General features: G+C 42.2%; 1 protein-coding gene across 3 annotated transcripts; it reads right to left on the bottom strand.

Annotated features, from left to right (window-relative positions):
* Positions 1 to 61,726: 61,726 nt before the first annotated feature.
* tmem86a (transmembrane protein 86A) lies at positions 61,727 to 124,143 on the bottom strand. Of its 3 annotated transcripts, none has more exons than XM_014123798.3 (4): positions 123,977 to 124,143; positions 106,133 to 106,219; positions 83,126 to 83,390; positions 61,727 to 66,754 (listed from the first exon to the last, which is right to left on the bottom strand). In XM_014123798.3, the coding sequence occupies exons 1-4, from the start codon at positions 123,995 to 123,997 to the stop codon at positions 66,327 to 66,329; spliced, it is 801 nt and encodes a 266-aa protein (XP_013979273.1). In that variant the 5' UTR covers positions 123,998 to 124,143; the 3' UTR covers positions 61,727 to 66,326. The 3 variants fall into 3 exon arrangements, with proteins under 3 accessions (XP_013979273.1, XP_013979274.1, NP_001134469.1); NM_001140997.2 differs by lacking the exon at positions 61,727 to 66,754 and adding an exon at positions 82,428 to 82,865 and having other exon boundaries at positions 123,977 to 124,103; XM_014123799.3 differs by lacking the exon at positions 106,133 to 106,219.
* Positions 124,144 to 144,179: the final 20,036 nt, after the last annotated feature.

The following is a 144,179-nucleotide window of genomic DNA, read 5'->3' as shown; positions in this document are numbered from 1 at the left end:
CGATCAGAGTACTATGGACTTAGGCGCGTGCCTGAGTCGACCGAATGCTTTATTTTCTTTCGTCTGTTTACCTAAACGCAGATTCCCGGTCGGAATATTATCGCTTTTTTATGAGAAAAATGGCATAAAAATTGATTTTAAACAGCGGTTGACATGCTTCGAAGTACGATAATGGAATATTTAGAATTTTTTTGTCACGAATTGCGCCATGCTCGTCACCCTTATTTACCCTTTCGGATAGTGTCTTGAACGCACGAACAAAACGGCGCTGTTTGGATATAACTATGGATTATTTTGAACCAAACCAACATTTGTTATTGAAGTAGAAGTCCTGGGAGTGCATTCTGACGAAGACAGCAAAGGTAATAACATTTTTCATATAGTAAATCTGACTTTGGTGAGTGCTAAATTTGCTGGGTGTCTAAATAGCTAGCCCTGTGATGCCGGGCTATCTACTGAGAATATTGCAAAATGTGCTTTCACCGAAAAGCTATTTTAAAATCGGACACATCGAGTGCATAGAGGAGTTCTGTATCTATAATTCTTAAAATAATTGTTATGCTTTTTGTGAACGTTTATCGTGAGTAATTTAGTAAATTCACCAGAGGTTTGCGGTGGGTATGCTTGTTCTGAACATCACATGCTGATGTAAAAAGCTGATTTTTGATATAAATATGAACTTGATTGAACAAAACATGCATGTATTGTATAACATAATGTCCTAGGTGTGTCATCTGATGAAGATCATCAAAGGTTAGTGCTGCATTTAGCTGTGGTTTGGGTTTATGTGACATTATATGCTAGCTTGAAAAATGGGTGTCTAATTATTTCTGGCTGGGTACTCTGCTGACATAATCTAATGTTTTGCTTTCGTTGTAAAGCCTGTTTGAAATCGGACAGTGTGGTTAGATTAACGAGAGTCTTGTCTTTAAAATGGTGTAAAATAGTAATATGTTTGAAAAATTGAAGTTTTTGCATTTTTGAGGTTTTTGAATAACGCGCCACGGGATTACACTGGCTGTTACGTAGGTGGGACGATTTGGTGCCACCTACCCTAGAGAGGTTAACTTTTAAGTCAGAACCAAGAAGTCAAATCAGTGGTCTGTGCAACTGCCTCTGGTGCACTTGTACTGTTGTTTGGGTTTGAACTTCTGAATTATTTCCCTAATAGCATACCTATTGTTTAATAGTGGAAACCATTTTTTTATTTTTGAATTTGTGAGTGTTTTTGCCTTTCCACATTGTGATTGATGAAAAATGCATATTCCATGCATGTTACCTTATTTTTATACCCCAGTTAAAGGGAGCCATGTAAGGCCACAATACAGCTCATTTTTTCATACGTAAGAATCCCTATTGGGTGCCAACAATTGTCACAATTGTCATTTTGTTGATCCGTTTGTTTTAAATGGAATTTGATTGGTGCAACTTTGCTGGAGTGACTTCCCCCATTTTCCTTGCAGCCAGTAAATTCATTTTTGTCTGTGAGGGCAAAGGTCACATGCAATATGGCATTTTATAATTTCTGACACAAATTCAGCAAATATTAAAGAATATGGAGCCACATAGCATGAACTGTGTCAAGTGTATGGGCTATGGGTTCATATTGTGTTAGCTGAGGGTTACAGGTTTTTACTGCATGAAGGTCTACACATGTGTAACTGAGGCCAAGCTCCTTGCTTAGCAAGTAGGCCTATTGCTTATTCCTGTGACTAACTGTAAGTCGCTCTAGATAAGAGCGTCTGCTAACTGAGTCAACTGTAGGAGAATGATTTACATTTTCTCTATGCATGCACATGTATTAGCGATCCTAATATTGGGCCTAAGCTTTCATGGCTAGCCATCTAACAATTCGTGTTTGGTGAGGCCAATGTAGTGAAAGTAATATGTGTAATGTTACAATTGGCTATAAAAGAGTAACTACAAAAAAAACACTCGGAATGCATCAGGTCACCTATCCCATTGTGTGACGTTTGTGTAGAGTTTGCGCATTGATAGGGGATCTAGATCAAACTTAATTTGGTTTAGCACTTGCTCCTTGTAATTCTAGTAATCAATTAATTCTGAAACAAAAGTGTATAACGTTTAGAATCAACATTTTTTTTTTGCTTAAGCCTTGTATTACAAGCACAATTTATTTTAGAACTCGGTGGTAATTTATAGGCGGCGGCGCATTTCAGGAAGTGGCTTGATCAAGACCGTGCTTCGGCAACTCCTTTACTGCATTTAACAGCTTTCCAAGCAGGAGTGAGTAGCTTATCAAAATGTAAGTATCTCCTTTAAAACAATACAACCACTAGCATGTTATTTACCTACTTGGTAACCTACACGGCATAAATATTTATTGGGTAAGTTAACAAGTGCCCTTTAAAAAAAAAATAATGCTAACTTTTCAGCACTATGTTACATGCTTGCTAGCCGGTCAACACCGTACACACTCCATGTTAAAATGGTAATTTTGTTAAATTAAGAAAGAAAAACAGGTATTTGGCTACGTTTGGCAAATAGTATTTTACAATATCAGTTTAAATCTAATTACGTGTGCAATTCTGCTACGTGTACCGTAGTATAATTGTAGCTAAGCTTGCTGTTATCATGCTGTTAGAGCGGTACTAACTAGCAGCACACATGGCGCCAACTTGCGGACATGTTGACTAACTTGTCATTTGTTTGATAACCTGTATAACAGTAGCTAAGAATAAACCTAAGAATATTCTAATGATTAATTAGCCTAATCTTGCAAGTAGTAATGTTAGTATATATTTAGTTATTTTACAATTGTTAGTGCGCTGTCATCCTGTTAGAAGGTAACAGATGATTTTATTACAGTGGTTAAAATGGATTTTCATTGTGTTCCATGGTGTTATTTGCCCCCTAGTGGAGCTTTATAATTCGTTCTTCACACATAGAAGCAGCTAAAAAAAACACTAAGGTGCAGGTCTTTCAGTGTAGCCATTTCTTGTCACGCTTCAGCCTCGGAAAATATTTGTAAGTTCGATTCAAGCATTTAGCTAGTGATGATAATCTTGTTATTGATAGAGTTGCTTACATATCAATGTTGGTTGGTTGCATTTTGAGATTAAGGTTATTAGAGGACGCAAGGAACTACATACGTTATGAATGTAATACACTTTCCAAAAATGCATTCCTTATATCTGTAGTGCTCTTAGGCTGGGTGTAAAAATCATAACTCTGGCTGTTTATATGTCACACAAATGCAGGGTGTAAGCATTTCAGTCACATTTTCTTTAGTCAATTATGGCTATAAACCATTGTTGTCTTCAAAGTATCTGTCATTTAGTTTCATAGCTTGACTCTGAATCCCTTAACTTGATGTAACAATGAGCGCAGTGGCAGTCACAGGCTGTCATAGATACATTTTAAATTATCCCAACTGAGACTTTGCTAGTTTTCATGTTTCCTAGCTATGTATATTTTAAATCACAGGCTTCCTGGTTTTTCAGTGTTAGTTTCAGTTTAAACTGCAAAATCAAGATATATTTCCCCAAGTCAGTATAAGTACTGTAGCTCCATTACCATGGCAACCCTTTGGTCTGAAAGTAGCAGCGGATAATTTTAATCACTTTCCTACATTAAATGCTTATAAGGTTTTTTAACAAGTGTTTCTTTTGAGTTTTGTAGCAATATAATTGGCTATTTTGCTTGATGGCCTCAGTGCCCTGGCTGATTGTTTTGGTGTGCTGGCAGATTAGGCACCCCCTTAAGTCATAGTGGCCTTGTCCCTAAGATTCCTTCCCTGGTATGTCATGCTCTTCAAACAGGTTGCTCTGGAGTTCATGAGACTGGTGTCTGTGGACCACAGGAGTACATTTTATGAAGGCCTGGACAGTCATCTTTCCAAGCTCCTTGAATTCTATCGAGCCAAGAGTAGTGGAGGGATGGAGTTAAAACACCTTATGGACAGTCTTGAGAAAGACGTAGGTTAGATTATATTGACATTAAACTCTTCTGTACAGTTATTACCTACATTTTGGTGTATTGATAATTGCTACTTTTTTAAATACACTTCAATATTAGGGATGAGACCTTATCATTGACAACCACAATAACATTGTCGTAAAACAGTCAATTGTGCTTTTGTTGTTAGAGTTCCAATCAACGGAAGAGAGGCTGTGCTCCGAGGCTTGCCATACTTCCTGCGAGAAGACCCTACCAATTTTATGAAGACGTGAGGTATACAACCCTACAACATAACCTTATGCTTTCTCCCAGGAGTGAAATTTCCTATGAATCATTAAACACTGTAATGTTCAGTGGAGTCAAGTTGAATGTCTGTCGCCATCTGAAGTGATTATAACACACAGGCCAAATCAAATGTGAGCCAACTACAGTATATAAGGACATCTCTTTTAGCAATGTTTTATTTGTTTAACTTTTACTCAACCTTTCTCCCTTGTTAGACATTCAGTTAAGAATAGTGATTTAGTTTTGTCCAGAAGAAACTAAATCTATATCTTGGACAACTTTATCTTGGACTGCAAACTAAAAATCAGGATTATACATTAAACACAATACTAGGTTTGGCCAATAATACCTAAGTACCATGTAAACTACTATTGATAGCTGTTGTCGACGGTTGTGAAATGTAAGTATGCTCAAGTTTTAGCATATTTGAACGTATCACACATCCCTGGTGTATGGCAGCACACAATACTGCAGTGCCCTTAGTGATATGTCAAATTCCTTATTGTTAGACAATTAACAGAATTAAAGTGGAACTGTGAGGAATTCTAAATTCTATACAAAAGCTGTAAAAATAGAATTTCTTGATATTTAAAAAATATAAAAGCGATTTTGATAGGACAATTAATCCCTACAGTACAGTGCAGATTTTGCCATTTGAACAGGAATTTCAATCAGTTTTGCTTCAAAATTGTTCGTCAGTGGGCTTGCACCGGTCCGTCTTCAATATAAACGTAATATTTTAGAATGTGCTTTTGTGTTACAAATGAATTGCTTTTTGTAGGGAATCATTGTCCTATTTTTTTTTAAATATCTAGAAATATAGTTTACAGCTTTTGTAAGCTGGTCATTTAAAAAGAAAGTAGTAGAGGTGAAATTCTACACAGTGCACCTTTTAATATAATGAAAGTTGTAGAAAGCTGATTGCCAAAACAGCACTGAATGAGAGGCCTTACATGGTTTCCCCCCCTCATTTTCAGTGTTGGATGACCATGGGCCTTTACGGCACTATAGTGGACAATCAATAGTTTTTTGCATATAGGAAAAGAACAGACATGTTTTACCTCAACTAAGAACACATTCTATCTAGACCTGAGAGCTATCATGGTTGACTGACGTGCTTAAGGACCATGCTTGTTTACTGGCGCAATTCTCTTTTGAGGCTACAATCCCGTTAACGGGATTGGTTGGACAACAACTAGTGAGATAGCACGGCGCGATATTCAAAACAAAATAATCTCAAGATTAAAATTCAAGTATTATACAGCATTTTAAAGATACTCAACTCGTTAATCCAATCACATTGTCTTATTTCAAAAAGGCTTTACGGTGAAAGAAAAACATTTGATTATTTTAGCATAGCACCTCAGCAAAGAAAAAAAAAGCCATTTTCCAAGCACGATAGCCATCACAAACCAGATATACAGCTAAAATTAAGCACTAACCTTTGACAATCTTCATCAGATGACACTCCTAGGACAGACATCATGTTAGACAATACATGCATTTTGTTCGATCAAGTTTATATTTATATCCAAAAACCCAATTTTTACATTGGCGTGTGGCGTTCAGAAAATGTTCTCCCCATAACTTCCGGTGAATAGGCACATTTAATTTACGGAAGAACTCATAAACGTTGAAAAATTATATAACAATTATTTTAAGAATTAGAGATAATCTACTCCTTTATGCAACCACTTTGTCAGATTTCAAAATAACGTTACGGAAAAAGCACATTGAACAATATTCTGAGTACAGAACTTAGCCTTCAATGCTAAGCTATACAGTTAGCCTACAACCACGGCGGACAAATCTCCAACAATATGTTCGAAATATTTACTTACCTTTGCTGATCTTCGGTGGAATGCACTCGGATGGGCACCCACTTCCACAAGAAATGTTCATTTTTTCTGCAAAGTCCATCATTTATGTCCAAATACGTCCGTTTTGTTGACCCATCCAGAACACTTTACAATGCCATGTGGCGTGGACGCAAATCCATAGACGAAATGTTCAAAGTTCCATTACCGTTTGTAGAAACACGTCAAATGATGTTTACAATCAATCCTTTAGGGTATTTAACGTAAAATTGCGCTAATTTTACAACCGGGCAATAGCTATTCATCCCAGAGGAAAAATAAAAAGACGATGACGTCACGTGTACGCGCATCATAAGACACCTCTCTTCAGACTGGCCTGTGACTGACTGAGCCAAAATGATCTGCCCGGTAACAGATGACGGTTGAAACCTGTTCATAAAGATTGTTGACAGCCAATGGAAGAGTTAGGAGGTGTAACGTAAATCCTATGTCACTGTAGTTTTCCAAGGGATTCTAAACAAAAACTACATTTCTAAATTCTCCCACTTCCTGATTCAATTTCTCAGGTTTTTTTGCCTGCCATACGAGTTCTGTTATACTCATAGACACCATTCAAACACTTTTAGAAACTTCAGAGTGTTTTCTATTCAAATCTACTAATGCATATTCAATTTTCTGGGCCAGGGTAGTAACCTGTTTAAATTGTGTACGTTTTTCATCCGGCCGTGAAAATACTGCCCCCTAGCCACTAGAGGTTTAACCACTAGGCTACCTGCCACCACACTTGCCTGCAACAGTACATTTACAGACAGTTTCACAGAAAAATTGTATTAGAGGATGTTTTGTATGGCAATGCCTCTAATCTTTGCCTATTTTTGTTCTGTTTTTCAGAAGACAACTGATTGAGGAAGTCACCCGCGGAGTGAAAAATCGGTATCCTTGTCGTTGTGGATGGAGCTGCAGTAGATGAGCCAATGCCAGCTGACAATGTGGATGTTGCCCTTGTGATAGAAGAGCAGGTGATCATACATGAGCTTCACATTGTCCCACATGCCTTTGCCACTTTGATTGGACTTTGTTTGTAGTGTGATTTCCTTTACGGTCCATAGAGGTATTTAAAACCGTATTAAAATCTCCCACCATAATAAGAGTCTAGTGTTAAACGCTAGGATCATCATTATTTGGACCATAGGTTAGTAAGCCCCATCTGTTTATTGTCCAATAACATATTTAAAATAATACATCTACCTTGATGATCTGTTTGGACAATTTGCACATTTGGATCAAAGTTACTGTTAATTAATATCATCACACCTTTTGATTTTCTTTGCCCATGGGAGATATGTCTTTGCCCCTCCCCCAGTCCGTTTTCCACAAAACTTCATCTAAAAATGTTGAATGAGTTTCCTGTAAACAATAGATATTATATTCCTTCTTTTAACCAGGTAAATACTGATCGTCTTTTCTTATCTGCTAGGCCATTACAATTGTAACTGGCTGTACTTATTTCGCCACTTAACATAATGAGACAATTTTCAATTCTATTTATCAAAAGATGTTTGTAAACGTACCATTAAAAAGTAACATGATGATTGAGTGTCTATATAGCTGTACCATGATATTTGCATTGCTACTAAGTAAACCTCCAATTGGTGCACACTATTCCACCCGCTAAAAGCCCTCCTCATCCCGAGTTGGGTTGTCATCGGGATGCCCGGCAGACCATAATGTAATCAAAATTACATTATGGCAAGCAATTATTATATTAGCAAACAATTATTGTGAATCATCCTATATTGTCCCTAACATCTTTTACTCCCTCGCAACAGTTGTGGAATACACACACCCACACACTCAACCCCTTTCCCCCACAACAACCATAGATTCAGATTCTCAACTGTCTATTGTTAGTCAAAATAAATGTAATAAAAGCTAGGATAACGTGAAATGTGAAGTACTCTGAGCTTGAAAAAGGCCATGCAACTAGATCACTGGAAATAATAAGTTGAAATAACAAATAATGCTTTACAGTACTGATTTGCATACAGCTACTAGTGCTTTTTTAGCTTCAAACAACGATTATCTGCAAATAAGTTACAAAATAATCCTTCTCCGAAGATGGTGAATCCTCACCGCAGAAACAATAAATAGTGGGGGAAGCATGTCATTCTGGTCCATGAAATTTTTGCAGTTCGTATAAAAGGCAATCTAATAATTTGACCAGGTACATTTTTTTATGTGCATATCATAATCTGACATAATGGTAGCCTACGTTTGGGGCTTTACATTAGAGATTTGCAATTTCTTCATGGATGTAGGTCGATTTTCAAGCATTTTGAAGGAAGAGTCATTTGGGAGTCAAATGATGCAGCTGTTTTACGTAAACGGAGCCAAATGATGCAGCTTCATTTAAAATAATCCATGCAAATCCCAGACACGACAACAGGCTCATTCATTACAGGCCTGATTAACAAGAGGTTTACTCGCCCAAGGTACAAGCTAAAGCATGTAAATATCTGCACAAGGACATGAGCTGATCCTCTGGGTATTCAGCCACAGTGATTGGGGTGGTGTTAATTAAGTTATTCATCATTAGACTATCTGTGTTACACATACACACAAGTGCGCACACATGCACACGCGCACACACACACACAAGCACGGGGACACACACAAGTGCCTGCACACATGCATGAATGCACACACATATACACACACATATGCATGTAAACACACACACTTGTTTTCTAGCTCCAAGTGCCACTTCAAAGGACAAGTGCTGTGTTCTTAACAATTTTAAATTGCATACTTTTGTCAGTCTTTCCCAAAATAAGCATTCATCTGAAAGGACTCCATGTACTGTTGTTTGAACACTTTAGGCTTTCACATACATAGGGACACAGTTCATCCAGTCATAAAAGACAGGTGACAAAGGCTATATTTATGTAAGCCATGTTTATATCAAGATACTTGTGAGGTGAAACAGAAGGTAATTGTTTCATATTTAATTCAGTTAAATTCCATTCTATTCTGACCCTTGGCCTTGTCCTTTTTGGTCCTTTTCTATCCTCCCTCTCTCCAGGGATCGACATAAAATATGCAAGCCACCTGAAGAACGTTTGCGTGAAGGAGAAGGGCAAGGCCCGGCTGCAGTGCGAGATGAGCTCTAAGGACCACAGGAGGTTGGTAGCACCTTAATTGGGGCGAATGGGCTTGTGGTAATGGCTGGTGTGGAATAAGTGCACTCTAACAAATTGCTGTAGTTTTTACAGTAAAAAATGCACAGTAATTCCCTGTTTTATCCATTAAAAATATAATATTGTAGACTGCAATGCATCTTGGGTTGCCGAATGATTACAGTTTGTAACAGTGAATGTTGCAGTAAATGTTATGTGAACAAAATACAGGCATGATGATTTACAGCTAATAATGGTTAGTCCTACAGTAGGGACATTGGATTATGGAATTGCGAGGTCTTTTCAGGTGAATTCTTGTACAAGACCTCTACACTGAAGCAGCCATCAGGTGGGTTAAATCATATTTTACATTCATCAGCCGTACAATGAGAAGACGATTTCTCACTAGGTTACGGCTCCCGGTGTAAAATAGCCTACAGAATCATATAGCCTATTGTAAAGATTTGGCCATTTGGGCACATCGCGCTTTACACATGCCCGGGCAGTCACGTGATGGAAGCGAACATCTGCAATTGCGGTCAGTAGCCTACATCAAATTTGTTGAACTTTGACAGAAGATTTTGCATCGGGAGCCCGTGAATTGGTTTGAAAACGTCCATTGTCCCTGTGAGCCTTCAGTCTAAAACTGTTACAATGAATAGCCTATTCCTTGTTCTGTTTTCTACAAATATGTTTGTACGTGAGCTAATAGCTACCTGTGCCCTCCCTTAGCTAAATATTGGAAAGTTGTTTGAATAGATTATAGATGTATTTTCGTTATGCCCATTATGGCTTGATGGTTCGAATGTGTAATCAATCTGTCTGTCCATTGGTGAGCTTGCTGCATTACAGCTGTCATTTGAGCGGAATTTAGGTGAACTATTCTCAGCCACAAAAGTTAGCTTGCTATTCTGAATTGAATTGTTTATATACCTTTTGGATTTCTATTCTAGAAATAAGTACAGGCGACTGCCCAGCTTGAACTGAGACAGTTGATTTGTTTATTTTTTTTTATTATCCAGAATCAACCTTACACAGTTAAAATTTTTCATTGCAAATTGTGTATGCATGAATATAATACAGTTCATACAGCACATGAAACTTCATAGAAATGCACCCAATTTCTCTTTTAATTGTGGCGTGCCCAAATGTTCCCGTGCATTCAGGCAGTTGACTGCCTTTAAGTCTCACTAATACAGAGACCACAAAGGATATCAAAGGTCTGTGAAAAGTGCTCAATTTCAACAAGCAGACAAAATGTTGATTTGCCCTATAGACATTTGTCAGTACAGATGTTTACATTTGACTGAATTTAGGGCAGAGAAATTAGTTGTTCTTTTATGGGATGTGAAAAAAACATAAGCTGCTACATTTGCATCTCATATATCCAGAACACACAAAAACAGCTCTGTCAAACATGCATATGAGACAGTGTTGGAAACACAAACTTAAAATGTTACTGAGACCCCTGGTGTGTCTACAGAGAATGACTTTCTGAGAACCTGGAGGCAGGCGGCCCCTTGGACAGTGTTGATGAAGATTTTAAAATAATCTTTCACCTGTGCCCTTGTATTTAGGCACTAATGAATCTGGGAAAGAGTGCTTTGCCCAGTATGTCCCTATGAATAAAACACTTGGTGCCCTTTTTTGAGTCAGAGACATTCAAGACACAGTATGAGAACTGTACACACGCTCACATCTCTGATAAGGAAATCTTTCAAGATTCTTGGGAGGACACAATATTGCAGACAATGCTTTATTTAAAACAGAATCATCATCTTTAGCCTTAATACTATATCTAGATGCATTAGAGGTTGCAAATCCTTTGGAATTAGGGAAAAATAAACACAAGGTGCTTGCTTTCTATTTTACTCTAGGTAAAATACTGTACAAAACGGGTGTCTGTTGAGAGTACTCGGATCAAAAATCCACCAGATATGGCAGTTGATTTTGATCCTAAGTGAAATCGTTGGATATATATGTGCATTAGCCATTACTGCTGACCAGGTGGCATATCTTCAAGTCCTCAATGATGAATATATCCATTTAATAACTGAGAATTTTCCTGACAAACCCCTCAAGCCAAAGCACCACTATCTCTGCCATTACCCCAAGCTTATCGTTAGGTTCGGCCATTTATTCGCTTCTGGACATTGAGGTTCGAAAGTAAGCATACTTACTTCAAGCAGTGTGCACGGAAATTGCACAACTTTAAGAAACTACCTTATGTGGGACTCCAGCAGAGAGACACAAAATGTTCCAAGCCTATTTAAGTGCTGGCAGTTTATTTCCGCCTCTCATTCAGGTAGAAAAGTTAACTGACTTTTATGCCAGTGATTACAACAAGAAGATTGAGGATTTAGTCGCTGCATTTCACTTCAAATCTGACAACAGTTGCCGAAGCTGGAGTAACTACCGGGCAGCCTCTCTCCCGGACAACGGGGCATCAAACTTTATTTACCTCCGCCACGATCTCCTCCAGACTGAAGCATATTCACCTGTCTTTGTGCTTGTCTCCACTCCCTTCCAGGTGTCGCCAATCTTCCCCATTATCCCCAGTGTACTTATACCTGTGTTCTCTATTTGTCTGTTGCCAGTTCGTTTTGTTTCGTCAAGGCTACCAGCGGTTTTTCCCATGCTCCTGTCTGTCTTTAGTTCCTGTTTTCTAGCTTTCCCGGTTTTTGACCATTCTGCCTGCCGTGACCCAGAGCCTGCCTGTCATTCTGTACCTTGTAAAACCACCCTGGATTACTGACCTCTGCCTCCCTGACCCTGAGACTGCCTGCATTTCTGTACCTTTTGGACTCTGCTCTGGACTACTGACCTCTGTCTGCCCTTGACCTGTCGTTTGCCTGACACCCTGTTTTTGTAATAAACTGTTACTTCGAAACTGTCAGCATCTGGGTCTTCTCCTGAGCCTTGACAATACGAACTGGCCCTGGCGGACACAGCAGACTCGGACCAGCTATGCAATGCCGTCTCCTCCCAAGGAACCACCATTGGAAGGCACAAGGAGTTGCTTCGTGGTCTTATGGAACGGTTCCAGACCTTGGCCGAACGCCATGACCGCGCATTGAACACTTTGCTGGAGCAATTCTGCGGGTTGTCTGTCAGGCAGCCTACCACGATGGTAACCTCCCAGACCCTCAGTAACCCAGCTGTTAGCAGTGCGGCCTCCCCGGCCTCCCTGGTTCCCCAAAAGCCCCGCTTACCTCCCCCGGAACGCTTCGCTGGAGACTCAGGAACCTGTTGTTCATTTCACGTGCAGTGTTCTTTCATCATCAAGATGCAGGTCTTGTCCTTCCCCTCGGACCGCTCGAAGATAGCGTACCTAGCCGTAAGGGCTCTCGCCTGGGCTATGGCCGTGTGGGAACAACAGTCGGCCATATGCTTCAGTCTGGAGGAGTTCGTGGCGGAGGTGAAGAAGGTTTTTGATTCTCCATTGTCCGGGAGAGAGGTTGTCCGGAAGTTAATCCAGCTTCGGCAAGACTCCCTCAGTGTGGCAGACTATGCGGTGGATTTCCGCACATTGGAAGCTGAAAGTGACTGGAACCCAGATTTGCTGTTCGACACGTTCCTGCACGGAGTATCGGAGGAGGTTAAGGATGAACTAGCAGCCCGGGAACTACCGATGGATCTCGACTCGCTCATTACCTTGACCATCCGGATCAATCGGCGGTTATACGATTGTAGGAAGGAGAGGAGGTCCGATTCCACCTCGCCTCCGAGGCATCCCAGAAGTCCCCGACGTCTCCGTTGCCGAGAGGACTCGAAGCTACCCGAGTTACCCCGAGAGTCTCCGAAGTCTGACGATTCACCTCAGCCGATGCAACTAGGCAGAGCCAGGCTGTCCCCAGTCAAACGTATACACCGGCTTCACATGAAGAGATGCCGTATTGCGGGTCTACTGATCATTTCGTGTCCTCCTGTCCAGGGGCAAGTACTCTGGTGGGCAATACAGATAACTTTTCCTCTCCCTTTACTTGCACACCTTTCCATGCCACCCTGCTGTGGGGGAACCAGTCGAAATCTCTCTGGGTACTCATCGACTCTGGGGCCGATTTAAAGTTTTATTGACGGTACCCTGGTGTCCATGCCACTCTCCATTCCCATGGACGTTAAAGCGCTGGATGGGCACTCTATAGGCCGGTTCACCCACAATACCACTCCCATCAACCTACGAGTGTCAGGGAAGCACAGCAAAGCTATCCAATTAATGCTGGTTAATTCTCCTCAGGTTCCCATGGTATTGGGATTCTCTTGGCTCCAGCGAAACAATCCCCTTATTGACTGGACTGCTGGTGCCATCATGGGCTGGAGCCCGTTCTGAAATGCCCATTGTCTGAAGTCAGCGCAGCCTGCCCCGGGACGTCTTCCGGTGGGCTCTGAAGTTGCCCCGGACCTCTCCGCCATTCCTGCAGTGTACCAGGACCTCCGGGAGGTTTTCAGTAAGGCCCGGGCCACTTCACTTCCTCCGCACCAACCCTTTGACTGCGGGATCGACCTTCTCCCAGGCACCACACCACCCCAGGGACGACTGTACTCTCTGTCGGGTCCAGAGACCAAGGCTATGGAAGAACCGCTACCACTCATCGCCTCGGCCTTTGAGCCGCTCCAGGGGGCCACCGTTTTCTCTAAGTTGGACCTGTGGAATGCCTACCACATGGTGCGGATAAGGGGTGGGGGGGACGAGTGTAAGACTGCCTTCAACATGACCAGTGGTCACTACAAATATCTGGTCATGCCATTTGGCCTTACCAACACGCCAACTGTGTTCCAGGCCCTGGTCAATGACGTTCTCCGCGACATGTTGAACCAGTTCATCTTTGTCTTCCTCAACGACATCCTCGTTTTCTCCCACTCAGCCCAAGGACACGTGTTCCACGTCTGACAGGTTCTCCAGCGCTTCCTGGAAAACCAGCTTTTTGTGAAAGAGGAGAAATGCAAATTCCAATGCTCCATCATTACCTTTATTGGTTACATCATCTCTGCAGGGAATTTACATATGGATCCCGGGAAGGTGAGTGGTGGTGGATTGGCTCCAGCCTACGTCCAGAGTGCAGCTGCAATGTTTCCTGGGATTTGCCAACTTTTATCGCCGCTTTATCCGGGGCTACAGCACCCTGGCCTCCCCCCTGTCTGCACTCACCTCTCCCAAGGTTCTGTTCACGTGGTCCCCAGCTGTTGCCCGGGCGTTCCGGGACCTCAAGCACTGCTTCACCACAGTTCCCATATTGGTTCATCCTGACCCGTCTCGTCAGTTCATGGAGGGGGCTGTCTTGTCCCAGCGTTCTGCCCTGGGCCTCAAGCTACATCCCTGCGTTCTGTCTGCCTTGACCCTGAGCCTGTCTGTCATTCTGTATGTTGTTATACCACTCTGGATTACTGACTTCTGCCTGCCCTGACCCTGAGCCTGCCTGCCCCCTGTTTTTGTAATAAAAAGTTGTTACTTTGAAACTGTCTGCATCTGGGTCTTCTCCTGAGCCTTGACAGGTCTACTGATTTAAACCCAATCAAACTTGTTTGGCATCAACTGAAAACATGAATTCGTAACTCTGCCAAGCAGAGATTAACTGTTGAAGGCCATCAAGACGTTTTGGCTTGAGAAACTGATGATGCAACAAATACATTGATCATCTCAGCAAGGTTTTACCCATTGTTGTGGAACTGGGGGGAAGTGCAACTAAAATGTAGTTGAAATAAATATCTGCAATTTGAAAGTCTTTTTATCATTATTTTATTAATGAAAACATAAAGATGTTGATGAACAAATACTGTATATGCGTCTTTCTTTTTGGAAATATATAAATCATTACCAATTATAAGGTTGATTTGATTATTATGTGGATTATAATAAATTGACATATTTTTAGGGAGTTGATGCATTTTTTGTTAGGGCAAATCAGGTCTGTGATATTGATACATTTCTCCCTTTTATCTTGTATCAGGTGAACTGTTGTGTCCTCACATTTGGTCTGATAATTACCACATCTCCAAAGTGTTCTCTTTCAATTGCTACATCAAAATATATCATTCATTCGTTCAAACAAAAACGAAATAACAAAGGGAGCCTTGAATGAATGAAACAATGAATGAACAACATGTGAGTCTCGTGTTCATACTGTATTTCACAACATCTGAGGCCGTTTGGAGTTGCCTATACTCTATGTGATTGGTGAAAGTAATAAGCTTACTCCTTATTTATTTAGGCTACATTATTCCACAGCCTAATTGTAGCCTAACCAATATCCTAACAGAGATTCAGTGTAAAGAAAAATCTGACATTGTCATCAAGGGTGGATGGCTTCTTTTGTATTCGAATTTATTGGAAAGGCTGCTAAACCATTTCCACCTGGCCCACAGCGTTGTAGGATACTTACAGTACAGTGCACTTTCATTCCATGCTACACCAGATGCTTCTTTCTATTGTTGTTATCTATTCGGTAACATTCCACAAGTAATTAATAAAACGAATCAATTAAATAACTTGGGTCTTGAAAATATGTGAAACCTTTTTTTCTTTGTATTTTATCTGTGCCTAGTAGCCATCTGATCAACTGTAGGCTACCAATAAGAGCAGCTGCATACAGCCTATGTGCCCTGTCCATCTGATCAACTGTAGGCTACTAATAAGAGCAGCTGCATACAGCCTATGTGCCCTGTCCATCTGATCAACTGTAGGCTACTAATAAGAGCAGCTGCATACAGCCTATGTGCCCTGTCCATCTGATCAACTGTAGGCTACTAATAAGAGCAGCTGCATACAGCCTATGTGCCCTGTCCATCTGATCAACTGTAGGCTACTAATAAGAGCAGCTGCATACAGCCTATGTGCCCTGTCCATCTGATCAACTGTAGGCTACTAATAAGAGCAGCTGCATACAGCCTATGTGCCCTGTCCATCTGATCAACTGTAGGCTACTAATAAGAGCAGCTGCATACAGCCTATGTGCTCTGTCCATCTCGTCAGGGTAAACTAATTGGTAACGCTATGTTTTTATAGTCCATTTGTGTGTCATGTGAAAATGTGAATGTGATCAAATGTAGTTTATATTCAGAATTGGGCTGGCTAGGCTGCCTACATGTTTTAAATCCATAATGATTAACTGGAATTAATGAATCAACATAGTAGTGATGACGGATGTGAGTAAATGTTTTGAGGCCTACAGTTGCATAGGCCTGCATGATGCAACCATGGATAAAGCAAGCTCAGCCCTGTGAGTTCTATTGTCTATCAGTTGTTGTCTGTGTCTACAGTAAATATCCCTCCTAATCTAGTCTAAATATAATTTATGTGAACAAATATAAGATAGCTGCAGTTTGACAGGGCTTTCATCCCCACCAGGGCCAGGTTTTTTCTCAGAAGTAAAGAAAATCATGTGACCTGATTCGGAAAAACTGGTCCCATCATAGCCCATCTAAAACCTTTTCACAACTGATTAATCACTGTCATACCTTATAGGGTCCAGAGTTTTCCTAGTTAGGTTAACATAAATTCAGCAAAAAAAGAAACTGCGTTCATTTTCAGCAAACTTAACATGTGTAAATATTTGTATGAACATAAGATTCAACAACTCAGACAAACTGAACAATGCTTCTGACTCATATTATTTTAGAGGGGCCACGAAGTACGTAAGGATGGAGGGGGGTGGTTAGCTGGAGAATTTAGTTTTTTTCAAACACCTGAAACAGCTTTTTGCTGCTATCTAGAGCCATAATAATTACACCTAATTATATTCTAATTTATAATGAAAAACTCCAGGCCCCAGGGGGTAAAAATTGCCCCATCGCTCTGGGACCTATGGTGGCACCAGTATACTTGCAGTTGTCAGTTATCGTCAGGTATGTGGATGATTAGGGCTTTAGTCAGGAACGTTTCTTGGGATACTTTGATGTGTGAAGTGTGCGAGATGCGCAGTCTGTGTTTTGACTTTATGAATTTTGAGATGTCTGAGTTTAAATTCATATAGAAACTTGTTGTCCAAACCTACGATGGCGCAGCTGTAATGGAATGTATCTGCTATTTGTATTTACAGCTAAGTCCGCTCCTTTTCCCTGATTAAGAGGTGATGACTACTCCACTCCACTACCTTTGTCAACTTTCTCTTGACATGAACTGAAGCCACGTTTCATCCACTGGCACATTGAATGTTTCCCATCCAAGCACCGTGAGTACCCCTATAAATGTTTATCTAATTCCTGTATGTAGAGTCAATCACATACACAATCACATTGTTAAACATCAATGATTTTACTCCTTGCTTGGACTAACTCATTCTTAGCTCTTTTGTCAACCTGTGTAGTTTGTTGTGTTATTGTATTTTGTCTTCCCAGTCAAATCCTGTCCTGCACTGGTCAAGCCTCTAAACACCGCTACTCATGCCTCATACCCTCATTCAATCACTGCTGTGATCCCTTTCCCACACGGTGTAAGTAGCCCTCTCATTCCCATTCCCCATAATATTGTACTATAAATGTCTTTTATTAAATGCTTTAGGTTAAAATAACACACTTTGTTGTCTCCATGCGTTACGGGCCTATACCATGGGTTTCCCATCCTCCTCAATTGTTTAAGTCTAGGTAAATCTGCTTTTAGTTTTAATGCACAGTATTGCTGGAACAAAATTGTAAATATATATCATCTTAATGTTTAGATTATTGATTGGGGAATTATTTGTGGAGGAGTGTAACTGTTTTTCTGGGTGATTTATGGTGTTCTACTTGTTCTTCCCATGACTGTGTTTTTATATTTCAATGTGTGTATATATACAGTACCAGTCAAAAGTTTGGACACGCCTACTCATTCAAGGGTTTTTCTTTATTTTGACTATTTTCTACATTGTAGAATAATAGTGAAGACATCAAAACTATGAAATAACACATATGGTATCATGTAGTAACCAAAAAAGTGTTAAACAAATCAAAATATATGGTATATTTTAGATTCTTCAAAGTAGCTACCCTTTGCCTTGATGACAGCTTTGCACACTCTTGGCATTCTCTCAACCAGCTTCATGAGAAATACTTTTCCAACAGTCTTGAAGGAGTTCCCACCTATGTTGAGCACTTGTTGGCTGCTTTTCCTTCACTCTGCTGTCCAACTCATCTCAAACCATCTCAATTGGGTTGAGGTCGGGTGATTATGGAGGCCAGGTCATCTGATGCACCACTCCATCACTCTCCTTCTCTATCAAATAGCCCTTACACTAGCCTGAAGGTGTGTTTTGGGTCATTGTCCTGTTGCAAAACAAATGATAGTCCCACTTAGGGTTGCACATTTTGGGGACTATTCAGAGGTGGAAACTTTCCGTGGAAATTAACGGGAATATATGGAAATTAACGGAAATATATGCAAATTCATATTAATACCATTTAAATGTAGATGTTTTTTGCATTGGATATATATATACCATATCATATGGAGACAGAAACATAAACCTTTTACCTTATCATAAGTAGACATAATAGATAATTAAATCCTTCCAATAGAAATAAATAAACGATTTAGTTACGAATTGAACTTTAATTAAATGAGTTGACTCTTCACATGGGATGATTTCCCTGAACAACAAAATAAAGGGAATATTGAATGATCCCCAATGATCCATCGCATCTCCCAAAAACCTTTTCAACATACATCAGACTCTGAGGCCTCATCTTCACTGTCACTTTCCAACCTTGTTGAGGATGGCTCGTTGTCAGGCTCAAAAAGCCTCAAATTTGCACGGATGGCCAATTTTTCAACCCTTGTATTGTTCAGCTTGTTGCATGCTTTGGTGTGTGTGTTCCCAAACAAGGACCAGTTGCACTCTGAGGCGGCTGATGTTGGTGAGATTTGGAGGATGATGGAGGCAACAGGGGAAAGAGCCTCAGATCCACAAAGTCCCTTCCACCAGGTGGCTGATGAGATTCAACCACAAAGACCAGTGAGGTTTTCCAATGCCTCGCAAGGAACGGCACCTACTGTTAGACTGGTAAAAATGTAATAAGCAGACATTGAGTATCCCTTTGAGCTTTGGGAACTTATTAATTACACTTTGGATGGTGTATCAATACACCCAGTCACTACAAAGATACAGGTGTCTTTATCTCAGTTGCCGGACAGGAAGAAAACCACTCAGGGATTTCACCATGAGGCCAATGGTGACTTTAAAACAGTTACAGCGTTTACTGGCTGTAAAAGGAGAAAAATGGAGGATGGATGAATAACCTTGTAGTTACTCCACAATACTAACCTAATTGACAGGGTGAATGAAGGAACCCTATAGAGGATGCATCCTGTTTGCAAAAAGGCACAAAAGTAATACTGTAATAAATTTGGCCAAAAAATATACTTTTCGTCCTGAAAACAAAGTGTTATGTTTGGGGCAAATCCAATACAACACATTACCTGTAAGGACAGGCGCTGGGAGATGAGAAGCAAGTACAGGGAGTGAACATTTAATAAATAACCGACATGAAACAAACAAGGACAGCGTCTGGACAGGGGGAAACATAATGCTGACACGGGGATCAAACCGAGGAACAGACAGATATAGGAGGGGCAATCAACAAAGTAATGGAGTCCAGGTGAGTCCAAAGAGGCGCTTGTGCGCGTAATGATGGTGACAGCTGTGCACAATGATGGGGCAGCCTGGCGCCCTCAAGTGCCAGAGAGGAGGAGCGGAAAGCAGGTGTGACAGTACCCCCCCCCCTAGGGGCGCCACCTGGCATCCCACCTGGGCGAGCCTGATGGGTCAGCCAAGACGCGGGAGCCAGACGAGCCAGCTGAGGCGCGGGAGCCCAACGAGCGGGCTGAGGTGTGGGAGCCCGACGAGCCGCCTGACGTGGGGTGGGAGCCTGCCGAGCCAACCGAGGCAAGGAAACCTCTCGAGCCAGCTAAGGTGTGGAAGCCCGACGAGCCAGCTGAGGCACCCCCGGTTCCTTCGGCAGCGGCACCCAGAACTGACGTTACAAATAAAAACAAAAAAGATAAACTCCCTGATGTTTAAAATTGCGGTGTCAGCATTCTGTAAGGATAGACGTTGGGAGACGAGAAGCAAGTACAGGGACTGAACAATTAATAAATTACCGACATAATGCTGACACGGGGATCAAACCGAGGAACAGACAGATATAGGAGGGGCAATCAACAAAGTAATGGAGTCCAGGTGAGTCCAAAGAGGCGCTGGTGAGCATAACGATGGGCAGCCTGGTACCCTCGACTGCCAGATAGGGGGAGCGGGAGCAGGCGTGACATACTTAGTACCACTCTCCATATTTTCAAGCAGAGTGGTGGCTGCATAAGGTTATGGGTATGCTTGTAATCGTTAAGGACTGGGGAGTTTTTCAGGAATAAAATAAATAGAATGGAGCTAGGCACAGGCAAAATCCTAGAAGACAACCTTGTTCAGTCTGCTTTCCACCAGACACTGGGAGATGAATGCCCCTTTCAGCAGGACAATTACCTAAAATGCAAGGCCAAATCTACACTTTAGTTGCTTACCAAGAAGACATTGAATGTTCCTGTGTGGCCGAATTAGTTTTGACTTAAATCTGCTTGAAAGTCTATGGCAAGACTTGAAAATGGTTGTCTCGCAATGATCAACAACCAATTTGACACAGTTTGAAGAATTTTGAAAAGAATAACGGGCAAATATTGTACAATCAAGGTGTGGATACTTACCCAAAAAGTCTCACAGCTGTAATCGCAGCCAAAGGTGATTCTAACATATATTAACTCAGTAGTGTGAACACTTATGTAAATTAGATATTCTGTATACACAATACCCTATAAAGTGAAAACGATTTTACATTTGTTGGTACATTTTTGGAAAATGGTATGCATTCTACTAAATGTTGGAATATTGCTACGGGGACTTCCATTCAGCCACAAGAGCATTAGTGAGGTTGGGCACTGATGTTGGGCGATTATGCCTTGCTTGCAGTTGGTGTTCCAATTCATCCCAAAGGTGTTCGATTGGGTTGAGGTCAGGACTCTGTGCAGGCCAGTCAAGTCCTTCCACACCGATCTCGACAAACCATTTCTTAATGGACCTCACTTTCTGTACGGGGGCATTGTCATGCTGAAACAGGAAAGGGGCTTCCCAAAATTGTTGCCACAAATTTGGAAGCGCATAATTGTCTAGAATGTCATTGTATGCTGTAGCGTTAAATGTCCCTTCACTGGAACTAAGGGGCCTAGCACGAACCATGAAAAACAGCCCCAAACAATTATTCCTCCTCCACCAAACTTTACAGTTGGCACTATGCATTCGGTCAGGTAGCGATCTCCTGGCATCCGCCAAATCCAGATTTGTCTCAGACTGCCAGATTATGATGGGTGATTCATCACTCCAGAGAACGTGTTTCCCCTGCTCCAGAGTCCAAAGAGTACAGCCGACACTTGGCATTGCGCATGGTGATCTTAGGCTAGTGTGCGGCTGCTCAGCCATGGAAAGACATTTCATTTCAATCACCAACGTTTCGGCATCATTGTGCCTTCTTCAGGGTAATGTCATGAATACTGGAACCAGGTTATGTAGAGTGCAATTAGTGCAACCAATGACAATAATGAGGGATGTGTCGTAATGATTTTAATTGATTTTAAGTTAATTAGAATGAATTGAGTGAAACTGTTAAAAAACAATAGTTTATGGCATATTAAATATATTAGGCTATCATATGGGAACATAATTGAATATTGTACATAATATTAGCATCAACATGCATTATTGTTTAATTCAATTTCACATATTTAATTGTCTCCTATATCATTTTGTATTTGTTACATGTAATCTTTTGGTTCAACCTTAATGCTTAATAAGCATCATCAACAGGGGGATTAGGCGTGCGCTAATAAGCTGTAGAAAGAATATATCAATTTATGAGACTTGTTCATAAAAGAGAGAATTGTTCATAAGGGCCTGAGATCAAAGTCAATATTCAGACCACTAGGGGTCAATGTTTTTAGATAGGATATCCAGTAAGCCTCCCTTTCTAGTAGTAGGATCTCGATGTCACCTCCTCTCCTTGGTAGAGCAACATGCTCAATGCCTGTGTATTTGAGGGAGGAGTTTGGAGGGTTAGCTTCAACAAAGTGAGCTGCTACTGGATAGTCAATGTTCTTACACCTGACTGAGCTGAGATGTTCAGCTATGCGTTGTTTTAATTTGTCTTTTCGTTTGTGCTACCTAGGCTTTTCCAAATGAACAGGTGATGAGATAGATTACTCCCTAGGTCTTGCATGAGATGATACCCCTAACAGGGATTTTTCGACCTGTACAGTATATCACAAAAGTGAGTACACCCCTCACATTTGTGTAAATATTTGAGTATATCTTTTCATGTGACAACACTGAAGAAATGACACTTTGCTACAATGTAAAGTAGTGAGTGTACAGCTTGTATAACAGTGTAAATTTGCTGTCCCCTCAAAATAACACAACACACAGCCATTAATGTCTAAACCGCTGGTAACAAAAGTGAGTACACCCCTAAGTGAAAATATCCAAGACCCTTAAAACAGGGCATGACGACTCTGATATGCTTAAAATCAAATACAATTGCAAGTTTAAGATTTATAAATCACACTGTTGTCATGGATTTCGTTATATGCACAACTTACAAATTTATACATACAAATATTTTATAAATGAGGACCCTTGAATCAGAGCTGAATGAGGTACATGGAAGAAGCTTTACCTTAGTGAATAACAAAATAATAGTAGAAGAACACAAGCCTAGACAGACGTCAATGTGAGCATAAATATTTTTGGGACAAGACATCTTCTAAACAAAGGAATTGCATAGCACATTAGACTGCCAAGAAAAAAGTTATAAAAGTTAAAATCAATTAAGCTAACTATATTAACTATAAAACAGTCATTATTGTCACTTGCAATCATTAAAAGATGACAGCCAGTGGTGTTGACTGCTTCTCCTTCCAGCAGAGCACTGTGATCATGGTATAGAGAACCTCTTTATCATGTTGGTCAAAGTTAGCGCTTCCTTGTTTCAAAGACCATCGAGGAACCTGGAGTTTCACTTCTCTATTTAACCCTTCAATTATTGATTGTATTTGTCTCTGGACCCTGTGCATTACAATTTTTCTGGACAGAATCCAATTATCTCTTTAACATCAAAAATGGTGTTCCACTGGGATCATGATGATCCTCTATGTCTTATGATGTAATATGTACGTTTGCAATGCTATGGGTTACTTTATTAGCTATATAGATGAGATAGATATAGATTTTACTGGGTGACTTTCACTTTTACTTGAGTCATTTTCTATTAAGGTACCTTTACTTTTACTCAAGTATGACAAATGAGTACTTTTTCCACCAAATCAAATCAAATTTATTTATATAGCCCTTCTTACATCAGCTGATATCTCAAAGTGCTGTACAGAAACCCAGCCTAAAACCCCAAACAGCAAGCAATGCAGGTGTAGAAGCACGGTGGCTAGGAAAAACTCCCTAGAAAGGCCAAAACCTAGGAAGAAACCTAGAGAGGAACCAGGCAATGAGGGGTGGCCAGTCCTCTGCTGGCTGTGCCGGGTGGAGATTATAACAGAAGATGGCCAAGATGTTCAAATGTTCATAAATGACCAGCATGGTCAAATAATAATAATCACAGTAGTTGTCGAGGGTGCAACAGGTCAGCACCTCAGGAGTAAATGTCAGTTGGCTTTTCATAGCCGATCATTCAGAGTATCTCTACCGCTCCTGCTGTCTCTAGAGAGTTGAAAACAGCAGGTCTGGGACAGGTAGCACGTCCGGTGAACAGGTCAGGGTTCCAAAGCCGCAGGCAGAACAGTTGAAAGTGCAGCAGCAGCACGGCCAGGTGGACAGCAAGGAGTCATCATGCCAGGCAGTCCTGAGGCATGGTCCTAGGGCTCAGGTCCTGAGAGAGAGAGAGAGAGAGAGAGAGAGAGAGAGAGAGAGAGAGAGAGAGAGAGAGAGAGGAGAGAGAGAGAGAGAGAGAGAGAGAGAGAGAGAGAGAGAGAGAGAGAGGAGAGAGAGAGAGAGAGAGAGAGAGAGAGAGAGAGAGAGAGAGAGAGAGAGAGAGAGAGAGAGAGAGAGAATAATTGGATTACCTTTGCTGTTCTTCGTCAGAATGCACTTCTACTTCAACAACAAATGTTGTTTTGGTTCTAAATAATCCATAGTTATATTGAAATAGATCCGTTTTGTTCATGCGTTCAGGTAACTATCCGAAGGGTGACGCGCGAGCGCATTTCGTGACCAAAAAATTAAAAATATTCCATTACTGTACTTCGAAGCATGTCAAACGCTGTTTAACCTGTCTGGGCCAGCGTCCCACCCTAATCAACAGCCAGTGGAATCGCGTCGCGCTAAATGCAAAACCTCATAAATGCTATAACTTCAATTTCTCAAACATATGACTATTTTACACCGTTTTATAGATACACCTCTCCTGAATCGAACCACATTGTCCGATTTCAAAAAGGCTTTAGAGCAAAAGGAAAACATTAGATTATGTCAGCAGAGTACCCAGCCAGAAATAATCACACAGCCAATTTCAAAGCAACTAGCATGCATCACAAATACCCAAAACACAGCTAAATGCAGCACTAACCTTTGACAACCTTCATCAGATGACACTCCTAGGATATCATGTTACACAACACATGCATTTTTTGTTCGATAAAGTTCATATTTATATATAAAAACAGCATTTTACATCGGCGCATGATGTTCAGAAAATCTTTTCCCTCAAATGCTTCCGATGAATAAGCACTACAATTTACAAAATTACTATTCGAAAACATTGTTAAAATGTAATATTGTCATTCAAAGACTTATAGATTAACATGTCTTGAATGCCATCTCTTTGCCAGATTTAAAAATAACTTTACTGGGAAATCACACTTTGCAATAAACGACGTGGTATGCCCAGAAAAAAAGTCTAGGCTATAAATGTTGGAGCCATCTTGGAACGATCAACCATCAAAAATACTATTGTAAATAATCCCTTACCTTTGATTATCTTTATCAGAAGGCACTTCTAGGAATCCCAGGTCCATAACAAATGTAGTTTTGTTCAAGAAAGTTAATAATTTATGTCCCAATAGTGTTAGCGCGCTCCGAAGGCTAGTGAAAATGTACCGTGTGCGTCTGACTTGTCGTCAGGAATGAGCAAAAAAAAAATATTTAAGTTCGTTGAAACATGTCAAACGTTGTATAACATAAATCTTTTGGGGCTTTTTCAACCAGGGCTTCAATAATATTCCATTGGGACGGTTGCATTGTCTTTCAAAACGTTTCGAAAAGGGAGAGTACCCATGGGCGCCGACGTCACAATGGTAATGGCCCATCCCCTGTGACCAAGATAAACATCCTCTCTTTCAGTCAATTTTGATAGTAGGAGACTCAAACCACTTTGTAAAGACTGGGGACATCTAGTGGAAGCCATAGGAAGTGCTAAATGAATCACAAGCCCCTGTGTGTTTCAATGGCAAATGTTTGAAGTGATATCCACACATCAGATTTCAGTTTCCTGTCAGGATTTGTCTCAGGGTTTTGACTGCCATATGAGTTCTGTTATACTCACAGACACCATTCAAACAGTTTTAGAAACGTTGGAGTGTTTTCTATCCAAAGCTAATAATTATATGCATATTCTAGTTTCTGGGCAGGAGTAATAACCAGATTAAATCGGGTACGTTTTATATCCGGCCGTGAAAATACTGCCCCCTCTATTCAACAGCCAGTGGAATCGTGTGGCGTGAAATACAAATACCTCAAAAATGCTATAATTTCAATATTTCAAACATACGACTATTTTACACCATTTGAAAGATAAGACTCTCGTTGATCTAACCACATTGTCCGATTTCAAAAAGGCTTTACAGCGAAAGCAAAACATTAGATTATGTCAGGAGAGTACCCAGCCAGAAATAATCACACAGCCATTTTTCAAGCAAGCAAGCATATATGTCACAAAAATCCAAACCACAGCTAAATGCAGCACTTACCTTTGATGATCTTCATCAGATGACACTCCTAGGACATTATGTTATACAATACATGCATGTTTTGTTCAATCAAGTTCATAATTATATCAAAAAACAGCTTTTTACATTAGCATGTGATGTTCAGAACTAGCATTCCCACCCAAAACGTACTAAATTACTCATGATAAACGTTGAAAGAAATACATAACAATTATTTTAAGAATTATAGATACAGAACTCCTTTATGCAATCGCTATGTCAGATTTTAAAATAGCTTTTCGGCGAAAGCACATTTTACAATATTCTGAGTACATAGCTCAGCCATCACGGCTAGCTAATTTAAACCCGCCAACGTCAGGGCAACCTAAACTCAGAATTACTATTAGAAAAATTGGATTACCTTTGCTGTTCTTCGTCAGAATGCACTCCCAGGACTGCTACTTCCACAACAAATGTTGTTTTTGTTCCAAATAATCCATATTTATGTGCAAATATCCCCGTTTTGTTCGTGCGTTCAGGTCACTATCCAAAGGGTAACGTGCGAGCGCATTTCGAGACATAAAATTTCAAAATGCGTACTTAGAAGCATGTCAAACGCTGTTTAAAATCAATTTTTATGGTATGTTTCTCATAAAATAGCGATAATATTCCAACCGGACAATGCTGTATTCATTCAAAAAGGAAGAGAAAAATTGGCGAGGTCTCGTGAACGGGCATTTCCATTCCCTTTGTTTTCAGGCAGACCACTGACAAACTGAGTTACTATACTTTGCCCAGAGACAGGAGACGCCCCAATCCGCTTTCTGGCGGCTTTAGAGAGCCAATGGAAGCCTTAGAAGGTGCAACATAACCCCAGGGATACTGTAGTTTCGATAGACAAGCAAAAGGAGAACTACAAAATCGCAGACAGGCCACTTCCTACTTGGAATCTTCTCAGGTTTTTGCCTGCCATATGAGTTCTGTTATACTCACAGACACCATTCAAACAGTTTTAGAAACTTTAGAGTGTTTTCTATCCAAATCTACTAATAATATGCATATTCTCGTTTCTGGGCAAGAGTAGTAACCAGTTTTAATCGGGTACGTTTTTTATCTGGCCGTGAAAATACTGCCCCCTAGCCCAGACAGGAGACATGAGAGCAGTGGACCAGGCCTTGAAGAGTGAGCAGCCTCTAATTTAATATCAGTCACAATACTCGATCCCAATCGTATTCCTTCAAATTACTAAAATATTGCATTATTAGATTGCTATCTGAAAGGCAATTACCGTTCACTTTGTTGCTTTCACTAGTCTCCTTAATCTGTTTCCTTCAACTAAAACCTTCTATTCTTTCCAGTAGAAAAAAAAACATTCTCAATAACTACTCCTAATATACACGGATCACTCTCAAACAATGCTCTGCTTTTGCCACTATTGCAAGGTTTAAAACAAAACAAACAAACATGATAACTTTCTCCATATTGGAAGGCATTATTTTCATCTTAGTATAAATTCAAAAAGGGACTCTATATTTTCATTACCAATCTCTGTTGGATATTCACTTTCTGCTTCAATATTTATTAAAGGTCTATTATTTTATTCATAATGCTTTGGAGGGATCAATATGTATTAACTGGGTTGGCACTGCCTCAGTCCCCAGTAGATGTCGCTCCCCATTTTGCCTACTCACAAATTGGTTTATAACGTCATCATTTGGGATATCAATGAAAACTCCATGGGGAGTACAATAAATTGTAGCCTTTTAAGTTTAGTTAACAGAAAATCACGTTCAACATTAATTGGTTCTATTTAACAGTGTATGGGCTTATTTCATAATGCATTACCAGGGTGGAGGAAATATTCTAAGCTTTCATTAGTTCTATTGGTTAGGGTAAGTCAAGTCTCGTGCAATGCTTTGACCTTATCATACCTCAAATGATCCAGAAAGGGACCACTCTGAACATTCCTCAGAATACTTTTTCACCGCTTAAGTACGTCTACATGTGGGTGGGCTGATTGTATATTATTATTATTATTATCAGATCATCATAACACATTACACAAATATTATGTTACTTTATCTCTAGTAACGCATTATACATTTGTGTTACATCACAAATTCCTCATCTACACTAGTGTTCTATTCATACAGGGGTTTAGATATTTACACTAGCTCTATTTAACAGCATATTCTTCTTTCATAACTCCGTACATAATAACATTATACATCAAACTCCACTGATGAGACATGTTATCCTCATATAATCTAAAGTCATGTTAACCTCAGAGACATGCTATCCTCGTTATCCTTGTTACTAACAAGACATGTTATCCTCTGAGAAATGTTACATATCTGATTTCTGCGATATGTTATCCTCTACCTGTAGATCCAGTGGTGGTGTTGGACAGACCCCTAGATAACGGTACAGATCAGCTCGCACAGAACTGGAAAACTCCGCTCACACAGAACTGGAATACTCAGCTCACACAGAACTAGTTGTGGCATTCATTCACCTCTTTCACCCTGACAGCTCTCATTCACTCAATACTTAATAATTCAATTTCAATCCTCTTATTATCCACATTTCAATCTTATTATCCAAATTCCAATCTTAATAGTAATAATTTCAATCCATTTATTATCCAAATTTCAATCAGCTCTTGTTATCCAAATATCAATCTTTCAGCTTATTATCCCATATCTCACAATCACACAACTTTCACATCCACATTCACTTAGTACTATTCCCAAACACACTCGGTAATCTCCTCATTACCATGTGCATTGTCAACGATTCTCTCTTGTTGTTACTTGCTATGCACCATATGTATCGTCAACGGTTCTTGCCGCTACTTGCTATACATATACATAGCACAATGTACTCAAAAATGCCTTGTGTTATTTTTTAGTGGTTGCAGACCACATAAACATTTCTAAATGCCTACAGACAGCTGTCAGCGGGGCTTTCCATGGTACCGTTATGCCCTCGCTCTAGTTTTCTAATAAAACTAGTGAATAGTCTTCTCTCTTTGTCTTCTCTCTATAAGACTATAGGTACCTTTTGATGCATTACTCGCCTTGATTTTCTTAATAATTTTTTTCTTTTTTATACAGATTCATTTAAATTGACTTACTGAAATCAGTTGCCATTCCTCCATTGTTTGTGGATGATGTATCTCCTTCTGGGCAGCTTACAGTAAGGGTCTGTTCTGGGTGGACCTCCGTCCTCTTTTGGTATAGCAGGAATTTCCCTCGCGCTTCATGAATGCGCCACCAGTTTTCCTCGCAGAGAAAGCTCTGCAGGCAGAATCAATCATCCTCTTTGTGACGCCAATTGTTGTGGAAATTCTTACACGGGACACTCAAAGTCAATATTAAATTAATCCCTCTTTATTGTCAGCAAGCTGGAGAGATCACAGTCAAACTTAGATGCATAAGTACCGGTCTGAAGTGAACTCTCCTTGGGCAGTCCCAGCAATTGACTTATATACGACGATACACAGACAAGTTATATTTGCATGATTTAGCATAATTAATTAATTAATCATTACTGTCTTGTTTCATTCATGTGACCGACCAACACCTCACGAGGCTTCTTCTCTCTAAGCTGAGAACTTCAAACTGAGATATCTTTCGTTCGTTCTCAAAACAAGGTCTGAGCGTACTGCCAAATTGCAGATACTGATAAGTGAGGATTCGTTAAATCAGTCACTTGCATGAACACAGAAATTGGTTATTAGAACAGCACATGAATAGAACACAGAAATTAGTTATAAGAAAAGCATAAACATTAAAATTCCCATTACAAGTTGGTGTACAAAACCGAAAGTAAAAGACGCAAAACAAAACAAGAAAGGGAAGCAGATAGGGCACACATAGAACAGATCTACCGCTTCTAATTCTTGCTTTCAATGAGAATGACAGCTCTATAACTCAATTTTTTTGTGAATTTGGTCAGTGTCCAAAAAGTTACATCATTGTTTTGCAGATTTAAGCCAACAAAGTATATACAACTTCAGCTACCTTAGCACCAAATTTATCACATGATTTACCTAACAAAAGGTACATTTCAATAGGTGGAGCAGGTTTCCACATGTTCCAAAATTGCTGGGTCTTGTGTGATCAACTCCACATTACTCCCTGCTTAAATAAGGCTAAATAAAACTATTTGTATTGCAAAGGCAAACTTCAATATTTAAGTTCACACAATATTATTTTTCCAATTCAACTCACAGTAGAAATTGTTGGGTCAATTGAGAATTCCATGTCAGTTCAACAATTTCTCAATTTTTTGTCACATTTTTTACAGGTTAGGTCTACTTCCTCAGTTATCCTATACTTAATCTCTCTTCCTTTCTCCATTTTAAATTGTATCGCTCTCCTTTTTTCTCTCTTTCGCTCTCTCCCCCTTCCTCGCTCTCCCCATACCTCTCACTCCTCCCCCTCCCTGATTCCTATCTGACTGATCTCTTTCCTCTCTTAGCAACACCATTCTCTTTTTAAAAAGTCTCATTTGTTCTAGACATCAGCCTCTTACCAGGCACCCTACCGGAAATGGAGAGTTCCTTCCCTAACAGAGGACTGCCAGTCTCTCTCTGTGCTGACGTCATTGGGCTGCTGGCTCCAACACGCTGGCTGTGTCCCAATGGCACCCTATTCCCTATATAGTGCAGTACTTTTGACCTGGACCCATGGCTCCGGTCAAAAGTAGTGCACTACATAGGAATTAGGGTGTCATTTGGGATGTAGACACTGTCTTTATTTCTATACAGCCACCTGTTGACCAAGCAACAAACTCTTTGGCACAACACATGGACTGCCAGGGTGAAACTAATTAAGGAGCATTGGACTAAACCCCCACGTCATTTGCTTTCTCTTCTCTTCCCCTCTGTGCTCCTTTCCTTTCCCCCCTCTCTTCTCTCCTCCATCTCTCCTCTCCTTCGTTCTCCTCTCTACTTCTCTCTCACTCCTACTCACTGTCAGGTCACCGCGCCTGCTGCTTATCATTGAATGGAGGAATTTTGAAGCAAAGGGCTGTAGGATTTACTCCTCTCTTTCATCCCCTCTTTCTTCTTTATTTCTTCCCTCTCGCATTCCACCAAATCTCTGGAAGTCTCATCATGTAGTGATGACATATAGATCTACTGAAGCGACCTCAATAACATCCAATACAACCTATATAGTCATCTATTTGATTCATGCAATCACAGACACTTTATTGAAGGGGAAGAGTGGGATCCTTTGATATGGAATCTTGGCTGTGTTTGAATGAGCTTCTTGCCAGAGGACTGGTCGAGTTCCAACAGGAGTAAACCCCCTGTGTGTGCGTGCGTGTTTACCACAGCAATAAGCCCTTTTTAAAGGAGATTTTCCACCACAGCCTGAGAGTGTAATAGACCAGCCACTAGAACAAAACTCATTATTGTTCTCTGCTAATGGCTGAAATTATGGCCCTCCAGCAGTTTAAAGTTTGAACTTTACTAATGAAGATTTGCAATTAGTCAGGATCATTATGAGATGATAATTAGACATTACAAGGGGGTCGTGCATGCACATTACACCTGCAGGCTTTAAGGAAGTGTTACCAAAATGTTCCCCTTTACCAAAACATTATATGGTTATGAACCGTTGTCTTCGGACAGGTGATGTAAGACAATGGTGTTGAAGATGACAAAGATGTAATCCTGTGTGAGATGCATGCTGTGTTTAATCAGCTAGAGTTCAGTCAGTAAACTACAGGTGCATGGAGCGCTGTGGGATTATTTAAGATACTCTTTGAAGAGGTAGGGTTTCAGATGTTTTTAGAAGATGGACAGGTACTCTGCTGTCCTAGCTTCAGGGGGAAGTTGGTTCTACCATTGGGGTGCCAGGACAGAGAAGAGCTTGGACTGGGCTGAGCGGGAGCTGCACTCATGTAGGAGTGGGAGGGCCAAGAGACCAGAGGTGGCAGAACGGAGTCTTTGGGTTGGGATGTTGGGTTTGAGCATAGCCTGAAGGTAGGGAGGGGCAGATCCTCTTGCTGCTCCGTAGTCAAGTACCATTGTCTTGTAGTGGATGCGAGCTTCGACTGGAAGCAAGTGGAGTGTGCAGAGGTGCGGGGTAACATAGGAGAACATAGGAAGGTTGAAACACCAGGCGGGCTGCAACGTTCTGTATCATTTGCAGGGGTTTGATGGCACAAGTGGTGAGAGCAGCCAACAGAGAGTTGCAGTAGTCCAGAAAAGGAGATGACAAGTGCCTGGGTTAGGACCTGTGCCGCTTCCTGTGTGAGGTAAGGTCGTCCTGTATGGATGTTGTTGAGCATGAACCTGCAAGAGAAAGTCCCTGCTTTGATGTTTGTAGAGAACAACAGGTTGTTGTCCAGGGTCACGCCAAGGTTCTTTGCACTCTGGGAGGGGGACACCGTGGAGTTGTCAATCGTGATCGAGAGGTCTTGGAGCGGGCAGGCCTTCCCCGGGAGGAAAAGCAGCTCTGTTTTGTCGAGGTTGAGCTTAAAGTGGTGGGCCGACCATCCCATGCCACAGAGCAGCCATTTGAGCATCTAGGTGGTAAAATGCTATATAAATCAAAACAATTATTTATTTGTATTATTTATTATAAAATCACCACAAAGAAGAAGAGACTGTTATGAGGTTGCATTGTACTTGCATTTATTTCTCCTTTAGAAAGAGTCATAGTTCAACTACAGGAAGGAACAATATAGTCCTTTATCTCTGCATATCATTAAAATAAATCAATACTCCTTATACACAAAATGAAAGTCAAGGACAAGGAAAAATATTGCAAATAGAATCAAAACCCCTTTCATCGAATTTACGCATTCCAGGCAATTTTCTCTTGATAGAAGGACAACACTTCCGGTGCCGACAGAGATGGCCGCTTCGCGTTCTTAGGAAACTATACAGTATTTGGTATTTTTATGTATTATTTCATACACTGTTACCCCATGAAATCTTAAGTCTTATTACATACAGCCGGGAGGAACTATTGGATATAAGAGCAACGTCAACTTACCAACATTATGACCAGGAATACGACTTTCCCGAAGCGGATCCTATGTTTGGTCCACCACCAAGGACAATGGATCGGATCCCAGCAAGCGACCCAAAACAACGGCGCCGCAGAAGGGGCAGATGGAGCGGTCTTCTGGTCAGGCTCCATAAACGGGCACATCGCCCACCGCTCCCGAGTACACTACTCGCCAATGTCCAGTCTCTTGACAAGAAGGTAGACGAAATCCGAACATGGGTTGCCTTTCAGAGAGACATCAGAGATTGTAACGTTCTCTGTTTCACGGAAACATGGCTCACTCGGGATACGTTATCAGAGTCGGTACAGCCACCTGGTTTCTTCACGCATCGTGCCGACAGAAACAAACATCTCTCTCGTAAGAAGAAGGGCGGGGTTGTATGCCTTATGATTAACAAGTCGTGGTGTGATCATCACAACATACAGGAACTCAAGTCCTTTTGTTCACCTGACCTAGAATTCCTTACATTTCCCCCCCCCCCCTCCCCCCACCAAGCAGACACCTCGACGGCCCTGAAAGAACTTCATTGGACTCTATGTAAACTGGAAACCACATATCCTGATGCTGCATTTATAGTAGCTGGGGATTTTAACAAGGCTAATCTGAAAACAAGGCTCCCTGAATTTTATCAGCATACCCGGGCTGGCAAAATCCTGGATCATTGTTACTCTAACTTCCGAGACACATACAAAGCCCTCCCTCACCCTCCTTTCGGCTAATTTGACCACGACCCCATTTTGTTGCTCCCAGCCTATAGACAGAAACTAAAACAGGAAACGCCCGTGCTCAGGTCTCTTCAACGCTGATCCGACCAATCTGATTCCACGCTTCAAGATTGCTTCGATTATGTGGACTGGGATATGTTCCTGATAGCATCGAACAACAACATTGAATGTATACACTGATTCGGTGAGCGAGTTAATTAGCAAGTGCATCAGTGATGTACCCACGGCGACTATTAAAACCTTCCCCAACCAGAAACCGTGGATTGAAAGCGCCAACCACTGCTTTTAATCAGGGCAAGGCGACCAGAAACATGACCGAATACAAACAGTGTAGCAATTCCCTCCGCAAGGCAATCAAACAAGCTAAGCGTCAGTATAGAGACAAAGTAGAGTCGCAATTCAACGGCTCAGACACGAGAGGTATGTGGCAGGGTCTACAGTCAATCACGGACTACAAAAAGAAAACCAGCCCCGTCGCGGACCAGGATGTCTTGCTCCCAGACAAACAAAACAGCTTCTTTGCTCGCTTTGAGGACAACACAGTGCCACCGACATGGCCCGCTAGCAAAACCTGTGGGCTCTCCTTCACCGCAGCCAATGTGAGTTAAACATTTAAACATGTTAACCCTCGCAAGGCTGCCGGCCCAGATGGCATACCTAGCCGCATCCTCAGAGCATGCGCAGACCAGCTGGCTGGTGTGTTTACGGGCATATTCAATCAATCCCGATCCCAGTCTGCTGTTTCCACATGCTTCAAGAGGGCCACAATTGTTCCTCTTCCCAAGAATTCTAAGGTAACTGAGCTAAATGACTATCGCCCCGTAGCACTCACTTCCGTCATCATGAAGTGCTTTGAGAGACTAGTCAAGGATCATATCACCTCCACCCTACCTGACACCCTAGACCCACTCCAATTTGCTTACTGCCCCAATAGGTCCACAGACGTCGCAATCGCAATCACACTGCACACTGCCCTAACCCACCTGGACAAGAGGAATACTGTTCAGCTCAGCATTTAACACCATAGTACCCTCCAAATTCGTCATTAAGCTCGAGACCCTGGGTCTCGACCCCGCCCTGTGCAACTGGGTCCTGGACTTTCTGACAGGACGCCCCCAGGTGTGAGAGTAGGAAACAACATCTCCACCCCGCTGAACCTCAACACTGGGGCCCCACAAGGGTGCGTTCTCAGCCCTCTCCTGTACTCCCTGTTCACCCATGACTGCGTGGCCACGCACGCCTCCAACTCAATCATCAAGTTTGCAGACAACACTACAGTGGTAGGCTTGATTACCAACAACGACGAGACGGCCTACAGGGAGGAGGTGAGGGCCCTCGAAGTGTGGTGTCAGGAAAATAACCTCATACTCAATGTCAACAAAACAAAGGAGATGATCGTGGACTTCAGGAAACAGCAGAGGGAGCACTCACCTATTCACAACGACGGGACAGTAGTGGAGAAGGTGGAAAGTTTTAAGTTCCTCAGCGTACACATCACGGACAAACTGAAATGGTCCACCCACACAGTGTGGTGAAGAAGGCGCAACAGCACCTCTTCAACCTCAGGAGAAATTTGGCTTGTCACCAAAAACACTTACAGACTTTTACAGATGCACAATCAGGAGTATCCTGTCGGGCTGTATCACCGCCTGGTACAGCAACTGCTCTGCCCACAACCATAAGGCTCTCCAGAGGGTAGTGACGTCTGCACAATGCATCAGGGGGGGCAAACGACCTGCCCTCCAGGACACCTACACCACCCGATGTCACAGGAAGGCCAAAAAGATCATCAAGGAGAACAACCACCCGAGCCACTGCATGTTCACCCCGCTATCATCCAGAAGGCGAGGTCAGTACAGGTGCATCAAAGCTGGGACCGAGAGAAGCTGTTTTTCAGTCTATCTCAAGGCCATCAGACTGTTAAACAGCCATCACTAACATTGAGTGGCTGCTGCCAACATACTGACTCAAATCTCTAGCCACTTTAATAATTTAAAGTTGTATGTAATAAATGCATCACTAGTCACTTTAAACAATGACACTTTATATAATGTTTACATACCCTACATTACTCATCTCATATGTATATACTGTACTCTATACCATCTACTGCATCTTGCCTATGTCGTTCTCATCCATATATTTATATGTACATACCGTAATTTCCGGACTATTAAGCGCACCTGAATATAAGCCGCACTCACTGAATTTTTAAAATATTATTATTTTGAACATAAATAAGCCGCACATGTCTATAAGTCGCAGGTGCCTACCGGTACATTGAAACAAATTAACTTTACACAGGCTTTAACGAAACACGGCTTGTAACAAAAATAAATAGGCTTTAACGAAACACGGCTTGTAACAAAAATAAATAGGCTTTAACGAAGCATGGCTTGAAACAAAAATAAATAGGCTTTAATGAAACACGGCTTGTAACAAAAAATACAAAATTAGCAGTAAACAGTAGCCTACCAAGAAAGTCATTGGTCACCATCTTCCTTCTCCTGTGCACTGAAACCATCTCCTTCAGTGTCGGAGTTGAATAGCCTCAGAATTGCTTCATCCGATATTGGATTGTTTTCATTGTTGCTCTCGTCACTTTCATCTGGAGGCAAATCCCCCTCTGAGCCCTCTTCAACACGCAGCAGTCCAGCCTTTCGAAACCTGTTGATGATAGTGGATTTTTTGACAATGCTCCACGCTGTCTGGACCCACTGGCAGACTTGACCATAAGTTGCTCTTCGCATGCGGCCCGTTTTAGTGAAGGATTTCTCCCCACTTGTCATCCAAGCCTCCCGCTGAACACGGAGCGCCACCTTAAATGCACGATTTACACTGATGTCGAGTGGCTGCAAATACTTTGTTATACCCCCAGGAATCAGGGTGACAAAATGACTACCGTAATCAGAATGATGGGAAGTTTGAGAGTGCTCGATTTAATCTAAACAGTAAACAAAAATAGTTGTTTGACCTTATCCCGTTCGGCAATTTCATTGGTCTAATGAAAGCTTCATGCCAAAAAACTGAGTACGTCACAGAATGTGCTTTTTTTTTTAGAAAAATTTTTGAAAGCGGGAGAAATCCATATATTAGCCGTGTCATTGTTTAAGCCGCGAGGTTCAAAGCGTGGGAAAAAAGTTGCGGCTTATAGTCCGGAAATTACGGTATTCTTATTCATTCCTTTACACTTGTGTGTAAAAGGTAGTTGTTGTGAAATTGTTAGATTACTTGTTAGATATTACTGCATGGTCAGAACTAGAAGCACAAGCATTTCGCTACACTCGGATTAACATCTGCTAACCCTGTTTATGTGACCAATAAAATGTGATTTGATTTGATTTTGAATAACACTTTCTAGGAACGGCTCTACTATGGGCTAAGTAACACCTTCAGAATCAATGCAATAATGCCTGTCACAGCTTTCTGAAGGATCGGACCAAAACGCAGCGTGTTCGTAGTTCCACATCTTTTTATTACTCGTGAAACGAAATACAATACACCAATCACTTTAAATAACAAAACAAAAGTCGTAATGCAGAGCAGGAAACCACTACTCAAAAATTAACAGCCCACAAAATACAAAAGGAAAACCCCTACATAAGCCTCGGGCTGCGGACCGCCGCCGGAGGCTCCGGGCTGCAGACCGCCGCCGGAGGCTCCGGGCTGCGGACCGCCGCTGGAGGTCTGGTGCGTGGGACTGGCCTAGGTGGCGCCAGACTGGTGACGTGCACCTCAGAACCAGTGCAGGGAGCAGGAACAGGACACTCTGGACTGGGCATGCCACTGGAGGTCTGATGCGTGGAACTGGCCTAGGTGGCGCCAGACTGGTAGCAAGCACCTCAGGGTGAGTGCGGGGAGGAGGCACAGGATGTACAGGACGATAGAGGCGAACTGGAGACCGGGTATGCTGAGCAGGCCTACTCCTTCCTGGCTCAATGACCATCTTCGCCCTACACCGGTGAGGAGCTTGCACCGACCACACCGGGCTGTGAGTGCGTATGGGCGATATAGTGCGCATCACACCGTAACCCATTGCTCGCTCCTCAGCACGCCCGCTCCGCAGTGCCCTTAACGCCAGTACCTCTCTCCGGAATCTTGCGTCGAGCGCCGCGCTTGACTCCCTGACTGGCTCCGGTTTACTCCATGGCTCTCTCCGATAAGCACGGGAAGTTAGATCAGGGCTCCCCCTGACATCGACAAACTCCCCGTATGCTGCCCCCCCCCCCCCCCCACCTCTCCACCTTGTCTCTTGGAGGATATAGCGCCTCATAGTATCATCACTCCCTCTTTGCTTCTTCTATTTCCTCCCTCGGGCGACGATACTCCTCAGCCTGGCTCCAGGGTCCTTTCCCATCCAGGATTTCCTCCCAAGTCCATGACTCCAGATAATTCCTCCCACGCTGCTTGGTCCTTTTTTGGTGGGTTGTTCTGTCACAGCTTTCTGAAGGATCGGACCAAAACGCAGCGTGTTCGTAGTTCCACATCTTTTTATTACTCGTGAAACGAAATGCAATATACCAACCACTTTAAATTACAAAACAACAAAAGCCGTAACGCAGAGCAGGCAACCACTACTCAAAAATTAACAACCCACAAAATACAAAAGGAAAACCCCCTACATAAATATGATCTCCAATTAGAGACAACGAGAACTGCCTGCCTCTAATTGGAGATCATCCCAATAACCCCAACATAGAAATAGAAATCTAGAAAACCCACATAGAAACAGAAAGCAAGAAAACCACCCAAAACACCCCCTGTCACGCCCTGACCACTCTACTATAGAAAATGACCACTTACAAGGGTCAGGACGTGACAATGCCATCAAAAGAAACACAAAGACACTTTGTAAATATTTCCATCTCTGAGAATAAGCGTACAGTGGGTATCAAAGTGGGATTGAAATATATTTCATATCGATTTTTGTGGGGGCATTGATCTACACGAAGTACTCCATAATGTCAAAGTGAAAAGAATTCTACAAATGTTTTTTTTGTAATAATTATAAGTATTAACCCCCATTGTTTAGGCCTAAATTAGTTCAGGAGTAAAATGTAGCTTAACAAATCACATTATACTGTAACTTACATGGACCCTAGAATAATAATAATAATAATAATAATAATAGAGTTTGACATGATTTTTGAATGACTACCCCTTCCTCTGTCCCCTATGCATAAAACATCTGTAAGGTACCTCAGTGAAGTGTTGAATTTCAAGCATACCTTTCAACTGCAAAGGAGCTTTCTGAAAGCTTCATAAAGAAGGGCAGTGATCGGTTGATGGGCAACAATAACAAATAAAACATTGAATAACTCTTTAAACATGGTCAAAGTTAATAATTATGCTATGCTGTGGCTGATGTATTATTAATGGGTTAAATCACCCAGACACATCAAATATACAGTCATCCTTCTGAACTGATCTGCAGGACAGGAAGGAAACTGCTTAGGGATGTCACCATGAGGCGATTTTTATTGGTGATTTTAAAACAGCTACGGAGTTCAATGACTGTGATGGGAGAAAACTGAGGATGGATCAACAACATTGTCGTGACTCTTCAATAATTACCTAAATGACAGTATGAAAAGAAGAATAAAAACATACAGAATACAAAATTTCCAAAACATGCATCCTGTATGCAACAAGGCACTAAAGTAATACTGAAAAAAATATGGCAAAGTAATATACTTTTTGGCCTAAATACAAAGTCTTGTGTTTGGGCCAAATCCAACACAACACATCACTGAGTAACTGTCTCCTTATTTACAAGCATGGTGGCTGCATCCTGATAAGCTTACTTTTAACATCGGCCAAGACTAGGGAGTTTTTTTGGATAAAAAGAAATGGGATGGAGCTACCCACATAAAAAATGCTACAGTTTACTATATTATAGTATTTAGTATATAATTATGTAGTATACTGTAGAATCCTATACTGCACAGCGCAGTATCCCTCGATTGTGTACTACTGACAATAGCATTTTGTAGAATACTATACTACACACTGTAGTATCCATTGATCATGTAGTGCTTAATTTAGAATGTTGTAGTATACTGTTTAGAATACTATACTACAGACTGTAGTATTCCTCGATCACGTTAAGCTTACTTTAGAATGTTTTTATCGATTGGACTGCTATCTAGCTTTACTGCTAACTGCTAGCTTTTTGATGATGTTTTGATTTGAACGTGCTGTCCTCGCGAAGCTCATGCCGAGGATTTCACCTAAGGTTCCCCCTTGGTTGTGTAATGCTTACTATAGAATTTTGTAGTATACTGTAGAATACTATACTCCACACTATAGTATCCCTTGATTTATATATTTGATTTGACTATTTAAAAACACAATACAACCATACAATGTGGATACAATTCATTGTGATCCTGGTTCAAAAATCAAACATGTTACACATTTACAGCTAACCCACATCAAAAAAATACTATAGTATACTATGGTCTAAATACTGTAGTATTACTATATTTATATACTATAGTATTCATTGTAGTTTTTATGGACTTTACTGTAGTATTTACTGTAGTGTTTTTGCAGACATGATTGTAGTATAATGTAGTTTTCACTGAAATGTTTTTTTGCGGACATGATTGTAGTATATTATAGTATTCACTATAGTGTTTTGCGGAAATGACTAATATACTGCAGTGTTTTTGCAGACATGGCTGTAGTATATTGTAGCAACAGCTGCTGACTAGGGTTAGCTAAAATGGCACAACTATCAGACTACACCAGTTAATGTTTAATAAGGGGAACACCTCAACCAGAACATACAGTAAGACACACAGGTTTGTGGCAGGCCACCTACATTTAGTTAAATAGTTAACCAATAGTTACCAGGACTACAATGCCTTCGGGAAATATTCACACCCCCTTGACTTTTTACAAATGTTGTTGTGTTAAAATGTATTAAATTGATATTGTGTTGGTCACTGGCTGATATTGTGTTGGTCACTGGCCATAATAAAAAAATATGTAATGTCTTGAGTCAATAAGTATTAAACCCCTTTATTATGGCAAACCTAAATAAGTTCAGGAGTAAAAATGTGCTTACCCCCTAGTCCATGTCCGCGCCCCCGCGGAAATCTAAATAGCACAATAAAAGAATCCCCATAAAAATCCATCAGTTTAAGCTAGAGATATCTATTTTTGCATTGGATGCATCTCAATCCACCGCATCCACCAACTTCCGCTTCTGCGGTGAAAGGTGACAGAGCTAGAGCGGTGTTTGTCAGACCATGAGACATCCCGAAAATCGGTCTTCTCACAAAATCATCTGTAGCACTCAAACAGTTTGGCCTACAAACTATTATGACTCCTCTATGGAAAGATGAGACTCTTACGAAGACGACCATGTCAATTGTTTCAGAAAAGACTCGTCTTAAGGTCCAAGGTACCAGTTGAAAAATGGAATGGATGTATATATGGAGACTGTTGCCAAAAATAAGGGGTTAACCTCTCTGGGGTATAGCGTCCCACTCGACAACAGCCAGTAAAATTGCAGGGCGCCAAATTCAAAACAACAGAAATCTCATAATTAAAATTACTCAAACATACAAGTATTATACACCATTTCAAAGATAAACTTCTTGTTAATCCAGCCACAGTGTCTGATTTCAAAAAGGCTTTACGGCGAAAGCATACCATATGATTATGTTAGGTCAGCACCTAGTCACAAAAAAACATACAGCCATTTTCCAGCCAAAGAGAGGAGTCACAAAAAGCAGAAATAGAGATAAAATTAATCACTAACCTTTGATGATCTTCATCAGATGGCACTCATAGGACTTCACGTTACACAATACATGTATGTTCTGTTCGATAAAGTTCATATTTATATCCAAAAATCTCAGTTTACATTGCCACGTTATGTTCGGTAATGTTTTGCCTCTAAAAAAACATCCGGTGATTTTGCAGAGAGCCACATCAATTTACAGAAATACTCATCATAAACTTTGATGAAAGATACAAGTGTTATGCATAGGATTATAGATACACTTCTCCTTAACCTGCCTGGGATAGGGGGCAGTATTTTCACAGCCGGATAAAAAAAGGACCCGATTTAAACTGGTTACTACTCTTGCCCAGAAACGAAAATATGCATATTATTAGTAGATTTGGATAGAAAACACTCTAAAGTTTCTAAAACTGTTTGAATGGTGTCTGTGAGTATAACAGAACTCATATGGCAGGCAAAAACCTGAGAATATTACAAGCAGGAAGTGGCCTGTCTGACAATTTGTAGTCCTTCTGTTGCATCTCTATCAAAATTACAGTATCTGTGCTGTTACGTGACACTTTCTAAGGCTTCCATTGGCTATCTAAAGCCTTCAGAAACCGGATTGACGCGTCTCCTGTCTCTGGGCAGATAACAGCAGCAGAGTTTGTCAGTGGACTGCCTGGTGACAGAGAGATTGGAGTTCCGCGTTCACGAGACCTCGCCATTTTTTTCTTTCCCTCTTTGAATGAAAGAACGTTGTCCGGTTGGAATATTATCGCTATTTTACAAGAAAATAGTATAAAAATTGATTTTAAACAGCGTTTGACATGCTTCTAAGTACGGTAAAGGAACATTTTGAATTTTTTTGTCACGAAATGCGCTCGCGCGTTACACTTCGGATACTGACCTGAACGCACTAACAAAACGGAGGTATTTGGATATAACTATGTATTATTTGGAACCAAAACAACATTTGTTGTTGAAGTAGAAGTCCTGGGAGTGCATTCTGATGAAGAACAGCAAAGGTAATCCAATTTTTCTAATAGTAATTCTGAGTTTAGGTTGCCCCAAACTTGGCGGGTGACAAAATAGCTAGCCGTGATGGCTGAGCTATGTACTCAGAATATTGCAAAATGTGCTTTCGCCGAAAAGCTATTTTAAAATCTGACATAGCGATTGCATAAAGGAGTTCTGTATCTATAATTCTTAAAATAATTGTTATGTATTTTGTCAATGTTTATGATGTGTAATTTAGTAAATTCACCAGAAGTTTTTGGTGGGTATGCTAGTTCTGAACATCAGATGCTAATGTGAAAAACTGTTTTTTGATATAAATATGAACTTGATTGAACAAAACATGCATGTATTGTATAACATAATGTCCTAGGAGTGTCATCTGATGAAGATCATCAAAGGTTAGTGCTGCATTTAGCTGTGGTTTGGGTTTTTGTGACATATATGCTTGCTTTGAAAATGGCTGTGTAATTATTTTTGGCTGGGTACTCTCCTGACATAATCTAATGTTTTGCTTTCGCTGTAAAGCTTTTTTGAAATCGGACAATGTGGTTGGATTAACGAGAGTCTTATTTTTCAAATGATGTAAAATAGTCATATGTTTGAGAAATTGAAGTTATAGCATTTTTGAGGTATTTGTATTTCGCGCCACGCGATTCCACTGGCTGTTGAATAGAGTGGGACGCTAACGTCCCACCTAGCCCAGAGAGGTTAATGCAACCGCTGTGTCAGATTTCAAAAAATATTTACGGTGAAAGCACACCATGCGATAATCTGAGTACAGCGCTCAGCCACCAAAACAAGCCATACAGATACCCGCCATGTTGTGGAGTCAACAAAAGTCAGAAATAGCATTATAAATATTGACTTACCTTTGATGATCTTCATCGGAATGCACTCCCAGGAATCCCAGTTCCACAATAAATGTTTTGTTTCGATAAAGTCCATATTTATGTCCAAATACCTCCTTTTTGTTGCGTGTTCAGTTCACTGTTCCAAAGTCCAGACGAATAGTCAAAGTTGCATTTCAATTTATAGAAACATGTCAAACGATGTATGGAATCAATCTTTAGGATGTTTTTATCATAAATCTTCAATAATATTCCAACTGGACAATCCCTTTGTCTTTAGAAATGAAAAGGAACTCAGCTCCCTCTCACGGCTGTACGCGTGACTGAGCTCATGGCATTTTGCCAGACACCTGGGTCAAACAGCTCTTATTCTCGCCCCATTCACAGTAGAAGCATGACTGTTGACATCTAGTGGAAGCCTTAGGAAGTGCAATATGACCCCACAAACACTGTATATTGGATAGGCAATCACTTGAAAAACTACAAACCTCAGATTTCCCACTTCCTGGTTGGATTTTTCTCAGGTTTTTGCCTGCCATATGAGTTCTGTTATACTCACAGACATCATTCAAACAGTTTTAGAAAGTTCAGAGTGTTTTCTATCCAAATCTACTAATAATATGCATATCCTAGCTTCTGGGCCTGAGTAGCAGGCAGTTTACCCTGGGCACGCTTTTCATCTGGACGTGAAAATACTGACCCCTGCCCCAAAGAAGTTTTAAATACATTTAAAAAATAAATGCGTTTCCTGATTTTTCTCATCTCTCTCAGACATAGGACAGACACTTTAGAACAAACTTCCTTCAGATTTTTTGGGGGGGACTATCTGTTGTTCCTTGTAGTGAATCTGTTATTCAATGCTTTTATATGGGCTAATAGCAGTAAGGCCAAAACTTTAAATAAAAATGGAATGGAGCTAAGCACAGGCAAAATCCTAGAGGAAAACCTGGTTCAGTCTGCTTTCACCAGACACTGGGATATGAATTCATATGGTTGTCTAGCAATGATCAACAACCAATTTGAGAGAGCTTGAAAAATTTTTTTTATAATAAATGGGCAAATGTTGCACAATCCAGGTGTGGAAATGACTTAGAATTACTAAGAAAGACTCACAGACTCTCTGCCAAAGGTGATTCTAACATGCACTGACTCAGGGGGTTGAATACTTATGCAATCAAGTTGTGTTAGTGTTTTATTTTTCATGATTTTATTTTTACACTTTAGATTTGAGTATTTTGTGTAGATGGTAGATATTTTTTTTCAATTAAATCCATTTGAATCTCACTTTGTAACACAACAAAATGTAGAAAAGGTAAAAGGGTATGGATAATTCCTGAAGGCACTGTATCTGCACTGACCTTTTTTGACTCATCACATTTACTGCCGCTACTGTTTATCTATCCTGTTGCCTAGTCAATTTACCCCTACCTACAGTGCCTTCGGGAAGTACTCAGATCCCTTGACTTTTTCCACATTTTGTTACTTTACAGCTTTATTCGAAAATTGATTAAATTGTTTTCCCCCTCATCAATACCCCATGATGACAAAGCAAAAACAGGTTTTTAGAAATTTTTGCAAATGTATAAAAATAAACAACTAAATCACATTTACATAAGTATTCAGACCCTTCACTCAGTACTTTGTTAAAGCACCTTTGGCAGTGATTACAGCCTTGAGTCTTCTTGAGTATGATGCGACCAGCTTTGCACACCTATATTTTGGGAGTTTCTCCCATTCTTCTCTGCAGATCCTCTCAAGCTCTGTCGGATTGGATGGGGAGAGCTGCACAAATATTTTCAGGTCTCTTCAGAGATGTTCGATCGGGTTCTGGCTTGGCCACTCAAGGACATTCAGAGACTGGTCTTGAAGCCACTCCTGCGTTGTCTTGGCTGTGTGCTTAGGGTTGTTGTTCTGTTGGAAGGCGAACCTTCACCCCCAGTCTGAGGTCCTGAGCGCTCTGTAGCAGATTTTCATCAAGGATCTCTCTGTACTTTGCTCCATTCATCTTTGCTTCGATCCTGACTAGTCTCCCAGTCTCTGCCGGTGAAAAACATCCCCACAGCATGATGCTGCCACCACCATGCTTCACCGTAAGGATGGTGCCAGGTTTCCTCCAGATGTGACGCTTGGTATTCATGCCAAAGAATTCAATTTTGGTTTCATCAGACCAGAGAATCTTGTTTCTCATGGTCTGACAGTCTTTAGGTGCCTTTTGGCAAACTCCAAGTGGGCTGTCATGTGCCTTTTACTGAGGAGTTGCTTCCGTCTGGCCACTCCACCTTAAAGGCCCGATTTGGTGGAGTGCTGCAGAGATGGTTGTCCTTCTGGAAGGCCCTTCTCCCCAATTGCTCAGTTTGGCCGGGCGGACAGCTCTAGGAAGAGTCTTGGTGGTTCCAAGCTTCTTCCATTTAAGAATGATGGAGGTCACTGTGTTCTTGGGGACCTTCAATGCTGCAGAATTTTTTTGGTACCTTTCCCCAGACCTGTGCCTCGACACAATCCTGTCTCGGAGCTCTACGGACAATTCCTTCGACCTCATGGCTTGTTTTTTTCTCTGACATGCACTGTCAACTTTGGGACCTTATATAGACAGGTGTGTGCCTTTCCAAATCATGTCCAATTAATTTAATTTACCACAGGTGGACTCCAATGAAGTTGTAGAAACATCTCAAGGATGATCAATGGAAACAGGATGCACCTGAGCTAAATTTTGAGTCTCATAGACAAGGGTCTGAATACTTATGTGAATAAGGTATTTATGTTTTATGTTTAATAAATTAGCAAAAATGTCTAAACCTGTTTTCGCTTTGTCATTATGGGGTATTGTGTAGATTGCTGAGGACATTTTTTTATTTAATCCATTTTAGAATAAGGCTGTAATCTAACATAATGTGGAAAAAGTCAAGCGGTCTGAATACTTTCCGAAGGCGCTGTTCATGTAAATATCTTCCTCAATTACCTCGTACCCATGCACATTGACTTGGTACTCTGTGTATTTAGCCAAGTTATCGTTACTCATTGGGTCTTGTCATGTGTTATTATTTTTCTATTATTTCTTTTTTTTCTCTCTGCATTGTTGGGAAGGACCCCTAAGTAAGCATTTGACAGATCTTCTACACCTGTTCACAAAGCATGTGACAAATAAAATGAGGTTGATTGAGTTCTGAGCAATGCAACAGACCAAACAACACTTTAGCAAAAATATGTATTTTTTATTGCAATTGTTACATCTAAATGTTAAACAGGTTCTAGGCCCATTATATGGAAACAGTACAGAGACATATGAAGAACAAGCAAAGTTTATTAAAGCTTAGAAGATTAGGTTTTCTTGTTTGATGCAGATAAGTAACACACATTAACAAGAGTACACCAAAATTACATCTTAGATCTGTTACTTCCACTAGATAGTTTTCTGAAATAGTGCTTTCACAGAGATTCGGCTGACCATTTACATAAACAATAGATATCTTAGAAATACAAATTACTTTACTTAGACAGTCACCATATTGGAGGGTGATGCAAATAACATTCCTGGACCTCAAACCAGCAAAGCCTTTCCAAACAAACCAACTGAAAACAAAAGGACATTACTGAAGTGGCTTTACATAATGAACATCTTGAATATTGTCAGAAGTGAATAAATTCACTGATGGTCAAACTCAACACGTACCATTCAGAACAATCGACCACACCGCAAACATTTCTTCAAGACAGCTTGGACACAAAATGGTTGCTCACAGAAATAAACCAATAGCACCAACACCGTACAGCCTATACACACGAAGGACCTTCCAGGTACAAAGCTCTCACCTGAACATGACCAAGGGGTGCCTTTATACATTTCCTGCATGTCCTCCCCTAATAAGGGTGCCCAAGGAAAACAAAAAACACTACAGTGAATACTACAGTCATGTGTGTAAAAACACTACAGTAAATACTACAGTATACTACAGTCAAGTCCGCAAAAACACTACAGTGAATACTACAGTAAAGACTGCAAAAATACTACAGTCAATAATCAAATGTATTTATAAAGCCCTTTTTATATCAGCCGATGTCACAATGTGCTATACAGAAACTCAGCCTAAAACCCCAAACAGCAAGCAATGCAGATGTAGATGCACGAACACTATAGTATTTAGACCATAGTATAATATTGTATTTTTTTCATGTGGGTAAGCACTGGCAAAATCATAGAGGAAAATCAGCTTCAGTCTGCTTTACACTAGCCACAGAGAGGAAATTACTTTTCAGCAGGACAATAAACTACAACACAAGGCCAAATCTAACTTGATTACCAAGAAGACAGTGAATGTTCCTGAGTGGCCAAGTTACAGCTTTGACATAAATCTGCTTTAAAATCTGTGGCAAGACTTAAAATGTGTTTGTGTGTCACAGGAGGTTGGTGGCACCTTAATTGGGGAGGCCGGGCTTATGGTAATGGTTGGAGTGGAATGGTATAAAATACATCAAACACATGGTTTCCATGTGTTTGATTCCATTTGCGCCGTTCCAGCCATTATTATGAGTCGTCCTCCCTTCAACAGCCTCCACTGGTGTGTGTGTGAGTCTCAGTCACCAAATCTCAACCAATTGAACACTTATGGGAGATTGGAGCAGCGCCTGAGACAGCGTTTTCCACCACCATCACCATAATCTAACGTAACTGGCGTAAAAGAAACACCTGAAACTAGATCCCCTACATACTGGTCTTGGCCCAACGCACTATTAAGACATTTTATGTTGGTGTTTAATTTATTTGGGCAGTTACTTGTACCTATGCATTAATCAAGACAATTGTCCATAGTAGAAGGTACATGTTTATATTTGAAGCAGGGCACACACTGGTTGAATCAAAATTGTTTCTAAGTCATTTCAATTAAATTGTGTTAAACAACCTTGGAATAGATGATGAATTGATGTATGTGCCCAGTGCGAAGCCTTTTATCATCCAACGTAACGCCACTGCTCAGAGTGGTGCATTACTGGCATTGAAGTTAAGTGGAGAACAGAAAATTCATTAGGCACCACATGGAATAAAACTGACTCAAACAGGGAGGGACTACCTGGACTTATCCAATAAAATGTTTTGCTATTTAACCCAAGATCCTGTTCTGAACATGTGAGTTTGTGGTTCCCTTATAGGTGTCACATTGTGCCAGTGTATAGAGTCAATGAACCTCCAGACACACAACAACAAATGTGCATACAGCCGAATGATTTGAGGCAGCCATTGAGAAATCATCAAAACTTTAGAGGTGACACTCTAAATATTATGATCGGGTAAATGTGCATTCCACTCATACACACACCAAACAAAGATAATGTTAGCTTCAATAGACAGCAAGTGATTGAGAAAGTGATAAAGGAACTCTAAAAAAAGTAGAAAAGTGCTTAATCTGAACAGGAAGGAACAGCATTTCCATAGACCTCTCCTCTCTCTAATGCCTACTCACTCATTCCACCTCATCACTCACACATCACAGCCCAAACACCGTCTGTCTCTACCACCTCCCAGATGACTCTCACCTACCTTTGTCTAAGTCTCACATAGGCAGAGAACAACAGGGTTGTTGATGGGGAAGGTAAAGTGGTGCTCTACAGCCTGCCATCTGTGGTGCGCAGTAGCTAGCTACTGTAGCAGGCAATTTTACCCATGTATCATATTTCACCACCTAACCTGCTTGGAGGTACTGTATATCTCATGTAGGGTGACCACATGTTCTGAATTGTGCGGGACTATCCCACATTTTGGCCCTTTGTCCCGCAACCAAACAATCATGTCCCACATTTTTTCAACAAATTCAGATTTTGAAAAAAAGGTTGATTTGTCAGTCAGACATTCCGACCAATGGAAGCTCCTCAGAGGAAGGGGAAGACCTTCCTCCTCAGTAATTTCTTTAAAGATTTTTTATAGTGAAACATTAAAAAAGTTATACTTTTTCGATTAGACTATACTAAATATATTCATACAGTGTATGTCATCAAATAATTGATTAAAACACACTGTTTTGCAATGAAGATCTATAGTAACTTCAACAGCACTCTCTGGGGAAGCACCATCGTGTAGCCGGAGGACAGCTATCTTCCATTTTCCTCTGGCTACATTGACTTCAATACAAAATCTAGGAGGCTCGTATGCTTCACCCCCTTCCATAGACCTACATGATAATTATGACCACTTCCGGAGGACGACCTCCAAACAATCAAAGCTTTTGCAGTATGAACTGACATCTTGTCCATCCAATCATAGGATTAGGATCAGAGAATTAACTTAGTGTGTTGTATTGGGGTTGTGCCGCAGAGCATTCTGGGGTGTTGTATGTTTTGAGAAGCTTGGTGAGTAGGTGCCATTATTGAATAGTGAATTGAGAGTGAAAAATGATATTTTTACAATACTATTAAATTCAAATATTTTTTTTCAAATTACAGGAGAATAAATAGTTTTCTTGGTTTTAGAATTGTATTTTTATGTCCAGTTAGTGCAAGTTATTTCAATTTGCCTTGCTAACTTCAGTAGCAAGTAGCAGTAGCTAGCTAGCTACCAGCTCAAGCATGCAGTTTTTGCCACCAGAATGGCAGAATGGCCAACACTACTGAAAATGTTGTGGACTTTTTGTTGAATAACCCCTTTCATTCTCTGGGGTTCACAGAAAGGTGCGAATTAAAACCGAGAACCTCTGCCTGAGAACTTTTTCATGAAGAAGGATGAAAAGGATGTTGGCGTTCAATACCAATTCGTATCAAAAGTATACCTGGTTAACAGAGAGCCTTTAATCAAGCCACCTGTATTGCTTTTTGGAAACCCAGGCCCTGCGTGTCCCCATGTGCTCTCATTTGTTAACTTCTGTAACCATAAAAGCCTTGGTTTCATGCATGTTAACATCAGAAGTCTCCTCCCATCGAATAGTCCCCGCGATACGCAACTTTTCAGGGAAGTCAGGAACCAATACACGCAGTCAGTCAGGAAAACAAAGGCTAGCTTTTTCAAACAGAAATTTGCATCCTGTAGCTCTAACTCCAAAAAGTTTTGGGACACTGTAAAGTCCATGGAGAATAAGAGCAACTCCTTCCAGCTGCCTAATGCACTGAGGCTAGGAAACACTGTCACCACCGATAAATCCACGATAATCGATAATTTCAACAAGCATTTCTCTACAGCTGGCCATAATTTCCTCCTGGCTACCCCAACCCCGGCCAACAGCTCTGCACCCCCCGCAGCTGCTTGCCCAAGCCTCCCCAGCTTCTCCTTCACCCAAATCCAGATAGCAGATGTTCTGAAAGAGCTGCAAAACCTGGACCCGTACAAATCAGCTGGGCCCTCTCTTTCTAAATTTATCCGCGGCCATTGTTGCAACCCCTATTACCAGTCTGTTCAAACTCTCTTTCGTATCATCCGAGATCCCTAAAGATTGGAAAGCTGCTGCGGTCATCCCCCTCTTCAAAGGGGGTGACACTCTAGACCCAAACTGTTACAGACCTATAACCATCCTGCCCTGCATTTCTAAAGTCTTTGAAAGCCAAGTTAACCTGTTAGGGCTAGGGGGCAGCATTTGCACGTCTGGATAAAAAAAATGTACCCGATTTAATCTGGTTACTAATCCTACCCAGTAACTAGAATATGCATATACTTATTACATATGGATAGAAAACACTCTAAAGTTTCTAAAACTGTTTGAATGGTGTCTGTGAGTATAACAGAACTCATTTGGCAGGCAAAACCCTGAGACATTTTCTGACAGGAAGTGGATACCTGATGTGTTGTATTACCTTTAAACCTATCCCATTGAAAAACACAGGGGCTGAGGAATATTTTGGCACTTCCTATTGCTTCCACTAGATGTCACCAGCCTTTACAAAGTGTTTTGAGTCTTCTGGAGGGAGATCTGACCGAACAAGAGCCATGGAACGATGATGTCCCATTAGACACCTGGCGCGCGAGTTCATGTTGGGTACCCTCGTTCCAATACGTTATAAAAGAGTATGCATTCGTCCACCTTGAATATTATTCATGTTCTGGTTAAAAAAGGCCCTAATGATTTATGCTACACAACGTTTGACATGTTTGAACGAACGTAAATATATTTTTTCCCCTCGTTCATGACGAGAAGTCCGGCTGGCTTAGATCATGTGCTAACAAGACGGAGATTTTTGGACATAAATGATGAGCTTTTTTGAACAAAACTACATTCGTTATGGACCTGTGATACCTGGAAGTGACATCTGATGAAGAGAATCAAAGGTAATGGATTATTTACATAGTATTTTCGATTTTAGATCTCCCCAACATGACGTCTAGTCTGTATCGCAACGCGTATTTTTCTGGGCGCAGTGCTCAGATTATTGCAAAGTGTGATTTCCCAGTAAGGTTATTTTTAAATCTGGCAAGTTGATTGCGTTCAAGAGATGTAAATCTATAATTCTTTAAATGACAATATAATATTTTACCAATGTTTTCTAATTTTAATTATTTAATTTGTGACGCTGACTTGACTGCCGGTTATTGGAGGGAAACGATTTCCTCAACATCAATGCCATAGTAAAACGCTGTTTTTGGATATAAATATGAACTTGATAGAACTAAAAATGCATGCATTGTCTAACATAATGTCCTAGGAGTGTCATCTGATGGAGATTGTAAAAGGTTAGTGCATCATTTTAGCTGGTTTTATGGTTTTGGTTACCCTGTCTTTGAATTGACAAAACATTACACACAACTCTTGTAAATGTACTGTCCTAACATACTCTAAATTTATGCTTTCGCCGTAAAACCTTTTTGAAATCGTAAAACGTGGTTAGATTAAGGAGATGTTTATCTTTCAAAGGGTGTAAAATAGTTGTATGTTTGAAAAATTTGAATTTTGACATTTATTTGGATTCAAATTTGCCGCTCTTGAAATGCACCTGCTGTTGATGGAGTGCACCACGGGTGGCACGCTAGCGTCCCACCTAGCCCATAGAGGTTAATAAACATATCACTGACCATTTCGAATCCCACCGTTCCTTCTCCGCTGTGCAATCCGGTTTCCGAGCTGGTCAAAGGTACACCTCAGCCATGCTCACTGTATTAAACTATATCATAACCGCCATCGATAAAAGACAGTACTGTGTAGCCATCTTCATCGATCTGGCCAAGGCTTTCGACTCTGTCAATCACCGTAATCTTATCGACAGACTCAACAGCCTTGGTTTCTCAAATGACTGCCTCGCCTGGTTCACCAACTACTTCTCTGACAGAGTTCAGTGTGTCAAATCGGAGGGCCTGTTGTCCGGACCTCTGGCAGTCTCTATGGGGGTACCACAGGGTTAAATTCTCGGGCCGACTCTTTTCTCTGTATATATCAACGATGTCGCTCTAGCTGTGGGTGATTCCCTGATCCACCTCTACGCAGACGACACCATTCTGTATAATTCTGGCCCTTCTTTGGACACTGTGTAAACAAACCTCCAAACGAGCTTCAATGCCATACAACACTCCTTCTGTGGCCTCCAACTGCTCTTAAATGCTAGTAAAACTAAATGCATGCTCTTCAACCGATCGCTTCCCACACCCACCTGCCCGACTAGCATCACTACTCTGGATGGTTCTGCCTTAGAATATGTGGACAACTACAAATACCTAGGTGTCTGGCTAGAATGTAAACTCTCCTTCCAGTCTCATATTTAGCATCTCCAATCCAAAATTAAATCTAGAATCGGCTTTCTATTTCGCAACAAAACCTCCTTCACTCACGGTACCAAACATACCATCGTAAAACTGACTATCGTACCTATCCTCGACTTCGGTGATGTCATTTACAAAATAGCCTCCAACACTCTACTCAGCAAACCAAAGCCACATACACCACCCACCACTGCGACCTGTATGCTCTCGTCGGCTGGCCCTCACTACATATTCGTCGCCAGACCCACTGGCTCCAGGTCATCTATTAGGTCTTTGCTAGGTAAAGCTCCGCCTTATCTCAGCTCACTGGTCACGATAACAACAGCCATCTGTAGCACGCGCTCCAGCAGGTATATCTCACTGGTCAACCCCCCCAAAGCCAGCACCTCCTTTGGACGCCTTTCCTTCCAGTTCTCTGCTGCCAATGACTTGAACGAATTGCAAAAATTACTGAAGTTGGAGACTTATATCTCCCTCACTAACTTTAAACATCAGCTATCTGAGAAGCTAACCGATCGCTGCAGCTGTACACAGCCCATCTGTAAATAGCCCATCCAATCTACCTACCTCATCCCCACATTGTTTTTATTTACTTTTTGCTCTTTTGCACACCAGTATTTCTACTTGCATATCATCATATGCACATCTATCACTCCAGTGTTCATTTGATAAATTGTAATTACTTTGCTATTATGGCCTATTTATTGCCTTACCTCCTCACGCCATTTGCACACACTGTATATCAACTTTTTATTATTGACAGTATGTTTGTTTATTCCATGTGTAACTCTGTGTTGTTGATTGTGTCGCACTGCTTTGCTTTATCTTGGCCAGGTCGCAATTGTAAATAAGAACTTGTTCTCAACTGGCCTACCTGGTTAAATAAAGGTGAAATAAAAAAAATGTAAAAATCTGATTCAAGCATCTGGGAAAAAACCGCATTGATCATGTAATGGACGAAGTTCTACGTATTCAAACTGTGTAACAACGAGAAAGTAAGAAGAAACAGGAATGTTATGAATCAGCTTATCGACACCACCTCATTTTTGGGCATGCAAGAATTGTCTTTTAGAGAACACGAAGAGAGGAAGTTCTGCTAATTGCATGTTAGGATGCTTTACTTGCTTAACATATGGAACTTCCGACTGTCTTTTCTGGCATGTCGAAATCAATTTAGAATGTTTTGATGGCTTCCATCAGATCATCCATTAAAAGTTAGATTTAAAGAGAGAGGTTGACGCAGAGTATTTTTTCGCACTCGCTGAAGTAGGCTTTCCACTTTCCTTCTGTATTTATTTAGCAAAGGTCATCAATAACACAATCACTCCGGACAGACACAAGCAAAAACTCATTACATAAATGTCATACCTTATAGGGTCCAGAGTTTCCCTGGTTAGGTTAACAGATAAGGAAAAACTCCAGGCCCCAGGGGGGTAAAAATTGCCCCACCGCTCTGGGACCTATGGTGGCACCAATCTGTTGCAGTTATCTTTAGGTATGTGGATGGTCAGGGCTTTATTCAGGAACGTTTCTTGGGCTACTTTGTGTCAAGTTGGCGAGATAAGCAGTCTGTTTGACTTTGTGAATTCTGAGATGTCTAAAATTAACTTCATGGAGAAAGTCGTTGCCCAAACCTACGATGGTGCAGCTGTAACGGAATGCATCTGCAATTGCAGGTAAGTCCCCTCCTGTTACCTGATTTAAGAAGTGATGACCACTCCACTACCATTGTCAACTCTCTCCTTACATAAACTGAAGCCACGTCTCATGTGCACGCTCATCCACTGGTACATAGAATGTTTCCTCTCCAATCACTGTGAGTACCCCTACCAATTTTCTCTCATTACTGTATGTAGAGTCAATCACACACACAAACACAATCACATTATTACACATCAATGTTACTCCTTGCTTGGACTAACTCATTCTTAGCTATTTTGTTTAACCTCTATGGGCTAGGTGGGACGCTAGCGTGCCACCCGTGGTGCACTCCATCAACAGCAGGTGCATTTCAAGAGCGGCAAATTTGAATCCAAATAAATGTCAAAATTCAAATTTTTCAAACATACAACTATTTTACACCCTTTGAAAGATAAACATCTCCTTAATCTAACCACGTTTTACGATTTCAAAAAGGTTTTACGGCGAAAGCATAAATTTAGAGTATGTTAGGACAGTACATTTACAAGAGTTGTGTGTAATGTTTTGTCAAGTCAAAGACAGGGTCACCAAAACCATAAAACCAGCTAAAATGATGCACTAACCTTTTACAATCTCCATCAGATGACACTCCTAGGACATTATGTTAGACAATGCATGCATTTTTAGTTCTATCAAGTTCATATTTATATCCAAAAACAGCGTTTTACTATGGCATTGATGTTGAGGAAATCGTTTCCCTCCAATAACCGGCAGTCAAGTCAGCGTCACAAATTAAATAATTAAAATTAGAAAACATTGGTAAAATATTATATTGTCATTTAAAGAATTATAGATTTACATCTCTTGAACGCAATCAACTTGCCAGATTTAAAAATAACCTTACTGGGAAATCACACTTTGCAATAATCTGAGCACTGCGCCCAGAAAAATACGCGTTGCGATACAGACTAGACGTCATGTTGGGGAGATCTAAAATCGAAAATACTATGTAAATAATCCATTACCTTTGATTCTCTTCATCAGATGTCACTTCCAGGTATCACAGGTCCATAACGAATGTAGTTTTGTTCAAAAAAGCTCATCATTTATGTCCAAAAATCTCCGTCTTGTTAGCACATGATCTAAGCCAGCCGGACTTCTCGTCATGAACGAGGGGAAAAAATATATTTACGTTCGTTCAAACATGTCAAACGTTGTATAGCATAAATCATTAGGGCCTTTTTTAACCAGAACATGAATAATATTCAAGGTGGACGAATGCATACTCTTTTATAACGTATTGGAACGAGGGTACCCAACATGAACTCGCGCGCCAGGTGTCTAATGGGACATCATCGTTCCATGGCTCTTGTTCGGTCAGATCTCCCTCCAGAAGACTCAAAACACTTTGTAAAGGCTGGTGACATCTAGTGGAAGCAATAGGAAGTGCCAAAATATTCCTCAGCCCCTGTGTTTTTCAATGGGATAGGTTTAAAGGTAATACAACACATCAGGTATCCACTTCCTGTCAGAAAATGTCTCAGGGTTTTGCCTGCCAAATGAGTTCTGTTATACTCACAGACACCATTCAAACAGTTTTAGAAAATTTAGGGTGTTTTCTATCCATATGTAATAAGTATATGCATATTCTAGTTACTGGGTAGGAGTGGTAACCAGATTAAATCGGGTATGTTTTTTTATCCAGCCGTGTCAATACTGCCCCCTAGCCCTAACAGGTTAACTGTGTAGTGTATTGTGTTATTGTTTTTTGTCTTCCCTGTCAAATCCTGCCCTGCCCTCAGTGGAAGATTTGAGCTATTTTCCAATACCATCCATCCATGAGGAACCTGTCTTGTATTGAAGCCTATGAACACCTCAACCCCTGTCCTGCACTGAAGTCAAGCCTCTGAACCCCTCGTACACTCAATCACTGATGTGATCCCTTAAAAAAATAAATCAAAATAATTTTTTGGGCAGAAAGGCCTTCTGGAACATGTGAACTTTCATATGCCTTCCCGCTAGCTGAGATAATGAGTGGGCTGGACATGCTGAGAGATGAGTTTGGATTGGTCTGCCATGTAGCGCACTTCTGTCTATAACATGAGCTGGTCAGTATCTGTAGGTAATCCTTTCTAACGCTGCTTTTTTGAAAAATATCACATAATAGAACTGCAGAAGTGTTTCTCTCCACTTTCTGGAGGACCGAGTTTTGAAATCAGTGGAATGCCCGGTGGAATTAGAGTAGGATAGCTAAAGAGATTGAGAAAATACTGGCGTTTGATTCCAAATATGTAGAGGCAGTCGAAAAAAGAACACACAGAAGGCTGACAGATGGAGTAGCGTCCATCCATGTATACAGGTAGGATAGTCTAGCTAGCTACATTTTCAGATATTATACGTTTCAAGTAGTAGGAAAGTCATTTTCATTTCAAGTTAAAGCGTGCTAGTTAACGTTACATGTATGATCTGTGTAGTAATATTATTCGTATCTCAGAGCCATTTGCATTGCTAGTTATAGTCTAATGTTAGCTAGCTAGCTAACATTGAACCTGGTTGGTTATCTACCTGCAGATTCATGCAGGGTAGTGACGTTATGAGTTGGGATTATGGTTCATTGTTTAGCTAGCTAGCTACACGTCTAAACAAAAGACTCCACTATGCAAGTAACCATTTCACTACACCTTCTGTATCCTGTGCATGTGACAAATACACTTTTATTTGATATAGTATGCGTTTACTAGAGAAGGTAATGTGAAGAACATGACCTGCACCGAAATCAAATTAGGATAGAACGTTAGGCCAACGAGACAGTGTCCAAGTTTAAAAATTATCCGGTAGAATGCCCTGCTTTTATTTCATCACACTCACAACCGTAACCTGTTTTCTGTTATTGGCTCTAGTTTTTGTGTTTATACTATTTCATAACGACAACGACAAGTATGATGTCACTGCGAGAACTGTCAATAGACGTAGTATAAACCAGCCTTTAGTCTTGAAATCTTTGGTTGTTTAGTTCATGGCCTCATGTGAATCCTTAACCTGTCAAGGTATAGGGGGCTGTATTTTCGATTTCGGATGAAAAGCATGCCCAGAGTAAACGGCCTAATACTCGGGCCCAGAGTCAAATATTTGCATATTATTAGTAGATTTGGATAGAAAACACTCTGAAGTTTCTAAAACTGTTTGAATGGTGTCTGTGAGTATAACAGAACTCATATGGCAGGCAAAAACCTGAGACAATTCTAAGCAGGAAGTGGCCTGTCTGCGAATTTGTAGTTCTTCTTTTGGTTCTCTATCGAAACTACAGTATCCGTGGGGTTACGTTGCACTTTCTAAGGCTTCCATTGGCTCTCTAAAGCATTCAGAAAGCGGATTGAGGCGTCTCCTGTCTCTGGGCAGAGTATGGTAGCTTAGTTTGTCAATAGTCTGCCTGGTGACTAAGAGATTGGAGATGCGCGTTCACGAGACCATGCTGTTTTTCTTTTCGTCTTTGAATGAATACACTATGGATTATTTGGAACAAAAACAACATTTCTTGTGGAAGTAGCAGTCCTGGGAGTGCATTCTGACGAAGATCAGCAAAGGTAATACTATTTTTCTAATAGTAATTCTGAGTTTAGTGAGCTCCGAACTTGGCGGGTGTCAAAATAGCTAGCCTTGATGGCTGAGCTATGTACTCAGAATATTGCTAAATGTGCTTTCGCCGAAAAGCTATTTTAAAATCTGACATAGCGATTGCATAAAGGAGTTCTGTATCTATAATTCTTAAAATAATTTATGTATTTTGTCAACGTTTATGATGAGTAATTTAGTAAATTCACCGGAAGTTTTCGGTGGGGATACATTTTCTGAACATCACATGCCAATGTAAAAAGCTGTTTTTTGATAAAAATATGAACTTGATTGAACAAAACATGCATGTATTGTATAACATAATGTCCTAGGAGTCTCATCTGATGAAGATCATCAAAGGTTAGTGCTTCATTTAGCTGTGTTTTGGGTTTCTGTGACATATATGCTTGCTTGGAAAATGGCTGTGTGATTATTTGTGGCTATGTACTCTCCTAACATAATCTAATGTTTTGCTTTCGCTGTAAAGCCTTTTTGAAATCGGACAATGTGGTTAGATTAACAAGAGTCTTAACTTTCAAATGTGTAAAATAGTCATATGTTTGAAAAATTGAAATTATTGCATTTTTGAGGTTTTGTATTTCGCGCCACGCGGTTCCACTGGCTGTTGAATAGAGTGGGACGGTGACGTCTCACTAGCCCAGAGAGGTTAAAGAGATGGGTGAGGCTAAGGCTTAAGCGGATGTGAACGATGCTGAATGGGGTAGACGAAGAAGAGCTCTCCAGTAGGTTTACCAAAACATTCAAGGGCCATTTACTCAAAAGTGAGGTTATAAGTTTATCAACTTTCAAAGAAGAATTACTTTCCAATTGTTCCTCAACTGTAGTGTATGATATACCATTTTCTAGCTCCGAGTCTGTACTTTTATCCAATGTAAAAAACACAAGTCAAATTTTGCTACATAAGACCGAATTCGAGCCGGTCGGCCACATATTTGCTGCTACTTCACTCAATCCTGTTTTGCATTCCCTGAGACCAACCAGATATGTCCTTGGCCAAATATTCACAGATTTTCATAAAACAGCCACACATGTTGTCTCTCGTTTCTGCATCACTAAATTTAGCATGAGGCAACAGAGCAGGATAGGTGCGCTTTAATTGCTCATTCGGTGCAGCGGACTGCAGGGATGGAGTGCTGCGGAGCATCTCTCCTCCACTTCTCACAATGGTGCTCAATTAGTAAAGTTAGATTAAGGCTGAATCAATGTCTTGGAAGATCACATAATGATTAATAGGTATTCTACATAAGATTACCAAATTATAGCATAGTATTACGTTACTGTTACATAAAAAAACACCACCTCATTTCTTATTTTAGGATGGTTAGCTGAAGTCAAAAACGCAACAGCACGCCACTAGGCAGAATGTGCATTGATTGAAACAATACAGGCAGGAAGGTTCTATAGTTTGTTAACATAATCTGCTCTAATTTGCTCATGAATGATTGAGATCAAATGATTGGTATGCAGACGCATTTGGGACATTTCACTGGTAAAACGTTAAGAATCATTGTTCATGATTGACAGTGATGATGCCATGGCCTATTGTGAAATTAGGTATGCCTTACTTGGTGTTTTGAGGGTATTAAAAATATAAAATGTTCTTGAGATAATGTGTGGGCTTAGGCAGTCGTTGCAATTGGAGGATACATTTCATGCATATTCTCGAATGATATTCAATAGGCTACATCTATCGGTACAAACTTTGAGAAATGATGGTGTCATTTACATTGTGTGGCTGCCAAATGTTTTTATTCATGTAGGCTACTGTCCCAAGAATGTCCTGCAAAATCATCTCGTTGTCCCTCATCTCATGATTGTTTAAAAGTGGAAATCCCATGGAATACTTATTGTGTGTGGCCACCATGGCCGCATCTGAAATGGCACCCTATTCCCTATATGGTGCAATAAAATTCCAGACGCATCCTGTGTAGTGCACTACAACAAAGGGCTGATTGGTCAAAGAGGTTTTCCAGATGTCTAGAACTCTAGACAAGTTTCTATACATAGACTTACTCCAATTATGTGGTTCCACAGCTCTTTGGTTACTAGTGCATAAAAGAGATCCAAGGAGATACATACGGATTATTCTTTTAGATACCTACCAACCCAAACTTCGAAATCTTCTTAATTGGCATCAATACCCATGATTCGTTGACCCAGGTTGTGTCCCAAATGGCAAATGGTACCCTATCCCCTATATAGTGCACAATTTTTACCAGAATCCAATGGGCAAAAGTAGTGCACTAAATATGGAACAGGGTGCCATTTAGGATGCAGTACTAATCTAGGATTTAGGTTTGTTTATAGTTTGCCTTGCTGCTATCATACATTTGCCACTCAAATAAATCCAACTTCAAAAATACTCCCAAAATCCAAAGAGTTACATCGTCCGACTTGGGTCCTGATCAGAGTGCGAATTATAACACGACATTTTGGGTTCTCAGTTTTTTTCACGGGACCTCCTATTTAAAAAAATATATAAAAATAAACTAATATGGGCCTAATAGTAAAAATATGTATGCCTATTTTAACAGGAAACATGTACTGCCTTTTAATGTGGCATGAACACAACCAGTCATGATGTTGTCATTAGGCCTACACTCTTATAGCCTGAATTAATTGATACATCTTGCTGGCAAATGGAACTTTTGGAACAAAAGTGGCTGAAATAAGGGGCGTGAAAACCAACAAGCTAACACAGTGACACGTCAGAGTTAGACGTTCATCCATGTTTCTCAAACTTCAAATTTCGAAGTTGTTCCAAGTGTCAAATTTCTAAATGTTTGGTTACTTATCTTTATCATGCCAAGGTTAAGTTTAGGCATTAACTCCAAAGGGTTAAGGTTTGGGATAGGCTTAAAACAAAAATATCAAAAACAACTTTATATCACTGGATTTGAACATGAAACCATTGGAACCAGAGGCAGATGCTTGTGCCCATTCACCATCCCTGTCCACAACACCTACTTGAAGGTGACAGCACTCACTGTTGTCCCTAGTGGCCAGTTTTTATGTCATCTACCAACGTCCTCAGACATGGATGGACATCGAATACTGACTTGTAACATGGGTGACCTGACTGTCATTGGCATGGGAAACTGGGGGCTCAGTTGAAACAATGTTGCAAGTTCAATAGCTGGCTGGACCCAGTCGATACAATGTTGCAAGATTGCTAGCGAAAGCTCAAGACAGACAGAGAGAGCGGCAGACAGGCGGAGTAGTATGAATGCGGTTGAAAGAACTTGAAGTAATTGTCACTGGTTTAAACAATGACAGAGATGAGGGGGGTGTTTGTTAAATTTGGAATAAGCTTTTATTTAAAAATGTACAACTGTAACAGTACAAAATTGCATTTTAAACAAATAGGAGAAGGGTTTAATTAAAGTTTCACTTTTGTTGCAATAAGGGGAACTCATGCCTCCCCTCATTTAGAATCTTGATCTCTCAGTAATCACTTCTGCAGCTTAGACTGTTATTTTATTTAGGTTAAAAGTTGGTTGACCAAAAAAATCCAAAATTCCTGTACGTTGTTGAGTTTTTGCAAATCCAATTAATCTTCTACATTGATTCAACATCATCAAAAGGAAAAACATTGCATTTATTTGTGGAACTGTTGTGGAAACAACGTTGATTCAACCAGTTGGTTCCCAGTGGGACAGAACAGTATGATATATTTGGATACTCTATCTGTGTATCAACAAGTATTCAAATACTCCCTATACACATCACAATTAAAACTATTAAAGGTCAAATAAATATATGTTACAATATACTGTTTGTATGCATCTTTAAGTAGTTCCTCTACTTATTCCAGTAAACTGTCTGTTAATTTCATATACTGTAGCTGAATAGATATCAATAAACAACAATAGCCAATAGATAGATGTCTTCAGTACCAATAGAACACATCAATTTTTAGCATCCTTCATGCTACATTAGACTATGGGCGCTATACAACAACCACTCTCTATAGAAAAGTGTAATCAAACGCATGTCCTTTAGCGGGATGCAGGGCTGAAAAAAGTTGGTATAAAAGAAATAGAGCCTACACACTCATAAGCTATACCACGTGCCTTTATTAATAAACACACAAGGTTTCTGTTTGAGCAGAGACCCCAGCTAGCACATTTGGTTCCTTGGAAGTTGTGGTAAAGTATGTTTTTGGTTTCACATTGGTTGTGGGAATTAAGTCCATACGTTTCCTGACCGGTAAACGTTACGAGAACAGAAGTGAACCTGTTCTGGGAAGGTTTATTTTTAGGTTTCAGGAGGTTCTGAGAATGTTTTACTCTGGTTCCTTGAAAGTATTCCTGGGAGGTTTCTTTAACGCTCTGAGAATGGAAATTATAGGTTATTTCAAGGTTTTTTAATAACTTCCTTAAAACATTCACTGAATGTGACTTTTCCTACTGCGCAGAAACTTGTTGAATCAATGATGTTTCCAAGTCATTTAAAAACATTTTCTATGTGATGATGTTCAATCAACATGGGAAACCAAATGGATTTGCAAAAAGTCAACAGAAGGGAGTTTCTTTTTTTTTTCACCAAACTTTTAACCTAAATCCAATGACATTGTGAATTGTTTTGTTGATTTTGCGTTAGTTGTCAAGTGGGTTACTTGCACAGATAGGACACATGGAAATACATTTCCTTATGCATTAATCATGCAAACACATTTATTTTTCATTGTGACACAGCATCAGTGAGAATCGAACCTATAATCTATCCATGGAATTAGTCCACCACACCACCAGGATGGAGCTAGCATGCCATATTTTTTTATGCTTACAAATCTGTTCATTTTAGTTTATTCAAACAGACCCCATTTCAATGGAAACAAACGCTCATTAAGACCAGGTGTGGCCAATTAGTGGGCGCAGGCAACGCACCTGAACACACTTAAGATTGAGGACAGAGAGAATTTTGGTGATGCTGAGAATGGAATGTATGTTATTAAATAACATTCCTAGAACGTTCTCTGAACATTACAAAAGTTTTGTGGTTTCTATTAAAAGTTTTTTTTAACGTTCTCGGAACAATTTGAGAACATGACTTTAAATGGAACCAGGAGGAAACCTGTAGTAAAATGTTATGCCTAAAGTACTGAAATTCCCACTGAAGAATGTTATTTCTTAACGAAGTTGAACAATTTTGAACATTCCCAATGTCAAACCAGTTGGAGAACATTCCTAGAACATTACCAAAATTGAAATTAAATGTAACCATGTTTGAAATTTTAGGAAACATTCTGTTAAAGTAATGAAATACCAAGAAAATATAATTTTTTTGTCAAGTTCCTTAAAAGTGCTGAGAATGTTCCAAAGCCAAGAAATTATCTTGCAAGTTGTATGCAAAATAAACATAGGACAATCACTCTCTCACAAAGCACTAAGAAACATATGGTTCTCAGAACGTTATGTGCTAGTTGGGAAAACGTTACATACATAAAAATGGCCTGGCATTAATCAGTCATCCCTGATTATGGGGTCATAGAAAGGAAAGAGACAGCAAGGGAAAAGGTAATAGCAGGTGAAAATACTATAGACAATATCCATTAATAGGAAGATGGGGGACTGAAGAGAAGAAGAGAAAATGCCAAAGGATTTTGAGAAAATATCACAAAATAGGAATATGCCGGTATGATGTACATTTAGCCAATGTTCAAGCAAAATGATAGTTCACAGCAATTCTGCCACGGCCCTAAAGGGAGCTCAACACACACCTGCACGCACACACATATTGTACGCACGCACACACTAAAATAACATGCAACAAGTATAACAATGTCTCTGTTTTCTAAAATTTCTTAAATACACACTGAAATCTTTTCAGTCAATATGCTTGAAACAGACAGCACAATAACTCAGCAAAGATGGCCCTATAGCTGGTGCAACAGAGAAAAATACTATGACAGATAAGTGTCATAGCTGCATATCTATCTAGGGGGGTATAACCAATCAGGATTGAGTGGTATAATTGTTCCCTTGTGCTAATGAAACCATTGGCCAGTCTTCTCTCTCTTTTTTGGCTGTGTTTGGACCCTAAGGGACCAGGGTGTCCTAGGACAGTGTTCTTCTCTGAAGGCCCAAGCACTGCAGACCAAACAAGGACTGGCTTCAGCCAACACTTTATATGGCCAAAGGCACACAGTTGGTAGATGAAAATGTTCCAGCAATAAGGGCACCAAAAGCTTCTTCTAATAACCAATCCAGCAGGAGCTGGGGGTATGAAGTGTGACCTGAAGGAAGCGTGTATATGTAGTGTGTGTTTGTGCGTGTTCAGGGTAACAAACAGTGAAGGAGGAATACTGTGAGATGCCTCAGGTACAGAGGGTACACACACATACACACACACAGATCTAAGAAAAATTTTCCCCTTAGACCGCAGTGAAGGGACCCGCCTTTTGAGTGATCAGTATGATTGTGGTAAAATACTAGAGCAGGCGCTCTCAAATGATCTCTCTCACATGCTGACCAAACCGGCCACGTTGTGTGTGCGACTGTTGCAAAATAAATGTACACCTACATGTTATTCAATCATTTCATCGAAACTGCTCACGCACTTCATCTGCATAGCCAGGCACTAAAATAGAACTTGGTTCTATTTGGCGCGGCAAGTCATGCCTATCCCATCTACTCTTTGGTTTTTAGGAGCATACAAACCCACGTGAGTGATTGAAAGATGAACCAGTTCCACACTCCAGCCTAGTTGATGGAGGTCATGCACCTTAATGCCGGTTGCCAACAGTCATATAAAATCCGAAGAAGAATGAATGAGGAGAGATTAATCAAAGAAAACATACTAGGTTTTCCCTTTTACCGTTAGATTAATTGTCGGCGTAGAGAACACACGATTTTGTGGGACTCAAAATGGGTCAAAATTCTACAAAGATCCAGCAGATAGAAGGACCATATGGATTTCAGTTAAAATAGCAACCCAATGTTCATATCCCAGGACAAATGAGTTAGCAACAGCTAGCTAGGTAAAAGTCCACGAATTCTCTCTCTCTCTGTGTGTGCGTAGACATTCACAGCAATTTTCATAGGCTCATAGACACAGGAGAGAGGATGTATTCTAATAGGAGTGTGGTGAGCAGAAGTACAAAAGGCAGTTTGGCTGTCTTAATAAGTGAAAGTGAAGAGACTAAAATCAGTAAAAAGGAGGGTGGATGTGCTCCAGACTTTGAGAACAGCACCTAAATACATGAGAACAGACAGCAGTTATGGGGCACTACCTCCCCCATAACAAGTCGAGATGTGCAAACTTATTCACTAAAACAACTCCCTTTTCAGAGATAAATTAAATAATGGTGATAAAATAGTTGCAAAGACAATATGCCATTTGAATTTGCAATATTGGACCACATTAGACTGTAAATGGGGTGGAGAGGGCAGCCAATGACTGGGGGGCAGAAGGAAGAAGTGCTATTATTGTAGCAGGCCATGAGAATTCACACTCATCTGTAGGTTATATAATATGAATCCTCTACCCTAATACGCACGCACACGCACCCACACACAAACCTTGACATGGTGATCTGTATGGTCATCTGTACCAAAATCCTAGGCAGTGAGGTGGGGGAGTTGTAGTGCACTACTCTCTAGTAACTACGACGTATCTACGAGAATCGTAGGGCAGTAGTTGAGGGTTAAAAGTAGTGCACTTGTCTCCATGGTAACTAGGGTCTTTGACTGTCCCACTAGCCATGGGGCAGGCTGGTGGTAGTACACTAGTTTCCATGGTAACACGGGTGTGCAAATGCCACGCTACAACCAAAGCAGGGGGTTTGGGGGTAACTGTCTCTGGAATATGTCCATGACAAAAACAAGGGGGATTGGCTGCCCCGTTCACATCTTCTTGATCACGTGACGCGACCTCGCTCTCTCCTCTTCATGCCATCTTCCTTGCCGTCTCCACATCCTGGCACTCGACGGCAGAGAGCGCGATCAGCATCTGCGCGGCGTAGTAGGTGGCCATGATAATGGCGCGTGAGTGCGGCACAGGGAAGCAGAACTTGTTAACGGCAATAGTGAGGTCGGAGACCATGAAGAGTACAGCGCCCAGGCATGCCGACATCTTGGTCCAGGTCCACAGGTCATTGGCCAACTGGAGGCCGGCCACGGCCCGCCAGCCCATGAAGCCGATCAGGGCGATATAGACCCCCACTAGGTAGGTGAAGGGGCCTGAGAGGTAGGGGTATAGCAGGGCGTAGCTCACAGACGAAATGGCGCCGATCACCAGGCCGGCAAGCGGGTTCAGGGGCTTCATACCGAAGGCCGAGGAGTAGAGGATGTGGGAGATGGCAAACATCAGCAAACCTGTGGGATACAGAAAATAGTATATATAACTTACTGTTATATTGCCTTTTTTGTTATAAAATCTGAGCTTGGAGCTCCAGAGTACTGATGGTTTTCTGTTATACCTGACAATTAATTGCAGCCACCTGGTGTCAAGGTATAAATCAGTCCTTGATTAGAGGGAAATAATGTAGATCAAGCTTCGACGCCCAGATTAGAATTTGCCTGATATACTATATACACATATTCAGGTACACACCGGAGGGAGGGAAATCACAAATAGGGAAGACATTAAGCATGGGGCATGCCTAAATTGTCTAAAGTACCTTCCTCTCCTCCATCTTCGCTGATCTAAACAAACTGGATAGCTGAGAGTAGCATGAGGGAAAGGAGACCCTATATCTGCTTCTGAAATGGCACCCTTTTCTCTGTATAATATACTATTACAAGAGAATAGGGTGCCATTTTTTATGCAACCCAGTAGAGCAAGCCACCTTCAACTGCCGAAAAGGACCGTAGGCATCAGTGGTCGAGTTCCTGCCCGACTACATTGCAGGCAGGGACGGCTCTAGAATTTCGGGAGCCCTAAGCGTGATTTGATTGGAGGGCGCCCCCCCCTTACGGCAAAACATTTTATTGACCCCCCTCTTTGCAGTATACAGAAAATTAGAAGATTTAAAGTTAATTTCCTGTAATCCTACCAGGGTTTAGGCTCAATTCAGAATTTAATTGAGAATGCCTCATCAATTCTAATTAAATTCTTGAATTGAAATTGAAGTAGTAACATTGCAAAAATCTGAAACATTTTATCCAAATTTTAATGCAGAAAAGCTAATCCATGCTTTTGTCACTTCTAGATTAGACTGCACTCACTCTACTATGCCGTTCGGCCATCGCTCATCCATATATTTATATGTACATATTCTTATTCATTCCTTTACACTTGTGTGTATAAGGTAGTTGTTGTGAAATTGTTATATTACTTGTTAGATATTACTGCACGGTCGGAACTAGAAGCACAAGCATTTCGTTACACTCGCATTAACATCTGCTAACCATGTGTATGTGACCATTAACACTTGATTTGATACTATAATCTCCGGCTACCCTATAAGGCACTAAATAAACTTAAGCTAGTGCTAAATACGGCTGCTAGAATCTAGACTAGAACCAAAAAATATTTATTTACCCCAGTGCTAGCCTCTTAAGGCTAGGACTGATTTCAAAGTTTTACTGCTAACGCACAGTACAAGGCATTACATGGACTTGCTCCTTACCTATCTTTCCAAGTTGGTCCTGCCATACATCCCTACACGTATGCTACTGTCACAAGACACAGGCCTACTTATTGTTCCTAGAATTTCTAAGCAAACAGTTGGAGGCAGGGCCTTCGCCTATAGAGCTAAATTTTTATGGAACGGTTTGCTGATCCATGTGAGAGACGCAGACTTGGTCTCGACCTTTAAGTCTTTACTGAAGACTCATCTCTTCAGTATGTCCTATGCTTGAGTGTAGTCTGGCCCAGGGGTGTGAAGGAGAACAGCAAGGCACTGGAGTGACAAACCACCCTTGCTGCCTCTGCCTGGCCGGCTCCCCTATCTCTACTGGGATTCTATGCCTCTGAATCTATTACGGGGGCTGAGTCACTGGCTTGCTCACGCTCTTCCTTCCTTCCTGTCCTCAGGCTAATGTGGTGGGGAGATCTTCGTAGGCTATACACAGCCTTGTCACAGGGTAACATGGTATTGGCCTGTTGATATCCCTTTAGTGGTGTGGGGGCTGTGCTTTGCCAAAGTGGCAAAATCAAATAGCTAAGTGATCCATGGTACGACCATCTTAAAACAATTCCATATATTAGCTTAGTAGAACCCCCCCAAGGCTTAGACTTTTAGAGGTTAAACAAACAAGGCACATTTAGGTTACCCTGATCACAGTCAAGACACATAGATTTTATAGTAGGCTAAGAATAAACATAAATATAATAAAATCCAAATAATATTTTTGCCACAAAACTTGCGTCACCTCAGCGTGGGGAACCGCTGTCATATAAAAAAGTTTTATTTTGAAATGGAGCCCAAGGCAAGCCCATGCTTTTAACCCCCGTTTCATCTCTTTCCTACCCTCACTCCGCTTTGTTAGAGAGCAGGGGCAGGGTCTTACATTGAGAGTATCTTCTTGCTGATACCGATTGTGTCACGTCATGACCAGTAGAGGGAGTATTTGTTATTGTAGTTTGGTCAGGACGTGGCAGAGGGTATTTGTTTTATGTGGTCCGGGGGTTATGTGTAGTGTAGAGGGGTGTTATATTTATGTGTTCCGGGGTTTGGGTGTATGTTCTGGTTTTTGGTTGTCTAGGGGTTTTCTGGTTTGTGTATTTCTTTGTTGTCTGTGTGGCTCTCAATCAGGAACAGCTGTACTTCATTGTTCCTGATTGAGAGTCATATATTAGGAGCTTGTTTTCACCTGGGGTTTTGTGGATAGTTGATTTTGCACTGCTTATTGTTACCCTGCGAAACTGTCGGTCTGTCGTTCTTTGTTTTCTTGTTTTTTCCGTGTTCACTTTATTTAAATAAAATATAAAGATGAGCATTCATATTCCCGCTGCGCCTTGGTCATCTCTACATTACGACAGCCGTTACAGATAGAAAATAATAGTCATCTATATCATCTCGTGTTTATATTTCACAAACCGCAGGCATTTTGAAGTTGCCTTTATGTGATCGAGCAAAATAATAGGCCTACATGAGCTATACCATCTCCACTTAGGCTGTTTGCCCAGCCATAGAATTAACCAAATAGATGGAGATTCAGTGAAACAAAATCACATTATTGGTTAAGTTAAGTCGCAGCCTTTTGGTCAGGAGTAGGAAAAGGCTACTAATTGACTACGACTGAAGAGCAAAAATAATTCACTTGTTAAGCTACAGTGACTTCAGAAAGTATTCACACCCCTGACTTTTTCCACATTTTGTTGCGTCACAGCCTGAATTTAAAATGTATTAAATTGAGTTTTTGTGTCACTGGCCTACACACACACACACACACACACACACACACACACACACACACACAATACCCCATAATGTAAAAGTGGAATTGTTTTAGAAATTTGTATAAATTAATAAAAAATGAAAAGCTGAAATGTCATTAGTCAATAAGTATTCCACCCCATTGTTATGGCAAGCCTAAATAAGTTCAGGAGTAAAAATTAGCTTAACAAGTCACATAAGTTGCATGGACTTTAACATGTGTTTAACATTATTTTTGAATGACTACCTTATCCATGTACTCCACACATACAATTATCTGTAAGGTCCCTCAGTCGAGCAGTGAATTTCAAACAATGATTCAACCACAAAGACCAGACAGGTTTTCCAATGCCTCAATTATATATGCCAAGGCACCTATTGGCAGATAGATCTTTTTTTGAATTCTTTTGAGACTGATTAAGTTATTAATAAACCATTGGATGGTGTACCAATACACTCAGTCACTACAAATATACTGGCGTCCTTACTAACCCAGCTTCCAGAGAGGAAGAAAACCGCTCAGGGATTTCACCATGAGGCCAATGGTGACTTTAAAACATTTGCAGAGTTTAACGGCTGTGATAGGAGAACTGAAGATGAATCAACATTGTAGTTACTCCACAATACTAACCTAAATGACACGGTGAAAAGAAGGAAGCCTGTACAGAATAAAAATATTCCACAACATGCATCCTGTTTGCAATAAGGACCGCATTATCTACCAAGAGAATTCTCTTAGATTATAATCACAGTCATGTATATCCCCCCCAAGTAGACACCTCGACGGCCCTGAAAGAACTTCATTGGACTCTATGTAAACTGGAAACCACATAGGCTGCATTTATTGTAGCTGGGGATTTTAACAAGGCTAATCTGAAAACAAGGCTCCATAACTTTTATCAGCATATCGAATGCGCGACCCGCCTTGCAAAATCCTGGATCATTGTTACTCTAACTTCCGCGACGCATACAAAGCCCTCCCTCGCCCTCCTTTCGGCAAATCTGACCACGACTCCATTTTGTTGCTCCCTGCCTATAGACAGAAACTAAAACAGGAAACGCACGTGCTCAGGTCTGTTCAACGCTGATCCGACAAATCTGATTCCGCGCTTCAAGATTGCTTCGATCACGTGGACTGGGATATGTTCCGGATAGCGTCGAACAACAACGTTGATGTATACGCTGATTCGGTGAGTGAGTTTATTGGCAAGTGCATCGGTGGTGATGTACCCACGGCGACTATTAAAACATTCCCCAACCAGGAACCGTGGATTGATGGCAGCATTCGCGCAAAACTGAAAGCGCAAACCACTGCTTTTAAATCAGGGCATGGCGACTGGAAACATGACCGAATACAAACAGTGTAGGTTATTCCCTCCGCAAGGAAATCAAACAAGCTAAGCGTCAGTATAGAGACAAAGTAGAGTCGCAATTCAACGGCTCAGACACGAGAGGTATGTGGCAGGGTCTACAGTCAATCACGAACTACAAAAAGAAAACCAGCCCCCTCACGGACCCCGATGTCTTGCTCCCAGACAAACTAAACAGCTTCTTTGCTCGCTTTGAGGCCAATACAGTGCCACCGACACGGCCCTCTACCAAAACCTGCAGGCTCTCCTTCACCACAGCCAATGTGAGTAAAACATTTAAACATGTTAACCCTCGCAAGGCTGCCAGCCCAGACAGCATCCCTAGCCGCATCCTCAGAGCATGTGAAGACCAGCTGGCTTGTGTGTTTACGGACATATTCAATCAATCCCTATCCCAGTCTGCTGTTCCCACATGCTTCAAGAGGGCTAAGGTAACTGAGCTAAATGACTATCGCCCCGTAGCACTCACTTCCGTCATCATGAAGTTCTTTGAGAGACTAGTGAAGGATCATATCACCTCCACCCTACCTGACACCCTAGACCCACTCCAATTTGCTTACCGCCCCAATAGGTCCACAGACGACGCAATCACACTGCACACTGCCCTAACCCATCTGGACAAGAGGAATACCTATGTAAGAATGCTGTTCAGCTCAGCATTTAACACCATAGTACCCTCCAAACTCGTCATTAAGCTTGAGACCCTGGGTCTCGACCCTGCCCTGTGCAACTGGGTCCTGGACTTTCTGACAGGACGCCCCCAGGTGGTGAGGGTAGGAAACAACATCTCCACCCCGCTGATCCTCAACACTGGGGCCCCACAAGGGTGCGATCTCAGCCCTCTCCTGTACTCCCTGTTCACCCATGACTGCGTGGCCATGCACGCCTCCAACTCACATCATCAAGTTTGCAGACGACACTACAGTGGTAGACTTGATTACCAATAATGATGAGACGGCCTACAGGGAGGAGGTGAGGGCCCTCAGAGTGTGGTGTCAGGAAAACAACCTCACAACAAAACAAAGGAGATGATCGTGGACTTCAGGAAACAGCAGAGGGAGCACCCCGCTATCGACAGGGACAGTAGTGGAGAAGGTGGAACGTTTTAAGTTCCTCGGCATACACATCACGGACAAACTGAAATGGTCCTCCCACACAGACAGCGTGGTGAAGAAGGTGCAACAGTGCCTCATCAACCTCAGGAGGCTGAAGAAATTTGGCTTGTCACCAAAAACACTCAAACTTTTACAGATGCACAATCGAGAGCATCCTGTCGGGCTCTATCACTGCCTGGTACGGCAACTGCTCTCCCCACAACCGTAAGGCTCTCCAGAGGGTAGTGAAATCTGCACAACGCATCGGGGGGGCAAACTACCTGCCCTCCAGGACACCTACACCACCCGATATCACAGGAAGGCCAAAAAAATCATCAAGGACAACAACCACCCGAGCCACTGCCTGTTCACCCCGCTATCATCCAGAAGGCGAGGTCAGTACAGGTGCATCAAAGCTAGGACCGAGAGACTGGAAAAACAGCTTCTATCTCAAGGCCATCAGACTGTTAAACAGCCATCACTAACATTGAGCGGCTGCTGCCAACACACTGACTTAAATCTCTAGCCACCTTAATAATAAAAAATTGGATGTAATAAATGTATCACTAGTCACTTTAAACAATGCCACTTTATATAATGTTTACATATACCCTACATTACTCATCTCATATGTATATACTGTACTCTATACCATCTACTGCATCTTGCCTATGCCGTTCGGCCATCGCTCATCCATATATTTATATGTACATATTCTTATTCATTCCTTTACACTTGTGTGTATAAGGTAGTTGTTGTGAAATTGTTAGATTACTTGTTAGATATTACTGCATGGTCAGAACTAGAAGCACAAGTATTTCGCTACACTCGCATTAACATCTGCATGTGATCAATAACATTTGATTTGAAATTAAAACTGCAAAAAATGTGAAAGAAATTACATTTATGTCCTGAATACAAAGCGTTATGTTTGGGGTAAATCCAATACAACACATCAATCATGATAGTGGCTGTATTATGTTATGGGTATGCTTGTCATTGGCAAGGACGAAAAAGAATAGAGATAAACACATCAGAATCCTAGAGGAAAACTTTCCAACAGACACTGGGAGACAAATTCAACTTTCTGCATGACAATAACCTGAAACACAAGGCAGAATATACACTGGAGTTGCTTACAAAGACAACATGGAATGTTCCTGTTACAGTTTTGACTTAAATCAGCTTGAAAATCTATGGCAAGACTTGAAAATAGCAATCTAGCGATGATCAAAAACCAACCTGTCAGAGCTTGAAGAATTAAAAAAATATTAATGGGCAAATGTAGCACAATCTAGGTGTGCTAAGTTCTTAGCAACTTAACCAGAAAGACTCGTAGCTGTAATCGCTGCCAAAGGTGATTCTAACATACATTGACTCAGGGGTGTGAATACTTATGTACATTAGATATTTCTGTATTTAATTTCCAATATATTTGCAAAAATGTCAACAACAACAACGAAAAATTACTTTGTCATCATGGGGTATTGTGTTTAGATGGGTGAGAAAAGGTATACATTTAATCCATTTTGAATTCAGGCTATAACACAAAAAAATGTGGAATAAGGGGTATGAAAACTTTCTGAAGGCACTGAACATGCTTGCAAAAGGTTCTGATCAGTGCTAATAAATTAGACACTTGACAAGATGATCATGAGCAGCACTCACCTCAACTTAGCTAACATTTCCACAGCCTAATTGTAGCCTAACCAATATCCAAATGGAGATTCAGTGAAAATAAAGTTGGACATTGATTGAGTCCCCATGCTTGTCTCAAGGCAGTGCTGAAATGGTTGAGCACACATGGGTAGGCTATTACTTTTTTATATATATTTTATTTTACTAGGCAAGTCAGTTAAGAACACATTCTTATTTTCAATGACAGCCTAGGAACAGTGGGTTAACTGCCTTGTTGAGGGGCAGAACAACAGATTTGTACCTTGTCAGCTCGGGGATTTGATCTTGCAACCTTTCGGTTACTAGTCCAACACTCGAACCACTAGGCTACGCTGCCGCCCCAGCTATGCTGCCTAGTTTATTCCAATATTTTCATCATTCATTCAGTGATATTTATTCCCACAGTAATTCTTTATGGATCCATCCAGTTGTGTTTAAGAAAACAGTGCATGTGGTGGGATATGTGAAGATATGGGTGAAGTGACATGCCTCGCAAAGTTTAGAACTGTCAGGAGGATAGTATTAATGGGCGCTGCCTAGCAACCCATCAAGAGCTTAAGCGTAGTGCGTGCCAATGCCGCCTCAGCATTATGGCTACATTTCATACTAAGCCGTAGGCAGAACTTTACCACAATCATGACTAGGTCGGTTGGCGGAAATGTAGAGGCTTTGTCACCGGCAATACCTTTCATAAAAGATAAGCCTGCAAAAGGTTGGTGGAATGCTAAAGTTGGGGGAAAAACATATTGGTTTGAAAGGTGTAGATGGAAGGGCAAAAATTCCTCCCACCAAAACAGGCAGTCTTTTCAAACAACTGTTACAATAAAAGGGCATTATCATAATTTTCACAATTTCACAGTATTATTACAAACTCATAGTGTGGAAATATATATAAAACACAGGAAAAATCACATTTGACTGTACTGGGCCTTTAAATAAGTGCATGGGACATAAGAAAATTTCACATGCCCCCAAATATTCAAATGAGCCTCTGCCTCTAGCTGGGCTTGGTCTGGGCTAGCCTGTGTTGGGCTGGTGTGGGCTTAGTGTGGGCTAGCCTGTGCCCACCTTGCCCACTGAATACCTACATGGGGCCAATTGGGGTCCTGTTTGCTGGGTCTTTAACCTATTTCTTAAATTTGTACCTTTGAAACAATGTCAGATCTTCAACGTTATATCCACCATCAGAAAAGACAATAGGCTGGCAGGCACCTCCCACTGGAAAGTACACTGAACAAAATTATAAACGCAACATGCAACAATTTCAAAGATGTTCCTGAGTTACAGTTCATATAAAGAAATCAGTCAATTTAAATACATTCATTAGGCCCTAAACTATGGATTTCACATGACTGGGAATACCTTAATTTTTTAAAGGTGAGGGCATGGATCAGAAAACCAGTCAGTATCTGGTGTGACCACCATTTGCCTCATGCTGTGCGACACATCTCCTTCACATAGAGTTGATCAGGCTGTTGATTGTCGCCTGTGGAATGTTGTCCCACTCCTCTTCAATATCGGTCTTCGCAGCTGACATATGGAACTGTTTTAAAATGGTCATACCATGGATCATTTAGCTATTTGTTTTTTTTAATTTTAGGGCCCCTTCATGTGTCCCAAACTTGTTTTATAAATTGTATTTGACAAAATATTGAATTTGGCCTTTACTACTATAGCCCATAGAAACGCATTGAATAACACATTCATAAAATGCCAAAAAAGAGAATTAAAAACCCCATAAGGAATAAGGTTTTGAAGTGTCTGTCCTATATCTAGAAGATACAGTGCATTTGGAAAGTATTCAGACCCCTTTACTATTTCCACATTTTGTTGTTACAGCCTTACTCTAAAATTGATTAACTAAAACATTCCTCATCAATATCCCAAAATGACAATGAAAACATTTTTGTTGATTTCTTAATTAAAAATGTAAAAAATAAATATCTTATTTAAGTATTCAGACCCTTTGCTATGAGAGTCGAAATGTAGCTCAGGTGCATCCTGTTTCCATTGATCAATTGATTGGACATGATTTGGAAAGGCACACACCTGTCTATATAAAAGTCTCACAGATGATAGTGCATGTCAGAGCAAAAACCAAGCCATGAGGTCGAAGGAATTGTCCGTAGAGCTCCGAGACAGGATTGTGTCGAGGCACAGATCTGGGGAAGGGAACAAAAACATTTCTGCAGCATTGAAGGTCCACAAGAACACAGTGGCCTACATCATTCTTAAATGGAAGAAGTTTGGAACCACCAAGACTCTTCCTAGTGCTGGCAGCCCGGCCAAACTGAGCAATTGGGGGAGAAGGGCTTTGGTCAGGGAGGTGACCAAGAACCTAATGGTCACTCTGACAGAGCTCCAGAGTTTCTCTGTGGAGATGGGAGAACCTTCCAGAAGGACAACCATCTCTGCAGCACTCCACCTGTAACGGCTGTCTTCGTCGTCAGACGAAACAGAGAAGTCATCGTCTGAGAAAGTGGACCAATACGCAGCGGAGTTAGTGTTCATCATTGAAGTTTAATTTACTAAAGAACACAAAACAAAACAAGAAAACTGACAGCCAAACAGTACTGTCAGGTGCAAGACACTAAACAGAAACAATTACCCACAAAACCCCAACGGAAAAACAGGCAATTATGTGTGACTCCCAATCACGGGCGATTCTGGTTGCGCCCGTCTGGCGGGCGACCCTGACTGCGCCCGGCTGGCGGGCGTCTCTGGCTGCGCCTGGCTGGCGGGCGGCTCCGGACAGGCGGGAGGCTCTGACGGCTCCGGACAGGCGGGCGGCTCCGGACTGGCGGGCGGCTCTGACGGCTCCGGACTGGCGGGCGGCACTGGCGGCTCCGGACTGGTGGGCGGCTCTGGCGGCTCCGGACTGGCGGGCGGCTCTGGCGGCTCCGGAATGGCGGGCGGCTCTGGCGGCTCTGGCCCAGGATTCACCAGGCTGGGGAGACATGAAGGAGGCCTGGCTCTGGGCGCAGGCACTGGACTCACCAGGCTGGGGAGACCCACTGGAGGCCTGGTCCGTTGAGGCGACACAGGAGAGACCAGGATGGGGAGACCCACTGGAGGCCTGGTCCGAGGAGGAGGCACAGGATAAACCGGGCTGTGGGGGAGCACTGGAGTTCTGGTACGTAGGCTCTTTACCCACACTCCAGGCTGAATGCCCACTTTGGTCCGGCACGGGCGGCGCGCAGGCATTGGGCGAACTGGGCCCTCCCAGCGCTCTGGAGACACAGTGCGCAGAGCCGGTGCAGGATAACCTGGACCGAAAAGGCGCACCGGAGACCAGACGCGCTGAGCTGGCACAACCCGTCCTGGCTCAATGCCTGCACTCACATGGCACTTGCGGGGGGCTGGCCTATAGCGCACCGGGCTATGAACACGTACTGGGGACACCGTGCGCTTTACCGCATAACACGGTGTCTGACCAGTACTGCGCTGCCTCCTGTAAGCACGGGGAGTTGGCTCAGGTCTACCGCCTGACTCCGCCAATCTCCCCGTGTGCCCCCCCCAAAAAATGTTTGGGGCTGCCTCTCGTGTCTGTTGCGCTCCCTTTCCTCATACCAGCGCCTCTCAGCTATCGCTGCCTCGATCTCCCACTGCGGGAGATCGAGGCGCCTGCAACGCCAGGGTTGTGGGTTCGATTCCCACGGGGGACCAGTATTTAAAAATGTTATAAAAATGTATGCACTCTACTGTAAGTCACTCTGGATAAGAGCGTCTGCTAAATGACTAAAATGTAAATGTAATGTCCTTGAGTGGCCCAGCCTTTAATCGTTGCAAAAGGTGCTTCAACAAAATACTGAGTAAAGGGTCTGAATACTTATGTTAATGTGATATTTGATATAATAAATGAGCAAAAATGTCCAAAAACCTGTTTTTGCTTAGTCATTATGGGGTATTGTGTGTAGATTGATGAGGGGAAAAAATTGAATACATTTTAGAATACGGCTGTAATGTAACAAAATGGGAAAAAAGTTAGGTGTTTTTTTTTTTTACACATATTGAAACACTTTATTGGGTAGGCACAACACTTCTGCCATACTTCCATTCATTTTTTTAACCGGTACCGGTTACCTTCAGATGAGTCCAGTGACACTTGTGGGGGGGTCATAGACCAAAACGGAGAACACCATGGTGTTCGTGAGAATCTCCCCTTTCCTCAGTGGGTTCACATTAGTTTGTAACCCAAATCCTTCAGATGCTACAAAACACAAGTTGGCACACTAAGGGTAACCAACTTTAGACGAGTCCCCTGACACTTGTGGTGGTCGTAGAGCAAAATGGAGACCAACCATCATGTTTGTGAGAGTGGTCATAGTTTTTTGTAGGCCAAACGGTTTGGACGCTACAGATGTTTTCGTGAAATGGCCAAATTACGGGATGTCTCATGGCTTGACAAACACCACTCTAGACAAACACCGTCTCAATCCAAGTGTGTTGGATTGAGACGCATCCAATTAAAAAAAACTGATATCTCTAGCTTAAACTGACTGATTTTGATGGGGATGTTTTTATATGTTACTTAGATTGTCGCATCGGTGCGCCAATCGACTCTAGGGGGTTAATAAACTAACTTCTTGATATGCCACACCTGTCAGGTGGATGGATAATTTTGGCAAAGGAGAAATGCTCACTAACAGGGATGTAAACACATTTTTGTGTGTATGGAAAATGTCTCATTTCAGCTCATGAAACATGGGAACAACACTTTACATGTTGTGTAAAGATTGTTGAGATTTTTTTTTTTAAGAAAGTTGGCAACTCAAACTAAACATTGAGGTGACGTACAGGTATGTGCCCAAAGGGTAATGTGCTATCTTCAGAATTATTATTGAGGGATCTCCACTTTAAAACTAATGGGTTAACTATTGCCATTTTTATTCCAAAGGGTAGGTTTAGCACAGCAAATTTAACCACATTTGTATCAATGTAATCCTATTTCATCAATGATGCTATTTAGGCCTACAGTTGAAGTCGGAAGTTAACATACACGTTAGCCAAATACATTTAAACTCAGTTTTTCACAATTCCTGGCATTTAATACAAGTAACAATTGCCTGTCTTAGGTCAGTTAGGATCACCACTTTATTTTAAGAATGTGAAATGTCAGAATAATAGTAGAGAGAAGGATTTATTTCAGCTTCTATTTCTTTCATCACATTCCCAGTGGGTCAGACGTTTACATACACTCAATTAGTATTTGGTACCATTGCCTTTAAATTGTTTAGCTTGGGACAAACGTTTTGGGTAACCTTCCATAAGCTTCCCACAATAAGTTGGGTGAATTTTGGCCCATTCCTCCTGACAGAGCTGGTGTAACTGAGTCAGGTTTGTAGGCCTCCTTGCTTGCACACACTTTTTCAGTTCTGCCCACATATTTTCTATAGGATTGAGGTCAGGGATTTGTGATGGCCACTCCAATACCTTGACTTTGTTGTCCTTAAGCCATTTTGCAATAACTTTGGAAGTATGCTTGGGGTCATTGTCCATTTGGAAGACCCATGTGAGACCAAGCTTTAACTTCCTGACTGATGTCTTGAGATGTTGCTTCAATATATCCACATAATTTTCCTGCCTCATGATGCCATCTATTTTGTGAAGTGCACCAGTCCCTCAGCAAAGCAGCAAAGCACCCCAACAACATGATGCTGTCACCCCCGTGCTTCACGGTTGGGATGGTGTTCTTCGACTTGCAAGCCTCCCCCTTTTTCCTCCAAACATAATGATGGTCAATATTCCGACCACTAGGGGTTAATGTTTTTAGATAGGATATCCAGTAAGCCTCCCTTTGTAGTAGTAGGATCTCGATGTTAACTCCTCTCCTTGGTAGAGCAACATGCTCAATGCCTGTGTATTTGAGGGAGGAGATTGGATGGTTAGCTTCAACAAAGTGAGCTGCTACTGGATAGTCAATGTTCTTACACCTGATTGAGCTGTGGTGTTCAACTATGCGTTGTTTTAATTGGCTTTTCATTTGTCCTACGTAGGCTTTTCCACATGAACAGGTGATGAGATAGATTACTCCCTTGGTCTTGCATGAGATCATAACTCTAACAGGGATTTTTCGACCTGAATGTGGGTGTCTGAAGAAGGATGTTTTTATAGTGCTATTGCACTGTGCGCATGAGCCACATTTGTAGTTCCCATTTGGGATAGGTGTCAAGAGTGTCTGAGTGGGAAGGTCAGATCTCACCAAGCTATCTCCAATATTGCAACCACGCTTATAGACCACCAGTGGGGGTTCCTTGAAGAGGTGTGCGATTTTTTTTGTCTGATTGCAGAACATGCCGGTGCTTTTTCAGGATTGCTTTCATTTTCTCCGATCCCTTGGTGTACTTAGTGCAAAAGACAGTTGCGTTGTTTTTCTTCTTAGGTTGAGTTTTTAGTAATTGCTCTCTTGGTTTTTGAGATATTTTCATTATTGCAGCCTCTCATTTTGAATTTATCTGTCATTTTTTAGCATTGCTGTCAAAATCTGTCTGGTGGCCACAGATTCGTTTAACCCTGCATAACTGGCTATATGGTAGACCATTCTTGAGGGGAAGGGGATGCATACTATCCATACATAGCAAGGTATTGCATGCTAGCAGATACTATAGACTTCCAGTCATTATGCTAACGCTATAATGCACTAGCTACCAACTTCCTTCAATCTGCACGCAGACATAAAAATGGTATCCACGATTGCCAAAATCCCAAAGTATCCCTTTAGTAATTGATATGTTGTGTTGACGTCTCCATCTGAACCAAAAATCTAACTTAACCTGTTGGGTCTAGGGGGCAGCATTTGCACGTCTGGATAAAAAAAATGTACCCGATTTAATCTGGTTACTAATCCTACCCAGTAACTAGAATATGCATATACTTATTATATATGGATAGAAAACACTCTAAAGTTTCCAAAACTGTTTGAATGGTGTCTGTGAGTATAACAGAACTCATTTGGCAGGCAAAACCCTGAGACATTTTCTGACAGGAAGTGGATACCTGATGTGTTGTATTGACTTTAAACCTATCCCATTGAAAAACACAGGGGTTTAGGAATATTTTGGCACTTCCTATTGCTTCCACTAGATGTCACCAGCCTTTACAAAGTGTTTTGAGTCTTCTGGAGGGAGATCTGACCGAACAAGAGCCATGGAACGGTGATGTCCCATTAGACACCTGGCGCGCTACTTCATGTTGGGTACCCTCGTTCCAATACGTTATAAAAGGCTATGCATTCGTCCACCTTGAATATTATTCATGTTCTGGTTAAAAAAGGCCCTAATGATTTATGCTATACAACGTTTGACATGTTTGAACGAACGGAAATATATTTTTTCCCCTCGTTCATGACGAGAAGTCCGGCTGGCTTACATCATGTGCTAACGAGACGGAGATTTTTGGACATAAATGATGAGCTTTTTTGAACAAAACTACATTCGTTATGGACCTGTGATACCTGGAAGTGACATCTGATGAAGAGAATCAAAGGTAATGGATTATTTACATAGTATTTTCGATTTTAGATCTCCCCAACATGACGTCTAGTCTGTATCGCAACGCGTATTTTTCTGGGCACAGTGCTCAGATTATTGCAAAGTGTGATTTCCCAGTAAGGTTATTTTTAAATCTGGCAAGTTGATTGCGTTCAAAAGATGTAAATCTATAATTCTTTAAATGACAATATAATATTTTACCAATGTTTTCTAATTTTAATTATTTAATTTGTGACGCTGACTTGACTGCCGGTTATTGGAGGGAAACGATTTCCTCAACATCAATGCCATAGTAAAACGCTGTTTTTGTATATAAATATGAACTTGATAGAACTAAAAATGCATGCATTGTCTAACATAATGTCCTAGGAGTGTCATCTGATGGAGATTGTAAAAGGTTAGTGTATCATTTTAGCTGGTTTTATGGTTTTGGTGACCCTGTCTTTGACTTGACAAAACATTACACACAACTCTTGTAAATGTACTGTCCTAACATACTCTAAATTTATGCTTTCGCCGTAAAACCTTTTTGAAATCGTAAAACGTGGTTAGATTAAGGAGATGTTTATCTTTCAAATGGTGTAACATAGTTGTATTTTTGAAAAATTTGAATTTTGACATTTATTTGGATTCAAATTTGCCGCTCTTGAAATGCACCTGCTGTTGATGGAGTGCACCACAGGTGGCACGCTAGCGTCCCACCTAGCCCCAAGAGGTTAAAGAATAGGACTAAGCCAGTGTCACAAACGGAACTATCCAAGTAGTCGATACATATCCTTTCAATGCTGATATTTGGTTGTGTTGAAATCGAAACACATTTCAATACAACATTTTATTACAGTAAATAGCCTATTAACTTGTTTACCAATTAAATGTTGGATTCACGTCTCCATCTCAACCAGAAATCAAAGTTAAATAATAGGACTAAGCCAGTGGCACAGATGGAACTATCTAAGCAGTAAATACATCTCCTTCAAATGTTGAAAACACAATTCAATATTACTTCAATAAAGTGAAGTTTACCTTACAAAATTAATATAACAGTATTTATTCAACCTTAAAATGAGTGGCCACATTTTGGGGTTACACTTACTATAAAGTTATTATGTATTCATAGAAAGTGTGCATGTTAAGGACAGAAATTCAGGCCATTTGGTTGTGCTATTAGATGAAGCACAGTTGTATAAATAAACAAAAATCTGACATTGTTTTTCCATTGGAATTTGGTTGTGCTTTAAGATGGTTGAAAGCATAGTGATAACATTGATCAACAGCTCAACCAAATATGACCAAATTGTCCACGTTGAAATGATGTGGTGTGACTAGTAGGGCGTCATAATGTCAGATACCCATTCGGCTGTCTCAACCGTCCCTCTCAACTTTCCCCCTCGCCTCCGGTGAGTTTCTGCTATGTAGGTCCATATCCAGTTTTAGATGTTTATGATGTTTGGTCAGTCTGTTCCTGGTTGCTGCTGAAAAATTGTGTCTTGTCAGTATGTCAGATATTGATTAATTACAGTCATTTTTTTTTTTTTTTGCTTATTGGCTACTTATTGGCTTATTGGCTACTTGCATGATCAACCAATGGTTGTGTGCCGACTGGACGGCAGTCGAGCATATTGCTTTATCATATGATGTGGTTAGCTGGTAAGTTGAACACCTATCCAGGGGTTGTGAGATCTGGCAGGTGTCTGAAATCTAGTCAGGCAGGAGTGCCACCAGTATCACTCACCGTGGCTAAAGTAGCCATCCTCCTGCCAGATGAGAAAGGCATCTCCCAGGCTAGAGAAGATGAGACCGGCCAGGATCTTGCGGGCACTGGAGTGGGCACCTAAGAAGCTGAAGCCGTGGGCCAGCATGAAGAGCCACAGGCAGAAGATGGGTAGACACTTGATGAGGGCGCTGAACCAAGAAGGGCTTGAGGTTGGTAGCCACAGGACGAAGTAGACACAGGTAGACTTGAAGAAGGGCACCAGTTTTGGGCCCTCGCTCTTCACCTGGAACACAACATAAAACCCAAGTGAATGAGTGAATGAGCAGGAGAAGCTATAGCAGCCCCTCTTGAGTGAGTGAGTGATTGGCTATATCTGATTCTCTACCCTTGTCCCGAAGTGTGCGTCTGTACTGTACACTCCCCCTCATGGATTTAAAAGGAATGGGGAGATTCTCCCATAGACTGGTGTAAGGAATAAGGTGGAAACTTTTTCCAGCCATGCCTGCACAATCCAATGCTTTTAAATGCAGGGGGGGTGAACGACTGAACACTTCTGGAGAAAGGTATTGGAATGCAGCCAATGGGTGGGTGGGTGAGTGAGTGAGTGTGAGTGAGTGAGTGAGTGAGTGAGTGAGTGAGTGAGTGAGTGAGTGAGTGAGTGAGTGAGTGAGTGAGTGAGTGAGTGAGTGAGTGAGTGAGTGAGTGAGTTCACAGTTTGTAACACAGTAATCAATCAGTTGTTGTGAAGACAGATTTGGACTTATAGCGTTCAAAATTCAACATAATCCTAGCAAAAGCTGACGATTGGAAGTAATTTCAATGAAACGTTATTCATCCCTTCAGGGGGAATTAAGAAAGGCAAGTCAGGTACAAGTATCATCATGACATTCTACTACAAGGAACTGGGAATAAGGAATTCCTCTAAACAACAGAATTCCGAGAGAAGATCAACAACAAATGTAGGGCCATTCTTTGGCTGAATAATAACGACTCTCCTGAACAATAACATCACATTGGAAGGGATCAGTTTAAGCAAGGCAAAGCACATAATTGCTAATCTTTATCACATAATGAGTAGTTATTTGGTATGGAAGGTCATTTGTAGATCAGTGATTCTGCACAGTCCAACAGCAATGTAGTCAATCTAGTATAACGTTACAACAGAGCCTGCACTGTGTGTATAGCCTCCTTGTCTGAAGTGCCCTCTTCTCACTCTCTGTTCTTCTATGGCTCGCTGATAACTGGTAAACACTTCCTACAGGTCAAAGGTCATGTGGTCATGCTTTGATGTGAATCTTGTGTAGTGTGTCGTACATTTGCAGGGGTCAAAATCTAAACTGCAGAGGTGAGGGAAGAGGGGGTGAGGGCAACTGCAGGGTAGGGCTGTTAGGTGACCGTATAACCACAACACCTGCAGTCACGAGTCATGAAGGCAGTCAAATTCCGCGTAACCGTGTAGTCATGGTAATTAGACTTCTCCAAGCTCTGATGCTGCTGATGGTCATTAGTAGCCTACCAAACTTTCTAACTGCCTGGAATTCAGCACTCTACTGTCCCTCTAATCACTCTGACATCAATGCAAATGTTATCGAAAATCAAACACTTCATGAGGCCATGAGCTCATGTTGCGCAACATTTCTATGGGCTATGTAATTGCTTGAGTAAACAGGGTGATGGCATCTATTAAAAAGAGGAGGATCCCATCAGCTTTCTAGGCCTACCATATTTATTTCTCAACTTTAATAATATTAAGCACATTACTTCTCTTTACAACAGGAGTATTGGCTACCTGGCTGGCATGAAAATTAACCACGGGCAAAGTGTCTCCCGTTCGCTATTTAATTGCATAGATGACATGTGTTTTTTACCCTGCCCCTGTTTCGAAACAGGTGTATGATAATGGAACATTCTAAATCAAAACTAATTTCACACATTTATTATATCTAAGGCAAGATTAAATCAAGAATAATCTGATGGGTGTGCTATTGTGCTATTTTGTTAGTTTTTTGGCATAACTTATTTTTGTTACTTACTGTGTACATAATGTTGCTGCTACCGTCTCTTAGGACCGAAAATAACTTCTGGAAATCAGAACAGCGATTACTCACTGTGGACTGGAAGAAACTTTTTCCTTTAACGAGTCCGAGGATATCCTGCTTTCACTGGAGCAGGCCCAGACCCCCGCCATTTGCGTGAAGAAAAGACGCAGAAAAAGGGGCCACAGATCGGGCAGCCTTCTGAGAATCCATAGGCGAGCGAGTAAACTCTCACTGCCATCCATTCCTCTTGCTAACGTGCAATCATTAGGAAATAAAATTGATGACCTACGATTAAGATTATCCTACCAACGGGACATTAAAAACTGGTACATCTTATGTTTCACCAAGATGTGGCTGAACAACGATAAGGACAATATCGAGCTAGCGGGATTTTCCATGCACCGGTAAGACGAGGGGGTGTGTGTCTATTTGTCAATAACAGCTGGTGCGCCATGTCTAATATTAAAGAAGTCTCGATGTATTGCTCACCTGAGGTAGAGTACCTTATGATAAGCTGTAGCCCACACTATATACCAAGAGAGTTCACATCTATATCATTCACAGTGGTCTATTTACCACCACAGAACAAAGCTGGCACTAAGACCACTCTCAACCAACTCTATAAGGTCATAAGTAAAGAAGAAAATGCTCCCGCAGAAGCAGCACTCCTAGTGGCCGGGGACTTTAATGCAGGCAAGCTTAAATCAGTTTTACCTAATTATTACCAGCAAGTCACATGTACAACCAACATGTACAATCCTAGACCACCTTTACTCCACACACAGAGATGCATACAAATCTCTCCCCCGCCCTCCATATGACAAATCTGACCATAATTCTATCCTCCTGATTCTGCTTACAAGCAAAAACTAAAGCAGGAAGTACCAGTGACTCGCTCAATACGGAAGTGGTCAGATGACGCGGATGCTACACTACAGGACTGTTTTGCTAGCACAGACTGGAATATGTTCCGGGATTCATCCAATGGCACTGAGGAGTACGCCACACCACCTCAGTAATCGGCTTCATCAATAAACTGCATCGACGACGTCGTCCCCACAGTGACTGTACGTACATATCCCAACAAGAAGCCATGGATTACAGGCAACTTCCGTATCGAGCTAAAGGCTAGAGCTGCCACTTTCAAGGAGCGGGAGACTAATCCGGATGCTTATAAGAAATACCGCTATGCCCTCAGACGAACCATCAAACTAGCAAAGCGTCAATACAGGATTAAGATTGAATCCTACAACACCAGCATTGACGCACGTCGGATGTGGCAGGGCTTGAAAACTATTACGGACTACAAAGCAAAACCCATACGCAAGTTGCCCAGTAACGCGAGCCTACCAGATGAGCTAAATGCCTTTCATGCTCACTTCAAGGCAAGCAACACTGAAGCATGCACGAGAGCACCAGCTGATCTGGATGACAGTGTCATAACGCTCTCGGTAGCCGATGTGAACAAAACTGTCACGAGAATTTTCATCCCAATGTTATTAACTCAAAACTCACTATATGCTTTGACCAATTCCCCGGGGGTTGTAAGGCCCCGGTTAATAGAAGAATTCGACAAAGTCCCAGAAGTCTGTAAAAGGTGAGTTCTTTATTCAGAGAGCTCTGAATATCATACAATGTACACAGCCTTTTATACCTAACATTTGGTCATACCATATGTCATACTCCTTACAAATGCCCCACCTCTTCTTTAACACTGTCAATGCTTATTTACAAGTCTTCTCCATCACATTCATTGCTTATCATATCCTGCCCCATGTTACATAATCTACTGCAAGCCCAATGGTTTCTCCCCTCCCTGGGTGGGGAGACCTCTTTCCTATTATTAGTTTCACAGTGGTCATACGTTGTCTGCTGTCTGTTAACAGTTCCCCTTTTCCTTGAATGTCTTACTTACACTGCTAAATCATTAAGCTTAAACTTTTCCTACACACACACACACACAAGTACATTCATCTTATAATCACTCAGTTATACATTTTCAGGGTGAAATCATTTAGTCAAACCATTAATCATATAATTTCCATTACAAAAACCTTTAAACAGGTCAACATTCACAAAGCCGTTGGGCCACACGGATTACCAGGGCGTGTACTCAAAGCATGCGCGGATCAACTGTCAAGTGCCTTCACTGACTTTTTCAACCTCTCCCTGACCGAGTCAATACCTACATGTTTCAAGCAGACCACCATAGTCCCTGTGCCCAAGGAAGCGAAGGTAACCTGCATAAATTATTACCACCCCGTGTCACTCACATTGGTACCCATGAAGTGCTTCGAAAGGCTGGTCATGGCTCACATCAACAGCATCCTCCCGGACACCCTAGACCGACTCCAATTCGCATACCGCCCCAACAGATACACAGTTGACGCAATCTCAATGGCACTCCACACTGCCCTTTCTCACTTGGACAAAAGGAACACCTATGTGAGAATGCTGTTCATTGACTACAGCTCAGCGTTCAACACCATAGTGCCCACGAAGCTCAACACTAAGCTAAGGACTCTGGGACTAAACACCTCCCTCTGTAACTGGATCCTGGACTTCCTGACAGGCCTCCCCAGGTGGTAAGAGTAGGCAACAACACGTCTGCCACGCTGATCCTTAACACTGGGGCCCTCGGGGGTGTGTACTTAGTCCCCCCCTGTATTCCCTGTTCACCCACAACTGCGTGGCCAAACACGACTCCAACACCATCATTAAGTGTGCTGATGACACAACAGTGGTAGGCCTGATCACCGACAACGATGAGACGGCCTATAGGGAGGAGGTCAGAGAACTGGCAGTGTGGTGCCAGGACAACAACCTCTCCCTCAATGTGAGCAAGACAAAGCAGCTGATTGCGGACTACAGGAAAAGGCGGGCCGAACAGGCCCCCATTAATATTGACGGGACTGTAGTGGAGCGGGTTGAGAGTTTCAGTTTGAGGGTCCCCAGATCCTCAAAAGGTTCTACAGCTGCACCATCGAGAACATCCTGACCGGTTGCATCACCGCCTGGTATGGCAACTGCTCGGCATCTGACCGTAAGGCGCTACAGAGGGTGGTGCAAACGGCCCAGTACATCACTGGGGCCAAGCTTCCTGCCATTCAGGACCTATATAATATGCGGTGTCAGAGGAAAGCCCATAAAATTGTCAGAGACTCCAGTCACCCAAGTTATAGACTGTGTTCTCTGCTACCGCACGGCAAGCGGTACCAGAGTGCCAAATCTAGGACCAAAAGCTTCTACCCCCAAGCCATAAGACTGCTGAACAATTAATAAAATCGCCACCGGACAATTTACACTGACCCCCCCCCCCCCCCCCCCCCTCCCTTTTGTACACTGCTGCTACTCGCTGTTAATTATCTATGCATAGTCACTTCACTTCTATGCATTGTCACTACATGTACAAATTACCTCAACTAACCTGTACGCCCGCACACTGACTTGGTACCTGTGCCCCCTGTATATAGGCTCGTTATTGTTATTCTTATTGTGTTACTTTTTATGATTACTTTTTATTTTAGTCTACTTGGTAAATATTTTCTTAACACTTCTTGAACTGCACTTTTGGTAGGGTGCTTGTAAGTAAGCATTTCACTTTAAAGTCTACACTTGTTGTATTTGGCGCATGTGACAAATGAAGTTTAATTTGATTTGAAAACCAATTTCAACTATTATTTAGTATATATATATATATATATATATATATATATATATATATATATAAATAAATAAATAAATAAATAAATAAAGGCAAGATTAAATCAATAATAGTCTGATGGTGACAATATTAGCCTATCGCTTGTGAATGATACATTAGCACTTGTGAATGATGCCCAGCGCAAGCCAAGAAACAATGCCTTTTTTGCGACTTTTTCTAATCATAGTGTCAGACCTCATGTAGCCTAGCCCACAGGCCTACAGTGGGGGGAAAAAGTATTTGATCCCCTGCTGATTTTGTACGTTTGCCCACTTACAAAGAAATGATCAGTCTATAATTTTAATAGGTTTATTTGAACAGTGAGAGACAGAATAACAACAAAAAAATCCAGAAAAACGCATGTCAAAAATGTTATAAAATGATGTGCATTTTAATGAGGGAAATAAGTATTTGACCCCGCTGCAAAACATGACTTAGTACTTGGTGGCAAAACCCTTGTTGGCAATCACAGCGGTCAGACGTTTCTTGTAGTTGGCCACCAGGTTTGCACTCATCTCAGGAGGGATTTTGTCCCACTCCTCTTTGCAGATCTTCTCCAAGTCATTAAGGTTTCGAGGCTGACGTTTGGCAACTCGAACCTTCAGCTCCCTCCACAGATTTTCTATGGGATTAAGGTCTGGAGACTGGCTAGGCCATTCCAGGACCTAAATGTGCTTCTTCTTCAGCCACTCCTTTGTTGCCTTGGCCGTGTGTTTTGGGTCATTGTCATGCTGGAATACCCATCCACGACCCATTTTCAATGCCCTGGCTGAGGGAAGGAGGTTCTCACCCATGATTTGACGGTACATGGCCCCTTTCTTTGATGCGGTGAAGTTGTCCTTTCCCCTTAGCAGAAAAACACCCCCAAAGCATAATGTTTCCACCTCCATGTTTGACGGTGGAGATGGTGTTCTTGGGGTCATAGGCGGCATTCCTCCTCCTCCAAACACGGTGAGTTGAGTTGATGTCAAAGAGCTCCATTTTGGTCTCATCTGACCACAACACTTTCACCAGTTGTCCTTTGAGTCATTCAGATGTTCATTGGCAAACTTCAGACGGGCATGTATATGTATTCTTGAGCAGGGGGACCTTGCGGGCGCTGCAGGATTTCATTCCTTCACGGCGTAGTGTGTTACCAATTGTTTTCTTGGTGACCATGGTCCCAGCTGCCTTGAGATCATTGACAAGATCCTCCCGTGTAGTTCTGGGCTGATTCCTCACCATTCTCATGATCATTGCAACTCCACGAGGTGAGATCTTGCATGGAGCCCCCAGGCCGAGGGATATTGACAGTTTCTTCCATTTGCGAATAATCGCACCAAATGTTGTCACCTTCTCACCAAGCTGCTTGGCGATGGTCTTGAAGCCCATTCCAGCCTTGTGTAGGTCTACAATCTTGTCCCTGACATCCTTGGAGAGCTCTTTGGTCTTGGCCATGGTGGAGAGTTTGGAATCTGATTGATTGATTGCTTCTGTGGACAGGTGTCTTTTTTACAGGTAACAAGCTGCGGTTAGGAGCACTCCCTTTAAGAGTGTGCTCCTAATCTCAGCTCGTTACCTCCATAAAAGACACCTGGGAGCCAGAAATCTTTCTGATTGAGAGGGGGTCAAATACTTATTTCCCTCATTAAAATGCAAATCAATTCATAACATTTCTGACATACGTTTTTCTGCATATTTTTGTTGTTATTCTGTCTCTCACTGTTCAAATAAACCTACCATTAAAATTATAGACTGATCCTTTCTTTGTCAGTGGGCAAACGTACAAAATCAGCAGGGGATCAAATACTTTTTTCCCCCACGGTATATGTTTTGATAGGGTTTGTATTATAACTAAGGTGGCCAAATAACTTCTCAAAATTAAGCACATTAATCCCCTTTACATGGGGTGTAGAGCCTAACTGGCATACATAAGCAGCGCATGATTTTCAAGTTTGTGGAATAACATTTTCACCATCAAAATGCATATTTACAATAAAAGCATTACATGCATAATCGCAGTTGGGGTCACTTTTGATAATGGTGTTTTCGAGCTATTGGAACATTTGCGCTTATAGCCTACTCCCTTGTGCACATTGCTGTGCTTATAATGCGAAGAAATAGCCTAATATACAAAAAGTAAAATGTGGACAGTTCTTCCAATATCTTCAATTTACACATCGGAAGCCTGTGAGAAAGACCCAATCACATGATGGAGAGCCATGTGAGTGAGAGGTGCTTCGGAGCACACAGCACTCAGGGAGAAGGGAATTATAATTATTATATTTAGCCCAAATGCACAACAGTCACTGGCCGCAAAAGGCATGGATTTTTTTAAGGAGCATTACGGCCACACAAAGGAGATGCCGCCGGGAAATTCGAGGCATTATCAATTGCTTGTCAAATTGTGAATGAGAGACTGATGAAGTGTGTACAGCCTGAGCAAAAAACAAAGCAGAACTCATGCCTTACAATTTACTTTTTTCAAATCCTCATTAGAGTTGCATCAGGCAACCTTACAATGTATTAACCTTTTCACATGTACCAACAAACATTCTACAGTGGTCCCTGCAGCTTACACTCAAACCGGTGTGTACACTCAAACGGGTGTGATTAGAACGCTTATTTAGAATGTCTAGTTTTGATTGATGCAACAATCAGCATTTGAGACGGCCACACTGTTTTTTTACAGAAACGTTTTGCACAAACACAGTCCTTACAAAGTTATGTCCCGAATGTGACCAGTTTATTTTTGGATGCACTGTTCAGACATTCACAGAAGTAGTTACAGCATAACACAATCATCCAAACAGGAAAATGTAGGCTACATTTGTCCTAAAGCTAACCAAGGAAAGATTGACGTAACACAAGCAATCATATTTTTAGAACTCTCGGCTGACAGAAACTACAATATGAATTAGCTAATAGATATTACTATTTATAATGAATCACATCACGGGTGAGCTCACCATTGATCGAAATAATTGAGTAAAACACTTTCTAGAAATCTAAAGTAATCCGACGATAGGTAGTTTGTGCGCCACCATGTTTGTTTTTTCGCATCAACCAAAGACAAGATTAGTTTGGTCTGTTATAGTATGTATGTTGAAGAGGGAGTTTTTCCTAGGGAGTTTTTCCTAGCCACCGTGCTTCTTTCACATGCTTTGCTTGCTGTTTGGGGTTTTAGGCTGGGTTTCTGTACAGCACTTTGAGATATCAGCTGATGTACGAAGGGCTAATATAAAAATACATTTGATTGATTTGATTGGTCTACGATCATTCATTTCCCTTCATTCACTTCCGGAAGTTTACCCAAAAGATGAGTGAACCATTCCTTCACCTCATTATAACATCAAGTGCTTGTCAAATTGTGAATGAGATACTGATGAAGTGTGTACAGCTTGTACACACAGGTCTGACAGATGTTTACGTGACACCCAGAATGCATTGTATAAATGTCAACAAACATGGTGCCACACATACACATAGCTGGCAAATAGCTTAGCATTAGCTCATTATAATCAGTACAAACTTCAAAAAAGTATTTTACACACATCATATGTGTCCATTACAATCTATGCAATAATTGGAATGCATTATTTGTCACCAGTACTTGAAAACATGTGAATAAAACTGTAAATACATTATGCTCCATACATACATTACTGTATGCGCCTACAGTAGAAACAACAACACGATATACAGAAAATAATGAACTTACTTTGATAGGAACGCACAAAGTTATTATTTGTAAGGAAAACAACAAGACAATGCGAGTGCCAGCCAGAAAATGTTCCAATTCGTGCAAGACTGCGCAAATATCTGCATACTTGATCTGCTCAAACATTGGTGAAGTGCTTGGGCTCTCCTCGAAGAGAGAAGTTTGTCCAGCTCAGTAAAGCCTCAAACTTAAATTGTCCACAATGCTAAAATGGCCTACTTCTATGTGAATTAATGAGGAGGCGGAACACACCTCAATTCAAACTGTTGCTTGAAAATACTTAATACTTAATAATTTGAAATTGACAAGTTGAAACATAGCCTACAGATAATTAGCAGGCAGCGCGTGTTAACTGTCCTGTGTGTAATAATCACATTTTGGAACCATGAGTGCATTCTGACATCACGTACATAAAACAACTCACGCTGGGGCAACCGTTAGAGATATTTGGAACTCAAGTATGAAAAGGTTAAAAATCTAAACATATAGCCCAATGTTTGTAGAATAACTAAAGTTACATTAATAACTCTAAATTAAGAATATAGGAGTATCTATTTATTTGTTAACTGCTCAACACAGAATAGCCACATTTGCACACTCCCTCTAATCGTTTGGAGAAAATATTTATATTTTATTCAGCTTTGTTCAATTGTATTCTTAATAATATAAAATAATGCCACAGAATTCTAAGCAAATCTTGTCTGCTAAATGAACTAGTGTAGTCCACAGCCATATGGTATAGCCAGATCAGGACCTAACATAAGGACAACTCAGAGTATGCTATTCTGTTCTTCTGAAATAGACTACATTTTCTTCATATCATGTTTCTTTAGACCTGTCTAAAAGAAATAATGGATTTATTGTGAAGGTGTAAGCTATATTACATGGATTTATTAGACTTTTTAAAATGTAGATGTCCCAATGGTCTGCATCAGTGGCTTGTTGGCTATGTGTTGAAGCCAGGAGATGCTAAATGTGTTTATGTTAATTAACGCCCAATTACCGTGAGACCGGCAGTTATTTGCTTGACAATCACCGGCTGACAACATTTTGTGACCTCCACAGCCCTACTGCAGGGATAAGGATGGAGGAGGGGTGAGGCTGGAGGGGTGAGGGAGGAGAATGGGTGAGTAAGAGGGGTTATCTGTAAAGTCAGAACACAGTAAGTAGAACTTATTACAGGTCAAATGTATGTCAATGTTCTCCTTTTACTTTGGGTTATTTTTTTATGTTGCACTGCATTTCTGGTCTTCCTCTAGTCCTGACAAAGCAAAAAAGCGGAACCGCCAGCAGTTTTGGCAGCTGAGGTTTTTGTACATCAATCAATTAAATATTTCATAAAAAATGGATGTGCATTTTCTCTCTAGATTCTATCAATTGGCATGAGAATAAGGTGAATTAGTGTCATGGACAGTTTTGACAGGTGAACCAAAAGATAGTAAAAGAATAGAGAGGAAATGTGCTGTGTGCTGTTAACCCTGATGTTCACGTGCTCTCTGACCCATATGAAAGACAGACGGCCACAAACCACTTGTGCTTGCACGGAACATGAAAGCAGAAGTGGGGAAGATGCTTCCAAACAATGGTGCCTTCTCTCTCATACTTCTCCCCCAACCTTCAGTCAGTCTGTCACCCCTCTCATAGAAAGAGAGAGAGAGTGGGGGGGGGGGGGGGGTAGAAAATAAGGGAGATAGAAAGGTCAGTTTTGGGATATAAAAAAAATCTGGAAAGATATATATACAGTACCATGACATCTACTCATACCGTGACATCTACTCATTCCAAGGTTTTTCTTTATTTTTACTAAACAGTTTTAAACAAATCAAAATAAATGTAATATTTGAGATACTTCAAAGTAGCCACCCTTTGCCTTGATGACAGCTTTACACACTCTTGGCATTCTCTCAGCCAGCTTCATTAGGTAGTCACCTGGAATGCATTTCAATTAACAGGTGTGCCTTGGTAAAAGTTATTTTGTGGAATTTCTTTCCTTCTTAATGCGTTTGAGCCAATCAGTTGTGTTGTGACAAGGTAGGGGTGGTATACAGAAGATAATCCTATTGGTAAAAGTCCATATTATGGCAAGAACAGCTCAAATAAGCAAAGAGAAACAACGGTCAAGTCAAATGAAATTGTATTGGTCACATACACATGGTTAGCAGATGTTATCGCCAGTGTAGCGAAATGCTTATGCTTCTAGATCCGACAGTGCAGCAGTATCTAACAAGTAATATCTAACAATTCCACAACAAAACCTAATGAACACAATCTAGTAAAGGAATGGGATGAGAATATATAAGTATAATACATATGGATGAGCAGTGACAGAGCGGCTAACATGCAATAGATAGTGAAGGATACAGTGTATATACACTACCGTTCAGAAGTTTGGGGTCACTTAGAAATGTCCTTGTTCTTGAAAGAAAATCACATTTTTTATCCATTAAAATAACATCAAATTGATCAGAAATGCAGTGTAGACATTGTTAATGTTGTAAATGACTATTGTAGCTGGAAACGGCAGATTTTTTTATGGAATATCTACATCGGTGTACAGAGGCCCATTATCAGCAACCATCACTCCTGTGTTCCAATGGCACATTGTGTTAGCTTATCCAAGTTTATAATTTTAACCTGTTAGGGCTAGGGGGCAGTATTGACACGGCTGGATAAAAAACGTACCCGATTTAATCTGGTTACCACTCCTACCCAGTAACTAGAATATGCATATACTTATTACATATGGATAGAAAACACCCTAAAGTTTCTAAAACTGTTTGAATGGTGTCTGTGAGTATAACAGAACTCAAATGGCAGGTCAAAACCTGCGAGATTCCTTTACAGGAAGTGGCCTGTCTGACCATTTCTGGAACTTCTTTGCCATCTCTATCTTTTACTAAGGATCTCTGCTCTAACGTGACACTTCCTACGTCGTCCATAGGCGCTCAGAGCCCGGGAAAAACCTGAATGTCGTCATCCCAGCCCCAGGCTGAAACACATTATCGCCTTTCTCAAGTGGCCGATCAAGGGACTCTGGGCTTAGGCGCGTGACCTGACTGCCCCCGTCTTTGTGATTTTTTCCTCTGTTTGCCGAAAAGGAGATTCCCGGTCGGAATATTATCGCTTTTCTACGAGAAAAATGGCATAAAAATTGATTTTAAACAGCGGTTGACATGCTTCGAAGTACGGTAATGGAATATTTAGAATTCTTTTGTCACGAATTGCGCCATGCGCGCGACCCTTCTTTACCATTTCGGATAGTGTCTGGAACGCACGAACAAAACGCCGCTATTCGGATATAACGATGGATTATTTTGGACCAAACCAACATTTGTTATTGAAGTAGCAGTCCTGGGAGTGCATTCTGACGAAGACAACAAAAGGTAATCAAACTTTTATAATAGTAAATATGATTATGGTGAGTGCTAAACTTGCCGGGTGTCTAAATAGCTAGCCCGTGATGCCTGGGCTATGTACTTAGAATATTGCAAAATGTGCTTTCACCAAAAAGCTATTTTAAAATCGGACATATCGAGTTCATAGAGGTCTGTATCTATAATTCTTAAAATAATTGTTATGCTTTTTGTGAACGTTTATCGTGAGTAATTTAGTAAAATGTTAGCGAATTCCCCGGAAGTTTGCGGGGGGTATGCTAGTTCTGAACGTCACATGCTAATGTAAAAAGCTGGTTTTTGATATAAATATGAACTTGATTGAACAAAACATGCATGTATTGTATAACATAATGTCCTAGGGTTGTCATCTGATAAAGATCATCAAAGGTTAGTGTTGCATTTAGCTGTCTTCTGGGTTTTTGTGACATTATATGCTAGCTTGAAAAATGGGTGTCTGATTATTTCTGGCTTGGTACTCTGCTGACATAATCTAATGTTTTGCTTTCGTTGTAAAGCCTTTTTGAAATCGGACAGTGTGGTTAGATTAACGAGAGTCTTGTCTTTAAATAGCTGTAAAATAGTCATATGTTTGAGAAATTGAAGTAATAGGATTTTTAAGGTTTTGAAAATCGCGCCACAGGCTTCAAGTGGCTGTTACGTAGGTGGGACGAATTCGTCCCGCCTAGCCCATAGAGGTTAAAAGGCTAACTGATCATTAGAAAACCCTTTTGCAATTATGTTAGCATAGCTGAAAACTGTTATGCTGATTAAAGAACCAATAAAACTGGCCTTCTTTAGACTTGTTGAGCATCAGCATTTGTAGGTTTGACTACAGGCTCAAAATGGCCAGAAACAAAGACCTTTCTTCCGAAACTCATCAGTCAAGTCTTGTTCTGAGAAATGAAGGCTATTCCATGCGAGAAATTGCCAAGAAACTGAAGATCTGGTACAACGCTGTGTACTACTCCCTTCACAGAACAGCGCAAACTGTCTCTAACCAGAAAAGAAAGAGGAGTGGGAGGCCCTGGTGCACAATTGAGCAAGAGGACAAGTACATTAGAGTGTCTAGTTTGAGAAACACATGCCTCACAAGTCCTCAACTGGCAGCTTCATTAAATAGTACCTGCAAAACAACAGTCTCAACGTCAACAGTGAAGAGGCGACTCCGGGATGCTGGCCTTCTAGGCAGAGTTCCTCTGTCCAGTGTCTGTGTTCTTTTGCCCATCTTAATATTTTATTTTTATTGGCCAGTCCGAGATATGTATTTTTCTTTGCACCTCTGCCTTAGAAGGCCAGCATCCCGGAGTCGCCTCTTCACTGTAGCCTTTTAAAATGATAAACTTGGATTAGCTAACACAACGCGCCATTGGAACACAGGAGTGATGGTTGCTGATAATGGGCCTCTGTATGCCTATGTAGATTAAAAATCAGTCGTTTCCAGCTACAATAGTAATTTACAACATTAACAATGTCTAAACTGTATTTCTGATCAATTTGATGTTATTTTAATAGACAAAAAATGAGCTTTTCTTTCAAAAACCAGGACATTTCTAAGTGACCCCAAACTTTTAAACAGTAGTGTACATATGAGATGAGTAATGCGAGATATGTAAACATTCTTAGAGGCATTATTAAAGTGACTAGTGTTCCATTTATTAAAGTGACAAATTATATCAAGTCTGTAGGTAGGCAGCCGCCTCTCTGTGCTAGTGGTGGCTGTTTAACAATCTGATGGCCTTGCAATAGAAAGTCCATCATTACTTTAAGACATGAAGGTCTTAAAAATTTCAAGAACTTTGAATGTTCAAGTGCAGTCGCAAAAACCATGAAGCACTATGATGAAACTGGCTCTCAAGAGAACTGCCACAGGAAAGGAAGACCCAGAGTTACCTCTGCTGCAGTGCAGTTACCAGTTTCAGAAATTGCAGTAACAGACACATCTCAACATCAACTATTGAGAGGAGACTGTGTGAATCAGGCCGTCATGGTCGAATTGCTGCAAAGAAACCACTACTAAAGGACACCAATAATAAGAAGAGATTTGCTTGGGCCAAGAAACACGAGCAATGGACATTAGACCGGTGGAAATCTGTCCTTTGGTCTGATGAGGCCAATTTGGGATTTTTGGTTCCAACCGCTGTGTCTTTGTGAGATGCAGAGTAGGTGAACAGATGATCTCCACATGTGTAGTTCCCAACATGAGGAATGGAGAAGGAGGTGTGATGGTGCTTTGCTGTTGACACTGTCAGTGATATATTTAGAATTTAAGACACGCTTAACCAGTATGGCTACCACAGCATTATGCAGTGATACGCCATCCCATCCGGCCAAAATGAGCAATCGGGGGAAAAGGGCTTTGGTCAGGGAGGTGACCAAGAACCCAAATGGTGACTGACAGAGCTCTAGAGTTCCTCTGTGGAGATGGGAGAACCTTCCAGAAGGACAACCATCTCTGCAGCACTTCCCCAAGCAGGCCTTTATAGTAGAGTGGCCAGACTGAACGCACTCCTCAGTAAAAGGCACATGACAGCACGCTTGGAGACTCTCAGACCATGAGAAACAAGGTCATCTGGTCTGATGAAACCAAGATTGAACTCTTTGGCCTGAATGCCAAGCGTCACGTCTGGAGGAAACCTGGCACCATCCCTACGGTGAAGCATGGTGGTGGCAGCATCATGCTTTGGGGATGTCTTTCAGCGGCAGGGACTGGGAGACTAGTCAGGATCGAGGGAAAGATGAACGGAGCAAAGTACAGAGAGATCCTTTAATGAAAACCTGCTCCAGAGAGCTCAGGACCTCAGACAGGACAACGACCCTAAACACACAGCCAAGACAATACAGGAGTGGCTTGAGTGGCTGAGCCAGAGCACTAACTTGAATCTGATCAAACATTTCTGGAGAGACCTGAAAATAGCTGTGCACCATCCAACCTGACAGAGCTTGAGAGGATCTGCAGAGAAGAACGGGAGAAACTCGCCAAATACAGGGGTGCCAAGCTTGTAGCGTCATACCCAAGAAGACTCGATGCTGTAATCGCTGCCAAAGGTGCTTCAACAAAGTACTGAGTAAAGGGTCGGAATACTTATGTCAATGTGATATTTCAGTTTATTTTTATTTCATATAAGTTAGCAGAACTTTCTAAAAACCTGTTTTTAATTTGTCATTCGGGGGTATTGTGTGTAGATTTAGAAAAACAAGAACAATCTAATACATTTTAGAATAAGGCTGTGACGTAACAAAATGTGGAAAAAGTCAAGGGGTCTGAATACTTTCCGAAGGCACTGTGTGTGTATATATATATATATATATATATATATATATATATATATATATATATATATATATATATATATACACCGATCAGCAACGGGTGAGGCTGAAATAGCCGAATCCACACATTTGAAGGGGTGTCCACATACTTTTGTATATATAGTGTAGATAACAGTACAGTGCCCCATGTTCTCATTGTGCTGATATTATGTTTAAACGTGAAGCAACTGAAAGGGAAACTCCCGTCAAACAATTGCTCTGAGAATTATTGCTTAAACACAGCATGAAAAGGGCAGGAGGGTCAACCCTTCAACCACATGGCCTCTGCTTGACACACACATATATTTTATTTCTCATCTTTCACCAATCCAACCCTTTTGGGTAAGCTGACTAATAATACTGGGCACAGGGCCGTAACTACATATGAGGACATTGAGGTCCGAAACTCGAAAATGTTTCTAATAATAAAAAATACAATTTTAATAAAAATATATTTTGTACACAATAAAGAACTCAATTATGGATGAAAAATCAGCTCAGAACCCTCATATTCTTGATCTGACTGAGTTCTAATTGTTATTTTATTGTGTTCCTTTGTATAATTTTTTTTAACTTTCATTTATTTTGTAAATATTTTATTAACACTATTTCTTGAACTGCATTGTTGGTTAAGGGTTTGTAAGTAAGCATTTCACGGTAAGGTCTACCCCTGTTGTATTCGGCGCATGTGACAAATAAAATTGTATTTGATTTTAATGTTTTTTTGTGCGGAGATGGTATATGTGTATGCTGTGTTCCATTAAGCAAGGAAAGTTATGCTTTTTACACCGACAATTGAGGTTAGGATTTGGGTGGGCTATGTCTTCCTCGTGCTCTAACATCCTCAGAACTTGAAAAACTAGGAAGAATGAAGGAACTAAATTAGGAAAGAACAGTTGGAGGCCTCTGTAATCTGTTATGATTATGTTATGAAGGCCTTTTGATGGAGAGTGTAAGTGACGTGCTACTGAATGTTGCATCTACTGAATGCTTGCCCTCAAATGTCTACCATCTGGCTATCTGCCTTAACCTCATACATGTCTCCTTTCAAAGCTCAGTTTCTCAGCCTTTTCTTCCTCACGGGTGGCTTGCCAGCCCTGTCAAGTTTATAACGGCATGTCTTAAAATATATCTGTCTCTTTTTTATTTCTCACACTTGGTTCTCTCCAGCCTTACTGTATCATTAGAAGCATTATATGAATGAATGTCTCCTTTTCAAATTGCCTACTTTCAATGTTTCAATATATATCTGTCTTTCTCTTCCAACATTCAGTAGCACGTCACTTAAACTCTCCATCAAAAGGCCTTCATAACATTATCATAACAGTGACATAACAGATTACAGAGGCCTCCTTCTCTTCCATGCATGGATATTTTCTCTGTCCCATGAAGTTTAAAACAGCAGGTGGTGAGATCTACCCAGACAACACTAACAAATTAATCTACATCCTCTCCTTATTTCATGGTTGGCACACTCAGCAGCATCTGTCAAAATGTTGAATTGACTGACTCCTTTCAGTATTCTGTTTATCTGTCTTTCTTTCTCACAGACGGCTACCGAGCCATACTTGAGAGTTTGAAGCGGAATGTGTCAAAACATTGCATTGATTGTCTCCTTTCCATCGGTCTTTCTTTCTCACAGACAGCTACTGAAGCATGTGTCAAAATGCAGCATGGAATGACTCACTTCATTTTGGCTCTGCCATCAGTGTGTGCCTGAGGGAGACCGAACGAGAAGCAGGAGACCAAATGGCACACTATTCCCTATAAAAGTATGCATTTTTACATTTACATTTTGGTCACTAAGCAGACACTCTTAGAGTGCCTTCAGAAAGTATTCAAACCCTTGACTTTTTCCACATTTTGTTTTGTTACAGCCTGAATTTAAAATGGATTATATTTAGATTTTTTTTTGTCACTGGCCTACACAATGTCAAAGTGGAATTATGTTTTTGGACATTTTTACAAATTAATCAATAATGAAAAGCTGAAATGTCTTGAGCCAATAAGTATTCAACCCCTTTGTTATGGCAAGCCTAAAGTTCAGGAGTAAATATTTGCTTGACAAGTCACATAATAAGTTGCACGGACTCTAGGGTTGAACCGATATGATTAAATCGAATATCGTGATATTTGACTGAAAATATATTGTGAAGTGCAAGACGATATATCGTGATGGTCAAGACTATACTCTATTTGAACTTTACAAATCAAAACTGTGCCGTTTTATCAGTTAGGATGTATCAATACGTTAAATGAAGTTGCAGTATTTGGAGTAGCATATCGCAGGTCTGCCCAAATGTCACCCAACCCTAACACTCTGTGTGCAATAATTGTGTTTAACATGATTTTTAAATGACTACCTAATCTCTGTAACCCACACATACAATTATCTGTAAATTCCCATAGTCAAGCAGTGAATTTCAAACACAGATTCAACCACAAAGACCAGGGTGGTTTTCCAATGCCTTGCAAAGAAGGGCAGCTATTTGTAAAACAGAAAAAGCAGACATTGAATATCCCTTTGAGCATGGTGAAGTTATTAATTACACTTTGGATGGTGTATCAATATATCCAGTCACTACAAAGATACAGGCGTCCTTCCTAACTGCCGGAGAGGAAGAAAACCGCTTAGAGATTAACACCATGAGGGAAATGGTGACGTTAACCTGTTAGGGCTAGGGGGCAGTATTTACACCGCCGGATAAAAAAACGTACCCGATTTAATCTGGTTACCACTCCTACCCAGTAACTAGAATATGCATATGCTTATTACATATGGATAGAAAACACCCTAAAGTTTCTAAAACTGTTTGAATGGTGTCTGTGAGTATAACAGAACTAATTTGGCAGGCAAAAACCTGAGAAGGTTTCATGCAGGAAGTGGCCTGTCTGACAAGGTGTTGTTGTTCTTGCTTCTGTTTATTGAAGAGTCAGGATCTTAGCTGTAACGTGACATTTCCCACAGCTCCAATAGGCTCTCAGAGCCCGGGAAAAACCTGAACGATGACGAGGCAGCCTCAGGCTGAAACACATAATCGCCTTTGCCAAGTGGCCCATCAGAGGACAATGGAATTAGGCACGTGCCCGATTCGACCCAGTGATATATTTTCCTTCGGCTGTTTATCTAATTGCAGATTCCCGGTCGGAATATTATCGCTTTTTTACGAGAAAAATGGCATAAAAATTGATTTTAAACAGCGGTTGACATGCTTCGAAGTACGGTAATGAAATATTTAGAAATCTTTTGTCACGAAATGCGCCGTGCGTGCGACCGTTATTTACCATTGGGATAGTGTCTGGGACACACGAACAAAACGTCGCTGTTGGAACATAACTATGGATTATTTTGGATCAAACCTACATTTGTTATTGAAGTAGAAGTCCTGGGAGTGCATTCTGACGAAGAACAGGAAAGGTAAGACCATTTTTCTTATAGTAAATCTGATATTGGTGAGTGCTAAACCTGCTGGGTGTCTAAATAGCTAGCCCTGTGATGCCGGGCTATGTACTTAGAATATTGCAAAATGTGCTTTCACCGAAAAGCTATTTTAAAATCGGACATATCGAGTGCATAGAGGAGTAATGTATCTATAATTCTTAAAATAATTCTTATGCTTTTTGTGAACGTTTATCGTGAGTAATTTAGTAAATTGTTAGTAAATTCGCCGGAAGTTTGCGGGGGGGGGTATGCTAGTTCTGAACGTCACATGCTAATGTAAAAAGCTGTTTTTTGATATAAATATGAACTTGATTGAACAAAACATGCATGTATTGTATAACATAATGTCCTAGGTGTGTCATCTGATGAAGATCATCAAAGGTTAGTGCTGCATTTAGCTGTCTTCTGGGTTTTTGTGACACTATATGCTAGCTTGAAAAATGGGTGTCTGATTATTTCTGGCTTGGTACTCTGCTGACATAATCTAATGTTTTGCTTTCGTTGTAAAGCCTTTTTGAAATCGGACAGTGTGGTTAGATTAACGAGAGTCTTGTCTTTAAATAGCTGTAAAATAGTCATATGTTTGAGAAATTGAAGTAATAGGATTTATAAGGTATTTGAAAATCGCGCCACAGGATTCAACTGGCTGTTACGTAGGTGGGACGAATTCGTCCCGCCTGCCCCATAGAGGTTAAAACAGTTACAGAGTTTAATAGCTGTGATAGTTTTCTCTCTCCTGAGGATGGATCAACAACATTGCAGTTACTCCACAATACTAACCTAATAGACAGAGTGAAAAGAAGGAAGCCTGTACAGAATACAAATATTCCAAAACATGCATGCTATTTGCAAAAAGGCACTAAAGTAATACTGCAAAGAACATGTGGCAAAGCAATTAACTTTTTGTCCGGGAATACAAAGTGTTATGTTTGGGACAAATCCAATACAACACATTACTTAGTACCACTCTCCATATGTTCAAGCATGTTATGGGTATGCTTGTAATCATTAAGGGGAGTTTTTTTTAAGATAAAAAAAGAAACGGAAAGGAGCTAAGCACAGGCAAAATCCTTGAGAAAAACCTGGTTCAGTCTGCTTTCCAACAGACACTGTGTCATGTGTGCTCCCTCTCCGGCCTCTAGGTCACCAGGCTGCTCGTTATAGCGCACACCTGTCACCATCATTACGCACATCAGCGCATTATGACACTCACCTGGACTCCAGCATCTCCTTGATTACCTGCCCTACATATGTCACTCCCTCTGGTTCTTTCCTCAGGCGTCATGGTTTCTGTTTCTTGTCTGTGTGTGTGTGTTTTCTTGTTTTGGATTATGTTACATTTATTTATTAAAACACTCACTCCCTGAACTTGCGTCCTGACTCTCAGCGCACATCGTTACACACTGAGAGATGAATTCACCTTTCAGCAGGACAATAACCTAAAACACAAGGCCAAATCTACACTGGAGTTGTTTACGAAGAAGACAATGAATGTTCCTGAGTGGCCAAGTTAGTTTTGACTTAAATCTACTTGGAAATCTATGGCAAGACCTGAAAATGGTTGTCTAGCAATGATCAACAAGCGATTTGACAGTGCTTGAAGAATTTTGAAAATAATGTTAAATGTTGCACAATCCAGGTGTGGAAAGTTCTTAAAGACTTACCCAGAAAGGTGCTTATACAAAGTACTGACTCTGGTGTGAATACTTATGTAAATGGGATATTTCTGTATTTCATTTTCAATACAATTCTAAAACCATGTTTACACGTGGTCATTATGGGGTATTGTGTGTAGATCAAATGGCGTAGCAGCAAGACGTGTTTGTTTTTGTCCCGTGTAAATAGTCAGCTTTTTTCTTTTTTTGTATACATTTAAATCTCTTTTTCGAATTAAATATACCTTCCTGCAACCCGCCTCACCCAACATGCTACAGATCTGCTATTTTTCTAGACCTTATAACTGGAATCTCCATCAGAAGAGAGCCTTCAGAAGCTAGCCTGCTAATTATCTCGATACTGTATATAGCCTGTCTTTTTACTGTTGATTTATTTTTTTTACTTACCTATTGTTCACCTAACATCTTTTTTGCACTATTGGTTAGAGCCTGTAAGTAAGCATTTCACTGTAAGGTCTACACTTGTTGTATTCGGCACACAGAATCTCCATCAGAAGCGAGCCAGCTAATTATCTCGCTACTGTATATAGCCTGTCTTTTTACTGTTGTTTTATTTCTTTACTTACCTATTGTTCACCTAACACCTTTTTTTGCACTATTGGTTAGAGCCTGTAAGTAAGCATTTCACTGTAAGGTCTACACCTGTTGTATTCGGCGCGTGTGACAAATAAACTACTAGTTATTTAGTACAGACACCAGCCACTTAAGCCCGGATAGTCCGGATAATATCTGTCAGTCTGCACAGCGCGATATCAGCCCTAAGCATATCGGACTCCTTTTTTCCCCCCACTACTTCACCGGATTCCTGACGCAAGCTCTGGACCATTCCCCCGGATCATCGCAGCTAGCTAGCTGCTACCGAGTGGCTATCGTGGCTAGCGCCCCTTGTCCAGAAGCAAGCACCAGTTAGCCTCGAGCCCATTCCCCGGCTAGCAAACGAAGTACACCAACTTCAATACCTCTCTTGCCAATTGGCCTGGACCCTTTGCTGACACGGAACCCCGCTGATCCATCACGACTGGTCTGCTGACGTATTTCGGCCGATGTGCTCTCAACCGGTCTCTGCGTTTTTGATGTCGGTGAGGACTCAGCTACTAGCCCCGGCCTGCTAACTCTCTGAGTGCTGTGTCTCCTGCTCGCCTAGCGTAGTGACGACTGCCGAGCGGCTCTATGTTTCGTCCATTGCTGCTTACTGGACCCTATGATCACTCAGCTACACAGCTGTTGCCTGCTGGACTGTTCATTAACACGGTACTTCATTTTGTTTATCTGTCGGCCCCAGCCTCAAACTCAGGCCCTGTGCATAGCTAACTGACCCCTCACTGCCCATTCATCGCCATTTACCCATTGTTGTTGTCTTAGCTGTTTACCCGTTGTTGTCTTAGCCCTCCCAATCAACACCTGTGATTGCTTTATGTCTTCTTCTAATGTCAATATGCCTTGTATACTGTTGTTTAGGGTAGCTCTCATTGTTTTGTTTTACTGCGGAGCCCCTAGTCCTGTTCTACATGCCTTGGTTAGCTCCCTTGCCCCACCCCCTACACATACGGAGACCGCACCTAGTTTAACTGGCATTTACAGAGATGGAGCCTATCTTATCGTCACTCATTGCCAAGGTTTAACTCCCCTGTACTCGCACCCTACCATGCCATTGTCTGTGAATTATGCCCTGAATCTATCCTACCATGCCCAGAAGTCTGCTCCTTTTACTCTCTGTTCCGAACGCACTAGACGACCAGTTCTTATAGCCTTTAGCCGTACCCTTATCCTACTCCTCCTCTGTTCCTCTGGTGATGTAGAGGTTAACCCAGGCCCTGCGTGTCCCCAGGCGCTCTCATTTGTTGACTTCTGTAACCGGGAAAAGACTTGGGTTAATGCATGTTAACATCAGAAGCCTCCTCCCTAAATTTGCTTTATTCACTGCTTTAGCACACTCCGCCAACCCTGATGTCCTAGCCATGTCTGAATCCTGGCTTAGGAAGGCCACCAAAAATTCTGACATTTTCATCCCCAATTACAACATTTTCTGTCAAGATAGAACTGCCAATTGGGGAGGAGTTGCAATCTATTGTAGAGATAGCCCACAGAGTTCTGTCCTACTATCCAGGTCTAGGCCCAAACAGTTCGAGCTACTACTTTTAAAAATCAATCTCTCCAGAAATAAGTCTCTCACTGTTGCCGCTTGTTATAGACCCCCCTCAGCTCCCAGCTGTGCCCTGGACACCATATGTGAATTGATTTTTATTTATTTATTTATTTTTTATTTCCCCTTTATTTAACCAGGTAGGCTAGTTGAGAACAAGTTCTCATTTACAACTGCGACCTGGCCAAGATAAAGCAAAGCAGTTCGACACATACAACAATACAGAGTTACACATGGGATAAACAAACATACAGTCAATAATACAGTAGAAAAAGTCTATATACAGTGTGTGCAAATGAGGTAGGATAAGGGAGGTAAGGCAATAAATAGGCCATGGTGTCGAAGTAATTACAATATAGCAATTAAAACACTGGAATGGTAAATGTGCAGAAGATGAATGTGCAAGTAGAGATACTGGGGTGCAAAGAAACAAGATAAATAAATAATGACAGTATGGGGATGAGGTAGTTGGATGGGCTATTTACAGATGGGCTATGTACAGGTGCAATGATCTGTGAGCTGCTCTGACAGCTGGTGCTTAAAGCTAGTGAGGGCGATATGGGTCTCCAGCTTCAGTGATTTTTGCAGTTCATTCCAGTCATTGGCAGCAGAGAACTGGAAGGAAAGGCAGCTAAAGGAAGAATTGGCGTTGGGGGTGACCAGTGAGATATACGTGCTGGAGCGCGTGCTATGGGTGGGTGTTGCTATGGTGACCAGTGAGCTGAGATAAGGCGGGGCTTTACCTAGCAGAGACTTGTAGATGGCCTGGAGCCAGTGGGTTTGGCGACGAGTATGAAGCGAGGGTCAGCCAACGAGAGCGTACAGGTCGCTGTGATGGGTAGTATATGGAGCTTTGGTGACAAAACTGTGATAGACTGCATCCAATTCGCTGAGTAGAGTGTTGGAGGCTATTTTGTAAATGACATCGCCAAAGTCGAGGATCGGTAGGATGGTCAATTTTACGAGGGTATGTTTGGCAGCATGAGTGAAGGATACTTTGTTAAGAAATAGGAAGCCGATGCTTAATGTGAGTCTGGAAGGAGAGTTTACAGTCTAACCAGACACCTAGGTATTTGTAATTGTCCACATATTCTAAGTCCGAACCGTCCAGAGTAGTGATGCTAGACGGGCAGGCGGGTGCGGGCAGCGATCGGTTGAATAGCATGCATTTAGTTTTACTTGCATTAAAGAGCAGTTGGAGGCCACGGAAGGAGAGTTGTATGGCATTGAAGCATGTCTGGAGGTTAGTTAACACAGTGTCCAAAGAAGGGCCAGAGGTATACAGAATGGTGTCGTCTGCCTAGAGGTGGATCAGAGAATCACCAGCAGCAAGAGCGACACCATTGATGTATACAGAGTAGAGAGTCAGCCCAAGAATTGAACCCTGTGGCACCCCATAGAGACTGCCAGAGGTCCGGACAACAGGCCCTCCGATTTTGACACACTGGACTCTGTCTGAGAAGTAGTTGGTGAACCAGGCGAGGCAATCATTTGAGAAACCAAGGCTGTTGAGTCTGCCAATAAGAACGTGGTGATTGACAGAGTCGAAAGCCTTGGCAAGGTCAATGAATACGGCTGTGCAGTAATGTCTCTTATCAATGGCGGTTATGATATCGTTTAGGACCTTGAGCGTGGCTGAGGTGCACCCATGACCAGCTCTGAAACCAGATTGCATAGCGGAGAAGGTACGGTGGGATTCGAAATGGTCGGTAATCTGTTTGTTAACTTGGCTTTCGAAGACCTTAGAAAGGCAGGGTAGGCTAGATATAGGTCTGTAGCAGTTTGGGTTTAGAGTGTCTCCCCCTTTGAAGAGGAGGATGACCGCTGCAGCTGTCAAATCTTTGGGAATCTCAGACGATACGAAAGAGAGGTTGAACAGGCTAGTAATAGGGGTTGCAACAATTTTGGCAAATCACTTTAGAAAAAGAGAGGGTCCAGATTGTCTAGCCCGGCTGATTTGTAGGGGTCCAGATTTTGCAGCTCTTTTAGAACATCAGCTATCTGGATTTGGGTGAAGGAGAAATGGGGGAGGCTTGGGCGAGTTGCTGTGGGGGGTGGAGGGATGTTGACCGGGGTAGGGGTAGCCAGGTGGAAAGCATGGCCAGCTTATTGAAATTCTCAATTATAGTGGATTTATCGGTGCTGACAGTGTTTCCTAGCCTCAGTGCAGTGGGCAGCTGACAGGAGGTGCTCATATTCTCCATGGACTTTACAGTGTCCCAGAACTTTTTTGAGTTTGTACTACAGGATGCAAATTTCTGTTTGAAAAAGCAAGCCTTAGGAAAGCTAACTGCCTGTGTATATTGGTTCCTAACTTCCCTGAAAAGTTGCATATCACAGGGGCTATTTGATGCTAATGCAGAACGCCACAGGATGTTTTTGTACTGGTCAAGGGCAGTCAGGTCTGGAGAGAACAAAGGGCTATATCTGTTCCTAGTTCTACATTTTTTGAATGGAGCATGCTTATTTAAGATGGTGAAGGCGACACTTTTAAAGAATAACCAGGCATCCTCTACTGATGGGATGAGGTCAATATCCTTCCAGGATACCCGGGCCAGGTTGATTAGAAAGGCCTGCTCGCTGAAGTGTTTTAGGGAGCGTTTGACAGTGATGAGGGGTGGTCATTTGACCGCAGACCCATTACGGATGCAGGCAATGATCGCTGACATCTTGGTTGAAAACAGCAGAGGTGTATTTAGAGGGCAAGTTGGTCAGGATGATATTGACCTCATCTCGTCAGTAGAGGATGCCTGGTTGTTCTTCAAAAGTGCTTTTCTCACCATCTTAAATAAGCATACCCCTTTCAAAACGTTTTGATCTAAGAACAGATATAGCCCTTGGTTCACTCCAGATCCTTGACCTGCACAAAACATCCTGTGGCGCACTGCACTAGCTTCGAATAGTCGATAAATCCACGATAATTGAGAATTTCAATAAGCATTTCTCTACAGCTGGCCAGGCTTTCCACCTGGCTACCCCAACCCCGGCCAACAGCTCTGCACCCCCCGCAGCAACTGGACCAAACCCCCCCTGGTTCTCCTTCACCCAAATCCAGACAGCTGATGTCCTGAAAGAGCTGCAAAATATGGATCCATACAAATCAACTGGGCTAGACAATCTGGACACTCTCTTCCTAAAATTATCCACCGCCATTGTCGCAACCCCTATTACTAGCCTGTTCAACCTCTATTTTGTTTTGTCTGAGATTCCTAAAGAATGGAAAGCAGCCACGGTCATCCCCCTCTTCAAAGGGGGTGACACTCTAGACCCAACAGACCAATATCCATCCTGACCTGCCTTTCTAAAGTCTTTGAAAGCCAAGTGAACAAACAGATCACCGACCATCTCCAATCCCACCGTATCTTCTCCGCTATGCAATCCGGTTTCCGAGCTGGTCACGGATGGTGAGCTGGCCACGCTCAAGGTCCTAAACGATATCATAACCACCATTGATAAAAAAAAAACAGTACTGTGCAGCCATCTTCGACGACCTGGCCAAGACTTTCGACTCTGTCAATCACCGTATTCTTATCGGCAGACTCAACAGCCTTGGTTTCTCTAATGATTGCTCGCCTGGTTCACCAACTACTTCTCATATAGAGTTCAGTGTGTCAAATCGGAGGGCCTGTTGTCCGGACCTCTGGCAGTCTCTATGGGGTGCCACAGGGTTCAATTCTCGGGCCGACTCTCTTCTCTGTATATATCAATGATGTCGCTCTTGCTGCTGATGATTCTCTGATCCACTTCTACGCAGACGACACCATTCTGTATACATCTGGCCCTTCTTTGGACACTGTTAACCTCTCTGGGCTAGGTGGCACCAAATCGTCCCACCTACGTAACAGCCAGTTGAATCCTGTGGCGCGATTTTCAAATACCTTATAAATCCTATTACTTCAATTTCTCAAACATATGACTATTTTACAGCTATTTAAAGACAAGACTCTCGTTAATCTAACCACACTGTCCGATTTCAAAAAGGCTTTACAACGAAAGCAAAACATTAGATTATGTCAGCAGAGTACCCAGCCAGAAATAATCAGACACCCATTTTTCAAGCTAGCATATAATGTCACATAAACCCAAACCACAGCTAAATGTAGCACTAACCTTTGATGATCTTCATCAGATGACAACCCTAGGACATTGTTATACAATACAAGCATGTTTTGTTCAATCAAGTTCATATTTATATCAAAAACCAGCTTTTTACATTAGCATGTGACGTTCAGAACTAGCATACCCCCCGCAAACTTCCGGGGAATTTACTAACAATTTACTAAATTACTCACGATAAACGTTCACAAAAAGCATAACAATTATTTTAAGAATTATAGATACAGAACTCCTCTATGCACTCGATATGTCCGATTTTAAAATAGCTTTTTGGTGAAAGCACATTTTGCAATATTCTAAGTACATAGCCCAGCCATCACGGGCTAGCTATTTAGACACCCAGCAGGTTTAGCCTTCACCAAAATCAGATTTACTATTACAAAAGGTTGATTACCTTTGATGTTCTTCGTCAGAATGCACTCCCAGGACTTCTACTTCAATAACAAATGTTGGTTTGGTCCCAAATAATCCATCGTTATATCCAAACAGCGGCGTTTTGTTCGTGTGTTCAAGAAACTATCCGAAATGGTAAATCAGGGTTACGAGCATGGCGCATTTCGTGACAAAAAAATTCTAAATATTCCATTACCGTACTTCGAAGCATGTCAACCGCTGTTTAACCTCTATGGGCTAGGTGGGACGCTAGCGTCCCACCCGTGGTGCACTCCATCAACAGCAGGTGCATTTCAAGAGCGGCAAATTTGAATCCAAATTAATGTCAAAATTCAAATTTTTCAAACATACAACTATTTTACACCCTTTGAAAGATAAACATCTCCTTAATCTAACCACGTTTTACGATTTCAAAAAGGTTTTACGGCAAAAGCATAAATTTAGAGTATGTTAGGACAGTACATTTACAAGAGTTGTGTGTAATGTTTTGTCAATTCAAAGACAGGGTCACCAAAACCATAAAACCAGCTAAAATGATGCACTAACCTTTTACAATCTCCATCAGATGACACTCCTAGGACATTATGTTAGACAATGCATGCATTTTTAGTTCTATCAAGTTCATATTTATATCCAAAAACAGCGTTTTACTATGGCATTGATGTTGAGGAAATCGTTTCCCTCCAATAACCGGCAGTCAAGTCAACACCACAAATTAAATAATTAAAATTAGAAAACATTGGTAAAATATTATATTGTCATTTAAAGAATTATAGATTTACATCTCTTGAACGCAATCAATTTGCCAGATTTAAAAATAACCTTACTGGGAAATCACACTTTGCAATAATCTGAGCACTGCGCCCAGAAAAATACGCATTGCGATACAGACTAGACGTCATGTTGGGGAGATCTAAAATCGAAAATACTATGTAAATAATCCATTACCTTTGATTCTCTTCATCAGATGTCACTTCCAGGTATCACAGGTCCATAACGAATGTAGTTTTGTTCAAAAAAGCTCATCATTTATGTCCAAAAATCTCCGTCTTGTTAGCACATGATCTAAGCCAGCCGGACTTCTCGTCATGAACGAGGGGAAAAAATATATTTACGTTCGTTCAAACATGTCAAACGTTGTATAGCATAAATCATTAGGGCCTTTTTTAACCAGAACATGAATAATATTCAAGGTGGACGAATGCATACTCTTTTATAACGTATTGGAACGAGGGTACCCAACATGAACTCGCGCGCCAGGTGTCTAATGGGCCATCATCGTTCCATGGCTCTTGTTCGGTCAGATCTCCCTCCAGAAGACTCAAAACACTTTGTAAAGGCTGGTGACATCTAGTGGAAGCAATAGGAAGTGCCAAAATATTCCTCAGCCCCTGTGTTTTTCAATGGGATAGGTTTAAAGGTAATACAACACATCAGGTATCCACTTCCTGTCAGAAAGTGTCTCAGGGTTTTGCCTGCCAAATGAGTTCTGTTATACTCACAGACACCATTCAAACAGTTTTAGAAACTTTAGAGTGTTTTCTATCCATATATAATAAGTATATGCATATTCTAGTTACTGGGTAGGATTAGTAACCAGATTAAATCGGGTACATTTTTTTTATCCAGCCGTGCAAATACTGCCCCCTAGCCCTAACAGGTTAAAATCTATTTTTATGCAATTTATCTCGTAAAAAAAGCGATAATATTCCGACCGGGAATCTGCGTTTCGGTAAATAGAGGGAAAAAAAGAAAGACGGGGGCGACCAGTGCACGCGCCTAAGCCCACTGTCCCCTGATCGGCCACTTGACAAAGGCGATAATGTGTTTCAGCCTTGGGCTGGAATGACGACATTCAGCTTTTTCCCGGGCTCTGAGAGCCTATGGGAGCCGTGGGAAGTGTCACGTTACCGCAGAGATCCTTTGTTTTGGAAAGAGATGTCAAAGAAAGCCAATAAATGGTCAGACAGGCCACTTCCTGTAAAGGAATCTCTCAGGTTTTTGCCTGCCATATGAGTTCTGTTATACTCACAGACACCATTCAAACAGTTTTAGAAACTTTAGGGTGTTTTCTATCCATATCTAATAAGTATATGCATATTCTAGTTACTGGGTAGGAGTAGTAACCAGATTAAATCGGGTACGTTTTTTATCCGGCCGTGTAAATACTGCCCCCTAGCCCTAAGAGGTTAACAAACCTCCAAACGAGCTTCAATGCCATACAACACTCCTTCCATGGCCTCCAACTGCTCTTAAATGCATGTAAAACTAAATGCATGCTCTTCAACCAATCACTGCTCGCACCCGCCCGCCCGTCCAGCATCACTACTCTGGACGGTTCTGACTTAGAATATGTGGACAACTATAAATACCTAGGTGTCTGGCTAGACTGTAAACTCTCCTTCCAGACTCAAATTAAGCATCTCCAATCCAAAGTTAAATCTAGAATCGGCTTCCTATTTCGCAACAAAGCCTCCTTCACTCATGCTGCCAAACATACCCTCGTAAAACTGACTATCCTGCCGATCCTTGACTTTGGCGATGTCATTTACAAAATAGCCTCCAACACTCCACTCAGCAAATTGGATGCAGCCTATCACAGTTTTGTCACCAAAGCCCTATACACTACCCACCATTGTGACCTGTATGCTCTCGTTGGCTGGTTCTCGCTACATATTCGTCGCCAAACCCACTGGCTCCAGGTCATCTATAAGTATTTGCTAGGTAAAGCTCCGCCTTATCTCAGCACACTGGTCACTATCGCAACAACCACCCGTAGCACGCGCTCCAGCAGGTATATTTCACTGGTCATCCCCAAAGCCAACATCTCCTTTGGCCGCCTTTCCTTCCAGTTCTCTGCTGCCAATGACTGGAACGAATTGCAAAAATCACTGGAAGTTGGAGACATATCTCCCTTGCTAACTTCAAGCATCGGCTGTTAGAGCAGCTTACCGATCGCTGCAGCTGTACACAGTCCATCTGTAAATAGCCCATCCAACCAACTACCTACCTCATCCCCATATTTGTTTTTTCTGCTTTTTGCACACCAGCATTTCTACTCGCACATCCTCATCTGCACATCAATCACTCCAGTGTTAATTGCTAAATTGTAATTACTTCGCTACTATTGTCACGACTTCCGCCCAAGTCGGTCCCTCTCCTTGTTCGGGCGGCGTTCGGCGTCACCGGTCTTCTAGCCATCGCCGCTCCACCTTTCATTTTCCATTTGTCTTGGTTTTCCGCACACCTGGTTCACATGCCCTCATCTGACTATATGTATATATATATATCCCTCTGTTCCCCCCCATGTCTGTGTGTGGAATTGTTTGTTTGTTACGTGTGGTTCGCATCAGGCTGGTTTGCGCCAGGAATGTGTTTGACCCGTGTGTTTTGTTTATTGTACCGTTTGTGTACTTTGGGTGTTATCGCTGTTTTCCTTGGGCATGAATAAAGTGCGCCTGTTATCACCCATCTCTGCTCTCCTGCACCTGACTTACCTTCAACCAGTTGCGCACATTGTGACAACTATGGACTATTTATTGCCTTACCTCCTTACTTAATTTGCACACACTGTATACAGATTTTCTATTGTGTTATTAACTATACATTTGTTTATCCCATGTGTAACTCCGTGTTGTTGTTTTGTCGCACTGCTTTGCTTTATCTTGGCTAGGTCGCAGTTGTAAATGAGAACTTGTTCTCAACTGTCCTACCTGGTTAAATAAAGGTGAAATTAAAAAGAATCAATTTTGAAGTCAAGGGGTATGAATACTTTCTGAAGGCATTGTGTCCGGAGTGACTTACAGACATTCAACTAAAGTAGATAAGACAAACACAATTAACGTATTTCTTCATTTGGGATGCAAATGATGTGAACCACCGTACCATCATCCACCCGTTTTCATGATCGAAATGCAAACAAAAGCAGTTTGCCGATACAACATTGAAAGCGTCTTACTGCATGGTTTATTGGTAATCTAGACCAGCTCTTGTTCCCCACTGAAGAATCATATGTTTATGATACAGGAATAGGCTTCAGACTTGAGATACAGTATTTATGCCGCATGAAAGTGTAGTGGCACATTTGTTGTGCTGGGAGACCCATCTAAAGCTCTTCAAATATTCTTGTGACCAACCAAAATAACACCAAAACCAATTTCTCTTTCTTCAGACTTCAACCTAAGAGTAAGCTAGCTGAAACCCACCATTTGGGAAAACACAATACTTTTGTGATGTGAAAGCAATGTTTCTAGCTCAGCAAGAAAGTACAAACTGATCTGGGTCCAGTTTACCACTTTTACACCGCGACCCAAAATGAATCAGCATTGGCTCCGGATCCATTATTAGGAAACACTACAACCGCGTGCATGTGGGGGCAGTCGTAATAAAGTCCCATCATGCCATCTTAGCATTCTGGTTCATCTGGCACTATGGTGATGAGTATCAGAAACATGACACACACACACACACACTCTCTCTCTCTCCCTTTCATCATACCTATCTTGGCAAAGGGAGCACAACAGCGGTACAAATACGTCCAGTGGATCGTATTACTACCATGTTTATTATGATATCCTATACTGAATTAGATCTTTCCATAACACAGTGCACACCCAGGTCACATTAGAATGAGAGCAGGGGGACAATACTACAATATAAAATGCTCTGCTTTCAGCAACCAAAAGACAAAAACTTTGACAGTGGTTCCAAAGAAAACACTATACAGTAAATTATAATAAGTTACTTGTATGCATTGTGTAGCCTAACAACACTATTAAATACTTGTAATACACATAATATAACTTGTTACCGTATTAACACTTGACTAGTATTGCACTGTTCATAGGTGCAAAAAGAAAAGAGGGAGGCGCTGCATGGCGCCGGAGGAGATGGCTGCCGTTTTACCAATTATTTTGTACATAACATTTCTGTCACCGTCTCTTATGACCGAAAAGAGCTTCTGGATATCAGAACAGCGATTACTCACCTCGTACTGCATTTTTTTCTTTAATGAGTCGGACACAAAAGGATTTACTTTAGACACCTGACAAGGCCCAAATCCCCGTCATTCGCATGAAGAAGAGACAGAGATATTGGGGACGTAGGTCGGGGTGCCTTGTAAGGATCCGACGGCGAGTGCGTAATCCGCCTCTACCATCAGTCCTATTAGCCAACGTGCAATCATTGGATAATAAAATGGATGACCTCCGATCAAGACTATCCTACCAACGGGACATTAAAAAACTGTAATATCTTATGTTTCACCGAGTCGTGGCTGAACGACAACATGGATAACATACAGCTGGCTGGGTTTTCGGTGCATCGGCAAGACAGAACAGCTGCCTCTGGTAAGACAAGGGGTGGCGGTCTGTGTCTATTTGTAAATAACAGCTGGTGCACAAAATCTAATATTAAGGAAGTTTCAAGGTTTTGCTCACCTGAGTATCTCATGAAAAGCTGTAGACCACACTATTTGCCAAGAGTTTTCATCTATATTTTTCGTAGCAGTCTATTTACCACCACGAACCGATGCTGGCACTAAGAAAGCACTCAACAAGCTGCATAAGGCCATAAACAAAGAAGAAAATGCTCATGGCCGGGGACTTTAATGCATGGAAACTTAAATCCGTTTTACCTCATTTCTACCAGCATGTTACATGTGCAACCAGAGGAAAAAAAAACTCTAGACCATCTTTACTCCACACACAGAGACGTGTACAAAGCTCTGGCTCACCATTCATTTGGCAAATAACCAGAACTCTATCCTCCTGATTCCTGTTTACAAGCAAAAACTAAAGCAGGAAGTACCAGTGACTCGCTCAATACAGAAGGTCAGAAGGCGCAGATGCTAAGCTACTGGACAGTTTTGCTAGCACAGACTGGAATATGTTCCGGGATTCTTCCAATGGTATTGAGGAGTACACCACCTCAGCCACTGGCTCATCAATAAGTGTATCGAGGACGTCGCCCACACAGTGACCGTACATGCATACCCCAACCAGAAGCCATGGATTACAGGCAACATCCACACTGAGCTAAAGGGTAGAGTTGCCGCTTTCAAAGAGCAGGACTCTAACCCGGACGCTTATAAAGAAATCCCGCTATGCCTTCAGACGAACCATCAAACAGGCAAAGCGTAAATACAGGACTCGTACTACACCGGCTGCAAACGCTCGTCGGATGTGGCAGGGCTTGCAAACAATTACAGACTACAAAGGGAAACACATCCACGAGCTGCCCAGTAACACAAGCCTACCAGACGAGCTGAATGACTTCTATGCTCGCTTCGAATCAAGCAACACTGAAGCATGCATGAGAGCATCAGCTGTTCCGGATGACTGTTTGATCACGCTCTCCGTAGCTGATGTGAATTAGACCTTTAAACATGTCAACATTTACACGGCCGCAGGGCCAGACGGATTACTCCGAGCATGCGATTACCACCTGGGATGTGTCTTCACTGACATTTTCAACTTGTCCCTGACTGAGTCTGTAATACCAACATGTGTCAAGCAGACCACCATAGTGCCTGTGCCCATGAACACCAAGGTAACCTGCCTAAATGACAACCGACCGGTAGTTCACACGTCTGTAGCCATGAAGTGCTTTGAAATGCTGGTCATGGCTCACATCAACACCATTATCTCAGAAACCCTAGACCCACTCCAATTTGCATACCACCCCTACAGATGATGCCATCTCTATTGCACTCTACACTGCCCTTTCCCACCTGGACAAAAGGAACACCTACTGAGAATGCTATTCATTGACAACAGCTCAGCGTTCAACACCATAGTATCCTCAAAGCTCATTACTAAGCTAAGGACACTGGGACTAAACACCTCCCTCTGCCACAGGATCCTGGACTTCCTGACAGCCGCCCCCAGGTGGTAAGGGTAGGTAACAACACATCTGACACACTGATCCTCAACACGGGGGCACCTCAGGGGTGTCTGCTCAGTCCCCTCCTGTACTCCCTGTTCACCCGCGACTGCGTGGCCAAGCACAACTCCAACACCATCATTAAGTTTACAGACAACACAACAGTGGTAGGCCTGATCACCGACAACGATGACACAGCCTATAGGGAGGAGGACAGAGACGTGGCAGTGTGGTGCTAGGATAACAACTTCTCCCTCAACGTGATCAAGACAAAGGAGATGATCGTGGACTACAGGAAAAGGCAGGCCAAACAGGCAGGTTGAGAGCTTCAAGTTCCTTGGTGTCCACATCACCAACGAGCTATCATGGTCCAAACACACCAAGACAGTCGTGAAGAGGGCATGACAATGCCTACTCCCCCTCAGGAGACTGAAAAGATTTGGCATGGGTCCTCAGATCCTGAAAAAGTTCTACAGCTGCACCATCGAGAGCATCCTGACTGGTTGCATCAGCGCCTGGTATGGCAACTGCTCTGCACTACAGAGGGTAGTGCGTAAGGCCCAGTACATCATTGGGGCCAAGCTTCCTGCCATCCAAGACCTCTATACCAAGCTATACCATAGACTATTCTCTCTGCTATTGCACGGCAAGCGGTACCGGAGCGCCACGTCTAGGTCCAAGAGGCTTCTAAACAGCTTCTACCCCCAAGCCATAAGACTCATGAACAGCTAATCAAACGGCTACCCGGACTGTTTGCATTGTCCCCCCCATTTTTACACTGCTGCTAGTCTCTGTTTATTATCTATGCATCGTCACTTTACCTCTACCTACATGTACATATTACCTCAACTAAACTGTGCCCCCGCACATTGACTCTGTACCAGTACCCACTGTATACCACCTTGTTACTGTTATTTTATTGTTGCTCTTTAATTATATATTGTTCTTTTTTCTTCTTTTATACTTCAGTTTATTTTAGTAAATACTTTCTTAAAAACGTTTTCTTAACTGCATTGTTGGTTAAGGGCTTGTAAGTAAGCATTTCATTAAGGTCAACAACTTGTTTTTGGCGCATGTGACAAATACAATTTTATTTTATTTGTTTTGATGTATTCATTGCTGTTACAATAATATGTGTAATAACACTTTTCACACTTGCGATACACTTCATGTAATATGTTACTGTTTTAACACTTACAGACTAGTATAGCACAGTTAATAGGTTCACAGAAAGGGGTATTCACTTAAACCACTTAAACCGTTGGACTCGTCAAGACAAATAACATTTTGACAAGAGGATGACCTCACCCGTATGCCAAATGGCCACAGAGAAAAGGGCAACGATAGACTACAATCTCTCTCCTGGTAACTTAAGGCATAACAACAGGTTCACAATCAGTGCCAGCTTTGGTGCTTGGCCCATAATTTATAGGTGTTAGGACAGCATAAGGTAAGGGTAGCTGATCCTAGATCATTCATAAAGGGCAAGATTAGCAGGATAACTGGGTTCCTTATTTGACAGAGTTGTTTTTGTTCAGGGAAAGTATGCAGCCTCGGCCTACCACACAGAGACCAATTAAGGTGCATTAATTGAGGAATAAACTGAATGTGCAAGAAACAGCTGCCATTTGAGGAAAATGGAAACTCAATAACAAGGCTTTAATGCCAAATGAAGCACTATCAGGGTCCTTCAGTAAGACTTTAAGTCTGTTAGTCATCTTATATGCTAAAGCAGGTAATGCTATTCTATCTGCCCACCACCCCAAGCTGTCACCAGTTGAGACTGGGAGTAGGCCTAACCACACACACACTGCTAATACAATGATACTGTACATGAGGAGTGTAGCAGTAGCATGGCAGTATAGCATGTAGTGATTAGATATTTTAAAATGAAACTTAGGGGTTAGGGGAATATTGTTATTTAATTAATTCTCTCAATCACAATCATATCAAATGTTATTGGTCCATACACATGGTTAGCAGATGTTATTGAGAGTGTAGTGAAATGCTTGTTCTTTGTGTTCCGACAGTGCAGCAATATCTAACAAGTAATCTAACAATTCCACAACAACTACCTTATACAGACAAATCCAAGTAAAGGGATGGAATAAGAATATATACATATAAATATATGGAAGAGCAATGACCGACCGGCATAGGCAAGATGCAATAGATGGTATAAAATACAGTATATACATATGGGATGAGTAATGCAAGATATGTAAACATCATTATTAAAGTGGCATTAATAAAGTGACTAGTGATCCATTGTATGTAGTCTGTATGTAGGCAGCAGCCTCTCTGTGTTAGTGATGGCTCAATATCAATTATATGAAATCAGCTTGTTCCTTTCAACTGTTTTTATATGCAGACGATTCAGCTCTTTTGGTCTCTCACAAAGTATGGTTGAGAGCCAGCTTAGTGCAGAACTGACGATTATCAGTAACTGGCTGTCAGACAACAAGCAGTTTCTTCATTTGGGGAAAATAGATTACATTTTATTTGGATCTAAGATCAGGCTAGGTAGATCACCAGGCTTTAGAGTCACGGTTGGTGACAGAGTTTACAGCCAAGAACTGTGTTAAATACTTAGACTGTGAACTAGACAGGTTCCTCACAGGGGAGAGTATGGGGCAGAAAGTGATTGCCAAAGTCAACTAGGAAGTGACATTTCTGGCCAGAAAAGCCACATTTGTAGATAAAGGGAACTTGAAAAAACAGCAGTTAGTGCTACCTCATTTGGACTGTGTGCACTACCTGGTACAGTAGTTCCCCAAGTTCATCAAGAACAAGCTACAGACATCTCAAAATAAAATGTCATGGGTCATTCTGAATCTTAGCCCTCTGGGTCATGTTGGGAAAGGGGGATACCTAGTCAGTTGTCCAACTGAATGTATTCAACTGAAATGTGTCTTCCGCATTTAACCCAACCCCTCTGAATCAGAGAGGTGTGGGAGGCTGCCTTAAATCGACATCCACGTCTTCAGCGCCCGGGGAACAGTGGGTTAACTGCCTTGCTCAGGGGCAGAACAACAGATTTTTACCTTTTCAGCTCGGTCCTTCTCAGTTCAGTGAACTACAGTGGCTATCAGTTAATACAAGGGTAATTTAGCTGAAGCTGGGATTGGCCCATAAAATCGTGTATGTTACAGCCCCCCAGTATCTAAAGAACTATCTTACTACTGTCAGGGACTCCTACGCCATGAGAGGCGGTGCCAGATATTTTGTGTCACCTCGATTCAAGAGCGGTACTGGCCAGAACATGTTTTTATATACGGCAGTGGTAGAGTGGAACAAACTCCCGGCTGAGATAAAAACTGTTTTTCCCAGTCTTAAATTCAAACACTCCTGCAAGGCTTGGTTAATGATGAGATAGCCTCCTAGCCAAGTATAAATACACTCTGCGCTAGTGGAGTGATTTGTTAGATGTGTATATTAGCTTTTTTGTATATATCTTAATATGTGGACATTTATATTATTGAATGTATGGCACAGAGTGCCCAGGTCCATTGTTTTGCCCTGCTGCCACTTGCCTCCATTTTGGATGTCCCCATTGAAATGCATGACATAATTTTCAATGGAGCAGTCCACAACACTACGTTGGGGGTGCAGCATTAGGCTGCAGTGCATTCTCTTTACCGCATGTGTTCAATATTGTCTGTGTGTTGCTTCACCATGTGGTGGTACAAACGGAAGTACACACACAGACTCAAACTAGCTAGCTTTTAGCAAGTTGAAAAGCAAAGTACATGTGCGTCAAATACGGAAAATGCAGGCTAGACATGCGGCAAAACAAAACTCATATGCATCTGGTGGACATCGGACAGGATGTGAACAATAGTTGAGCCAGCTAACGGTAGCCGCTAAACTAATAGCGACCAGTATAGGCTTGACGGGCTAGCGATTGCAGTTACTCTAAAAATACTACTCTGTAATATATAACACTTGGATTGGGAGATGGCCCTTAGACCATATAAACGGAGGAGAAAAGAAACCACGTTATTACCTTAGAGGAGCTATAAATCAATAAGTTCAAAGCAGAATATTAGCTTGCACCCTTTTGTCTTATATTATTCCATGGGCTAGCCTGTTTAAGCAGCAAACCCAGGCATCTCTAAGGCAAGATTGCTAACCGTTTTCACTCAATCAATTAACACATTTTAATGTACAATTTCAACATAAAAGGTGCTCAGATTTCGACTAAAATTGTCTTTAGATAATGTGCTTGTGTAAATGGCATACTTGTTTTAACAGAATAATGAAAAATGAGGCAGGAGGAAATGTTTACCGTTCACAGTTTCTCCTTTCGAGTGTTGAGGGGAGACACAAAACGCTGTTCCCACCTCCCTACCACGCCCCCCGCTGGTGCAACAGGCATAAACAATTCCCAACTGAAATCATTGGGAGGACTCAGCCCAAATAATAGTGTATTACAACAATATGAAAATATCAAAAACGTGTGAGATTTGTATCGTTTTTAAATTACATTTGCATTTTAGTGATTGAGTTGACGCTAATTTCCAGAGTGACTTACATTATTGCATTCCTCTTAAAATAGCTAGGTGAGACAACAGCATAGCACCATCGTAGAAGGCACCTTTTACCTCGACAAAGTAGGTATCAGTAAGTCCAGTGATAGTAGGAAAAAGTGCATATATATATATATATATATATATATATATATATATATATGCCATGCAAAACCAATAATAATTCCAATAATAATTCTGGAATACATTTCAAAGCAATACATGCATTGAACAAAACAAATATGTTCCGAACACATTTTGCATGATGAAAATACATAGGCCTATCAATAATATAATTTTTGGTATGGAGCTGTGACATTTATATAGGTTATTAAAATATATGACAATATATTTTAAAATGTATGTCACTTTATATGGCCTTTTTTGCCTTTACCTCCCTTATCTCAGACTTATTTTTCTACTGTATGTTTTTTTTACTCCATGTGTAACTCTGTGTTGTTGTGTGTCAAACTGCTTTGCTTTATCTTGGCCAGGTCGCAATTGTAAATGAGAACTTGTTCTCAACTTGCCTACCTGGTTAAATAAAGGTGAAATAAATAAAATAAACAATATGAGTTAAAAATATATATATGTCACGTTTTTTCGTATGGGCACACGAGCCCTTGTCAACAGAATATATGTATGTATCTATTTTAAATACATTTACAGTAATTATCATGTTAACTGAAATAGGGATTTAGAAGGAAAGTTGAGAGGCTCAGTAGAGTGGTGAAAAGGTATAGCAAAGCCACAACGGGACAGCTCTTCAGTGCATCCGTTACTGGAGGGTACAGGAAAAAAAGACAAATAGTTCAGTCACATGATAGGTTTCGGTTTTGGAACATTTTAGAAAGGACCAAGACAAAGAAAAATTCGAGACGAAAAAAATACGATCACGCATGTCTGTCGAAAAATATTCACGGACTTATTAGGCTATTTACGTTTATGCTTAGAAAATGATGATTTGCCTCTATAATCAAGGCAGATTTGTTTTGAAGTGGTAGCTACTACAACAACTGATCATCACATCATCAAAGAGATACCGCATAGCATCAATAGACCACCGGCAATGAATTGCGTGGGCATCTGTCTGGTCTAGTATTACCGAAACCCTAAAATGCATGCCGAGTTCTCGCAGCTCATTGTATGGATCATTATCAACCTCTGCACATCCATAGAGGCAGAATGAATAACAAACATTTTGTGGGTGACAATCGCGAAATAAACACGGACATGCTTTCATGATCACGTGCTGTTCTGTAGGCCTATTTAGGGTAAACTAGGTCCTATGTGCGCCTGTGGTATGATAATGCTCGTCATTGGAGGAAAAACGAGACATACAAGACAGGCCTATAGCCTACCCGTCACACTGACAAGCAAGACATACAACCCCTGTAGAGCTAACGAGCCTTCCTTTATCTCTATTAGCCCAGGCCTTCAAATCAACCCCGTGACACTGATCAAATCTGAATATATTCTTAATGGCACATTTTGATTTAAATGCCCATATTTCTACGTGTGACATCAAATAGCCAAACTTACCACTGTCACTGGCGAAACCATCTCTCAATCGATCACTGTAGTATATATTCGCAAAGCAACTGGAGATTGCGACGCTGAGCTGCGGCCGTTTTCCCGCACTGTACGGTTCACTAAAATTGCTGTAGTCTTTCTTTGTGATGCGTATTGTTTTGGTCACTTTTCGGGGCAGACTGGCATAAGGGGAGGAGGCAAACCGACCATAATTGTAGGTGGAGATAGACTCTTTAGGCACCGATAGGGTGTAGTTAAAATATCCGACCAATTAACAGACAGGAACAAAAAAAGAGGCAAGGTCAAGAGAATATAAACGCCCCTTTTAATACGAGACCGCTGTTTACCTATCGAAGCAGATGGCCTGTATTTACATCTTGTCTAATTACACATTTCACTTTGTTACACTGTATCTCTGTACATTTACATTGTGGTAACATTGTTCCATTGTAGACAATGATGAACAACACACTCGTCATTTTGTCTCGCGCGCTGTGCATCGAACTATTTTTTTTAACAGTCTTTTCTGCATTAGTAACAAAGTGGGAACTCTGACTTTACCACCATTGTAGCGCCATTGAGACCATCTCTATTTTGAAGTAGTCAATTTTCTTTTTCTACTATTTCTATGAGTTGGCAGACAAGTTGATAGGGTGCATAGCTAGTGACAGCTAGTGTGTTGTTTGAACAGGTATAAAGCCAATTGGTTGGTGATTTACTGCCACCTACAGTTATTCAGTGTTTGCTCACGAGTATAATTCATTGGTTGATACCCCTGATGACCCGGATGGAATTATGTGATCCTTCCTTCACCCATAGGAAGGCTCACCCAGTTGAATACTTTAAAATGGTGCAAGCCCTCAATGTCAATACCATAACGGGTTTTCTCCATCCTCTATTTAACTCTTAAGGTGGTAAATTCCCACTTCACACTTGGTTACTAACGCAGCATATGGGCACGTTCCTATATCCAGACGTTGCTGACGCATGCTAGATCTTATGTGCATGGATAGGTATCTTACATATCAGCTAATTACATCATATGTTATAGCAACCTGGTGCCCGACCATTGATCCCGGATTACACAGATTCAAACTTTTCTGTTTGACGGAAATTGTGTTCTGAAATCTGTTGACGGTGGTCATACACTCACTAACTAACTAACTAACTAACTAACTAACTAACTAACTAACTAGCTAGCTAGCTACACCGCACCTCTTTGAAGACAGCAAGACCTGGCAATAAATAAGGTCGTGAGCTCGGACATTTTCCTTCAGAATAAAAGTCATGTAATAAATATGATAACTATACGCTCGGAATTTTCCCTTCAGAATAAAAGTCCTGTAATGAATATGGTAAAAATGATACAAATGGAAATGTTCAAAATTCGTAAGATTTTATTATTAAGCAATGTTAGCTGACTTAGAATTATGTTTAACAACATCAAAAAAGGAAAAAAGTTAAAAGGCTTGATAGCACAAATAATATTATAGCACTGACAATATTGTTAACGGCATAAAAGGGAAACTTCAACACTAGACATTATTTGTGTTGTGTTTCTCCAGTTTGCCTACATAATTATGAGTAATGAGAGGGTGTTTCAAACATAATTATGCAGTGTAGCAGTATTTTTTTTATTTTGGGGCTGGGAGAGTTCAACCAATGGCGTCATTGGTTGATTGAGCCTGCTGTCTGATCTTAAAGGAATGGAGTTATGTTTTGTAGCAATTATTGTGGCATTTGTGTTTTGCATATTGCACGCTCACTTGAGTAGATATGGTTGTCCTTGTTCAATAAAGCCATTGGACTTGTCTCAACGATGTTCCTATCTGCCACGACATTGCAGGATATCTAGGTTGACTCATTTTCCCTGGCTTTTGTAAAGACTACAGTCTGACGAGAGCCATACGTCCTTGTTCCCACCCTCGAACACAGGTGTTTCAAAACAGGGGTGGTACTAGTTTACAGGTTCACTCTCTATCCAAGACTGCTAAATAATTAGCTACAATGGCTATTTATGATGATTCCTTTTTCCAAGAAGAGCTGGATGACATTTTTATTTATTTATGTTCTTTTAGATAGGAACATAAAGGCATATTTATTTGAGCTGGAATACACTGAAGAGGAGCAAGCAGCTGTGGCAGCCTAGACCAGCAGGACCAGGACTCAGGAGGATAAATGACAAACGACTAAGTTGTTTTGCTGTCGGCAGCTAGCTAGCAATATAATCTCTCTTTTAACCGAGACAGTGTTGTTCAGTACAGTACAATTTGGGGATCGATTCCGCCATAACGGGGCTTGCAAGAACCCCTACAAGCCAAGTTTAGATAACTGTGTTGTTTGCTATACCTAAAAGTTACTTTAGTATAACGTTATAGCTAGCTAACTAGCCTCAGTGCTTCTCATTTTGAGCAAAACTGTATAAATGTTTTGATGATGATGATGATGGTGGATAGTAAAGGAATTTCTTTGGCTTGATGACTCATATTAGTCTTAAGAGTAACTATACCTGTGTGTTGTAGTTAGCTAGCTAGGGAGCGGTCGAAATTGACTCAATTGTTACCCAAAGGAAAATGGGGGAGGCTCATGCTTTTTCAATTTCAGTCAGGGGATGGTTTAGTATTTAAAAATATAGTCCAGGGGAGGGTCATGTAATTTTTTAATCCATTAATATTGCTCAGTGTTTCAGAATTAGTTATTATTATATCTCATCTGTGCCCGATGCTCCCCCTCATACCTGATTCTCTGCTGGACACGCAAAATATCAAGTGCGTCTCAATCAAAGGATCCATAGCCTATACTATTGGCTATAGACCTAGGATATACAAAGAGCATGCTCGGAGAAGCACAAGGCAAAGTTACCCCCCCCCCCCCCCCAAAAAGGTAATATCTGTGCACACGATCTAGGCCTACTGATGTCCTCTTTAGTTTTAGAAGGAGAGCGCGATGATGAGAGGGAGGACTGGATGTAAGCTTGATGGTGCCGACAGAGAGGGTTGCCTCGCTACTAGTCCTGAGGAAACTATGCAGTATTTTTTTTTTTTATGTATTATTTCTTACATTGTTAGCCCAGAAAATCTTAAGTGCTATTACATACAGCCGGGAAGAACTATTGGATATCAGATCGACATCAACTTACCAACATTATGACCAGGAATACGACTTTCCCGAAGCGGATCCTTTGTTCGCACCACCACCCAGGGCATTTGATCTGATTCCAGAGGCCGACCCAAAACAATGTCGCCGCAGAAGAGGTAGATGGAGCGTGCTTCTGGTCAGACTTCAGAGGCGTGCACACCACCCACCGCTTCCGAGTATATTACTCGCCAATGTCCAGTCTCTAGATAGCAAGGTAGGCGAAATTAGGGCAAGGGTTGCTTTCTAGAGGGACATCAAGGATTGTAACATACTCTGTTTCACGGAAAAATGGCTCTCTCGGGATATGTTGTCGGAGTCGGTACAGCGACCGGGATTCTTTATGCATTGCGCCAACAGAAATAAACATCTCTCGGGGAAGAAGAAGGGTGGGGGTGTATGCTTCATGATTAACAATTCATGGTGTAATCGTAACAACATATAGGAACTCAAGTCCTTTTGTTCACCTGACCTAGAATTCCTCACAATCAAATGCTGACCATATTATCTCCCAAGAGAATTCTCATCTGTTATTGTCACAGCTGTGTATTTCCCCCCAAGCCGATACCAGGACGGCTCTCAAGGAACTTCACTGGACTCTATGCCAACTGCAAACCATATATCCTGAGACTGCATTTATTGTAGCTGTGGATTTTAACAAAGCAAATTTGAGAACAAGGCTTCCTAAATTCTATCAGCATCTTGATTGTAGCACTTGTGCGGGCAATACACTGGATCACCGCTACTCTAATTTCCGTGATGCATACAATGCCCTCCCCACCCTGCCTTCGGAAAATCTGACCACGACTCCATTTTGCTCCTCCCGTCCTATAGGCAGAAACTCAAATAGGATGTACCCATGACAATTCAACGCTGGTCTGACCAATCGCAATACACGCTTCAAGATTGTTTTGATCACGCGGACTGGGGTATGTTCCAGGAAGCCTCAGAGAATAATATCGATTTATACATTGATTCGGTGAGTGAGTTTAAGGAAGCGCATTGGAGATATTGAACCCACTGTGACTATTAAAACCTACCCTAACCAGAAACTGTGGAAAGATGGCGGCATTTGCGCAAAACTGAAAGTGCAAAGCACCGCATTTAACCATGGAAAGATGACTGGAAATATGGCCCAATACAAACATTTTAGTTATTCCCTCCGCAAGGCAATCAAACAAGCAAAATGTCGGTATAGGGACAAAGTGGAGTCGCAATTCAACGGCTCAGACGAGACGTATGTGGCAGGGTCTACAGGCAATCAAGGACTACAAAAAGAAAACCAGCCACGTCTCGGCAGCAGCCTCTCGGTGTTAGTGACGGCTGTTTAACAGTCTGATGGCCTTGAGATAGAAGCTGTTTTTCAGTCTCTCGGTCCCAGCTTTGATGCACCTGTACTAACCTCCTATTCTGTATGGTAGTGGGGTGAACAGGCAGTGGCTCGGGTGTTTGTTGTCCTTGGTGATCTTTTTGACCTTCCTGTGACATCTGCTGCTGTAGGTGTCCTAGAGGGCAGGTAGTTTGCCCCCAGGGATGTGTTGTGCAGACCGCACCACCCTCTGCAGAGCCCTGCAGTTGTGGGCGGTGCAGTTGCCGTACCTGCCGGTGATACAGCCCGACAGGACACTCTCAATTGTGCATCTGTAAAAGTTTTTGTGAGGGTTGCAGGTGGCAAGCCAAATTTCTTCATCCTCCTGAGGTTGAAGAGGCACTGTTGCGCCTTCTTCACCACACTGTCTGTGTGGGTGGATCATTTCAGTTTGTCCATGATGTGTACGCTGAGGAACTTAACTTTCAACCTTCTTCACTGCTGTTCCGTCGATGTGGATAGGGGGATACTCTCTCTGCTGTTTCCTGAAGTCCACGATCCTCTCCTTTGTTTTGTTGACATTGAGTGAGAGGTTGTTTTCCTGACACCACACTCCGAGTGCCCTCACCTCCTCCCTATAGGCTGTCTCATCATTGTTGGTGATCAAGCCTACTACTGTTGTCTGCCACCTTGATGATTGAGTTGGAGGCGTGCATGGCCACGCAGTCATGGGTGTACAGGGAGTACAGGAGGGAGTTGAGCGCGCATCCTTGTGGGGCCCCTGTGTTGAGGATCTGCGAAGTGGAGATGTTGTTTCCTACCTTCACCACCTGGGGGCGGCCCGTCAGGAAGTCCAGGACCCAATTGCACAGGGCAGGGTTGAGACCCAGAGTCTAAAGCTTAATGATGAGCTTGGAGGGTACTATGGTGTTAAATGCTGAGCTATAGTCAATGGCATTCTTACATTGGTATTCCTCCTGTCCAAATGGGATAGGGCAGTGTGCAGTGTGATGGGGATTGCTTTGTTTGTGGACCTATTGGGGCGGTAAGCAAATTGAAGTGGGTCTAGGGTGACAGGTAAGGGGGAGGTGATATGATCCTTGACTTGTCACTCAAAGCACTTCATAATGACAGAAGTGAGTGCTACTGGGTGATAGTCATTTAGTTCAGTTACCTTTGCATTCCTGGGTACAGGAACAATGGTGGCCATCTGGAAGCATGTGGGGACAGCAGACTGGGATAGGGAGAGATTGAATATGTCTGTAAACACACCAGCCAGCTGGTCTGCGCATGCTCTGAAGATGCAGCTAAGGATGCCGTCTGGGCCGGCAGCCTTGGGAGGGTTAAAACATTTAAATGTCTTACTCACTGTATTATCGTCAAACCGGGTAAAGATGGTGTTTAGCTTGTCTGGAAGCAAGACGTCGGAGTCTGTGACATGGCTGGTTTTCCTTTTGTAGTCTGTGATTGTCTGTAGACCCTGCCACATACTTCTCGTGTCTGAGCCATTGAATTGCGACTCCACTTTGTCTCTATACTGACATTTTGCTTGTTTGATTGCCTTGCGGAGGGAATAACTACGTTGTTTGTATTCGGCCATATTCCCAGTCCCCTTTCCATGGTTAAATGCGGTGGTTCGCGCTTTCAGTTTTGCGCGATTGCCGCCATCTATCCACGTTTTTTTGGTTAATCCCGGAACATATCACAGTCTGCGTGATCAAAACAGTCTTGAAGCGTGGATTCCGATTGGTCAGGTCAGCGTTGAATAGTCATTAGCATGGGTACATCTTGTTTGAGTTTCTGCCTATAGGAAAGGAGTAGCAAAATTGAGTCATGGTCAGATTTGCCGAAAGGAGGGCGGAGAAGGGCCTTGTATGCATCGGGGTAGTTAGAGAGAGAGAGACTCACTACCCCCACCTAACAACAAAACATATCCTGTACTGCATACATGTACCATACTCACCTTGCCCTGTACCCCACAAAACAACACATCACAATAACCAAAACCTCACCACTTCTACAACTGTATATCCAAAACATCTTCCCAAGCTTTACAGACAGCCCCCCCCCCCCCCGAAACATCTCCACACTTATTATTTTATAGAACTGAAATTCCACCCTAAGGCACACAGAGACCATCCCATTAAATAATAGTAAAGGGTCTGTTATCCCCCCATATTTTACCCTGTTCCTCCTTGTTAGCCAAATAGTCAACTTTACCTGAGCAAACAGAAAATTCAACACACATTTGGCTTTCTCCTTATTTGAATACCTGTACCCCATTATAGGCATTCCAACAGTAAGACCCACCCCCAACCTCTCACACAGACATTCCAACAGAGACATTAATGGCATTAACCTGTCGCCCACAGAAAACAGATGAATCACAGTTTCACACATAACACAGAATGGACACCCCTGCCCAACTCCTGGTTCAACCCGTGCCAAACAGCTGTTAGTGGCCAGGGCTCCATGTAGAACCCTCCACTGGAGGTCTCCTGGCCTCTTTGATACTGGGGGTTGGTAGAGCCCCCTCCATATAAAACCCACCATACTCTCTGCCTATCAGGTATGAAGGTAAGACCCAGATGCAGACACGTCGAATTAACAATGGTTTAATAATCCAACAGGGGCAGGCAATAGACAGGTCAAGGCAGGCAGGGGTCAGTAAACCAGGGGTGGGGCAACTGTACCGGACAGCAGGCATGCTCAGTGCAAGGGTAATCAGAGTTCAATAATCCAGAGGTGGGGCAAAGGTACAGGTCGGCAGGCAGGCTCAGGGTCAGGGGCAGGCAGAGTGGTCAGGCAGGCGGGCTCAGAGTCAGGACAGGCAAGGGTCAAAACCAGGAGGGCGAGAAAGAGAGAGACTGGGAAAAGCAGGAGCTGAGAACAAAAATGCTGGTTGACTTGACAAACAAGACGAACTGGCAACAAACAAACAGAGAACACAGGTATAAATACACAGGGGTTTATGGGGAAGATGGGTGACACCTGGAGGGGTTGGAGACAATCACAAAGATAGGTGAAACAGATCAGGGTGTGACCGCCCCACATACCCACTGACACTGATGTGCCTTCACTCCTGTTAGGCTCCTAATGTTCCTTAACTTAATGCAGAGGTTGTAGAGGGCTTTACCTCCTACCCTCTCAAACTCCCCCAGGCTTGGAGTGTTAAAATCAAACAAGTCCTCCAGACCCCCTTGCTAGTCCCCAGTCTCTGCCGTCACCTGCAGTGGCGGAAGAATTGGTGGCCCCTCCCTCATTGGCCGCTCAAACACCCCCCTTACCGGCTCAGACAATGCCTTCTGGACCTCTTCCAGGAATCTCTCCAGCAGCCAAACAGATGTTATTCCTGTTTGTTGTGCCAGGACTTCCGGGGTTTTCCACCCCTCCTCTCCCAGCAGTCGCAGGTCACCCAGCCTTAGTAAACCGGCTGCCATCAGTCGCCTCTGCAGGGTGGCTGACTGAACCGAATTCAAAGGGATGGCTGGGTTGTTGAAGAAAGGCTCCTTCCACACCCCCTTCTCGTGTGGGCCTTAATAGCTGCCAGGCCCTCAGCACCACAGAGTAAAAGTCTGAAAGACTTGCTGTACTCAGCCTCTCCAGCTTCATGAGGAACAGCTGCCAGTCCAACCCTAGTCCGCCAGCTCTCCTCAGCAGCGTGTATGCTGGTTCCCTCCAGTCAACATCAGTATGCTACTGCAGTCTCTGCGCCGCCTTTTAGGCCCTGTCCTCCTTCGTGGACGGACATGTACAACACAGCTGCCCTCAGCCAGTGATGGCACGACCAGAAAAGATCCACCAGCTTGCGTTGCAGGACAGATAGTTTATGCCACAGGGAAGATACCACCAGGTTGTTGATTATCAGCACCCTCCCTCTATAAGACACTTGTGACAGGAGCCACCTCATACTGGCCAGTCTTGACACCACTGCCTGTGACAGCCCCTCCCAGTTCTTCCTGACCCACCTGTTCTAGCCCAGGTACACCCCCAAAATGTTAAGCTCTTCACAACCCCACTTGCAAACCCCCTGGAAGCAGAGGGGGATGGAGGAGGGAGGGGGGGAAAAGCTTTACTCTTGTCCCAGTTCACCTTAGCTGATGAAGGGGTGGCAGGTAGCCAAGTGGTTAGAGCATTGGGATAGTAACCGAAAGGTTGCTGGGATCGAATCCTGGAGCTCACAAGGTAAGAATCTGTTGTTCTGCCCCTGAACAAGGCAGTTACCCCACTGTTCCCCAGTAGGCCATCATTGTAAATAAGAATTTGTTCTTAACTGACTTACCTAGTTAAATAATATGTAAAATATATGTTTTAAATGTCTAAAAAGACTATTCTGTAGTGCTTGCATATCCTGCCCGTCCCTGCCCATCACAGAAACGTCATCAGCATACGATGAGTCTTTTACGCCTGTCAACACACCCATGCCTGTCCAGCACTCTCCCTGCAGTCTCCTCCCGGCTCATTGGCTAGTGTATATAACTGCCCCGATAGAGGGCATCGTTGTCTAATGCTCCACCTCACCCAGACTGGCCTACTGAGCCCTCCACCCACCTTGACCATACATGACGCTTCAGCATACAATATCCTCACACAGGCCAAAAACCTTTCCCCAAACACAGACATCACATTAAACAGATACTCATGGCCCACTCTATCAAAAGCCTTCTCTTGATCTAGAGAGACCAGTCCAAAGTTCACATTAGAACCTCTCGACAAGTCCAACATGTCCCTGATTAAGAACAAGTAGTCCCTGATTGAGTGTCTCAGTACACAATATGTCTGATCCTTGTGTACTATAGAGCCCACATGGGTCTTCAGTCTGTTAGAGAGGACCTTGGCAAATATCTTGCAGTCCGCACCAATGCCACAGGCCTCCAGTTCTTAAGTTCACACAATTTCCCTTTTTTGGGAAGGAGAGTCAGAGCACCCGACGGCAGCTCATCGGCAACTCTCCTACCCCGACGTATTAATGCAAAAGAAGTCCAGTCCAATTATTCCCCAGAATTTTTGATAAAACTCCACTGGGAGTCCATCGACCTCCGGTGCATGGCCAGGGTACATCTGGATTACGGCCTTTTCCAGTTTTTGGGACAACAGGGGAATGTCCCAGGAATGTCCGTTACAGAATTCCGGACCGAAGCTATGGAGTCAGCAGGAGCAGGTACCCCGGGTACAGGTGTCTAGGAGCGTGTCCGGGAGCACGCAGCAATGCTCCACCATCTTGGCACCGCCATGGACTGCGTTGTCCAGACAATGGACCTCTGGGAGAGACAGGAAGTTCTCCCAGTGCCTCCACCAGCACAACCGGGGTCTCCCCTAAGCGCCCCTCCTTCTCCTGGTCCCAGTGGGATTCGTCTCTCCCTGCCCCAGGAATACGATGGGAAGGCTGCGAACTGCCAGGGGTTCCTTTTACAACTGGACCTATACCTGGCCACCGTCCACCCGGCTCCTTCGGGCCGTGAGAGGGTGTCCGCCCTCGTCTCATGCCTCACCAGGAAAGCCCTGGAGTGGGCCAACGCCATGTGGAGAGAGGGAGATGCGGCGTTGGACCAATTTGAGGAGTTCACCTGCCGTTTCCGGGCAGTCTTCGACCGCCCGCCCGAGGGTAGAGCGGCAGGTGACCGCCTCTTCCATCTGAGGCAGGGGACGAGGAGTGCACAGGAGTTCGCCTTGGAGTTTCGGACCCTGGCTGCCGGCGTGGGATGGAGCGACAGGGCCCTGATCGACCAGTATCGCTGCAGTCTGTGCGAGGACATCTGTCGGGAGTTGGCGTGCAGACACCACCCTGACGTTCGATCAGCTAGTGGACCTGTCCATCTGGCTGGACAACCTGCTGGCTACCCGCGGACGATCGGGGCCTGTTGGTTCCATCCCCACGCACCCCCTCTCCGATACCCATGGAGCTGGGAGGGGCTGTGCGCAGGGAGACCGGAGGGGATTCCAGCTCGTGCACCATCTGTGGCCGCAGAGGTCACACTGCCGGTCGGTGCCGGGTTGGTTCCTCTAGGTATCGAGACAGCAGGCAGGGCGCTCTGGCGTCACCCCAGGTGAGCCAGCACCATTCTCACCCAGAGCCCTCTGTTGCACATGAGTTTGTGTATGTCTCTTTCCCTGAGTTTTCCCCGCATTCCCAGCATAAGGCGCTTGTCGATTCAGGCGCGGCTGGGAATTTTATTGATAGAGCGTTCGCCCATAGTTTAGGGATCCCCATTGTTCCCGTGGCTGTGCCCTTCCCCGTTCACGCCTTAGTCGACCATTAGGGTCAGGGTTGATTAGGGAGGTCACCGCTCCTCTGGGCATGGTGACGCTGGGGGGTCACAAGGAGAGAATTAGTCTCTTCCTTATTGACTCTCCTGCGTTTACCGTGGTGCTAGGCCTACCCTGGTTAGCTTGTCATAACCCCACTGTTTCTTGGCCACAGAGGGCTCTCACCGGGTGGTCGCGAGAGTGCTCGGGGAGGTGTTTAGGGGTTTCCATTGGTGCTACTACAGTGGAGAGTCCAGACCAGGTCTCCATAGTGCGCATTCCCCCTGAATATGCCAATTTGGCTCTCGCCTTCTCCAAAAAGAAGGCGACTCAATTACCACCTCATCGACGGGGCGATTGTGCGATTAATCTCCTGGTAGACCCCTCTCACAGGCGGAGACGGGGGCTATGGAAACATATGTCTCCGAATCCATTTCCATTTACGTCATTTAGCAGATGCTCTTATCCAGAGCGACTTACAAATTGGAATCCCTGCGTAAGGGGTACATTCGGTCCACCACTTCACTCGCCTACTCAAGTTTCTTTTTTGTGAAGAAGAAGGAGGGAGGTCTGCGCCCATGTATTGACTATCGGGGTCTGAACCAGATCACTGTGAGGTATAGTTACCCGCTACCGCTCATAGCCACAGCGATTGAGTCAATGCACGGGGCGCACTTCTTCATCAAACTAGATCTCAGGAGCGCTTACAACCTGGTGTGTATCCGGGAGGGAGACGAGTGGAAGACGGCTTTCAGTACCACCTCAGGGCACTATGAGTACCTCGTCATGCCGTACGGGTTAATGAATGCGCCATCAGTCTTCCAAGCCTTTGTAGACGAGATTGTGTAGGGTGTAGTGGTGTACATTGATGACATTTTGACATACTCCACTACACGCGCCGAGCATGTGTCCCTGGTGTGCAGGGTGCTTGGTCGCCTGTTGGAGCATGACCTGTATGTCAAGGCTGAGAAATGCCTGTTCTTCCAGCAGTCCGTCTCCTTCCTAGGGTATCGCATTTCCACCTCAGGGGTAGAGATGGAGAGTGACCGCATTTCAGCCGTGCGTAATTGGCCCACTCCCACCACGGTAAAGGAGGTGCAGCGGTTCTTAGGGTTTGCCAACTACTACTAGAGGTTTATCCAGGGTTTTGGTCAGGTAGCGGCTCCCATTACCTCACTGCTGAAGGGGGGACTGGTACACTTGCAGTGGTCAGCTGAGGCGGACAGGGCTTTTAGTCACCTGAGGGCTCTGTTTACCTCGGCTCCCGTGCTGGTCCATCCAGATCCCTCTTTAGCATTTATAGTGGAGGTGGACGCATCCGAGGCTGGGATAGGAGCTGTGCTCTCTCAGCGCTCGGTTACGCCACTGAAGCTCCGCCCCTGTGTTTTCTTCTCGAAGAAGCTCAGCCCGGTGGAGCGAAACTATGACGTGGGCGACCGGGAGCTGTTGGCTGTCGTCAAGGCCTTGAAGGTGTGGAGACATTGGCTTGAGGGGGCTAAACACCCTTTTCTCATCTGGACTGACCACTGTAATCTGGAGTAAATCCGGGCGGCGAGGAGACTGAACCCTCGCCAGGCAAGGTGGGCTATGTTCTTTACCCGTTTTGTTTTCACTCTATCCTACAGACCAGGTTCCCAGAACGATGTATGACACAGAGGAGCGGCCCATGGATCCCACTCCCATACTCCCCGCCTCCTGCCTGGTGGCGCCGGTAGTGTGGGAGCTGGACACAGACATTGAGCAGGCATTACGTGCAGAGCCCGCTCCCGCCCAGTGTCCCGCTGGGCGTCTGAACATCCCGTCTGCTGTTCGTGACCGGTTGATCTATTGGGCCCACACGTCACCCTCCTCTGGTCATCCTGGGATCGGTCGGACAGTGCGCTGTTTGAGTGGGAGGTACTGGTGGCCTATCTTGGCTAAGGACGTGAGGGTTTATGTTTCCTCCTGCTCGGTGTGCGCCCAGTGTAAGGCTCCTAGGCGCCTGCCCAGAGGTAAGCTACATCCCTTACCCGTTCCACAACGGCCTTGGTCGCACCTGTCGGTGGATTTTCTGACCGATCTTCAACTCTCACAGGGTAACACCGCGATCCTGGTCGTTGTGGATCATTTCTCTAAGTCCTGTCATCTCCTCCCTCTGCCCGGTCACCCTACGGCCCTGCAGACTGTGGAGGCCCTGTTTACGCACGTCTTCCGGCACTACGGGGTGCCTGAGGACATAGTGTCTGATCGAGGTCCCCAGTTCACGTCTAGGGTCTGGAAGGCGTTCATGGTACGTCTGGGGATCTTGATCTGCCCTGAGAGTAATGGGCAGGTGGAGAGAGTAAACCAGGATGTGGGCAGGTTTTTGCGGTCCTATTGCCAGGACCGGCCAGGGGAGTGGGCGGCGTTCGTGCCCGGGGCTGAGATGGCACAGAACTCGCTTCGCCACTCCTTCACTAACCTCTCTCCCTTCCAGTGCGTACTGGGGTACCAGCCGGTTCTGGCGCCTTGGCATCAGAGTCAGACCGAGGTTCCTGCAGTGGATGACTGGTTCAGGCGCGCAGAGGAGACATGGGAAGCTGTCCATGTTCACCTTCAGCAGGCCGTGATGCTCCAAAAGGAGAACACAGACCGCCACCGCAGTGAGGCCCCGGTGTTCGCACCGGGGGACCGGGTCTGGCTTTCGACCCGAAACCTGCCCCTCCGCCTGCCCTGCCGGAAGCTGGGTCCGCGGTTTGTGGGGCCATTTAAAGTCCTGAGGAGAGTGAACGATGTTTGTTATAGGTTACAACTTCCACCCGATTACCGCATTAACCCCTCGCTCCGTGTGTCTCTCCTCAGGCCGTTGAGTGATTGTTTATTGTATTTTCGGTCTGTCATGGTGTGCGTGTATTTGTTACTTTGTATATTTGACATTTTGAGTAAAAGTACGTTGATTACTCATATCTGCTGTCCTGCGCCTGACTCTCTACACCAGCTACACCTAGGACCCATGACACCAACAGACACGTGACAAGGTTCATCCATCTACAAGAGCGACATGTGCAAAACGACTACGCTAAACATGCAACGGTTTTGAAAATAGAATTAAGTGGTTCTGTGACTCGCCAACACAACAGCTCATTTACTAACAATATCAAACAAGCTCAAAATGAACACCCACAAGCCTACTATCATAGGCTTTGTTCAGCTTACTTTGGCATGCTCACTGAAACAGGAATGGAAGAGCTATTACCATTCAAACAACTGTTTCTGTCAAACATGTCTCCCAACTTCATTAACTGCTTGGGCCCTACTGCCCACATTGGTTTGTCGATCTCGACACTCCAAGAGCTTGCGAGCAGAGCTTTTGAAGCATCAAAAGCAAGCCGGACTAAAAGCCCGGACAGCTCGGTTTTCATGCTTGGGCGGGAACAATCACTCCAATTGAAAGGTGCGGCATCAGGGACAGGTGCGGTAAAAGATGACGCACAAAGGGGGTGGCTACCAAGTAACCACCACACCGATAACCATCGCAGTAAAGATAGCTATGATGAACGTCCAACCTAACAAGTCCCGTAGAGATCGACCTGGCCGCTACATCCCTGCACCTAACCCTCCCAAAGGGTCAGGACGCAAGGGTAACAAGTGTAACAAGGGCAACAAAGTGTTAAACGATCTAATCATTAACTGAAACAATACAGTGCTTTGCGAAAGTATGTTTCCTATTTTGTTGCCTTACAACCTGGAATTCAAATTGATTTTTGGGGGTTTTGTACCATTTGATTTACACAACATGCCTACCACTTTGAAGATGCAACAGAATTTCCCTGTATTTAGCGCCATCCATCATTCCTTCAATTCTGACCAATTTCTCATTCCCTGCCGATGGAAAAACATGGTGATGTTCTCAGGGTGATGAGAGGTGTTGGGTTTGCGCCAGTCATAGCGTTTTCCTTGATGGCCAAAAAGCTCACTTTTAGTCACCTCTGACCAGAGTACCTTCTTCCATATGTTTGGGGAGTCTCCCACATGCCTTTTGGTGAACTTGTTTGCTTATTTTTTTTCTTTAAGCAATGGCTTTTTTTCTGGCCACTCTTCCGTAAAGCCATTGCTCTGTGGAGTGTACGGCTTAAAGTGGTCCTATGGACAGATACTCCAATCTCCGCTGTGGAGCTTTTCAGCTCCTTCAGGGTTATCTCTTTGTTGCCTCTCTGATTAATGCCCTCCTTGCCTGGTCCATGAGTTTTGGTGGGCGACCCTCTCTTGGCAGGTTTGTGGTGGTGCCATATTCTTTCCATTTTTAATAATGGATTTAATGGTGCTCCGTGGGATTTTCAAAGTTTTGTATATTTTTTTATAACCCAAGCCTGATCTGTACCTTCTCCACAACTTTGTCCCTGACCTGTTTGGAGAGCTCCTTGGTCTTCATGGTGCCCCTTGCTTAGTGGTGTTGCAGGCTCTGGGGCCTTTCAGAACAGGTGTATATATACTGAGATCATGGGACAGATCATGTGACACAGATTGCACACAGGTGGCCTTTATTTAACTAACTATGTGACTTCTGAAGGTAATTGGTTGCACCAGATCTTATTTAGGGGCTTCATAGCAAAGTGGGTGAATACATATGCACACACCACTTTTCCGTTTTTTATATTTGAGAATTATTTTAAAGAAGTACATTTTTTAATTTCACTTCACCAATTTGGACTATTTTGTGTATGTCCATTACATGAAATCCAAATAAAAATCTATTTAAATTACAGGTTGTAATGCAACAAAATGGGAAAAACACCAAGGGGGATGAATACTTTTGCAAGGCACTGTAGAAACTCTGATTAGAGATGTACTGCAGCAGTTTACATTTGAGAAAGAGGACAAGGATAAGTCATCGTGACTAGGCGTACAATTGCCGGAGACCGAGTCCGCCGAAATTCACAACATTCGCGAGGAGGTCAACATTCCCATTACCCTCGCCCTCACTCAAATCCCTGTCCAGTGACCGCTTGTTCTAGACACAAGCCCGCAGGTTTTGTCTACAGACTTTGATACAGATGTGGAGATGGACAAGGTAAGCAGCGTTGCAACAGATGAATCGTCTCCCATTCCGATAGAGGACCCACTCTGTCACGAAGGTGGGTTATCTGTCTTGAAAATTGACACAGACCACAAGCCGCTCCGTTCTTCCAAACCACTCCACTTTATTGGGGATATGACGAGAACAAACTACTTGAACAGGCCATACCTTAAAGCAGTCTTAGAGGACTGTTTGACCTGTGATGCTCTGATAGATTCAGGTTCGACGATTTCCCTCATATCTGAAACTTTGCTGGATGAACTCAAAAGGGCAGTGGACCCAGCAAAACGTTGGTTGAAGACAGAACGTTGCAACACGAAACTTCAAGGTTTCACCCAAGCTACCTCGCCTCTAACCAAGTGTCTCCTACTTAAACTCAACTTCGAAAGTGTGTCACTGATCCACCCTGTGTACGTGACTAGCATTGACACTGAACGGATGCTGATTGGGATAGATTTGATTGACTGTTTGGTACCACTAATGGATTGGAAAACCAACCAAGTCTGGTCACAAATAAATATGCCAACTCCGTTGAATTCACCACATTCTTCAAAGGCTACATGCAATACATTGTGCAACTGTTATGCTCGTTGATGGAAGGATCGGACCAAGGTGCAGCGTGGTAGGCGTACATTTTAAATTTATTAAATGAACACCGAAAACAAAAGAAATACAAACGAAAACGTAACGTTCAGTAGGGCATACAGCACAGTACTAAAAACAAGATCCCACAAACTAAGGTGTGAAAAAAGGCTGCCTAAGTATGATCCCCAATCAGAGACAACGATAGACAGCTGCCTCTGATTGGGAACCATACCCGGCCAACAAAGTAATAGAAAAACTAGAATGCCCACCCAAATCACACCCTGACCTAACCAAATCGAGAAATGAAAAGGCTCTCTAAGGTCAGGGCGTGACAGCAACGACGTGGGTTCAATGTAAGCAACTGACGCAACCCATACTGGCAACCTGGTCGGCGCAATCTGTTTGGAAATGTTCAACGCAATTTCGAAAACGGCTAACTGCCATCCCCTTGTTTCCCGAAAACGTTCAGATTTCCACTGGGAACGACTCCCCAGACGACATTCACCGCTAAAGGGGTGTGTGCGCTATCAATCCGCATTGGAACCAAGGAAGTATCTCAATACCTACTGGTTGTCGCGGACCTCCCACATACAGTCTACAGTGAGGGGAAAAAAGTATTTGATCCCCTGCTGATTTTGTACGTTTGCCCACTGACAAAGAAATGATCAGTCTATAATTTTAATGGTAGGTTTATTTGAACAGTGAGAGAGAGCTCCATTTTGGTCTGTATATATTTGTGATAGTGGGAACATGTCTTTGACTGAACACAGCTGTGTCGACCCTTTGGGAAGAATTAGTGTCCATGAGTTATTTACTCAGAAAAATTAGAACCCAGCAGGTGCAACATCAGAGATGACGTACAATGGTTCCATACACTACCCCACACATCCTGTCTCAGACTTTATCTCCCCAAAGCCGAAGGAGGGATTGATTGGGCACAGACATTGTGGAGACAAGTAATTGGCTCCCCACTAATCACGCCATACCTTAACATGGTTTGTAATAGGTAAAGATGCATATCCACATATGAAGACAATGTTCCCTCCTGTCCTCTTGTCTTTCTGATATTCTGCATAGCAACAGGGACATGTGATTGACAAGCCTGACTTCTCCCCTCTCTGGGCCCCAGGTGACTGAGGCCCATATGAGGGAGGAAGTGCAACTGCCAACACCAGAGTCCGAAGGGATATATTCTAATAACAAGAGTTCAACAGTTTTAATCATATAAGCCTATTAAGCAGATAAGACATGTTAATTATCTATGTTACCGAGCTAATTCTGATTCTCCCGCCACATACATTTGAGAGCCCAATTGTGAAACATAATTTATTATGTGCTGCTTATTACATTTGATAATCCAATTGTGAAACATAATTTATTATCTGTTACTTATTTTCTACTTCTTAGATGCATATAATGTCCAGGGCATAACCTAGCCTGGTGGAACCAGCCTAATCGCTGGGTTCGCCATTCTATTTCACTTCAAATTTTTTGATATCCGAAGTGAAATATAAAGGAGAACGCAGCAATCAGGTTGGTTCCACCAAGCAAATCATAACTACCATTGATAATGTAATCAGTGCTTTCTCTCTCTCTCTGTCTGTGTGTGTGTGTGCGTGTGTGCGTGCGTGCGTGTGACCGACCAGTGTCTTTGATGAGGGGCCAGGCGCTGATATCCCCTCCATCCTCACCTTTTGCCTGCTCACCAACAGTCGTCGATGGAGAGAACAGAATTAGGTAGGTTTAGTCTGACTTGTTTAAACTTCAACATGGTACATGTTTGTGTCAGATATTACCTATCCAAACTGCCATTGGTAATAGAACAGTGACTATGTGTGTATGTGTTCACAGAAACATGTATGGAGATAGCACACGGAGGCTTGCTAGAAGATGTGATAAAGTCCAGACTGACAGATGGGCATGATACTGATGTCTCTGAATGGACAGACAACTTTTACTTGTATTGTCTTTTTTTATAATTGAGTGATATTAGTCAATATGGGGAGGGAGAAAACCTTTGTATTCTTCACCAGGATCAGGGACCTCCTATTGTATACGCAACACCCCACAGGAAGGTACGACAACTCTGACATGTTTTCCAAGGTAGCCACATTACCACCAGACAAAATGCCGATAGGCACAGTATCTGTTTTGACTGAGAATGACAATGAAAGATAAAATGTTACATTAGCAGAACGACAATGAAAGATAAAATGTTACATTAGCAGAACACTGCTTCTATGGTTTTAGGTAAAGGATTATGTATTCTACATGGAGCTGTTACTACATTTGAAAGTTATCAAAACACTAAGTTTGGAATATAAAAAAAAACTGCAATCGAATTATTGTAATATTACTCTCTAGGCTACTGACCTATTCAAAGGTTCCTCCTGCATGTCACCATCTGCCTGTAGTTATTGAACTCAACCTGCAGGTTTGTTTGTTGTGATTGAGTGGGGGGAAAGAGCTGCAGCCAAAGTTCTACAGATGGATTTGTCTTGGTGGTGGCAAGGACACACCCAAGAAACCCCCACATCAAACCAACCCCTAAGCCAACTCACATTTGGCTTTTGTCATGGCCGCCAGCATTTCTTGAGGAGAAAGCAAAAAAACTAGGCCAAATCAGTGGGTGCAGATCCCATTGAAGAGATACAAAATTAGCAGCAACGACCCTGGGAGTGTAAATTTAGTAACTCATAATGGTTTTAAACGGACACTAGATTGGGTAGTTGTTCAAAGTGAAATGTTTTTATTATTATTTATTTAATTCACATTGGAAACTTTTCAGATGTAAATAGTATATGTTCTAAACTCTTAAGTACTAAACTCTTAACTGATAACTTATCTTATGTTCAGAACCTTTGATTGTGCATTCATACTCTTCAGTGCAATATGTTCAGCACCAGTCAAAAGTTTGGACACACCTACTCATTCAAGGGTTTTTCTTCATTTTTACTATTTTCTGCATTGTAGAATAATAGTGAAGACATCAAAACTATGAAATAACACATATGGAATCATGTAGTAACTAAAAAAGTGTTAAACAAATATATTTTATATTTGAGATTCTTCAAAGTAGCCACCCTTTGCCTTGATGACAGCTTTAAACACTCTTGGCATTCTCTCAACCAGATTCACCTGGAATTCTTTTCCATCAGTCTTGAAGGAGTTCCCACATATGCTGAGCACTTGTTGGCTGCTTTTCCTTCACTATGCGGTCCAACTCATCCCAAACCATCTGAATTGGGTTGAGGTCGGGTGATTGTGGAGGCCAGGTCATCTGATGCAGCACTCCATCACTCCACTCCATCCTTCTTGGTCAAATAACCCTTACACAGTCTGGAGGTGTGTTGGGTCATTGTCCTGTTGAAAAACAATTGATAGTACCACTAAGCCCAAACCAGATGGGATGGCGTATCACTGCAGAATGCTGTGGTAGCCATGCTGGTTAAGTGTGCCTTGAATTCTAAATAAATCACTGACAGTGTCACCAGCAAAGCACCATCACACCTCCTCCATGCTTCACAGTGGGAACCACACATGCAGAAATCATCCGTTCACCTACTCTGCGTCTCACAAAGACACGACGGTTGCAACCACAAATCTCAAATTTCACAGATTTCCGCCGGTCTAATGTCCATTGCTTGTGTTTTTGTTGGCCCAAGCAAGTCTCTTCTTCTTATCGGTGTCCTTTAGTAGTGGTTTCTTTGCAGCAATTCAACCATGAAGCCCTGATTCACGCAGTCTCCTCTGAACAGTTGATGTTGAGATGTGTCAGTTACTTGAACTCTGTGAAGAATTTATTTGGTGTGCTATTTCTGAGGCTGGTAACTCTAATGAACTTATCCTCTGCAGCAGAGGTAACTCTGGGTCTTCCTTTCCTGTTGCCGTCCTCATGAGAG

The sequence above is a fragment of the Salmo salar genome, chromosome 10 (genome assembly GCF_965601325.2).
Source record: "Salmo salar chromosome 10, fSalSal1, whole genome shotgun sequence".
NCBI lineage: Eukaryota > Metazoa > Chordata > Actinopteri > Salmoniformes > Salmonidae > Salmo > Salmo salar.
The sequence above is the reverse complement of the archived record's forward strand: the minus strand, read 5'-3'. Positions and strand labels throughout refer to the sequence as shown.

What these genes read in the sequence shown, in the direction of transcription:
- tmem86a (XM_014123798.3), bottom strand. Translation starts at nt 123,997, where the DNA reads ATGGTTTCGCCAGTGACAGTG. An exon ending in TGGTTTCGCCAGTGACAGTG is followed by an intron (nt 106,220 to 123,976) that starts GTAAGTTTGGCT and finishes TCCCGGTTACAG; the next exon opens with AAGTCAACAAATGAGAGCGC. An exon ending in GGATGGCTACTTTAGCCACG is followed by an intron (nt 66,755 to 83,125) that starts GTGAGTGATACT and finishes TGTATCCCACAG; the next exon opens with GTTTGCTGATGTTTGCCATC.